General features: G+C 49.4%; 3 protein-coding genes across 9 annotated transcripts; 1 reads left to right on the top strand and 2 right to left on the bottom strand.

The window, feature by feature from the left end:
- Nucleotides 1–44,517: 44,517 nt before the first annotated feature.
- On the bottom strand, nt 44,518–75,101 carry LRRC74A (leucine rich repeat containing 74A). Of its 5 annotated transcripts, none has more exons than XR_012073758.1 (16): nt 74,747–75,100; nt 73,101–73,229; nt 70,669–70,841; nt 68,652–68,759; nt 67,574–67,670; nt 66,259–66,300; nt 62,928–62,977; nt 62,494–62,575; nt 59,425–59,510; nt 58,753–58,947; nt 55,675–55,770; nt 52,968–53,114; nt 49,076–49,183; nt 48,048–48,130; nt 46,162–47,672; nt 44,518–45,985 (listed from the first exon to the last, which is right to left on the bottom strand). XR_012073758.1 is itself a non-coding variant. In XM_072963470.1 (15 exons), the coding sequence occupies exons 1-15, from the start codon at nt 74,781–74,783 to the stop codon at nt 45,961–45,963; spliced, it is 1,458 nt and encodes a 485-aa protein (XP_072819571.1). In that variant the 5' UTR covers nt 74,784–75,100; the 3' UTR covers nt 44,518–45,960. The 5 variants fall into 5 exon arrangements, 3 of the variants coding, with proteins under 3 accessions (XP_072819571.1, XP_072819572.1, XP_072819573.1); XR_012073759.1 differs by having other exon boundaries at nt 47,582–47,672; XM_072963470.1 differs by lacking the exon at nt 46,162–47,672.
- A 544-nt stretch (nt 75,102–75,645) lies between these two features.
- On the top strand, nt 75,646–102,886 carry ANGEL1 (angel homolog 1). 2 transcript variants are annotated; one of them, XM_031679283.2, is made up of 11 exons: nt 75,646–75,730; nt 81,589–81,703; nt 85,447–86,025; nt 86,934–87,160; nt 87,599–87,668; nt 88,257–88,690; nt 90,978–91,104; nt 91,414–91,524; nt 100,910–100,979; nt 101,536–101,699; nt 102,411–102,886. In XM_031679283.2, exons 2-11 carry the CDS (start codon nt 81,601–81,603, stop codon nt 102,569–102,571), a joined length of 2,046 nt encoding a protein of 681 aa, XP_031535143.2. In that variant the 5' UTR covers nt 75,646–75,730; nt 81,589–81,600; the 3' UTR covers nt 102,572–102,886. The 2 variants fall into 2 exon arrangements, with proteins under 2 accessions (XP_031535143.2, XP_072819570.1); XM_072963469.1 differs by lacking the exons at nt 75,646–75,730; nt 81,589–81,703 and adding an exon at nt 82,556–82,698.
- A 9,136-nt stretch (nt 102,887–112,022) lies between these two features.
- Nucleotides 112,023–128,532, bottom strand: VASH1 (vasohibin 1). 2 transcript variants are annotated; one of them, XM_072963468.1, is made up of 8 exons: nt 127,806–128,532; nt 126,878–127,100; nt 121,088–121,176; nt 119,799–119,855; nt 118,133–118,207; nt 115,085–115,466; nt 113,209–113,321; nt 112,023–112,291 (listed from the first exon to the last, which is right to left on the bottom strand). In XM_072963468.1, the coding sequence occupies exons 1-8, from the start codon at nt 127,847–127,849 to the stop codon at nt 112,219–112,221; spliced, it is 1,056 nt and encodes a 351-aa protein (XP_072819569.1). In that variant the 5' UTR covers nt 127,850–128,532; the 3' UTR covers nt 112,023–112,218. The 2 variants fall into 2 exon arrangements, with proteins under 2 accessions (XP_072819569.1, XP_006206164.1); XM_006206102.4 differs by lacking the exon at nt 127,806–128,532 and having other exon boundaries at nt 126,878–127,673.
- Between the last annotated feature and the right edge of the window lie 12,329 nt (nt 128,533–140,861).

Below are 140,861 nucleotides of genomic sequence, written 5' to 3'. Positions count from 1 at the left end.
GTGAAGTGACATTCTCAAGTGCCCATATCAAAGCAGAGAAGCCAGGACTCCATCTGGCCCCAAAGCTGGCACTGAACGGAAAGGGCCTGGCTGTCAGGATGATGAAGATGGGATAGACTGGCAGGATGTCAAGGAGGAAGAGCCAGGCTAACTGGAAAGCTTGAGGTGGGGGGGGGGGGTTGTGGAAGTGAGAGAGAGAAATCAAAGATGAGGGTGAGGGAGTATCCTGGGTCAAACAGTGTTACCTCCAAAAGTCATGTGTACCAGGAACCTGTAAACGTGACCGTACTTAGAGTCTGTGCAGATACAATCAAGTTAAGATGGGGTCACACTAGTGCAGTGTGGGTCTTAAATCCAAAATTAGTATCCTTATAAGAAGGAAATATGGACACAGGCACAGAGAGACCCATGGAGAAGCCAAGTAATGATGGAGGCAGAGACTGGAGTAACCGATCTACCAGCCCAGGATTCCTGGCAAACATCAGAAGCTGGAAGGGGCAAGGAAGGACCCTTCCCTAGAGTTTGCAGAGGGAGTATGGCCCCGCCAACACCGTGATTTCAGACTTCCAGCCCCCGAACTGTGAGAGAATAAATGTCTGTTGTTTTAAGCACCCCCCCCCACCCCGGTATGTGGTAATTTGTTACAGCAGCCTTAGGAAACAAATACACTCTCCTACTTGAAAGAAAACAAGAGGAGGACGCTCGTGTATCTAACTTGATCAGATAATGTTCAAAACACCAAGGGAGAGGCAGGCATGGTCCTCTAGGTGAGCCTTTAAAAGAATAATGTGGAGCTGCTCTGGGAGGCCCTCAAAAACAAAATTCTGACCGTGTAATCATGAGAGGTCCTGATGAGAAGGAGAAAGGGAGGAGCCTGAGAGACGAAGTGCATCATCGCAGGGCTGGCAGATGAGCTCAGCCTGGAGAAGGACACGTTCAAAGCTGGAGGAAGGGCGCAGAACCAAGGGCAAGAATAAAGGAGCATCTGAGATGGCAAGAATAGAACCCGGCCCGCTGCACCCACATGAGGCTGAGGCTTGCAGAAAGGGCCAAGAGCGAGACAGTGGTTCAGAAGGTGGGGAAGGGAAATCTAAGCAGTTTTCAAAGTTTTGCTAGGATCAGGAATGCCTGCTTGGGGAGACGGCTAATTCAGCCTACATGCATGACAGATATACCTGGATGCTATTTGTCATTGATCTTCTCTGTAAAGATAATGGAATGGAAAACACAGGTTTTTGGTTTTTGGTTTGTTTTATTTTTTAATGGAAAGGATTGCACAAATATTATCGAGAGAAAATGGAAACCCAGGACTGGGGAGAGGAGATATCTGTAGGAAGATGAGATCCCTGTCACAGGAGGCATTCAAACAGAGGGTGGAGGAACCTCTCATTAGGGTGTGGGAGAGGTGATTCCTCTGAGACTTTATAGTGGACACAACCCATTACTCACTGCCTGACCCTCTGACCCTTGGTTCTCCTGCACCATAGTGGTACCCTAGAAGCACTCTTGCTTGGCTTTGATGAGGAGGCACTGGAGAGACAGAATCTCTTCAGGGCCTCGGCTCAGACTGGGCAGTGCTGGGCAAATCAGAACCTTGTGATGTGGTTGTTTTCTTGCTATGAAGGTTTTGTGACCTTAAAAGTGCAAACCTAAATTTTCAGCTTTTAAAATTACCAAGCACTGAGTGCAACTCACCATCACGAAAAATCCTGACCCTCCTCCATTGCACCCCCCATCCCTACCTCTGATCTTTTGTTCACGTGGCCTCACCCAGGAACAAGGCAAGGTCCTCTCTGGGTGCGGTGGCTGTGCTGGGTGGCAGGGAGAGCCAGATGGAGGGGGGTGGCTTTCTCCTGCTTTCCCTCCCTCCTCTGCCTCTTTGTTCTCCTCCGTCCCTCTCTCTGCCTTTAAGGCTGGCAGGATTAGCTGACAGGGATAAGCCAGGGCGAGCCCTCGCCTCCCCTGCCCTCTGTCTGTCTATCAAATGGAAGGATGGTGGGAATATTCACCTGATCTCTCTGGCCCCTGCACTCCCACCATCCAGGGTGCTCGAATTTCCGAGGTGCTGACTGCAGGTGGGGGGAGGGAGCCAGAGACTCGGCCTTTGGCTGAGGACAAGAATCTCCGTGACGTTTTCTTTGACCTTGAGAAGGCCCTCCAGCCACCCTGCCTCTCGAGAGGCAGAGCCTGGGAGCTGGAACTTGCCCCTTTGGCACCAGCAGCCTGGACGTAGCTTTCACACATTCTTTAGCACAGCTGAGCCAAATTCCCAGTCTGAGGCCCCACAGACAGGGTGGGACAGGGGTGTGGGGATGGGGGTGGCAGTGCCCACCAGGGGCTGAAGGACAGAGGGGAGAGGTCTGCCTGGGCCGCTGCCGTGTGTCCCGGGCCTCGCAGCACCACTGCTGGAACCTCCAGACACGTGGATGCCAGAGTCACTCGCCTGCCCTTACCTGGCGGACAGCCCTCCCCTCCTGCTCCGACTTAAGATCCCTGGCGCCTCTTTTATGCCACGGTCCCGATCGCCTCACCTCTCTGGGCCCCAGTGTGTGACAGGAGAGGCTGGGTCAGAGTCATCCGCCTGACCCAGGCTTTAGGGAGAAGAGACTCTGACTTATTCCAGTCTCCAGTCTCCTTCAAGTTCCCTTCCCTTTTTTCTCTCAGATCAAACAAATAAACCTGTTGTTTGGTCTTTTTATACATTTAATACATGCTGGCTGAAGAAAAGCAGCAAAATGCTATAATAAGAATCACCACCTAAAAACAGTCACGGTGAACATTTTGGTGTGTATTATTTTTTCTCTCTCCTCCCCAGACACTGAGGACTCATCAGTGGCAAGTCAGGCAGGGAGCCTACCCTTTAAGGGCTTACATGTCTGGGAAAAATTACACATAACCTACACACTGACGAACAAGACAGAGCTTTCTCTGTCTGCTCCCTCTCTCCTTTGCCTCCATCTCTACGGCCATAGATTTCCTCCCTGAGAAGCCTTCCTTTTCTTTCACACACCTATGCCGTGGTAGGAAGAGGCTTCGAATGTACTGTGAGGTGCTGGACACACGTCCTGGGCAGGGAGAAGACAGCCCCCACCCTGTCAGAGCTTCACCTTGTCCCTTGTCTAGAGCTCAAGGCTGCTTGTGCCCCACACCTGGGATCAGTACAGCCACATCCCAGAGTGTAGAAGGAAGGGCCCCTGCAGACGCACCCCCTGGGCCTGGAGAAAGGTCCAGTCACAGGGGTCATCCCGCATGGCGACTGCCCAGCCAGGGGCCACATCCCACAGTGCCAGGGGGCCTCCCATTGCTCATTCTTGTCTCCCAAGTGGTGTGAAGGAGACGGAGGGGGTGGCGAGGTGATGAGAAAGTGAGAGGGGAGGGAAGGAGGGGAGGAGAACCAGTCTCATTTCCATAGCAACCACACATGTGAGCCAGCTGCTGTTGCCATGGAAACAAGAGGAGCCTGCTCAGAGGCTGCGCTGTCTCAGGGGAGACACAATTTTTGACAAAAAATACCCTTTGATAAAAATAAAGAAAAAAATAATGAAAGCCACCCTCTCTGGGATTCGGGGGCACTGCCGAATGAGGTGACAAAGGAAAGGAGGGGGCTGGGCTGGGGAGGAGGCTGCAGGCCAGGCGCTTCTGCCAGCTGCAGAGAGTTGCCGAGTCAGTGTTTTAGAGCCAAGGGGGCCTCGGAGATCATCCCCACTTGATGGATGAAGGAAGGAGGCCTAGGGAGAGAGGCAGGTGGCTCACTTAGGGTCCCAGGGCACGGGGAAACCGCCCAGGGAAACCCAGAGGCTCTTGGGAGAAGGGAAGAGACACACTGGTTCTCAGGGGTAGCTGAGTGCAGCCTGCGGGGTTCCTCTTGAGCCAGTGCATGGAGACTGGGGAGGAAGAGACAGACAAATGGCCAAGTTCAAGCTCCTCTCACTAGGGTGGGGAGTATGGCAAGCACTTTGGCCTCTTTCTTCCTCTCCCATTACCCCCGCACTCTCTACCCCAAGCTTGGCTTCCCAGGGTTTTGGCTGTTTCTCAGGGGACCAAGCCCGGGTGAGTCCCCACCAGCAGGGCTGGAGAGAAATTGCCAGCAAGAGACCACGAGGGAGCCTCCCAATCTAAAGACAGGAGCACAGAAAGGGTGGAAGTGCTCAGAGAAGGCTGTGCTGTCTTCTCCAGGGAAGGCATCGCCGACCTAAGAGATCAGCACGCTGGCGGTGGGGCAGCAGGGCAGGTTGACAGGGAACTTGCTTCTAGACTAGGCATTTGGCCAGAAGGAGATGCTCTTGGTAGGGGTCAAGCCCAGGGGAGATCAATCAAGACACAGTTAACAGGAAGGTGAGGGCTTAAAAAAACCGTGGCTTTAACACAAGGGTTTCTGAACAGCAGGTTCCTTGCAGTATAGCTGGGCCCCTGGCCAGATAGGGAAGCAAAGGGTGGGCTCTGCCTGCCCTTCCATCTTACCAGGACTATCTCTTCTTCTCTCTCTTTTATGTGTTTCTTTTTTCACATAGCACTCTCCCAAATGTCATCTCATGCGTTCCCCTTTGAAAACACTAAGAAGAGGGTGTGCCCATTGTAAAGAGGAGGATACAGTCTCAGAGAGGTTAAGCCCCTGGCCCAAAGTCACACAGCTCACAGCAGCCAAGTAAGAACTCAGACTCTAGCTTCAGAACAGGACGGCAACCCGTCTCACAGGAAGGGAAGAGGAGACATGAGAGAGGGCATGTTCCTGCTCAGACTCTCCCCTGACCTCTCCTTGAAGAGAACAGAGGGGTGATGAGAGGTTGCCCCAGGATGGCCCAGGTCAAGGACACCTTCGCCGGAAGTGATCTTGCCTCCTCCTCGTCCTGGAGCTCCCTCTCTTCTCTCTTTGGGGGCTTTGTGGGGCCTCAGCTGGCGGCCCTGGAGGGAAGGGTGAAGGCAGGAGGAGTGGCAGGGGCCTGGGAAGGTGGGTCTCTGCCCTCACCTTCCAGGAGCACCTCCTGCCTTCTGTCAGCTGCCCTTAGTGGCTCCCCCCTCAGCCTCTAAGGCAGAGACCACGTGGGTGAGTTGCCATGGGAACTGCAGAGTTCTATTTGAAAGCCAGGCACGTGTAATCCGAGAGGCTGGGGGAAGGGTGCTGGGGCTGGGTGCAGAGGTGGGGCCATTACACCTGTTTGGCTAATGTCCTCCTGGCTCACCTCTTCTCACCAGAAGCCATCTGTTTTAAGATTTCATCATCCCCTCTTTCCCATAAATTGCCTGCCTCCCGTGGTCCCACAGCCACTGTCCTCTTTGTCACCCCAGGCAGTAGTCCCACAGGCCCTGTCCTGATTCCCCAGAGAAGCAGCTGATTAACCCCGTTATACAACACAGGGTGGCAAAACCCCAAGAGATTTTTGCCACACAAGGGGTGGGACGGAACCTCGGGGATTATCAGGATTACAGGGTGTGTGTGTGGGAAGGAGGGGAGCGTTGGGGAGGTGCTGCTCCAGAGATGGAAACCTGGACCCCACCTCTCCTCTCTCTCCCCACCTGGTTCAACAGCAAGAATTCTGGCAGGCTGGCCAGGGGCTGAGCACTGACCCGGGAAACTAGAAGGCTTGGAGTCTGACCTGAGAGCTAGCACTGGGCTTGTGTTGGCCTCAATTAGAATTCACCCCTGGCCACACCCAGACCCTCACTGTCCCCTACTCACGCCTGGTTTAGGCACTGTGCTTGGTCTTGTCAGCTGTCACTTGCTACGTCCCCCACCCCCATCCCAAGCAACAGCAGAGGAGTTGAGAACTTTGCTTCTCCAATTTGCTGTGTGACTGGAGGCAAACTGCCTGGCCTTGCTGAGCCTCAAATCTTCCATGAAACAGGGATTAAAAAAAGAAATTAACTGCTTAGAGGGTTGCTGGGGATTAAACGAGACAATGCATTTAAAGTGCTTAGCAGAGCGCCTGATGTCAACAAAAATAGAAGTATGATTACTATTATTATCCATCTCTCAACACTCAGAACAAGCCCCATCCCCTCCACGAAGCCTTCTTTCTCCAAGGAGGGAGAACTGGTGCTTAGGTGGGAGCATTCTCTCACTGCAGTCTCACAGCTGCCCTGGGAGGGAGGTGCTCTTTTGACTCTCCTCATGGTACAGAGAGGGACACTGAGGTGCAGCCAGTGTCTTGCTCAAGGTCACTGGCTATTAAGGAGCAGGGTCAACATTCAAGCTCAGCCTGTCTGGTTTCAAAGCCTCCTGCTTTTTCTACTACAACATACTCCTCATATATGGAACAACCCTCCCCCAGCCGTGTCCTTCCAAAACAGGTTATTCAGAGTTCGTTCAAAGCAGGTTATTATTGCTTCTGATTTCTCTCTTGCCTTCTCACCTGAACTCCCTGCAGAGGGCAGAGAGTGAGGAGGTAAACAGAACCAGGGAGGGTCAAGATTAGACATCCCCTGCTCCACGGGGGAGTGTATGCAGTAGGGACTAGAAGCCAGGTGGGGTGTTTGTAAGGAGCAGGTGGCCTGGCATAGGAATCCCCAGGTAGGGAGAGGATTCTAGGTGCCATAAGGGTTGTCTGGACTCTGAGACAGACTCTCCCCAACCTACTCTGATTTTCTGCTCAGCTCTGACCTTGATCTCTGGACCCCAATCTCCCAGGTCAGGGCTGGGGAGGGCTCGATGGATGACCTTGACCTGGCTTTGTCTGTCTGGGGACTCAAAGGAAGTGTCTCCTTTAGGTGAAGAAGAGATAGAGAGAGAGAAGGTGAGGGATAAGAGGGGAGAGAAAGGAGAAACAGGAGGGGAGGAAGGGGAGGGAGGAAATGGAGAGGGGATGGAAGAGAGGCTGCTGGAGAAGAGGGTGGAGGGAAGGACACAGGGGAGGGAGGGAGGGAGGCGGGATGGGAGGACTGGCTGCCAAGTGTGATTCTGAGCTCGGAGGAAGAAGAAAGGATGAGAAAGCAAGAAATCAGCTTCAAGGGAAGGATGAAAGGGGGAGGGAGCTGAGAAAGGGCGAGAAAGTGAATGAGGGAGAGAGAAAGCTGGGAGAGAGGAAATGAAAGGATGAGGCGAGCCTAGGGGAGAGAGAAAGAGGAACAAAGAGAGACTGAGCAGCTGCCCAGTCCTCCTCGGTCCTCCCTCCTGCCAAATGCAGGCCGCTGAGGGCCGAGGGCCGAGAGTGGCTGAATGAACTGAGCTGGGAGCTGGCTGTGCTCAGTAGCAGCGGCTCCTGCCCAGTACCAAATCCCTTCCGCTCAGCAGTTTGCAAGGGAAGGGCACACCATCCTCCGCCATCCGCCCCTTTTCTGGAACAGCACCTTCTCTGAGGCCCCAGTGAACCTCCCAGGTCTTTATGGCTGATGCCTGTCCTCAGAGTACTCCCAGGTGCACCATCCTGGACCACCCTTCTAGAACCTTCCAAAGAGACAGAAACCAGTGGATGTACTAGGGGCAGAGCAGGTGTGCATGCAGCCCAAGGAATTCCTCCTCCTTTCACTGCTGAAACCCAGCACCTTTCTTAGTGGCTGGGCTCTGCCTCCACTTTAATAAAGGAACTGAAATGATCTTAGCAGGAGCTCAGCAGGTTTCGTGTTTGATCTTGTCAGATCCTCACGGCAACCCTAACAGGTCCATACTATTATTGTTCCCATTTTCCAGAAGGGGAAGGAGAACCAAGGAGGTCTGGTTATTTGCTCAGCTCTCATGTAGGGGAGGGAACTGAGGGTCTAACTGATGGGGATAGAGGTCATGGCCCTTCTGGGGTTTAAACCCAGGGCAGGAGCTGAGGCTGGAGGGTACAGATATGGGGTTGGCAGCTCTGAGGGGCTATGTAGGAGCTAATGGTCTGTGATGGGGGGCAGGTCTTGCAAGGCTCTGTGCCTCAGTTTCCCAGCTGACATCACTGTCACTGTAGGAATGTGCCAGGGGAGGGGCTAGCCAGAGGAGCCAGGGCACAAAGTCAGTAAGGCACTCTTTGAGGGTGGTGTCCGCTTGCAGGGAGGAAGATCTGGTCACGTGGAAGGAAAGCTTGTAAATAGCATTCCCTTCCCACCATCCTCACCTGCATCTCCAGGGAAGGCTGGACGGGTGGGAATCCATCCCTGCTTTCATAGGGCTTCCATGAACCTTTCTCTAGAGCACTTTGGTCTATGGGCAAACACACACACACACACGTGCGCGCACGTGCCATTTTATCGTCACAGCCACCTTCCACGGCACATAAAGTATGCCTGGCTTTATTTTATGAGGCTGGAGGAAGCCAAGGTCACTCAGCTGGCAGCAGGGAGAGCAGATACCGCCTGGCTGCAAGGGCAGGGCAATAAAGTTTCTGCCCTCGAGGCACCCTGTGGGCTCTCAGGGAAACAGCAGGCACTCCACACCCACTCTTCACCCAGGCCCCAGCCCATCTCCCACTTCCGCAGTACCCAGGGGGTCATCCTGCAAACCCTGCTGATGCCATTGCTCCCTTGGCACCACCTGGCATCTTCCCTGAGCCCCTCTCCAGCCTGAGTGAGGAGCTGTGCCTGCTCCCCTCTGGCCCCGGGGCCCTGGTAGATTCCTCTGTCACCTTCAGTTGGGGTCCCCATTAGACTTCGGGTTTGGAAAAGGGCTTCCCCTCCTCCTACCCTGCCCCCTGCCCAGATGGCAGCTCCCCTTCCCCAGGGACCAGGGATGCAGCAGCTCTGGTAGCCTGCGGTTACCATGGCAATGGCCTGCCCTTAGGTTTCCATGGGGGCGGTGAGAGAGGATGTCAGGGAGAGTGTGTGTGCAAATATGTGTCCATTTTCAGCCCTAGGTGAGGGGGCTCAGTGGGTGGGATCCTACTCCTCGTGGCGTGTGGTTGGTCTCCCCTCCCAGCTCAGTCCCAGCCAGCTCAACTGCAGTGGCAGGTAAGATTGCATGACAGACAGAGGGACACTGGAATGAGGAAAGATGCCCCAGAAGGAAAAGTGGAGGGGGAGGGTAGAGATGGGCACCAGCACAGTTGTCAAAGGAGGAAAGCCTGGATGGATGTGGGGTGGGTTTGCAGGAAGGAGGGAGCCAGGGTGGCAGAGGGGGAGACCCAGGAAGGGGTGGGCCCCTTATTTCTGCCATCCCCCTCCCCCCTCCCCGGGGGTCTCCTGCTGCGCTTCCCCAGCAGAGAGAAGGCCCCTCCGCTCCTCCAACATGATCTGTAATTTCCGGCAGACATTTGAGGTCTCTGACATCTGCATAATGTGGGCCAGTCTCTTAGCAACGGGGAACAGCTGTCTGGCATTTCCAAGATTAAACTGTAACTATACACGGTCCTTGCCAGGGGGAGGGGGAGGGAGAAGGGGATAAACACTGCCTCCTGGCATTTTCAAACTCATTTAGCTTTTATTCATTTCCTGCCTCCAGTAGAGAGGCCAGGGATTCAGGCTGGGCCAGGCTGTCCCTGCCCCTGCCTCTGCCATTGCTGCTGAGGGTGCAGATGGCTTTTCACCCATATCTGTTCACTTGCGGGAGGGGAGAGGATAGGGGACAGCACTAGCCTCTTTTGTTTCTGTTGTATCTCTTCTTTGTAGGTGCAGTGGTCCTGGCACAGGCAGCAGAGGTACAGCCCAGGAAGAAAGGTTGTGTGGTCCATCGGTGAAAGCCCCCCAGGTGGCTCCAGCCCCGTTTAAGGTTTAATTCCATCCAGCTCCATGGCTAATAGCGGCATGACCTTGGGCCAAATCCTTTTACCTGTCTACACCTCCATCTCCCCATCTGTAAAAGGAGATAATTCTACCACCCCGAGGGTTGCTGTGCAGATAAAATGAACAGGCACTCAGGCAATAGAGCCATGATTAATCACGGTGCCTCTCTCCTCCTCTGGTCACCCTCCCACCCAATCATGTGTGTTAGCAACCTCAGGTTCTGATCGCAGGGCAGAGGCAGACACAGTCTGTTTCCCTGGGAGCCACCACCTTGAACTCTTGTTCCCTGGAGCCCCAGCTGATGACACGTTAGCCCTGGAGGAGGACGTAAACCAGACTCAGCAGGGCCCTCTCGGCTGCCCTGCCGGGCAGGAGGCATCCTCATCCCCTGGCTGCTTGGCCCACAGCGGCTCCTGTGTCTCAGTCCCTCTGCTGCCGGCTCCTGCCATTTGGCTGCAGCTCCTGAACTCCTGAGTGCGGTGTTTTGGTTTTGCAGCAAGAAGGAAAAATAAAAGGGCGGGTGTGGGGCAGGACAAGAGAGGAGAGGAAGGAGGAGGGAAAAACCCTTGAGCAGCCTGTGCTGGCCAGTTCCAGGAATGTGTTCTCGGACATCAGTGCCAAAGCAGTGACCCAGGCGAGGCGGCAAGGCCTGGAGAAGGGAGAGGCCGGCTCCAGGGCGAGAGCTCTCCTCCTCCCACGGCCGCCTCTGCTGACTCATCGCAGCTCCAGCTGGCAGGAGCCTTTTCTGGGGATGGCTGTTGCTAAGATTCCTCGGAGATGACTGATCGCTTCTCCTTGAGCTTGGTGAAAACACGTTTGTAGACTGCACGCAAACACACGCATCCACTCCCATGGATACCTGCACTTGTGTGTTTTGCGCCCAAATGTCTGCCCACAGAGAACCGAACATGCTTACTGTTTCCATCGCCTTCGTGACACTTAGGTACCAAGACTGCACACTGTGTGAACCAGTAGTGGCCCCTCAGGAAGGGCGGAGGCATGCCAGGTTTTCCTCGGCCAGTAACTCAAGCAGTGGGGAAGCCGCCAGTGTCTGGGCCTGCTTTAATCTGAAGGCGTTTTCAGGTTGCCTTGAAACATTCTTGGCCTCTGTCCCTCCTCCCCTCCCTGGGTTTCTCGGTTGCCTTCATTCTGCTGTAATGAGCTAATCTTCCCTTCTCCCTGTGCCTGCCAGATTTTTGATGTCTGCCGTTCCAGGCACTCAGCTGGGAGCTGGAATGCTCTAGAGCTGGATTCCTGGCCCAGCCTTGATGCCCCAGGGGGCTTCTGGGGGCCCTGCAGTGGCTCTGTTTCCCCTGGACTGCAGTGAGGACTCAGGGATGGAAAGTGCTGGGCCTTTCTCTGGGTTCTGCGGCTGACAGGGATCTGGGAAATGTTTGTTCCTGCTCTGTGCCAGGTCCAGAGCCGGGGCTGGGGTGGCCCCAGGGCTCAGGGGTCAGCGTGCAGCCCTGGACGCCCGGCCTCTGGTTGCCAGCCCGGTGTGTGAACTTGGGCACATTGGGCTCTTGCTGCCTTGGTTTCCCCACCCGCTGGGCTGAAATTGGATGCCTTGCTGAGTCTGCCAGGGCTTTACTGCGACAGGGCTTGGCAGGCACTCGGGCACCAGGCAAGGTTGTTTGTCACGGGTTCTCGCGGGGGTGGAGGGGCAGGCGGCCTCGTGCCAGCACGGCGCCCACGCTCTTCCTCCCGCCAGCTCTGCTGGGCTCAGGCTCAAGTGTGGCTTCTTTACAGGGACCCACCCCGGGGGCCGGATCCCACGAGCGCTCCCTGCCGTGATTCAGCGGCGGTTGCTAAGGAAGGCCTGGTACCTGCCCTCGAGGGATGAGCTGTGGCCAGCTTGGATTCAGCAGGCTTGGCCGGGCTCCCGCCAACCACAAGAAAAACATTCGTCTGGGCTTAGGGTCCTTAGTCCTAAAACGAAGACAAACCCGGCTCTACTGTTCCTACTGGTTTTGACATGCAATGATGCAGGGCAGGGGTGGAAATTAAGAGAAGAAAGAAAATGACAAAAATTAAAATGAGCTGCACAAAGAGACCACTTCTTGTGTACATGTCAGCTAGCTCGTGTACACTCTAGACTGCAGGAAATCTCTACTAGACGTGCATTTTGTATAGCGCCACGGGGGTCCGGCCGGGGCAACAATCCCAGGGCAGGAGAAGATACAGCATCGTGTTCTGAGGACCAGCCTCCCCACTCAGGACGCATCTCTCTGTTGCCTAACGCTCCTGGCCCGCCCCCGCCCCCGCCTCCACGAGGCAAAGCTGGCACCCAGCAGCTTGCCCGCTCGCCTTACTTTCACCAGGGGGTGGCTAGAGCTTCTATATGTGTTGCCTGCCAGTCAGGTTTGGGAATTACGATGTAAACCATTAAAAAAGGAAGTTTGTGCACTGGGAAGCCCAGAGGGCGAGCTCGGGGGCGGGGTGGGGGGTGGTTCTAGCAGCGGCCTCTGATGGAGGTGGACTTGCTGGAATCCGGCTGGCCAGCTTGCAAGCAGAGAATAATTACAACAGTGCACCTCAGTTCAGCTTTTCCTGCATGCCAGCAGCTTTCTGAATCAAAGCTATCCGTCTAATTTCCACAACAGCCCTGTGATGGAGGTAGTGCCACCAGCCCTATTTTTCAGGTGAGGAGACAGAGGGGTAGAGATTTTAAGAAGCATCCAGTAGGTAACAGGGCCAGGATTCCAGCCATAGAAGCTTGCCTCCGGAGCTCCATCCTTAACCACGTCCCTTCATTGTCTCCCCTGACGGTTGTGCCCCAGGTTGACACAGTGACATGAGGTATCCTCATCTTCCCCACTGTTGTTATGGGCAGAAGAGAAAAAAGTGTTCTCATAGTCTATTTCCAACACTGCTTCTGCCTCTGACCTCCGGTGAGCTCATCCATCAGCCCAGATAAGCCTCGTGGCCCATTTTACCTTGTTCCCAGCTGAGTGATCTGAGGCCTATGATTCAGCCCCTTGGATTTTTCCTCTCCCCTTCTGTATAGTGAGAGGCCTAGGGGACCCCTCAGTTCCTTTGCTGCTCTGACATGCAGCAATGCTTAGAAACTCCTTCCAGGGCTCCCAAGCACAAGGTTACAGATGCTACTTATGCGCCTGGTCTCACACATGCCAACCCATACACGCACAGGCACACACACATATAGGTGCAAAATCTTGAACAGAGTCACAGACACTCCATGAAAATCAGGCAGGGCTTCTGGGAGTTTTGCATGTTTAATGTATTTTTTTTTTTATGCTAGGAACGACCAGGGAGTGGCTGTGAGCAAACATTTAATAGTTGGGGGCTAACACACTTGAACAGTTATCACACGCTTTTGCAGCCAGTGTTGTGTGCGATACACACACACACGAGTGTTCTTGTTCATAAGTCTTGTTTTCCTGCCTGAGCCTAGACCTCAGTGCCTTTGGGAACAGGACGCTTTCTGATGACTCTCCTGTATTGCCTGGCACAGTGCAGCCTCCAGTAGGGTCTCAATTTGCATTTGTGCATTGATGGACAAAGGAAGGACAGTGGGTGATTTATGTTTACCGAATTTTTTAGTTGGATGCATCCACCATCCCCATGATACCTTCAGTAACCATCACCCAGAACAAACTCCTCAACCCCCTATCTAAGCCGGCTCCTCATTCGACTGTCCCCACCCATCTCCTGCCTCTAAACACCTGCAAAGGGTACACCCTGCATCCCCTGCTTTTCTTGGGCCCCTGCTGATCCCTTGACTGCCTTTTCCACCTCACATGTGGGGCTTTGAGTCACTCACCGGACTACTGCCTTCCTTTCCCGCTCGATCCCCTTTGATTTTCCTGTCTAGGGAAGAACTAGGTGCAGGCCTCTGAGTAGCTGTCAGAGAGAGAAGGACTTGGAGCTTGAGGGGCTGAGTCCCAGGCCTGTGGGGGACCCCACCCCTCCTCATTTTGATCTTCTCCTCCTTGAGGCCCAGCTGGGGAACCAGAAGTGCCTGGACTGTAAGTCGACCTCTGGGAGCTACAAGGTGAGCCCTCATGAGTCCTCAGGTAGGTGGGGCCTGAGGAAATTAAAATGCTCCAAGTCTTCCAGTGCAACAGCCAGGGCCTCCAGTGCGTGGAGCCTTAGGGTTCAGAGGCTGGAACAGGTGAGGACAAAAACCTGTACTTCCTCCATTCTCCTTCCAAGGTCCGAGGAGGATGGGAAGGAAGCCAGTGTTGGGGCCTGCTGGTTTCTGGGTGACAAGCCTTTGGGACTCTGGTTAGCCTGGAAATGATTAGTCTGACCCAGCTCTGCCTAATTTGAACCTGCTTTGCTTAGGGGTGAGGCTGGGGGCTCTGCTCTCTGGAGCTTAAGAGACGAATGCAATCGGCATGGCCCGGGGGCCCCTTCTATGTTGGGGGGCTGGGGTAGCCCCAGGCAGGGCCCCAGGAAGCAGAGCTGAGCCCCTGGAGAGGGGCGTGGTAAGGGTGAGAGGGCGCCTCCTGTCCATGCAGTGGCTTGCTGGAATGGGGAGGTGTAGTCCCAGGGACAGGGCCGGAATTGCGCTTCCACCTCCCCTCTTCTCATTTTGGGCCTTGGATGGTGACCTCTGCTGTTCCCAGGCTCATGGATCACGATGTGGGCCTTCGCAGGGGGCTTCTGCTGGCCTTGAGACCGGGAGACAGGGCCACTGCTCTGCTCCACCCGGGCCTTCTGCCTTTGCTTTCCAGTCCCCAGGGTCGATGCTGGAGAAGACCCTCCCGCCATCACCCATCATCCCACCAGTTACCCAGCGACACCTGGTGGGCCTTGGGTGCCATCACAAGGAGAGCTCAGAGGCCCTTCATGGTTCCAGCATCTCACAGGGCATCTGCGGAGTGGGGAGTAGGGGGAGAAGCTCCTGGGCTGCTGTCTCAGTCCATTCCTGCAAGGGGCTAAAACCCACCATTTCCCCCAAGGCACTGGGGACCACTGGGGACAGATGAATCTTGGAAGAATTCAACACCCCATCACACGAGGACTTTTGGGGGCTTGACCAGGTGGTGATGTTGTGGCACTTGGCCACCAGGGTTGGATGAGGCTTCCAGAAAGGTCTCAGAGGGACTGGGCCTAGGGCGAGCCCTCAGCTCCAATGCCTGGGGATGTTTGGGGGCAAAGCAGATTCTGATACCCTCAGGGCTGAGTCAGAGTCCCTGCCAGGCCCTGAGCCAGGATTAACAGACACTGGCGGGGACTCACCAGGTGATCTGATTCTGCACAACTCCTTGGGCAGCACCCCGTGCCCCGAGGCCTGAGCCTATGTGCTTTTAGAACCGCAGAATGGATAGGAAGGGCTTTGAGCAGCAGCCTGTGTCCCCCCTCTTAATATCACATGACTTAGGGCTACTGAATGGAGAACTGCCCTTAGGGGCATCTCCCTGGCAGGTCACTTCCTGTGGACTGTGCAAGGCTGGGAACTGAGTTCCTTGCAGTGCACAGCACCACCAGGTGTCTGAATACGGGGCTTTCTGTTCCTGAGGATTCTCTCGCAGTCGTGGGCAGTCTCGTCCTTCTCTCCTCCCTCAGCGTCTTGGTGCTGACGAGTCCTGGATTCGGACTGCCAGGTTGGAGTCCAGTTTTATAGTATTACCGTGTGACCTTGGTTCTCTGTGCCTCAGTTGCCTCATCTGTATAATGATGACATGTGTATCTCCCATTTTTTGAAAGTTCACTTTATGCCACTTCGCTTTTATGAAAGACTCTTCCCCACCTCCCTGCCAGAACAGTACCTGTTTTTGCTAACTGATTTCCAAAGAGGACTTTTGCTGCTATAAAAAAAGGTGTAAAGTGAAAACAGCATTCAGTGTTAGTTTTGCAGTAAGTGTTATAGAGGCAGAGCACACCCCAAGCGGCCCCACCAAGCTCTTTCCTCAGCATCTCGGCATCAAGTCACCATAACTTTGAACTGTGTCCGCCAGCATCTGTGCTTCATCCCAGTTTATTTTTGTGCCTCCTTCAGCACGTGTGTCCTAGGGTAACTACTTCTTTGCTTTACTCCATTTCAGCTTACGAAAGTTTTCATAGGAATCCTCTGCTTTCGAATAGCGAGGGAAACCTGCAATGCTGCCTATCTCATGGGGTTGTTATGAGGGCTCGGTGACTAAAGGTATGGAAAGTGCTTCGAACAACCTGGCTTGTGGTAACTGCTGAGAACTCCTGGCTAAGAGTTCCTTTCCCAGCCCCTCCAGAAGGGAGCACATGGGGCCTTCTGGTGGGGGTGGAGGGTGTATGTCTTGGTCAGCCTGGGCTATCATAACAACATACATAGGCTGGGGGTGCTGAAACAGCAGACATGTATTTTCTCACAGTTACGGAGACTGCAGGTCTGAGATCAGGGCTCCAGCGTGGTCAGATCTGGCCAGGGCCCTCTTCCTGGTGAGCAGACAGCTGTCTGCTAGCTCTGTGCTCACATGGCCTTTCCTCCGAGCCAGTGCCTGCGGGGAGATTTTTCTCTTTTCCTCCTCTTAAAAGGACATCAAGTCTATAAGTTAGGACCCTACCCTTATGACCTCATATAACCTTTTATGTAACCTTTAAAAAATTTTGTTGTTGTTGTTGTTTTTTTAGGTTTAATTGTCCCCTCTAAAGGCCTTGTCTCCAAATATATCAGGGGTTAGGGCTTGAGCATACGAATTTTGAGAGGACACAATCCAGTCCATAGCAGAGTGGAGCACTGCTCTGGGAACCCAAATGCTGTAGGTATACCAAGCAGTCATATGAAGATCCAAGCCCTTCTTGGCCCTGTGTCTGGGGCTGGTTTTCTTGCTGCAGTGGGAAGGACAGTTCCAACCTGCTAGGTATCAACCAGGCCTGATGGACTGTTCTGAGCCCCAGGTCCCTGCAATTCCAGTGCTGGGGTGCAGGCTTCTCCTCAGGGGGGCAAGGATTGAGTGCAGAGCCCACACTGACGTGTTCTACACCCCAAGAACCCCTGCTCCCCATCTTTCCAACCTGCTGAGAACCCACTGCTGTAAGCTGTGCATTACAGATTCGACTTCCCTGTTTCCCCGCTGTGTGTCTGGGGGCAAGGACATCCTTTTTCAAGGCTGCTGTCAAATTTGAGCTTGAAAAACGTGCATGGTGGCATTGGACCATGGGTTAAGTTAGGAGAGCTCCCCTCTGTAAGGCTGAAGCTGAGAGACCATCAAAGCACCATCAAAGCAAAGACCATGGCAGGAGAGATGTGCAGGGTGGAGGAGGGCCGGGGGGTGATTTGAGGTTTTTTGACTCAGGCTGAAAGTATAAGCTGGCAGATCCTACCCCTCCATGTGCTCAATACCCCCTCTCACAGCCCTACTGCTGGAGGGTTGTATTAGTTAGGACTGTTTCGTTTGTAAGTTACAGAAACCCAAATTAAACTAGCTTAAGCAAGAGGGAGAATTAATTCACAACTGGGCATCACTTTCAGGCACAGTTTGATCCAGGGATTCAAATAATGTCATCAAGGCTTTATCTCTCTCTTGGGCTCTCAGCTTTGTTGTGCTCTGTATACTGGCTTTATTCTGTAGATGAGCTTTCTTCCTGTGTCAGGAAGATGACAGCTGGTAGCCTCAGACTCACATCTTTCTAGCCTAATGAGTCCCTAGAAGCATCATTTCTGTCTTCAGTATCCCAGGGAAGAGTCTTAACTGGCAGAGGAGCGTGCCCATTAATGAAGCAATCAACATAGGAGGGTCCTCTGACTGGGCGGCCTGGGACACTTGCCCATCCTGACACTCTTGGAAAAGGGTAGGGCACCATGATTGACAGCCGCATCAGTACCACCTGGAGAAGGAGAGAAGCTCTCAGGGAAACTGTCGGAAGGGGGAGGGAAAGTGAGCTGGGTATGCAAAGCCACGGCTGCCACGCTCTTCTGAGAGGGACTTGCCCGGGCTTTCATCTTCAAATCAGAATGTCAGCGCAGGAGCATTAAAATTTACCAAGTCCACCCCAGTTCACTACATAAAGAAGAGAGCTGAAGCCACAGTAAGTGCCTTGCTCAAAGTCATCTTCTAGTCTCCCGCAGAGTCATGACATCATTCTTGGCTCCGTTTCTAATTATTCCAGTCAAGAGCCAAGTGCAGTGGCCGAAAGGTTGTCTGAGAATCCCCTCTTCTCCCAAAGGGGCTTAGCAGAGAGCCAGGAGTTTTGCAGGGGGCTTCTTACTAATCAGCCCAAGGCATTTGTCTCCCCTGCTTCTCGCCCTTCACAGGGTTACAGGCCAGGAGCCCCCCACCCCTTCTCTGCCTGTAGAAGACAAGGAGACTGCAAAGAGCTCTCAGGACCCAAGAAGGTGTGGCTGAGGACTGGCTAAGGATGAGGGGAGGCAAAGGGCTCTCAAGACCCAAGAATCTGTGGCTGAGAGACTGGCTAAGGATGAGGGAGGTTACAGAACAGAGAGGTGGACCTCCACGTGTGGGAGTGATTCATCTGAGGGGCTGAGAGTCATGCTGACCTCCTAGGGCGGTGAGTAGGCTTGGAAAAACCTTGTAAATTCTGATCAACCACAGTCTCCTCAACTAAAATCATTTTCAGGTGCTATTTTTTTTGTGTTTGTGCACTATTTAATAGTCTTTATTTATTTACTTATTTTTTATTGATGTATAGTCAGTTACAATGTGCCAGTCTCTGGTGTATAGCATGATACCCCAGCCATACATATGCATACATATATTCGTTTTCATATTCTTTTTCATTAAAGGTTTTTACAAGATATTGAATATAATTCCTTGTGCTATACAGAAGAAATTTGTTTTTTAATCTGTTTCTATATATAGTAGTTAATATTTTGCAAGTCTCAGACTCCCAAGTTTATCCCTTCCCACCCCTTTTCCCCGGTAATCATAAGATTGTTTGGTTGCACCAAACTACATTCCCATCAACAGTGTACAAGGGCTCCCTTTTCTCCACACGCTCTCCAGCATTTATCGTTTGTGGACTTTTTAACGATGGCCGTTCTGACTGGTGTGAGGTGATACCTCATTGTAGTTTTGCTTTGCATTTCCCTGATAATTAATGATATTGAATATTTTTTTCATGTGCCTATTGGCCATTTGTATGTCTTCGTTGGAGAATTGCTTGCTTAGGTCTTCTGCCCATTTTGGGGTTGGGTTGTTTTTTTTGTTGTTGTTATTAAGTTGTATTAGCAGGTGCTGTCTTAATCAGGGGTCCTCACTCAAGGCAGGACACAAAGTCAGGAGAGGAACCAGGAAGGGAGGTGGCTTCTGGCCACGAGATCTCAGCTTTTCTCTTTATCTCTGTGCACATGGCCACCCAGACCCGCTTTCCCATGTCCTCCGTGTGACCACACACTTCCTGCCAGACCCATGTCATTCACGCCCTTCCCCCTAGAGCACTGCCTCGCTTTTCTCTAACTCCGGATATTCTACTGGATCTGCAGATCTGGCTCAGGGTGTGCCTTGATTCTCTAGGATTCTGCCTTGATTACTCAAACCCAGTGGCTCTCAACCAGTTTACTCTCCACGGGATATTTGACAATATCTGGAGGCATTTCTGGTGCTTGCAGATGGAAGGGGTAGCATCTAATGGGTAGAAACCAGGGATGCTGCTAAACATCTTACTCTGCACAGGACTACCCCACAACAAAGACTTTTCCAGCCCAGAATATGAATAGTGCTGAGGCTGAGAAACACGGCAGGTTAGAGTGCCTGGGGCGGGGCTCCTCACCTCTGACCCAGTTCCCTTGGGCTGAGCCTCCTCCCTCAGGAAGGCCAGTTTGCCTGGGTTCAAATCTCAGCTCCCCAGCTCACCAGCTGTGTAACCTTGGGCAAGTAACTCAGCCTCTCTGGGCCTGTGTTTCTCATCTGTAAAATGGGGATAACAAGAGCACCCAATTCATCGTGTTGCGAAGATTAGTTGACTTTCTCTTTCTCTCTTTCTCTCTCTATATAGCTGGCTCTGAGAAAGACTCACTATAGCCGATGACCATCATTCTAATCAATGGTTCTCTGGGTTGAATCTCCCCCAGGGAGAGTTTCGGAAATCTTCGGTGCTGGTGGAGGTGGGAGGGTGTTGCCTTCTACTGTAGTCCTGCCTGAGCATTTACATATTGAAATACTTCTTGTTTTACTATAAACCATTTTTTTTCTTTATAATACAGTCAGGGCATCAGATTGACTAAAATAAATTACATCTGTAGGTAGGTTATATTATCCACAGATTTACTTTCAGGTTGTTAAATTATTACACAACATTTTATTTTTTTATTCTTTTAACTTTTTTAAAACATATTTTTATTGAATTATAGCCATTTTACAATGTTGTGCACAACATTTGAAAATGTTTTAAGGCATGTTGTTGGGGCTCAGAGGTTTGAGAGCCACAGTTCTAAATGACCGAGCTCACATTGCCACTCTTGTTATTTCTGAGCAAACCCCCACCTCCCCCACCTCCTGCTACACTGAAAACTTGGCACAAAGGCACACCATTTAAGCAACTCTCCCCAGCTCTCCCACGCCCTTCATGCATACCCAGAATAAACCCGGGCCAGCTCTGCCTTCTCCCCACCCCCACCTGCCCCCAGCGGGCTGGAGCTCCCAGCTCTGCAAGTACAGGCCCAGAAGAGCGGAACTCAATTCAGGGGGCCAGGGGGATCCCCATCTTCGCCTGCCTGCCTGCCTGATCTAGAAAAAAGGCCCAGTGTTCCAAGGAAGGGTGTTGCTTCCTACCCCAACCTCCGGTCTGCTCAGCCCCGGGCTCCTGCATTTCTGGGTCGGTCTGGGCTCCAGCCCCTCCCCTTCCCCCCCACAGAAACAAAGCCTGGGCTCTTTCTGTCAGGTTTGCCCTCGTTACAAAATGATCACTGTAAGAAAAAATGGACAAGGTTGCAGAATAGAAATCACACCTACTCCTGTTATCCAGAGGTAGCCTCTGTTAATATTCTGATTTTTTTTTTCTTGGAAATCACACCTCTGTATTTTTTTTTTATTAACTCATTTGCACATGCTGTTTTGTAACCTGCTTTTTCTTTTCCCACCCAACTATATTATCTCGAACATCTTTCCAGGTCGTTAAATATTCTTCTACCAAGAAACGCTGGTGGCCACCCAATATTCCAAAAATAAACCATTATTTATTTAACCAGTCTATTGATTGCTGGACATTTTGTACCTCATTCTTGACCTTGTTTGAATGCTGGGTCTGCTACTTCATAGTTGTGCAGTATCAGGAAAGTCATCTCCTTTCCCTGTGCCTCGGTTGGCTCATTTGAACCGTCTAAGGCCCCAGTGCCCTTGGACCTCCCTTTGAAGATCCCCGAGTTGATGTATGACGCAGCTCTAGGCATAGTGCCTGGGATGCGTCTCCAAAGTGTGTTCTCAATGTGAACCCTATCGCTTTCTCTGCTGCACCTTCTGCTGCTTATTCTGGAGCTCCTGGCTCATCTTGGCCACCCTGAAAGATTGTCCCAGTGTCTTCCCATGACTGTCATTCTCAATGGCTCTGGCTCCTGGCTGCAGAAACGAGAGTTTGTCATGGCTTATGCACTGGAAACGAGCACCCAGTGGAGACTAGACTCATGACCATGTCAACTTCCTCACACTGCAGCGCTTCTTTACAAATCAGGACTCGTGGGCCAGCTCTCAATCCTCCACACCCCTTCAGGGGAGGGAGGCGGGGCACTCACTGCAAACAAGGAGTGAGACTGCAGCCTGCCCATGGCAACACCCCATCTGCACCATGGGCAGGGCTCTGGCTGGGAGAAGACGCTCTTACCTCCTCTTGACCTACAGGATAAGCATGGCGGGGTCAAGGTGCTGGGATAGGTGGAAAGGGTCATGGGAGAGAGGACCCAGGACAAGCAGGGAGAATTGCCGAGGGGCCTTCAAGTATTGAGAGGCTCTTGTCCTCCAGCAAGCCCATACACTATGGAGTCAGCGTAGAAACCTTTAAAATTGAGCTTAATTTAGTGAGGGCTTGCTATGTGCCAGGCACTACTGAAGGGTGCTAACGAGAGGGAAAAAATCCCGTGTTCCATCCTCCCCAGGGAAGTGCTGTCACCCTTTGGGGGCACATTTCCCCCCACTGTCTTTCTGAGACAGAACCTTCTTAAATGGGATGGTCAGCACCACTCTGCCACTTTGGGGGGATTTCCAGCAGCAAGGGAGGGGGCACTAGGGCTCTGGGTCAGTGGCAGGTGCAGTGTGACCCTCTGTCATAAATGACTCATCTTTAAGGGCCAGGGGTGGAAGTTGGGCTCTGCCCCTTTAACTGGCCTGAGCTGTTGTGGTTTTTTTTTTTTTTTTTAATGTTCTTGTGAATATTTTAAAACCTTTTCTCACTCTCTTCTTATGGCACAGTGGTTCTCTGCCTGGCGCCTGGTGTGATTTTTGTCCCCCAGGGACATGTTGGGGACATTTTTGGTTGATACAAGTGGAGGGAGTGTTACTGGCATCTAGTGGGCAGAGGGACGCTGGTAAACATGGTGCAGTGCACAGAACCGCCCCCCGAAACAAGGAATTAACTGGCCCCGAGCGTCACTGGTGCTGAAGTGGAGAAGCCCTGCTGTAGCTTGTCAGTTCTGGCCACTATCCGTCTGATTCCTCTCATAGCATCTCTCCCCATTTCTAATGTGGGATTTCTAATCCACCGTGGGCTGGGAAACTGGCTAATCAAGCTTGCTAGGACTGCTTCCTAAATAAGAATGAGGAAGTGTAGAACCCAGCCCCCTGGACTACTCACAGGACAAGGGGACAAGGACAGCTTTACGAGCCTGACTTAAAGCTTGACTGGGCCTCAGGAACTGGCCTCAGGACCCAGTGGCTGTAGCAAAGGTGGGAGGAGCCAGTGACAATGGTCCTGGGCCTTCAAGAGCAGTGTCCATTCACAGAGAACAGAGCTGGCTCAGACATTCATCAGGGCTCTCTGGGGCCCTAAGGGTGGCTTCCTCCCACCGGCTTGAACCCTGGCCCACTCCTCTTTGGTTTCTGCCTTTTCTACTTGACCACGGGATCCTGACATCTTTGGCTTCTCCTCCCAGTGCTCCAATCCATGGCCACCTCCTGAGCTTCCCTCTGCTCCATGATTTGGCTCCTCCTGGCCCCGGCCCTGCAGCCAGGCAGATAGAACAAGAGGCCCTCTTTCTTCCTTCTGGGTTTTCCACAGTGCTTTGCATGGGCAAGGGGTCATACTTGTGACCTCTGCGTAAGTGAGGCTTTACCATATTTGGTTTGGGAATGCACCACATATATGATGTGCCAACACTCTGTTCCAAATTTGTTAGGACTTCTTTGGTTGTGCGGAATGTAAATGAACTCTGGCTGAGCTAAGCAAAACGGGAAATCTATTGGAAAGACCCCAGAGGTATCGTAAGAATTTCAGGGCAGGCCTGCTGCTAGGCTTCAAGGATGCACCAAAACCAGGGGCAGCGACACTGTGGAAGCACCGAGAGTCTCTTCCCCTCTCAGCCCTCTACTTCCTGCCTCTCCCTCCTCATCTGTAGCCCTATTTTCTGGGATATGCAGATCTTGGGGGAGAAAATGTCCAGTGAAATCAGCAGCAGCCGACTTTACATGTTCTCCATTCAAGGGAGCAACCAGTCTGGGCTGCAACCTCTTGTTTCTAACTCAAAGTTCCTGAGGGAGGACTTGGATTGTAGGTATGCAAATAAAACACTGGGTACCCGTGGTGATGTTTATATGGATGGCCAAGACAGGACACTGAAGAGAAACTGTCAGAGGTGCAGAGGGAAAGCTCCTGCTTGGGGTGGTGAGCTGTGAACTGCTGGGCTGGGTTAAAATGAAAGCAGAGACACTCAATAGTGCAGATTTGGGATTGGGACGCCCTGGCTTACTTCTACTCAATTCAGCATACTTTTAAGCAGAAATTACTACAACTTCAATCTCCAAGGGGCCCCCCTCTCTGATGAGAGAGTCAGACAGACACACAGATAGAAAACCACATACCGATTTGGGATGTCCAGATTAGCAGTGCAGACGGAGTACCCCATGCATGACGGGGAGCAGGGAACAACTAACTCTGCCAGGTCAGGTTAGCCAGGAAAAGCTGCACAAGGGAACAACATTTGAACTGATTCTTGAAGGATGGAGGAAGCATCTGGTTGGCAGACCCAGTGAAGGAGGCCATGCCTGAGCTCGTGGAAAGCCCTGGAGACCTGGGTGACTGCAAATGGTCCCTCCTGGGAGGATTTCTTCTCCCCCTTTTCTTACAGGTCTCTTTCTTCTCAGTCCCTGTAATAGTTTCCTATCACTGCTGTAATAAATTACCATGGACTTAGTGGCTTAAAACAGCGCAAATTTATTCTCTTACTGTTCTGGAGGCCAGAAGTTTGAAATGAGTCTTAAGGGGCTGAAATCAAGGGGGAGAATCTATTTGGCCAGAGGAGAATCAGCGCCCTTGCCTTTTCCAGCTCCTAGAGACCACCTGCATTCCTTGGCTTGTGGCCCCTTCCTCCATCTTCAAAGCACATCACTCCAACCTCTACTTGAATCATTCCATCTCTTTCTTCAGCCCATGACCTTCTTGTCTCCCTCTTAGAAGGACCCTTGTGATTATGTAGGGTCCACCTGGATCATCCAGAATGATCTTCTCATCTCAAGATCCTTAATTATATCAGCAAGGGCCCTTTAGCTATCCTAAGGTAACATATTTATAGGTTCCAAGGATTAGGAACATTTTTGGGGGGCCAATATTTGGACTACCATAGCCTCTCTCACCATCCTTCTCCCTTTCTTCCAATGTGATTGGATAGTCTGGGGAGGGCACGGCCCTCCTGGGGTGGGAGCTGCTTGGTTGTGGTGGGGGAGCAGCTGGTCCCCTGCTTTTGGCTGCCGTGGATTAAGCAGACTGAGCAGGCCTTCTTCTGCTGTCAGGTCCAGCCAGGCCCTTGCTCCTTGGGTTCCAACTTCTCTGGCTGTGATTGGAGAATTCATTAAGGCTGTGCAGGGTCTAGATTTAAGGAGGGGAGTCAGAGGCCGTGCCAATTCTGCATCCAGCGCTGCGTTAATAAAAGGTGACCCTGAGAGCAGGTCGCTGCTTAGCTCCTTCTGGTCTGTCCTTGATGGGCCAAGAGCCCAAGGGGAGGAGAAGTGAACACAAGAGTTCCCCATACCTGCTGTAATTGTGTGCTTGTGAGACCCCCAAAGACATCGGGTGGTGTGAGAAAGAAGGGAACTGTCCCCATTGCCCTCCACACTGTGCAGACACAGTGGAAGCTTGTGTTCCCTACTGGGGCTACATTTCGAAGAAGACATTAGAGCAGATTCTGGGAGCATGTGTGGGAGGAAAGGACTGGAAACATGTTACGTGATGAGCAATTACAGGGAGTAGGATGAGTTAACATTCGTTGAGCGGCTCAGAGTTAAGATACTTTGCATAGAGTTGGTCTAATCACTCCTGAAACTTTTGAGAAAAGCACATGTATCCTCTTTAAGAAATGAGCAAATAGGAGCTCAAGTTGCTTACGAATATCTCCTAGAGTCACACAGGAAAGGAGGGGTGGGGCCGGACTTGGAGCTGGAGTCTATCTGACCCCCACCCCCTCAAGTCAAGGCCTTAGTCTTACTCCAGTGCTGCTCCTCCTTAAAAGAAATTTGTTTGAAGCAACTGCCAGTTGCCTACGTATTGCCCAGTCTCCTTTTTTTCTTTACCAATTAACACCATCATTTTATCTGAGGCAGCAATGAGTCTAGATTTCAACAAAGAGACAAAAGATACCCTTTGCTTCTTTGCAACTAGTGTAATGCATGCGACATAATTTTGGCTGATGTGACAAAAGTAGAGTCTGTTGTGTATTTCTGGGAATGTTTTGCTTTCTTGTTGCTTTCCTTTTTTTCCTTCCTGCTTGGAGTGCGCATTGGAGTCTGGACACGGAGAAGCCGCCTTGCAGCTGTGAGGCAACCACGAGGATAACAGCTACTTATTAAGGGTGACGGAGTAGAGAGAGAGCGTGGGGACACTGAGGACCTCACAGAGTCCCGCCAGCTGCAGCCCAGCCCCACTGCAATGTGAAGAAATTTGGTTAAGCCACTGCAGTCTGGTTTCTGTTTCATGCAGCTGAACTCAGCCCCTCTTAGTAAAACGGGACACCGCAACTCTTACATGCCTGAAGGACTGTCTTTGGAAGTGGGTTGGGACTTTTCCTCTGTTGCTAGGGAGTGTGGAAGGTTCAGGAAAACAGAAACTGGCTCAGTGAGATGGAGAAAGAAGCTTCGAGCTATGCTCTTTGTTCTTGGCCTCAGTGGAAAAGGTGGAAAAGTTGACAGTGAGTTGGGGCAGTCCTCACCCACGGGAGAGTTTGAGCAGAAGCTGGATGGCCCTAGGCGGGGCCAGATGAAGAGACAATCTTTGGATCAGATAAAGGCTGAACTAGAAAAGTCTACATATCAGCCTGTGAGAGGCTCGGCTGTGCCATCCCGTGACCCTCCTGACCACGAGTCTTGGCAGGACTGCGCAGTGGGCCGCTTTCTACATGCACATGTATGGGAATGCGCCTCCGGGCGTGAGACAACTCCCAGCACTGCGTTAGCCCTGGCAGGAGAATCACAGAGGTTGGCTGCGACCAGATGGCCGGATTAGACAGCCTGGTTATGCTGACTTTGTGCTTGACCTTTCCCTCAGGTTCTCCCACTTCTGTCTTCTGAGAGGTGCATCACTCAAAAGTCTCTCAGTTTTAAGTGGCATAAAATCCCCAAAAGGGAATTTATTGACTCAATTAACTAAATGTCTTAGGGGTTGTTGTTTTCAGATGTGAATAGACCAGGGGCACAGATGATGTCATCAGGAGCCTCCTTTCTTCCTTCCCTTCCTGCTGCTTATCCCTGAGCAGGCTTCATTCTCAGGCAGTTTTTCTCCTGGTGGTGGCCAGATAGCTAAGGGCAACCTCAGGCTTACATCATAGCAAGGCCAGCAGTGAGACAGCACTTTCTTTCCCCCAATCAGTCAGCAAAAATGCTGAGGAGGGCTGTCATTGGCCAGCTTAGGTCACATGCCCCCTTCTGACCAATCACGGTGGTCAAGGACATGCCGTGCTCTCATTGGTTAGGCCTGGGTCATGTGCTCCCCGTGGAGCCTGGCAGAGGGGTCAGCTCTTCGTGGACTGAGATGGGGGAGGAGTGGAGTCCCACCAGGAAGAAGGATTAGATGATGGTCCGGCTAAAGCAACAGACGTCCACTATAGGGGTGCTGCACCCCCTTTCACTCTCTGGCTGAAGGCTAGTCCCTGATCTTGGTGTCCGTTTACATGGTCAAAACCATGTAAGTCTTTCCAAGACTGTTCTATGTCTAAGGGAGAAAATGGGGAACTTTTTTAGGACTCTTTAGGAAGCATAAACTCGGTTTGGCTTACCAGGTAAAAGCGTATGACTTCAATATTTGATTCAGCTACTTTGCAAGATCCTTATCTGGCTTCCTTTGCTCTTACCTCACCTGACACTCCCTGCAGGGCACTGATCCGAAATGAGGGACCTAGACCTTCTGACGTGTGGATTTGCTGTGACTCACCCAGTAAGGCTTCTAACTCTGCCACCCACTTCAAGCCCACTCACCAGCTTCTGGAGACCACCAGCTCTCTGCTCCTTTCTTGGAAAAGGGCATTGTCTACACATGCTGGTATGACTTCCCTCACCAACTAACCACACTGTTTTTATCTATCTACTTTTATTGGTTTAATCAAAGGAAGAGGTGTATGTGTTTTAAAAAAATCAAATATACTACAAGGCTTACAATGTAACTTCCCTACCCTAATTCCTCTTTTTTTTTTTTAACTTTTATAGCTATTTACCTCCAGATTTTCAGCTATTTACCTCCAGATTTCTAAATATTAGAAATCTTATTTTATATATATATATATATACACTTTTAGATATTATCAATTGACTTTCTATTAGTGGCATCTTAGGATTTAGCTTTCTAACCACATACCCTATTCCTCATCCCAGCGTGCTTCCTCTACACCTGTCCATTTTTGGTTAAACCGTTATTTAGCATTTAGATGATGATGGTATGTAAAACTTGTTTAGCAATGAGCCCTATAGTGCACTATGGTTACATTTCATCTCTTTTACAATTTGGAGTTACTAATTTTCCCTCTTCCTTCCTTCGTCTTTCCTTCCTTCCTCTTCCTTCTTTCCTCTCTCCTAGAGCCCTGTCCTGCTTCTGCTTCAATTAAACTTCTTGACTCAGCTGTTATTCTGAAGTATTCCTTCCCTCATCATCCTGGGAATTCTTTCTTTCCTTCCTTCTCTCTTTTTGGTGACACAAATCTTCCATATCTTCCTGAGAAAGGGTGCATTAGAAATAGACACTTTAGGCCTTGCTTGTCTGAAACATTTGCATTCTCCCCTCATACTGATTGATAGTTTGGCTGGATATAGAATTCAGGTTGGATGTAATTTTCTCTCAGAACTTTGAAAGCATTGCTGCATTGTCTTCTAGCTTCCAGTGTCCCTGTTGAGAAGTCTGATGGCATTTTGATTCCTGGTTTTTCTCTGCAGGGCCTAGCAGAATGCCTGGGGCAGGGTGACGTTCAACAAACATTGTTTGAATGAATAAACACACGCATGCTTGCCACATCCAGGATGGCTGGCGAAATTGTAGTACTTGATATACTGACTCAGAGCGTGTTGCTCTGCCATTATGATTGTCTATCTGTGATTTCTGTCTTCTTTAAGGGGTGGGGCTACTCTCATCTTAACCTTGTTCTGGAGGGATAGATCCAAAAGGTTCCCACCACTGGACGCCTGCAAGTGATCAACCTGATTAGTGCTGGTTCCGTTCCCCAAGCTGCTACAGAAACCAGCTATAATCCAAACACTCCTGGAGGCTGTTGGTTGCCCACCACCCTTCCTATTTTCAGATGGAGGCCGTTCAAGCTGTTCCTGCATGCCAGGGGTCCTGTGTTCAAGGGGGTGTGCTCCACAGGCTGCTCTTGCCAACTGGCTCCTGACCTATCGCGGTTCCCTACACCGCATCAGCCATCCCTGTGTGATGCCCCTCCTCCCCATCCCTGCTACCCTTGCCTTGGTTCAGGCCTTGACACCTCTCTCCTGGAATTCTCCTACAGCCTCCTGACTGCTCTCTCTGCCTAGAGGCTAACCAATGGCAGTTTTAAAACATGCCCACAAGTCTTTGACACTCCTCCTTCCAAAAGGTGGAGGCTAATTCCTCTCCCTTTGAGTGTAGGCTGGACTTACTGACTCACTTGTAACAAATAGAATATGGCGGAAATGACTGTATATGATTAAGTCACTGTGGCTTCCTTTTCGTCCTCTCTTGGCTCTCTGGTTCTGATAGGAGCTGCCACATTGGGAGGAGCCCTAAGGAGAGGCCCATGGGCCTTCTGCCATCAGCATGTGATTGAGTTATCTTCCAGCCCCGTCAAGCCTTCAGATAGCTTGACTGTAACCTCAGGAGAGACCTTGATCCAGAACCACCACTTAGGCTGCTCCCAGATTCCTAACCCTCAGAAACCATGTCAGATAATGAATGTTCATTGTGTTAAGCTGCTAAGTTTTAGAGTAATATATTATGCAGCAATAAATAACTAATACACCACTTCCCAAATTACCCTCCAAACCACTGTCCGAGTAATCTTTCCGAAGTGAAAATCTGATCAAGTAATTTTCCTTTTAAGGTCCCTCTGTGGCTACCCACAACTTTCAAGGTAAAGTCCTAACTCCTGTGCTTTGCACACAGGCCTTCGTGTCGCCGTGGTCTCTCTGCCCAGCTCTCAGGCTGCATTTCCAACAACCCTCTTCACCCCTCCTTATCTGGGCCACGCTCTCTTTGGCCCTAGTCCTTGTTGCTCTCTCACCTGAGATGCCCCAAATTTTTCTCTTTCTTTAACTAGCTAACTGATTAACCAGCCAAGTAACTAACAAGAACGGCTTAAGCACCTGTGGACCCTGATCCCTGCCAGCCCTCAGGGGACTATGGCGGACAGACTCTAGTTGGCCCTGCTGACCTTCACCTCCTGGTATTTTAGCCAAGAGAACATGGCCAAGTCGGGGGTGGGGATAGTGAGGGTACCTAGAAATGAATTCCTGCTCAGCAACGCTTTGACTTGTCCCTGAGATAACCAAGAGATGCCGGCTGGTTTTGGCATGCTGACATGTCGCTCTGTAATTGCTCTCAAGTTTACTCATGCCTGTGTATCTTATTTCCATAACACAAGCTCCAAGGTGATACCTGTTTATTTTATCCCTTCCTCCTCCTCCATGCCCACCCCACCCCATCCTCCCCGAGGGGGCCTGGTGCTCACCCAATGAGCTTGAGGGAGGACTGAGTGAGTGGGAGGACTGGGTGGTTTGCCCTGGTGACTGTTCCCTTACCTGTCACACATGGCCTCGCTCCCCCACTATTTTAGGTCAGGTTCCCTAGAAGCGGAGCCTGAGGCAGAGATTCTTGTGCAAGTGAGTTTTTGAGGAAGGGCTTCCAGGTGAAATTGTCAGGGAGTGAGGGAAGCAGGAGAGGGCAGGGCGGATGCTTGGCAAACAGGTGGGTTGAGTGGAGGTCTCGCCTCAGATGGTCCCATGAGGCGCTCTGGAGTATAAATGGCACCACAAACATTGTCCCTTCCTAAAGCACGGAGACTGGACTTCTGTCCTCCAGCATTGTTCAGTCATTGCTTCTGCCTGGAAACAACCAGCATTTCAGGCCAGGCAGCTCTGGGAGGCTGGGACAATTCTCAGAAGGGATCAGTTGTGAGCAACTCACAGTCACAGTGGCTGAGGATGGGGTGCCGGCTTGGCACAGGGGGGCCAGGTCACTCTGCCCAGCAACTTGCATATGCAGATGCTGGCCTGAAGCTGTCCCTCTGGGTCCACTGGTCCCAAGGTTTAAAGCTGCCAGACACCTCTGAGGCTGAGGGTTGGGAGCCCAAAGCAGGCCTCCAGTCTGCCCATAGAACTGTTTATGAAGGAAGGCTTTATAGTGGGTTGAATAACCACCCCTGCACCCCCATTCATGTCCACCTGGAACCTGAGAATGCGATCCTATTTGGAAATAGGGCCTTTGCAAATGCAGTAAGTTAAGGATGCAGTAAGTTTAGGGTGGGCCCTAAGTCCAATGACAAGTGTCCTTATAAGAAGAGAGGACACACAGAGACACGCAGGGCAGAAGGCCACGTGATGATGGAGGCAGAGGCAGAGATTGGAGTGATGTTTCTGTAAGGTAAGGAACACTAGGAGCCTCCAGAAGCTGGAAGCGGCCAGGAAGGGTCCTCCCCTGAAGTCTTCAGGAGGAGCATGGTCCTATGGGCAACTTGAGTTTGGACTTCTGGCTTCCTGAACTGGGACAGAATGAACTTCTGTTGTCCTAAGCACCCCAGTTTGTGGTAATTAGTATAGGCCCTTGGAAACCAGTACAGGCCCTAAGGCCTGGTGCCAGGGGAAATGCACTCCCCCGACCCAGCTTGGGAGTCTCCCTGCCACTTACTTCTTGTGTGACCTGGGCCATCATTTCCTTTCCCTGAGCCTCAGTTTCCTCACCTGTTATTTGAGCGGAGTAAATGACCTGCCAGGGCATGATCTGAGATTTCCAGGCTGAGATGTTTTAAAGAAATATTGGTGCTCTACACTGGAATTTGACACAACGTTGTAAAATGACTATAACTCAAAAAAAAAAAAGTTAAAAAAAAAGAAGCAGGAATTAGATGTTACATTACAGAGCACTGTGAAATGTACTGCTGATAGGAAATGTATGTATATCTATTAGTGTACATATGTATTTTTTAATGGCGGTACTGGGTATTGAACTCAGGACCTTGTGCATACTAAGCATGTGCTCTACCACTGAGCTCTATCCATCCCCTCTCTATTAATATTAATTGGGTATCCTTTTATCCCTGCTCTGTCAGGAAAGTTGTGGTGCTGGTTTTGGTAAGAAGTAAGCATGGAAACATCTTAAAGAAGCTTTGAAAGAACATTTGGTCTGCATAGTGTTTATATAATTTAGTTTTGTTAGCAATAACATGAATTTATTCTTAAAAAAAAAAAAGAAATATGGATTCCCAGATGCACTTGCACTCACCCTGGTCAGGGTGTGGCCCCAGCTCTGACCCAGCAGACAGGTACCCACACCTGAGGCCCCATCTGGGCATCCCTGCAAGAGCAGGTTTCCGAGGAAGCTTCCGGCTTGGTGTCTGTGAGAAAGAAGATTCTGAGAGGCGTCCATGAGAGAGGGTTGCTGGCTGAGATCTACTGCCAGAAGAGGCCAAGTGCAGAGGGGCGCGTGGTGAGTTCTCAGCGACATGAAAACAAAGGGAGCGCTACACAGAAGTACCTGCAGACGCATGGGCATCCTCGAAGGGAGGACAGGAGTGGTGTCATGGGGCCAGTGGGCTGCACACACCCTACCTGTTCTCTGCTCTCTGTCAGCTTCACATTTTTTACCTTATGCACTTATGACTTAAAAAAAAATAATCAGTATGTTCTAAAACGAAAAAGCCCTAGTGTTGGAAATGCACATGGAAGAAAGAGAAAGGAGTTTCTTTGCTCCTCCCTTTCCTTACCCGCTGCCAACCCCCACCCCGAGGCAGTTCCGCTGCTGGGTCTATTTGTGTCTTTGTCTGTCTGCCTCCTGCGGTGCCCTGTGCCCAGCAAGTGGGGGGCGCCCAGGAGGGCGGGCAGTGGGCTTGGTGCCTGGGAGCCTCAAAGCTGGGAGTGGAGAATTCCATACACAGCAGTCAAGTGTTGGCAACAGAGGCTGAAAAGTAGCCACAAAGGCAACACAACAGAGGAGGTGCGTGCTCAGTGTGACAGCACAATGCCTTGCACGTTATTATTATTATTGTTACTATTATTATCTAAATTGCCAAACGAGTGATGGAGACAGAAAGTCCTGTGGGTTCCAGGGGAGGAGAGAGGGCTGTGAACTGGACAGCAGGGATGGCTTGATGGAGGAGGGAGCTTCCGGGCTAGACAGCTAAGATGAGGAAGCTGACCTGGGGTTGGGGGAAGGGGGTGTTTGGCGCCTCCTGTATACTGTCTTTCTAGGCGGCACAGTTTTTCTATTAAAGCATAGCTGATTTACAATGTTGTGTTTGTTTCTGGTGTACAGCCAAAAAATGCACATATATATGTATTCTTTTTCATATTCTTTTCCATTATGGTTTATTACAGGATATTGCATATAGTTCCCTGTGCTACACAGTAAGATCTTGTTGTTTGTTTTATATGTAGTAATTTGTATCTGCTAATCCCAAACTCCTAATTTATCCCTCCCCCACCTCCTTTCCCCTTTGGTAACCATAAGTTTGCTTTCTATGTCTGTTTCTGTTTGGTAAATAAGTTCATTTGTGCCATATTTTAGATTCCACATATAAGTGATATCATGTGATATTTTTCTTTCTCTGTCTGACTTACTTAGCATGATAACCTCTAGGTCCATCCACGTTGCAGCAAATGGCATTATTTCATTCTTTTTTATGGCGGAGTAGTATTCCATTATATATATATACACCCTCCCCCATCTTTATCCATTCATCTGCTGATGGACATTTAGGTTGTTTTAATGTAATATGTCGATGTGAAGGTTGCTAAGACCCAGATGAAAGGACATCTAGAGCAGAGCTTCTCCAGCTCTGTGGTCAAGGGCCAATAGTTTTCTTTGTAATATCTAATCAATGATGGGCCATCTCTTCTGTAAAATAGAAGACAAAAGAATTGCTGGGAAAAAAATGAAATGAGCAAGAGACACGTATAATATAAGCCAATTTTAAAAAATTATTAGATTCAACTGATATAAAACAACTCTGTCAAAGTGCTGGGAAAGTATCTAAATGCTTGCCGACACTTTCTGTGCTTGTCCCACCCTGGATCTGAGCAAGTGGTTTGCTGAAGGGCCTCAGATGGCACTTTGAGTAGCTCTGCTCCAGAGAAAGCCTCAGAGGGGCAAGAATGGGGACCGTTCATAGAAGATGGCACATGGTGGAGCCTTGGAGACGATGCTTCCCAGCCCCACCACGCGCCTACCACTTCTGGTACCTGACTACATTTCTGGTGGGAGCAGCCCCTGCAGAGGCAGGAGGCCCAGGCTGGGATGTGTGCTGTCCCCACCTGGGAGAGGCAGAGCCCTGTGTAGAGGGGTGCAGGGTAGAGGAGGGAGGCTGGCAGCAACCTCAGTTTCCCCTTGACTCTCCTGGGAAATTTGGCCCCTCTCCAACAAACACCCTGCCAATGACCAGCCCAACTTCTTTGGAAGGCACTTCAGTAAACAGCTCTTGTATTGAGCATGTTCCTCAGCCAAGCTCTCTCTCCAGCCCCAAGCAGCTTGAGCAAGTGGGTCCTCTTCCTGGGAGGTGGTGGAGAACACAGCTGTCTCCGTCCGGTTATAGGACCAGTGATGTTATAACACTGAGCATCGGAGCCTCCTCCTGGGTTAGTATCTGGACAGCTGCCCAGCAGGCCTCCCTTAATTGGCTCTGTTAGGGAGCAGTTTATTAACTTGTTTCCCTGCTGTGATGGAGACAATGGTAATAAGAATAAAAATAACTATCCTCGCTTAACTCTGAACAGGCACTGAGCTCTGCACTTTACCCACATTAGCTCATCTGATTCTCACAACCCTAGGAGGGAAGTGTGCGTATTACTCCCGTTTTACAGACAAGCAAGCTGAGGCTGAACGTTTAAGCAGCCTGCTGAAGTCACACAGTGGGTCGGTGACAGAGGCAGGTAAAACCAAGTCTTTCCAACCCTGAGCTGGATTCTGGGCTAGGGCGTGGAGACCTGAAGTGAGTGGGGAGGAAGAAGAGCCAGCACAGGATGTGGGTGAGTTTCTCCAAAATAAGCTGGGCCGCTGGGGCAGCTCTTTCTGGTCTATGGGGAGGGGGTGGGGCTGAAAGCGACCATCATCTTCGCTGTTTCTTTGGACGAGGAAGGAGACAGCTCTCAGGCAGGCTCCCTGGTCCAGAACTCTGGGCCCCAGCTCGCAGCAGAGGACACTGCAAGTTGTGATGCCCAGCACGGGCTCCAGTGGGAGGGTTTTACACCCTGCCCTGCAAGGCAACCGGCAAGTACTAGCTGACTGTTTAGCCCCAGGACACTCCTCAGCCTCTGAGCTGCAAGATGATGAATTTGGACGTCAGACTTGAAGCTTTTCCATAGGTTACAGATGGCAAAATGGTCAGGCGAGACTAATTACCCCCTTCCTTTCTCCCGTTTCCCGTCAACCCCCAGGACAGAGAAGGTCTCCAGGTCAGAGCAGAAAGCTGGGCGTGGGGTGGGGAACTCTGTGGGAATCTTCTCACCTCCCCACTGGCGGGGCTGAATCCTTGGGGGCCAGACACTAGAAGCCCCAGTTATGCTTGAATAACTAAGAATAGAGGGAACAGCCCCCCCCCCCCTTTCTGGCTGTAATTCTGAGAGGGCTGCCAGTCCCAGAGATGTAGTGATGGCTCCGTGGGGTCCCCAGACCCCTCCATGGGATGAACCCTCTTTCTGCAAGAGCAAGGATGATGTGAGGTGAAGGGAAGGGCTGCAGGGTCCTGATGTGGGAGGCAAACCAAAGGACAGAGTGTGCACCGCACATGGTAGATGAAGGCTGAGCAGTGGACCCCAACACACCAATCCTGCGGAACTACCTGGACCCCCTCAAGATACCCAGAAGTTTCCAGAAGCTCTTGGAGAGGCTTATGGGGCACTTTGCAGAAGGCTTGGGCTGCGCATTAGTGACTAGAGATGAGAAACAGGGAGACATGTGGGAGTGGTCAGCTGGTCTGTGTGTGGTCAGATGTTAGAGATCGTGGCTGGAGGTCCGGGGTCAAGAGTCAAACCTTGGGCAGGAACAGAGATCAAAACAGGAGGGGAGCACAATTAAGGGGTAGCTCTACTAGGGGGAAACTGAGTCAGGGAGACAGCTGGGGTTTCTGAGAAGCAGGCAGCGGTGAGGGCAGTAGATGGCAGAGGGCCAGGTTAGTGGAGGGTCATCCAGTCAGGCAGGAGCAGGTGGTTGCCCTCCAGAACAGGCAGGGAGGACTGCGCTTGGCTTGCAGACCTTAGAGGCCCTGAGAATGTAGAGGCCCATGATGGGGCCTCTTATTCCTCAAGGAGATGAGGAAGAAGATTCGTGTTCTGAAGTGTGGTTGATTTGATAGACCTGGAGGTGAATCAGGGTACTACTGGATTCTTTCAACAATTTTAGGCAAATGGGATTGGGGTCCTCGCATCTGCATTCGTGGTGCTGGACACGGTACCGAGGGAGCGAGGCGGGGAAAGCATTGGTTCCCCTGCTGTACGGACCAGAGCTCCAGAGGGGGCCTGGGGATCTCTTCCAAGGTCACGTCCAGATCTAGCTTGAGTCAGAACTGGGCCTGGAATTGCTGCTGGGCAGTGGGAGAGTGGGGCATGCAGCCGGGTCAGGGGTGGACGGAGTGACTGCCATGGAAAAGGGCGGTGTCCGCAGCGCGATCGTGTTCTCTGCGCCTGGCATGGCATCAAGCCCCCCGTAATGCTGAGTGATGCCTGCACTCACGGCGACCTGGGGGGGGCTTTTAGCTCCCCCTTTGCAAGTGAGGAAGCTGTGGCGGGGACATGTCGTGTTTCGCCCAGGGTCCTGCGGCCAGGCAGCGGTAAAGCTGGGCTCTGACTCCAGAACTCTGATCCGCTTTGTGCCATCCGGGCCCCATCTAGCACTGGCCTCAAGAAGCTGGCAGCCTGTCCAGGACACAGTTTTAAAACTAGTAAGTTCATCTACCCTTTTTGTCCCCTTCCTTCCTCTTCTGCAGAAGCAAATCTCACTGCCAGTTTCACTAAATCCCCTCTCTTGCCCTTTCCTCTGGGTCTTACTTGAGAATGAGGTCAGCTGGCCACAACTTCCCCAGAAGTTCAGCCTGGCCTCTCCGGGCCTCTGGAGAAAATTTGCATCTTAATGGAGAGGGGATTAGCTGCTGGGATCTTGGGATCCAGGGGAAGGTGGCTTCTGGTGGCCCAGTTCTCAGCCTCAGGGACAGAAGATGAGGCGATGGGGCAGGCCCTGCCCTGGGCTCCTGGCTCATGCCTGGCGGCCTCTGCCAGGGAGGGCAGACTCCTCTGGGGCTGGCTTCTGAGAACTGGGCTGGGCTCCAGGCAGGGCCTCAGGCCGATCCCCAAGGCTAAGTCTCACCTCTTTCCCCCACAGCACACGTTGGGTTGGGCCTCTTCTCCACCCTCTTCCGTGGAGCCTGGCCCTGGCCGGGGACCCTGGGCCAGCTCCCCTGCTGCCAATGCGTTTCCCGGCACCATCTGACCCTGGACCAGCTGTGAGCAGGGGGAGGCGCAGGAGCAGCTGGCTGGCCTCTGGGTGGTGGAAACCAGGAGTCGGCCCGGCCCAGGCAGGCTGGCTCAGGCTGGGGGAGTGAGGCGGGCAGGCCCGGGCAGCCTTCTGGAGGAATTTCTGAATTACCTATTGGCTGGAGACCAGAGGCCAGAGCGGGCCTGGGCTGGCCCTGTGGACTGAGGCCCCTGAAGGGTCTTCCTCCTGGCTCTGAGGCCTCACTACCTCAGGCCCCTCTCTGCCCGCTGGCCTCAGAACTGCAGCGTGGGGGTCATCAGTGCTCCTCCTCCTCTGTGGGGGAAGAGGCAACCAGGACGTAAAGGGGCAGGGCGGGCCTCCCCTGACCCCTGCCCTTCTTCCTCCCTCATCTGCAACCTGTTGAGGCCAGGACTGTTTCTCTTTCCTCTCTTCCAGAAACACAGATCCCATTTGGCCAGAGTCAAGACGAGGCCTGTGCTCTCTTCATCTTCACTGGAGTTGCTGGCGGAGGTGATGGGTCCACTGCTCCCACATCCTCCAGTTCTGTCCCCTAGACAGGAAGGCCCTTTGTGTGTAAACATCCTCTCCCTCAGACAAGACCAGGAACATAGTTGTACGGCCATTTGTTAAAAAGGACTATTAGGAATTTTCAGACAGTGGTAACAGAGCATGAAGCCAAGCCCCAGGCCCTTCTAAGTACGGGCTCTGTGTGGCTGCATGGGCTGCACCCATAAAACCAGCCCGCTCCCAGAAGATCCCTGGCCCTCCTCAGCCCCACCCCCTCTCTCCTGGACCATGTCCCTGAGACCTTGGCTGGAAGGCAGGTCTGAGCAGACATCCCCACTCTGCTCCCTCCTGGTTACACTGTCCTCAGTGGCAATGTCGGGTGCCCCACCCTGACTCTCCTCAGGGAAACTGAGGCAGTAGGAAGACCTGGGAACTTACCACCTTGTGTAGTACCTTCCATTCCAGATGACTAGGGGACGGACAGTGGCGGAGGCTGAGTCTCGGGCTCCCCTCGGCTACCAGGGCCCTGGGTTGGGGGTAGGGGGGACAGAGAAGTTCTCACCCTGGCCTTCCATTCCCCATCAGTGGCTGTCTTCCCGAGGGCGGGAGCGGGGAGTGCAGGGTTGCTTTGCCAGCTCCAAACCAGGCCTCCACACGGCCAGGCCTGCTTGCTTTGTTTCTTGTCTCCGCGGCATAATGGCTGGCTCAGACCACTGGCAGGGTGACTGCCTTGGGGGACGGTGGGGTCTGGGTCCAGGAATGTCCTTACTTGGGAACTATGCTGGACTCTGGCAGCAGCAGCTGAACAGGGGTCAGGGAGAGCAGGCAGGCCCTGCCCGGGGGCTGGAAACCACCCCTCAGGCTGTAGGAAGAGTCCAGGTCCAGAGGGAAGGTGGGCCTGACAGTAACCAACGCTGGCCTCTGCTCTGCCCTGGCAGGCCCCGCAGGCCACAACCTGGAGAGACACTCTTTCCTGCCTCTTCTTTCCCGGGCTCCCAGCAGCCGCAGGGACGATAAAGCCCCCACCCTCGTAAGGTTAGGGAGCCCTCTGGGCCTGGCGTGGGGCCTGTGGTCTGTGTGTGAGTCCCATTTACTCTTACAAAGCCAGAGGGATGGGTTCTGTAATTACAATGATGAGAATCAGATTAACTGAGTAGCTGGTTACAGCCAAAGGACTGCCACGTTGTCCCTGTGCGGCTCCACCTTTGCGGGAGTCCTCCCAGGGGCAGTGTGTGCGTGGCTGTCTGTTTAATGTGTGCCTGCCTCCCTGATCGGGCTCAGGCTCCACGTCACTGAGTCGAGCTGGCCCACTGCACTCTCAAGACTAACCCTGATGCCACACACGGGGCCTGGCACAGAGTAAGACCTCCGTAAAGAACAAGGGAAGAAGGGGAGAAGGGAGAAACGCACATAGGGCAGCCTATCACCCAGCCCGTGCCCCGACCACCGGGCCGCCCTGCCTCCCTCTCACCGCAGTCCCTTGATGTACTACCCCCAGGCCAGGTTAGGTCCTTGTGGCCAAGCCAGTTGGGGCCTTGCATCCAGCCAGGTTGGGAACGGGGGCAGGAGAGAGCTTGGCTGCATGAAGGAGCCCTGCCTCCCTCCCCATCCCCAGTCAGGGTCCTCACCACTGAGGCTCGGTGGTGGGGGCGAGGCTTTCCATGGGAGGTGCCCCTGGGCCAGCTGGCTCCTAGCTTAGTGCCCCCAGCCCTGTGAGACAGGGGTCCTGGCAGCTGGGAGAGTCCGGCCCTGGGTGGCTGGGTGGCAGGGGGTATATTGCCAGGAAGGCTGCTTCTGGTAGAAACACCTGTGTTTACTGTGTGCCTCTGATCTTGCTCGGTGAGCAAGCCAGTCCTCAGCTTTCCCAGTGCCCTTGGAACTTCTGCTTCCACAGTTTGGCTGGAGCTTCTGCCCCTGGGCCAGTCCCCCGCCATCCGGAGCCTCTGTGGACCTTTGCCCAGACGTGTTTGCAGCCGGGCCCTGCCAGATGCCGGGCGGCGTGTCTGCTGGAACGGCTCTCGGAACCCACAGCTGGGCTGCTGAGAGCAGGGATCTGTTCGCTCTTTCTTCATCCTTTGAATGTGTTCTGAGAATCTCTGAGCAACTCCCACCCCTGTGTTGCCCCCATCCCCAACTGGTAACCACTAGTTTGTTCCTTATGTCTGGGAGTCAGCTTCTTTTATGTTATAGTCACCAGTTTGTTGCTGAAGTCTATTCGTCATACAGCAACAAGGACACCCTTTTCAAAGATGTTAGAGTCCCCGCTCCTCTGCCCCAAAGCCTGCAAGGGCCCACCTCACTGAGACCCACGCTTACGTTTATGACAGCCCTTGAGGCCCCCTGCTTAGGCGCTGCTCCTTCTGACCTCCCCTCCCACCACGGGCTCCCTCCCTCCCTGCTCCAGCCTCAGGCTGCCTTACTGGTCTCAGACACACCAGGCCGGTTCCTTTCTGCGGACCTTTGCTCAGCCTGAAAAGCCTTCCCCAGATCCACATGGCTCTCCCTCACTGCCTTCAGGTTGTTGCTCAAATATCACTCCTCACCTGTTTAAAATTGTAAACCCACCTCCCTGCCCCACAGCAATGGCCCTCCTGAACCTCCCCTCCTGGTTCTGTTCTTTCCCCCCCAGCATGTATCTTCTAACATTGTGTATGAAGCACTATCGGTTATAGTCGTTACTCGTGGTCAGTCTCTTCCTGCTAGAATGTAAACTCTGTATAAAGTTTTGGTTTTTTATTCACTGATGCATCCCACCCACAGCAGCACTGGACACATTGTAAGTCCCTAATAAACGTTTATTGATTTAATTGAAGTCACTTACACTTTAGTATAAATAGGTGTACATGGTCTCCCTGCCCCACCTCTTGCATTCTAAATTTCCCCCACCACTAATTTAAGAAGAGTTTTTTCCTTGCATCACAGTGCCCTTAGGAAAAGTCTTTTGGGGGCTGTGAGTTTCATAGTCTTGAAATAATGCCAAGTGGATGGAGGACCCACAGTGGACCCAGGACTCAGGAAAGGAAAAGCTGCAAGAACTGCCTCACGCCTCCCAAAAGGCAGACGTGGAGGTGGTAGCCTTCTGGGCTCAACAGAGAAAAGGGACAGCATCCCACACATGCTCATGGTGTGACTACCAATGATTGCTCCTAGGATGGCGGCAAGGAGAGAGGTGGGGAGGACCAGACAAGCGCGAATCCTTGGAGTTGACTCCTCCAGCCAGTTTTCGTGGCAAAACGGTCTCAGGAAGCAAACCGGACTCCACTTCAGGAAGGTGCCTGGTCTCTGCTGGTCGACCTGCAGGCAGGGGCTCAGTGGGACCCCTTTCAGGGCCCCAGTGTGGATTTGATGTTTATGCCGCTGTCAGTTTTTTAAAATGTGTCACTTGTTGTGAATTTCTTCTCTCATTCTAGATACATATCCACTTGCTAAGCCTTACATTGTATTTATACATTTGTATTTTTTGGAAAAAAAAAAAGGGAGGGGGAAGTTCCGGACCGTATAATCTCAGGCTCCACAGAAACTGCGTCTGCTCCTGAGTGGGCAGATTAAGGGTTCTGGCCCCAGCTCCCCCACTGGGACCCGTGTCACTGAAGCCAGCTGCATTGCTGCCTTTTCAGACACCTAATAAGAATCTGATTTCCCCGAGACAGTTTGGGGTCCTACTTTCTTTTTCTGAGCTTCCCCCCAACCTTGCTTTAGAGCTGAAGCCCCTGTGCGGAGGTGGAGGACTTGTGGGGTTGGAGCGCCCTCTGCTGGGAAAATATGGGTACAGCCAGGAGAGCAGCACAAGCCAGGAGTGGCTACATTGAAATCCCGCTGTTAAAGATAGTGGCAAGAAAGTAGGTGGGTCTGGGGGTTAGTACACAGGCAAGTGCCTCCTGTTGGGCATGGACACATCCAAGTACATACACTACGCCCTTTAATTCAAATATGAGCATGTTTTTGTGTACACGTGTTCCATTTCCACTTCTCCTGGGGTAACACAACCTGGGGTCTGCTGCAATGAAGTTCTGACACTAACCTCCCAGGGTTAGCATCAGAAACTACAGGTTAAGGGCTCAGCCCCCTACAGATGACCTCTGCTTCAGATGCCAGCTGCAAGTGGGGTCCCAAGGACACCTGTGCTTCTGACTAGCAGCTACAAAGCAGGGGGTTCCCGTGACCCCTCAGTTTTGATAAATGGAATGACAGAACTCACTGAAAGTGCTAAACTGATGATGGCAGTTTTATTACAAAGGATACGACCCAGGAGCAACCAAATGAAGACATGCAGGGCAAGATCTGAGAAGGATGGCAAAGCTTCTGTGCTTTCTCCCCATGGAGTTCAGCCAAGTCACCTCCCAGGAAGCTCCACTGAGCCCCAGTCCCAGTGTCCAGCGATTTCACTGGGGTTTCATTACGCAAGACTGAACACTGGCTGCATGACTGAGCTCAGTCTCCAGCTCCCTGTCTTTCTGTTAGCTGGACGTCCCAACATCCACACACAGGGTTGGTCCTTTCGTGAAGCTATCCAGGGGCTCACCCTGAGTCATCTCATTCGCATGATGAAGACACTTCTGTGGGGAAATTCCGAGGGTTTTTGCAGGAACTAGAGAAAAGACCTGTTCTGCCCTTGATTAAAACATAACACATGCACACACAAGAGCTCCGTCTCACCCTGGTCACACAGCCGCCAGCCTGTCAGACCTGCCCCAGTTTATCTGCAAGCTCCCTAAGAGGTGGCAAAACCACAAAACAGCCCTCCAAAGGTCACACCACTGTCCATCCTTCGAGGCACCACTGAGCCCCAGAGAGCCACTTCCTCCCCCACACGGCCCTCAGTCTCCCTTGCCCTCCAGGATCTCTGCTTCCTGAAGGAGAGCTATTTCTTTTCTCTAGTTCAATGCCACTGGTCGGCAGCCAGTGTTTAGGACACACTCTTGCCTTGCTAGTCATTGTTTTCTTTTGTTTAAAACCAAACCAATTGCAAGCTCCCTGCTTGGCAAGGCAGCCTGGTCCCCTGAGGACACTGCAGCTGCCACCGCTGACCTGCAGGCCAGGCACCCAGAACGATCCAACCAGCACCGCCACCACCACTGCTCAGGGACTCCGTCCAGCTGCAATGCCACAGATGCCAGAGGGAATTCTCTGGGGTCTTTGCTTCCTTGGATGCCAGGTCCTGAACCGAGCCCAGAGAGTCCATGTCTGGGGTAGACATGAGCCTACACCCCAGCTGCAATGCCAGCTGCCCCTCCCAGGACTTGTAAAGTGGGGCACTCTCAGCCCAGGGAGAGGGTTCAGACCTCCGGAGCCGAGAAACTGGCCAGATGTCCACTGCGTGCCCTGCATTGCCCAGAGTACTGCTGGTCCCCGGCCCTCCCACCTCCCTCCAATTCTTAAGATTCTGGACAAATTCTTTTGATTTCACTCAAGTCTTAAGCCAAAGCCCGAGACTGGAATGCCTCCCACGGTGTTTCAGAGACCCAGTACTTGGGTGTTTCAAAGATGGCTGCTCAGTTTGGCCCCTAATGCGCCTTGCTGGACCTACAGCACCCCACACCCCACCCTCTTAGGGGAGGGACTCCACTGTAATGAGGTTGTCCTTATATTAAGCACTTACTGTGTGCCCAGGCGTGGGGCTCAGTGTTCCACATGCATGATTTCATTAAAATTTCACAGCAACTCTATGGGGAGGAGGTACCATTGTCATCCTTATCTACAGATGAGGAAATTGAGATTCAGGGAAGCTGAGTGACTAGCTCAAGGTCACAGAGCTGATCATTGGTGAAGCCAGACAGAATTCAAACGCAGAACTGTCAAATGCCAGCATCTGCAGGCTTAACCACTTTCCGGTTCTGGCATACAGAGATATTCCACACTCTGCCTTCTATTCTCCCACCTTACCCCTCCCCCACCCCGCGTGCAATTTCTGAGCAACGCAGAGGGCAGGGGGCAGGGCAGGGAGGGCACATCAACCTGACCTTGAGAATTCAGCCACAACAGAGCATGCCATCTCTGCCTTGGCTTCCCTCCTGCTGGCTGGTCCCGTCTGGCCTGGAGCTCGTGCTTGCTTACCAGTAGAGTTATTCTTCCATTTCTTACAGAAAGGGTGTAAACAGAGCAAGTGCATTTAAACTCCGCTTGCTGATACAAAGCTTTGTGGAAGCCACAGAGTGGGCAGGGAGACGCAGTGGTTTGGATCTCAGGGAGCCAGAGCTATATGGCCGGGGTCTGAACCTCAGCCTTGCTGCTCACTAGCAGAAGACTTTGGGTGAGATGCTTAACTTCTCCAAGCCCACATTTCCCCAGCTGTAGATTGGAGGTGACAGACATCATCCATCACACAGGGTCCCCAAGAGGATGCAAAGAGTTAGTGCATGAAGCTAAACTGAGCTGGGTGTGGAAGGAGGGCACACACAGGGTGCACACACAGGGTGCTGTTCCCAGAGCTGCAGCCTGACCCCCTGCAGTGCTGTGCTTATGAGCCAGTGCCTCTGGGCCATCTTTGACCTGATAGCCTCTCTGACTCCTGCAAGGCCCCTCTACCTCCACCTTGGTCTTCAGGGCCTGTTGGGGTCCTGACACAGCAAACTGATCAAACACAAGTCAGCCTATTGTTGGTGGATGTATTCCCCACCCCCTACCCCGATGGAGCAGGGCTCCTCTTGTGGTCTGGCCCAGCTCCAGGGTGGGCTGGCTCAGGGAGGGGACTGAATTCTTACGGAGCTTGTACTGAGCACCTGATTTTCTTCCTCACAACAAGGGTGCAAAGTAGTTGTGAATAACCTCAATTCATAATGAGGACACCAAGCCTTGCACAGGTCTGCCCAGGTGTCAGGCTGCTGGACACTTTTGGGCTCAGATGTCATGCCAGGGTCCTGGGGGTAGAAGTCTGGGAGATCAGGGCAAGTGCTTGACAAAGACTGCGGCACCCTCAGGCGGACTTTTGGAGCTGACCTGACACCTAGTGGCCATGGGTAGGAATTACTCCCCAGTCTGGCGGGTTCCAGGGCTGCTGCAGGCAGGGTTTTGGCCTGGCCTGGGTTATGGGGGCGGCGGTACCAAGGGGTGGCCTGGAGGGTCGGGGGTGGTGGGGAGAGATTTTGTTTCCCCGTATCTCCATCATTCCCCAAAACTACCCAAACAATAAGTAACATCTGATAAGAAAATGTGCTGCCTTTTCAATTTATACAAGAAATGAATAAAAGCATCTTAAGAAAACTTTGCTGTTTTTATTGATCCTTAATCCACAGTCCATAGCAAATTTCAATACTTCACAGCCTCATAATCCACAGGGTTTCACCCAGACACCAGTGATTATTAGACGCTCAGTTACGAGCATGGACATGATGGAGAATTTCACAGATTATAACGGACTTTCAAGACAGGCTCCCTGACTTCAAGAGGATCCAATTTATTTGGGGAGTCAGAGTAGGGCCATCCACATGCTCCAATGGGTATAGTGGATATGAATTTCAGCCCACAAACTCCTTATGGTGTTACTTTATTTTCTTTTTATCATCCTAGTTTTGACTCTGAGACCATATACCAACCAATTAATGGAAATTCAATTTTAGGCTAAGACCTTAAAAAGGGGAGGGGAGGGGAAAATTCGCTATGGGGAAAGGTACATGGATTATTTCAAGTAATGGTTCTGCCACATGTACAGACAGGGCTCAGCGTCACCTCTACCCTCGGTGAGGAAGCAAAGTGAAACCCGAGGGCTGATGCCTTGATTCCTAGATGCCGTTCCAGCACTCCACTGGGAGTTCCTAGGCACTCTCCAAACCCTCCCAGCCTTCCATCACATGCCCCAAACAACTGCCAGGTGAATGAGTTTGCTCATTGCACAGGCGTTCTTTATTGAGCACCTACTATGAGCAGGCACTGTTGCAGGTGCAGTTCCTGCCCTTGTTCAACCCAAAGATGACTGGTGAGGTTAACCCAAACCCTTGACGGTGCCCATTCCCCACACCTGCTCAGTGTATGCTGTTCTTGGATATTCCTGCTCTTCTTTTGCTAAGCTCCTCGTGCCTCCCCAGGTTTCCAAGGAATTTTACAAAGTAATGCAGCATGGTAGATCCCTGGGACAGATTGGGATCCATTTTTTTCAGCTGTTGCACTTTTCAGGTGGAACCATGAGGTTCCAAGTTCAGGTGGCCAGGTCACACCGGGCCACGGCTACATGCCAGTTCTGTCTCCTGTCCTGGGCTTCCTCCACGTGACCCCCCAAGCATTTGCTTCTAAAGGCCCTTGTCCTCATTTCCTGAGCATCTGTTCCTTCTGCCACTGCCTCCCGAATCTTAGCAATCTTCCCCTTGACACAGCTGACAAGTGCTATGATGACTGCTTTTGTGCACTGACACCCCCCCCACCCCCTGCTCTCTTCCTGCCGCCTAGCAACCCCTGAATTTCCAGTTTGTCTTTGTGGTTCTTAATGAGGCCATCAAGGATGTGCCCCCTAAAACCGGAGGGTGCCCCCCTGGGTAAGGGCATGCCACCAGCCCAGAGACCCAAGGCAGACTTTATTGGCTCGCTCACAGCCCTGGTGTTTGTCCGCTGAGGTTCCAGCCAGCTCTCCACCTCCTCCCTGCCACCAGCCAGCTTGCTGAAACTTCACTGTCGCAGAGACTTCTTTCCAGACCAGACTTGTTGCTATGGCCTCGTCATTTTCAAGAAACTGGTTTGAAAGGTAAGGGGATAATGCTGAGCACCAAGGCAGCCTCATGGCTGATCGATGGGAGTGCTTAGACAGGCTCAAATACATCGAGACCATCTGTAAACCCATCTCTGATCTCGACAGAGCAGGGGGCATGGTGCTACTCAGCGCTGGCACGTGGGTGGGGATGGGTTTACCTTGTCAGCAGGACTTTGGCAGCAGATTTGAATTTAGAATATGCACACGCTCATCCTGGGTCGGCTCCGCCGCGCCCATGTTACAGAATCACATGTGTGCGAACACTGAATACGGAAGAATGTTGGTGACTGTTATTTGTAGTAGCAAAACACCAGAAATAACTTAAATGTCCACGCAATGGGATTGAATCATGAGACTTCTGAACTATGAAATCCCATGCGGCAGTTAAAAAGACTGAGATGGCTCTAAATGTATCAACGTGGACAACAGAGACATATTGCAAGGCAAAGCAAGTTCAGAGGAATGAGACAGTATGATTCTAGTTATGATAAGAAGCTGTGTGTGTGTGTGTGTGTGTGTGTGTGTGTGTGTGTGTGTGTGTGTGTGTATGAGGGTAAAACAATACTCTGAGCCTACCACATGCCAGGAAGCATTCTAAATACTCCACAGGCATTAACTCATTTAATCCTCAAAAGCTCCCAGCGGCATGAGTACTATTACTAGCCCCCTAATACAGATGGGGAAGCTGAGGCAAGGAGAGGCTGGGTAACTTATCCAAGGTTCCACAGAAGCTGGGATTGGAACTCAGGTAGCCTGGTCCCAGAACCCATGCTTTTCACAACTATAGAACACACACACACACACTCAATTGCATGTACGTGGGAAAAGCTACGGAAACATGCACCTGTGATTGATCCTGAAAGCACCTGGGTCCCTCCGCCCTGGGCCCTCCCCACCAGCATCCCAAGGAACCGGAGCGGCACTTTAGGGAGGGCAGGTGGGGAGGTCCAGGGCACCGGGGCGTGACCAGCACAGAGTGGGTGGGCCCCGGGGTGGTCTGCAAGCCTGAGCCACCCTTGGGGGGGGGTCTTGCTGGGCGATGGTGTCACTTCTGAGTGACAGCCCCACGTGCCAGCCCATTATGTGCGTTGACCCCTCTTGATACTTATAAAACAATCTTAGGCTCTGTGATTATTGTCCCATTCTAAAGGCTCAGAGACTGGGAACCCTGGGCAGGGCTGCACCCTTACTAGGTCGACCAGCGTCTGCAGCTGGGTTTCTCCACACAGGAGATGCTGATCCAGGCAAGAACAGAGGTTTTAGGAGAAGGCTTGTGGGGCAGGACTAGGTGGGGGGTTCCTCCAACATCCTTAAGGATCTACAAGACACAAAGATACTACAATACACAGGGGCCTGATGGGATAACCCGCAGGCTGGCGGGGCCCTGCGGCCTTGGTGAGGAGGTCGAGCACGGTGGAGTGAGTTCCGGAACCACAGATCTGGGTTTCATAGGCCACCGCTGCCCCTTTCTGGCTGGGGGATCTTAGCTCTGTGCTTTCCTCCTGGGAGCTCTGTTCATCATTCACAGCATGGGGCTGAAACTATTTTAGCTGTTGGCGGCCGTGAGAATTCAGGCACCTGCTTGGTGGCTGGCGGAGTACTTGGCACGCGGTAAGGGCTCGTGGACGTTGGTTGCCGTTATTGCCACTGTCATGGTCCTTTCAGATCCCTTCGAGGAATGCAGCCTAAGTCACAACCTGCCTGAGCACGTAAGCCCCGCAGAGCTGAATGGCCTGTGGCTCCCCAGGGTACCATGTTGGCTCACACTTCGGACTTGGGACTTACCATCCCCTGTCCTCTTGCCTGTCTGTGCGACACCCCCTCCCCCAGTGGTGCTTCCTGTTTGGGCCTCCACGGTACCTGCTCACACCCCCACCACCCCTCACACCTCCAGCCATTTGGTCCGGGGTGTCACCTTCAGTCTTCTCCAGGTTGTGCCTGGGAGCTCAGGTCAACCCAGGGAGAGTGACCTGGAGAGAACTGGGGGCCTGCCTGGGCCAGAGGGGTGGCCCAGATGGGGACAGGCCACAGGGTGGGGACTGACCTGAAGTCCACCACGTCTGTCTTCTCACCCAGCGTCTTTATCAGCTCCCTCACTTGGTACCGGTTTATGGGGACCTTGTTTTGCTGAAGAGGTGGATAGAACATGAGAGGTCGGTGGAGCTCTGCTCCCCTGCCTTCAGGCCTCCCCCACTGCGCTTGGATGTGCGCATGTCTGTGCACACACACACACACGCACACGCACACTACCTAACGCCTCACTCCCCTAGGTACCGCAGCTGGCAACCGAGGGCTCAGAGGAAACTGAACCCACAATATGTAGGGCAGGAAGAAGCCCCCTGCCCATGGGTCATCGCTGAGACGCCAGAGCATGTCCTGTTTCTGGGGAGCAGCAGGGGTGGAGGGGATGGGGAGCCAGGTGGAGTGGGCACCCTGGGGGTGGATAAGAATGCTCCTCTGCAGCATAGGAAGTTCATCCTTTCCTTCCTGCCACTGAGTCCTGACTGGTCCTCTTCACCATGTGCCCTGCTGAGGGTCTTAACCCCCAACCTGGGCCCCCACAAGATCCTATTCTTGCAGGGCCCAGTCCTTCCTCAGGCTGCTCTGGTGATGGATCTTTCCACGTTTGCATTTCAGGGGGGCCCTCAGCCCCTCCATCATATTGGGGGGGGAGCGTGAGATCTCAGGTGAGATGATGGGGCCAAAGGTGAAGTGCTGGGGCTTTGGGATGTGGTCTCTTCTCCCGCTCCCTTTTCAGATCTGCCCAGCAGCCAAATGCACTGGGAAGAAAGACCTAGAAGGTGAAGAGAGCGTGTCTTCAGATGGCACCTCAGGTCCCCAGTGGCATCCAGCCATGCAGTGCAGAGAATGGCTTCAACAGGCGATTGGGGGAGGTCCTAGGTGTCCTCTGGGGTCTAGATAAAGGAGGTGCGCTTCCCACAGCCTGTCCTAGGGAGCTCTAGGAAGTGCTCAGGCTTTGTGTCTGTCTGTCTGTCTCTCTCTCTCTCTCTCTCACACACACACACACACACACACGCACACGCAGTGCCTGCAGCCTGGGAACCAGCGCACCTGTATCATAGCTTTCCGGAAGGCGCCCACAGACATCATCGTCTCTCCACTAGGGTTCAGACTCCTGAAGAAGTCCAGGATGGAGATTTTGTGTTGGTCTGCGTAGCTCTGAGAGAAGCAGGAGACACCAGGAGCAAATAGGCGGCCTTGTAACATCTGTAACAACCCCCACCCCCTCATCCTGACAAAGGGCAGCGAGCTCCCAGACCTCCCAGGCTAAGGGGAGATGGGGGGTGCGTGTGAGGAGGCAGACTCAGGAGCTGGAACAGGGTCTCCATCTGTGAGTACTCTGTGCAGACCGAGTCTTGGCAGAACCTCACGCCGGGATGGTTCCTATGTGTTTGCCCCCACCCGCACTGAGCAGACCCTCCCTGCCCTCCCTCCATTCGCTCCTTGGAGGACTGGAGTAGACACTCCCACCGCGTGGATCATGTTGCAATGTAGTGTTTGGCTTTGAAGCTGCCTCCACTAAGACAAGCAGAGACGGTGCTCTGTGGGTGTGGGTGGGATGCTGTTAGCTCAGAGACCAAAAGACCAAAACACAGCGATGCAGCGTGACCAGCAGGAGAGTCTCCCAGAATTCGTAGAATTGCCCCTGTTTTACACACATTCTTATATGGAGATGCACTGTGTTTGAATATTTTAAAAATAATATTTGATTGCTTTTGTCTCAAAAATTTTACCTACTCACATTGTAAGGTAGTTTTGAATTAGTAGAAAGGAGAAAATGAAAAATAACCCCAACCCATGAATCCAGTCCCACCACCCAGAGGTAACACCTTGTGTGTTTTTCCATTTACCTGTCTCTCTAGCAATCTTTCTCCTGTACACACTGTTTTATAAAATGCACTGTATTCATATATTCTGAACTCCTTTCCAATATTATTAAATAATCTTTTGGGCCCCTTTTCAGTATCTTTCTGTTTCTCTTCTCCTCCCACTCTCAAATGGCCACGGGCAAGGCCCAGCTGTATTGATAGATGTTTCTGTGGACACCCCTGCTCACAGAGGACCTCCTCAGGGGTCAGTGCCTGGACCCTGCTCTTCTGTCCCCCCATTTCCCTCTCTGCTGTGCACTGCCTACCCCACCCCTCACTCCTGGGTGAATTGCAAACCTACATTTCCAGTGCTGCCTCCTTAACAGCTGCTCCCAAGTCCATGCTGACACCCCATCCGTACCACAAAGCAGCACGTCCAGAGTGAACCTCAATCAGCTGAATTCTGCAAACTGCCACTGAGGGCTGTGGCCGAGAGCGTGGCTGAGCCCTCGACACCCAGTCCCGTTCCTTCATACCACACCTCTCTGTAACACAGAGGCCTGAAAACTAAAAATCAGCATTTCCCAACCAAAGCTGGGGTTGCAATGGGATGGGTTTCACCAAGCCCGTGGGTGAGGCATGCATGTGGCCCATCTGATTTGGAGAGAGCAGGCTGCCGGCAGCTGTAGGGGTGACTTCTTGATTCAGTGGGTGATTCCCAATCGAGGCAGAAGCAGCAGCCATCCTGGCAACCCAACTGGGGTGTTTGGGGAGCCATTTCTGGACTCTAAACCTAGAGTCTGTTTCTTCAGCCTCCTAATGTTTCTGTGGTCTATCTCCAGTGATATATCCCTCCTGGCTCAACCAAGGTAGAGTAGATTCTGTGGTCAGCAACTAAGAACCTTGACTTGGACAAGGGCCCATTACTTCAGTAGGTGCTACTGATAAGCCTCAACGTAGCTCCCGCCCTGAAGTAGTTTAGGGTCCTGTGGCGAGAGGCTGAGGCAAAGGGCTGCAGGAGCACGTGCTAAGGGCATTTACTCCTGACCAGGGAATGTGGGAAGGGCTGCCCGAAGAAAAAGTGACTCCTGAGGGCAGACCTAGACAGTAGGAGGAGTGAGTGAGACACAGAGGGCAGGAGGAAGGCTGTTCCAGGTGGAGGGATCTGGAGTTAAAGGTAAGAGAGAACTGATGCAAAAAGGAACAGGGAGAGATCCAGCAGAAGGAAATGTGGCAGATGAAGGGGGAGAACAGGAGAGATGAGGCCAGAGAGGGGGGCAGGGCGAGGGGTGGCCCCTTTCCCCACCGGAGTTCCCTGCTGGCAATGTTACCATCTCTTTAAAGACTACGGGTTGTCGTTGGCTCTCTCCTTTCCCCACAGACCTCCCTTCTCCCAGCGCGCACACACACACACATACTCACATACACACACACTCACTGGAGCTGCTCCGTAAAGATATCTCCTACGTCTGCCCCTCCACCTCCATTGTCATTCTCAGCCAAGTTATCCTTCTGTATGGAGAATACTACAATCGTGTTCTCATTGGTTTTCCCCACTCTCATATTTACCTCTGTCAGTTCATTTCCCCACCTGTTGCCAGAAAAATCATCCCTCTGTCCTACTGGATTCACCCCATACCCCCTGCTCAGCAACACTCACTGGCTCCCTACTCCCTGTGGAATCAAAGCCCACTCTCAGCTTAAAACCCGAGGACTGCCACATCCATCCCCAGCCTCCCCCTGCAGCCTTAACTCCCAGGTGTCCCTGTGAGACGGGAGCCACGAGGTTCGGTTCCCATCCCCCAGACGCACAGCATGCGACCCCCACTCTGCTTCTTGGCCAGCAGGAATCCTCTTCCCAGGACCTCTCACCTGAATCCCTTCTGCTCTTCAGGGCCCTTGCCCAACCCCACCTCTGCCAGGAAGCACCCTTTTCTGTGCCCAGTCCTGCCGTGACCTCTATTTTGGATTGCATTTGCTACCTTTGTCACTTGTTTATTATTTCTCATCTGACACTTTCTATTAGAAATTACTGCATCTGTGCCATCTTCCCAAGCAGATTGTTGGGTGCCAGAGAGGAAGGACTCTGGTTTACACTGTACTACTGCTGGGTCTCTCCTCTGCGATTCCTCTCCTCTACTGTTTTAAAACAAGGGGGCGAGGCCCTCGCTTTGCATCAGATAACTCCATTCCTGCTCTTCTTGCAAAACAGGTTTCCCCTTGTTTCCACCTGATGTCATCTTACTGGTAACATATTTGATGCCGCTTTGCCTTCTAGAACTTGTCATACAATGATAACTTTCATGCAAGAGCTCTTCTATTTAGTTCTGGAAATGAAGGCACAGAGCAGAACAACCAGGGGCAGGAAGCAGCCTGGGGGCACATACCCAGCAGAGCCTGCATTTGCAGGGAACTATCCCTGCTGCCCCAGGTCTAACCTATTTGCGCCCTGCGGCATGCCCGCCACCTGCTCCAAACACCAGGCCTGGGCTGGTCGCTGCTCTGCGAGGCCATCAGACCAGGGGAGCTCCAACGCTCCCTCTTCCAGCTCTAATATCCTCTGAGTTTTTATTTCCACTGTTACATCTGCCTCCTGTGGCAGCCAGACATAATCTGAGACTCGAGCCAGAGTCAGACGACCACTGGAATAGAAGACTTGAGGGTTCCTTTTTAGCTGAAGCCAGCATAAGGTCAGGACATCTTGGCATCCTTACCAGCTATCAGAAAGAGCCTGCATTAATTGTGTGCTTATTATATGCCAGGCATTGTTCTGAGCCCGTCACGTATATTATACACTTTAATCTTCACAGCAGCCCTGTTGGGGTGGGTGCTATTATTATGCCCATTTTACGGATGAGGAGACTGAGGCACAGGGCACTTTGGTCAAACAGCAGCAAGTGGAGGAGCCTGGATGGTAGAAACCACCCTGTTCCAAGCCCCTTCTGCTTCATCTGGCAGCCAGGAAGCACTGCTGAGGGATCCGGCAGACGTAGGGAACGTTCCACGTCTGAGACGTTCCTTGCCAGAGAGGCTTGTGCAGACGCCCTCAGGGGAGGGGAGGCTCTGGAAAGCTGAGCCAAAGGTCAGCTTTCTGCAGGGGTCTCTGGGGGCTCTGAGAGGAAAGCAGGGCTCACCTGGATCAGTTTCAAGGGACTCGTCCAGGTGAAGAGGGTTTTCTTGGTGGAGAGGCCTTGCACTGCCTTGTATATCACGTCCAGTTGGGGGTGGACGGCGCACACTCCATCCAATATTTTCACGAACTGCTCAGACACCAGCACGTTCTGAAGCAGAGAGAGAAGGGACCTGTCAGGGGGAGGGCACTGCCATGGTGCCACCTCCCAGACCAGCAGCTCCTCCCCCAACAAAGTCTGTGTGCTGTCTTTTCTAGTTTGTTCTGCTGGCTGCATCTAGACGGGGATGGTTCATCTTTTTTGGAGCTTGTGGTTTGACTTGTAAGTTTCCCATGTGACTTTGACTGGATGTTCTAGTTGGGCGCTGGTGGCCTGTCACATACTGTCAGCTCAGCTCTGCTCTTGGAGGTCAAGCATAGGTGTCTGGGTGTGACAGATGGGACACTGCTGTGGGGTTGTGAGAATGGTCCCCAGACAAAGGCATGGAAACCTGTTTCTGCACCAGTGCTGTCTTCAGAGCAGGGGCCTGGGCAGAGCATCCCTCATTCCAGCAAACCTGTCACAGCTCAAAAGGCACTGGGACCCCCCCCCCCCACTTCGTGGAAGTGCCCTCAGAGCTGGTGCAGAGGCTGCAGGAGAACACGTGTCCTGTGTAATTGCATTTGATCAAACTTGGCCTCCATCAGTGTGATCGACCTGCTTCCTTCCTCAGATGGGGTTCTGAGAACATTTTGCCTTTTCAAAGCACCGAACTCATGCTTAAAGGCTGAAGACTTCCTCCCTCTCCTTTGTAGATATTCTAGAGAAAGTTCTAGAAGCATCTACAAGGGAGGGATTCCAACACCACTTAGAGTTCTGGTGGCATCGTTAACAAGAGGGAAGGAAAACGCCCATTCAGACCTATTTGCTCTGGTAGGCTGGTTGAGTGGCAGGGTGAGCTCAGCTCAGGGCTTTCTATGACGTCTTGGGGCTAAACAGCACCATTGCTAACACCCCCTCAGACACCCCAAGGTGGTGCTGGGGTTCATACCTTCCAACCTGCACTACAGGTGGGGGAAAACTGAGTGCTAACAAAATCTGGACCTGTGGCTGAGACTCAGAGGCAGGGCGGGGTGGGGGCAAAGGCAGCATCACGGGGTGCAGGTCATGGCTACAGGATGAGGGTGGGGAGAGGGGCTCGGAGGGGAAGACCCACGAACACAAGAAGGAGACTAGGGCAAGGAGAAAGGGGTGAGGGAACACACTGAAAAGAAAAGCAGGTATGTTGTTACAATGTTTTATGATCTGTGGCAAATATAAGCCCACATTTTACTTATTAAATTCCAAGAAGCTTGGGTCTCAAATTCAAAATATCATCACTGATGGAACTGTAAGGTATTAAAATCTTAACCAAACATTATATCTGTGTGGCATTAAACAAATGTAAAAGGACTTTAACACTGTACCTTTACAGAACGCTACAGTAGAAGGAAGAAGCCCTGGGTCTACTCCTTGCTGTGTTTCTCACTTGCTTTGTGGTCCTGGGCAAGTGACCTAACCTCTCTGTTTCAGTCTCCTTACATGTAAAATGGGAAAATGAGGAAAAGTACTTGTTATGGGTTCAATTTTATCCCCCCCCACACAAAAGATGCTGAAGTCCTAACCCCCCAGTACCTGTGATTGTGACGATTGGGAAACAGGGTCTTTGCTGATGATCAAGTTAAAACGGAGACATTCACCCCAATCGGATATGAGTGGTGGTCTTATAAAAAGGGGACATATGGACACAGACATAGACATGCACACAGGGAGAATGCCATCTGAGGCTGAAGGCAGAAATTAGGGTGATGTTTCTATAGGCAGAGCAAAAGACTGAACAGCAAAGATTGCCAGCAGACTACCAGAAGTGGGGATAGGAGCATGGAACACATTTTTCCTCACAGTCCTCTGGAGGAACCACCCCTACCAATACCTTGGCCTTGGACTTCTCGCTTCCAGAACTGGGAAACAATACATTTCTATCATTAAAGCCCCCTGGTTTGTGTACTTTGCTCTGGTGGTCCTAGGTCACAAATACACTCTACCTACCCCCCGGAGTAGGATCGAATGAGCTGGCATCTATAAAATTGCTTTGGAATTTAAAAAAAGAGTATAGAATAGTAGATGAGCAGAGGATACTGTGAGCACCAGCTCTAGGATGATTCAGGCAAGAGCACCTGGTGGAGTGAAGTCATCATCTCAGGCTCCCCTCCTCCATCACAGTTTTTTGTTTTACCCTCAAATGCTACTCTGGGTAGAGTAGGCTGAGTCATGACATGGAAACACAAGTTTGTACGTGTTTTAATACTCTGACTAAAAATCCTGTGGTTCTGGAAGCATTCTAAGATTCAAAGCCATCCACTGGCAAAGCTGACAGTAGACAACTCTGCTCTGGGGACCCTCTGCCTTTATTTCTGATACTCCTCCTCTCTGCCCTCAGGCCCTCTCCGGGGGCACAGATCCTGGGTCCCAGAATCTGGTAAATCGTTTCACACTGTGATGTTATTGACCAAATGGCTACTCCTACAGAAAGGACCCCTGGAGGGGGCAGAGCTCTATTCCAAAAGGAATGATCTTTTCTTGGAGCATTTGTATGAGGGCCCTGAGGGCTAGAGCTATTGGCACCCAAGACACCGCGGCCGTGGTAACTGGCTTGCCACCTGGTGTGAGTGACTACCATTTGATCACTTACGGAAATGTCAATGTCTTCCATCTTGGATTTGGGGTTCTTCTTGATGGACAGGATCAGTAAAACAGCCCCATCCATACTTATAGGGTTCAGGAAAAGCTGTGGAAGGAGGGGCGAGACAGGAGCAGGCAGAGATGGGGACAGGAGAGGCTGGCTCAGAGCACCACTTACATTTCTTCCCACCAAATCACAGTCTCTGTCTTCCTCCCACACTTCTCTGTAAGCACCCATCTCCCTGTCTGTCTGTTTGTCCAGTCATCCATCCACTTGTCCATCTCACTGCTCATCCATGCATGCATCCATCCAAAATAACATCTCTTGGGCCTGCCATGTGCCAGTCACTGGGTTAAGCACTGAGGGAAGCACAGGCAGACATGACAAGATCTCTGCCCTCAGCTTACACTCTAGACAGGGACACAGACAAACAAGCAAATGACATCAGAGGGCGATGATGGCAGTGACAGAGGTACCCACTGGTACTGGAGGAGCAAGGGGAAAGGGGCATCCCATATGGTGGAGGGGACACTTGAGCTAAGCCTTGCAGGACTAATGGGGATTAGTTAGGTATGCAGAAGGTGGGCAGGACCAGAGGAGGGAATAAGATGAACCAAAGACGACCCGGGTGGGTGAGTGCAAAGGTGCAGAGGTGTTTGAGCAAAAGGAAATGTTTCATGAGCAGATGCAGAGAGAGCAAGGCCACAGGCTGTGATGGGTGGGATCACACAGGACCCTGAGGGTTTAGCTAAGTACTCAGGACATTATCCCAACGGCACTGGGAGCCACTGAGATGTGGTGTAGAGGCAAACAGCAGGGAGCACGCAGCCCAGGGGCTCTGCTTACCAGCTTTCTGGCCTTGAGTTAATTCCCTGACCACCATGTACCTATTGCTGAGGGCTGCTCTGCAGAGTCAATAAATGACATCAAGCAAAGCATTCAAAAGAGAGCATGGCAAAGGGAGGGAAATAGCTCAGTGCTAGAGCGCATGCTTAGCGTGCACGAGGTCCTGGGTTCAATCCCCAGTACCTCCATTAAAAGAGACAGAACACGGCGCATAGTAAGCAGCCAGTGAATGTGAGTTGTTACTACTGAAGGCTCTCCGCTGATGGTTTCCTGACGAGGCAGGCTGAACCTTTATTGAATATCTAGTATGTTTCTGGCATTTCCCAGACTCTGACATACTCCAGTGAGAAAAATCAGCCTGGAGCCCTGCCCTCAAAGGGCTTAGCAACTAGACTCTTGTTTGACTCATTTCTGGAGAGAATTCCTTATTTTTCCAAGGTCAGGGAAAGGAGGGCTGGGTGGGGCTGGCTGTGAACAAGAGATAATTCCAGTGGCAAATTGATTAAGTCTTCCACTTCTGGTCCAACTAAGAGTTACATTTTAAGCTTTTTTCCTTTCATCTTTAAAACATTTTTAAAAGCTAAAATATATTAAGATGAAGATAAAGTATGTGGTAAATGCAGAAAAATTTAAAAAGAGGTAGGGAAAAATGTTAAAATCGCCTGTATCTCGCTAACCAGAGACAACCCCTGATGCCATTTTGCTGAGGCAGGTTGTTAGCCTTTTTAAGATTCAGATTCTCTGAACTTTCCTTGGCTTCATTGGACACTGAGGCTGAACCCTTTGCAGGTTAGGTCAGTCCCTCTTCTCTGAGTTACACCTGGTGCACTTCCAGCCAGGCCGGACTCTCTGCTCCCCCATCATAGATGGCACCTGGTCTGGTCTGCTGTCACCACCCTCCCTCCCCTGGTTGGAATCTGACTCTCTCTTGTCACCTCAGCAGCTCTCAGGTGCTTGTCCTCTTGAAAGCCAGCTCATTGTCACTGGTTCCTACCTCCCATTCTTCTTCCAACACTCCTGTGTCTGTGGTCCCCTCGGAGTCACCCCCACATCTTGTGGGAGCTGGAGCTGCAGTAGAAAGCCAGGTAGAGCTGACCTCTCCCTGCCCCTTGCTAGCTGCATGGCCTAACAAGTCATGCAGCCTCAGTTTTCTCATCTGACAAGTGGGGCTAATGGAGCCTGCTTTGTAAGATTGGGCAGTTAGGAGGCAAATCGCTTGAAATGGGACCTGGCTTGTGTTAGGAGCCCCAGAAAGGGGACTTGTTAACAGAAGTCCTCATCTTTCATGTGTTTCCCAACTTCCCAAGAGCTTCTATGTTATAAATTAGCTTCTATAAGCAGATAAATTAAAAATGAAATAGGTATTCATTCATCCACTTAATATTCATTGGGCATCTACTACACGCCCAGGACTCTCTGGGTACCAGGAGTATAATAATAACGGGCAAAACCAAACACGTCTTTGTTCTCATGGAGCTTTCGCATAGATGGTGACAGATAGTCAAAGTCACCCAAATGAGAGTGTAAGGAAAGACTCAGGTGAGTTCTGGGTGAAGGGGGACAGGGTCTACAGGTCCCGGCATGTCCCTGAGGAATCGCTGCTCCAGCTGTGCTCTGAGGCCTGTGGAGGGAACAGCGGGGGAGGAAGCAGCTTGGGCAAAGCTTTGGTGGGAAAGGGGATGAAAGAAGACCCTGAGGCCGTGGCCGGAGCGCAAAGGAGAGCAGGTGGTAAACCGAGGCTGGAGAAGTACATGGGGTGAGAGAACTGGATTTGAGCAATGGCAGTTGTGGAAGGTTTAAGTGGGAGGAGAGCAGATTGGGGTGTGGATGGAAGGCAGGTTTATGCTCAAAACGCACACTCTGGCCACTGCAGTGTGGAAAGAATCTGGAGGAGATCCAGATGGGAGGAAGGAAGACCACGCACCTGGTGAGAGCAGAGGGTGACACTGGATTTATAGCAGGAAGATGGCCAAGGATTTCCACACATGTAAAGCACAAGGTAGATTTTCCCTGCAGCAACACTCAGCCCCATCGTTCTGCTGCCCCAACCACAACACACACAGACACATACATGCCTGCTCAAATGTGGGAGCACACACACATATGGATGCACAGACACACACAGATATACACACACGGATGCATGAACACACACATGGATGCACAGACATCACACACACACGCGCACGCACACATACACAACACCAGGCGTCCCGTGCCCAGCTCAGGTAACCACCTCACCTTCAGAACTCTGAGGCTCTCATTCGCCTCCAGCCCTCTGCTGATCTTGGAGAGCCCTTCGTTGCTGATGTTGTTGCTGCTGACGTCCAGGTGGGCCAGGCGGTTGTTGAGTCTGAGGACCTCCCCTAGGGCTGAAGCCCCCTCGTTTCCAAAGCTGTTCATAGAGAGATTCAGTTTCTTCAGGGCCGTGTTAACCTGTAGGGAGAGGGGAGGACAGCAACGGCACCAAGCTTGCCTGCAACCCATCCAGCCAAGGGGTCCCGATTTTTACCCCCTGCTGGCATCCAGACTGGGTGCTCAGTGGTCCCCAGAAGAGCGATCCACCAGATCTTTCCAGATCCATCCCAGCTGGGCTCAGAATCTCAAGTACTCTTGAGGCTCATTCCCTTTTGGCTCAGGTCCTTTCCTAACGTCTAGTTAAACTGCCCTCTTGAAGGACCCCCAGAGATGCCAACTAGACCCTGGCAGGGTGAATTTACCCAGGTAGGATCTAGACTAAATAATAATGTGCATCCAGGAGTTGTGGGAGGTAGACTAACAATGTGATGATCACTTGATGAGAGCTCAGTCTGCCCTCATCCACGGTGACTACAGGGAAGAGGTTCAAGGTGGCAGACGGGAGGTCCTGGCCGTTCTCGCCCCGCTCAACACACCACTCCCAGAGTGCCTTACCCGGAGGCCACTGCACAAGGCCACTGCTCCCCGGCTGTGGAGGTGATTCCAGCTCAGATCCAGAGACTGGAGCCCTATGTTGAAGGCTGAGGGAGGGAGGGAGTCATCTCAGCAACCCCCACACCCCCAGAGAACCCACTCTCAGAGCTGGCAGACACCCACAACACTGGGGGTAAGGATCGCTCCATCCTCATGCAGAGCAAAACACCGAGGTAATAATTTGTCAGTTACTCATTTAAACCTAAAATCACAAAAGGATTCCCAATGCTGGCAACGATGTAGTAAAATACTCATATATTGCAGGTGGCCAGCAAACGGTATAGTCTATTCTGCAAATACTATCTGGTCCCAGAGAGTTTCCTATTGAAATATGTTTATCACACAGCAATATCACCCTCTGCGACTCTTTCTAAGGAGACAGTACAGGATATGGGAAGAGCTTTGTGCTTGTAAACATTTACCATGGCGTCACCTATAAACGTAAGGTTTGAGACTCACAGGGGAAAGGTGGAGCATATAAATATCCATCTGGTGGAAAATTACACAACCATTAAAGAAGATGGAGATAGCACAGGAAACAGGGGTTGTATTTATATAGGGCGACTGTGAGGGGCTTGGCGTGTTGTATCACATGATGTCTTTTCCATGGAGACCTATGGGAAATGGTGGCCCCCGAATTTCCATCCAGGGACAAAATCAGGTGGAAGAGGGGAGGCCTCAGACTTGTCTAGAAGTCGAGTTTGCACAGGAATTGTACCTCTTTTTAAACTTAAAGCTGCTTTGGCCCACATGCTACGCAGGGTTGGGAAGGCAACCTATTTAGACGCGTTATTGTTGTCATTTTTATCTGGGGAGGGCGCATGTGCTGAGGACACCGTTGGAAGGAGAGACTAAAGCCCTCTTAGCTGAGTGGGAGGAATCGCCTCCAACCCTCAGGCCCAGAAAAAATGTCTTATTCTATTTTACTTTCTGTGGACAGAGCACTCTGTACTGATGTCTCTCTTGCGTCAACCACCAGGACAGACTTCCAGTAAAGGGCACAACACCTTCTATTATTTTGAGGACAAACTTTTCTCCTGCCTTCATTCTCTCTCCCTCCCTGTCTCCTTCATTCTTTTCTTACTTCTCTTCCCTCTTCTCTGCCAAGCCCCTCACTTAAATTATACTGCATGCCTTCATCTCTTAAATGGCCACAAAATTTTAATTTTATTTTTAATTCTGTCCTCAACACTTACTAGCTGTGTGACCCTGGGCAGATTACTTATATTTTCTCATCTGTCAAAGGGACGTGTTAACCTGTACAAGGGTTTTTGTGAGGATGGATGTGAAAAGCCTAGCGTGATGTCTGTCCTAGAGTAATCATTTGATACTTGGTAGCTTTAATAATAATACACATTTTTTTTGTGGGGGGAGGAGGTAATTTGGTTTAATTATTTAACAGGAGGTGCTGGGGATTGAACCCAGGACCTTGTGCATGCTAGGCATGCCCTCTACTACTGAGCTACATCCTCCCCCGTATAATACACATTTTTAAAAGTTGCAAATATACTATGATGGTAACCGTATCACACAGAAGATAGTCTGTCTCATTTTAAATTTATGTTTTAAAATTGAGTTTTAAAATGTTTAAAAATTAGTTTTCAAATGGAGACTCAAACTGCCCAACAATTCTTTTACACTTTGCTGCTCCCTTCCTAAATGCTGTTTTATACTTATATCCTCCCTTTGAGTCTGTCGGCCTGCACCTGACTCTCTGCTGAAGACAGAGAGTCTACTTCACTGAGAAAACGGCAGCAGTGAGGCAGGGGAGCTTCACCCTCCCAGCATGCGCTCTGCCAACCCACCTGCCCCCACGCCACGCTTGGCCTCCTCCCTCTTTCAGTGATGGATCAGTCCCTCCTGCTCTCGGAGGTGTCCCCTCCATTTCTGTTCTGGATGCCATTGCCTCCAGCCTTTTCAGGGACTTGGCTCCTCTAATTATCTCCTCCTTCTACATCATCAATTTCTTCTTCTTTTCTTTCTGTCAGCCTTTTCCATCCTTAAAAACCTTCCTGGACTCTAAGCCACCTGTCTTTCTGTTCCAGCCTTGACTCAGTGGAGCTTCTGGAGTGGCTAATGTGCCCATTTCCACTTCTTTGCATCCCATTTTCAACTCAACTCATTCCAGTTGGGTTTCCATACTCACCCACTTTATGAACACAGCACCTGTCAAGGCCACCAATTATTTCCACGTTGCTAAGTCACTTTTCTATCTTCATCTTACCTGACCTCTAAGAAGTACTGGACCTAGCTGACCACTTCCCCCTTCTTGAAATACTCCCTCACATGGCTCCTTGATAACTCACTTTCCCTCCTATTTGACTCACCACTCCCTCTCCAGCTTCTCCGCCTCCACTGCGACCCCTTAAAATGTTGGAGTGACCCAGGGGTAAGTGTGATGGCCACTTACTCAAGTCTATCTGCACTCCTTGCCTGGATGGTCTCATCTTGACACATGGTTTAAATACATCTACATGCCTATAAGAGCTTTTTGTTGTTTTATTTTGCATTTTTCTAATTACTAAAGAGTTTGGGCATGTGACTTTCTTTTGTCAACGTCCATATGTCTTGATCATTGTTTTAGTGGGAGTATTTATCACTGCTTAATTGATCAATAGGATCTTTTCTCAATATTCTGAACAGTCATCTTTTATATCATACAAATGCTGCACACATCTGTTGCTTGCCTTCATCATTGCCCCATAATGTCTTTTATCCTATACAAGTTTTAAACTTATTGTTGTCAAGTAAATGAATTGTTTTTGTTACAGTTTCTGCCCACTGTACGTGTTTAATAATCCACTGAAGTCAGCAAGTTATTTCTCTACATGTTCTTCTAATCATTTTAAAGTTTTACTTCCCACATTCAGGTGTTTGCTCCGTTTAAAAAGTATTTCAAGTGTTGTTTACATCACTTTTCTAATCAGAACTTTCAGTAACAACAAAGAACAGGAGATGCAGCTCTGACCAGCAATCATACCCCAAGTCCCTTTCCTGTGCTGGTCCCTTCCCTCCCTCTGACAGACTCACCCAGCATCTGTCCCAGGTACTCTCCTGCCTTGTCAGAGAATTGGTTGTGACTGAGATCCAGCGTCTTAATTCTGTAATTAGCCTATGAAAGAAACAGTGGAGAAAGAGGTCACTTTTGTCTTCTATGTGACTGCAAATACCTCACTTATCTCAGTTTGATGGCTCCCGTACACCAAACATTATGTAGGCTAGTGTTCTTAGACTGAGGACAATTTCTTGTTCATTTTCTGTTGAACGGTTGATGACTGCTGGGAGAATTTAGCACCGTCCAACCAGTCCTACCAGTTGCTTCAGTTTTTGATAGGATCAGCAGAGTCCCAACGCTCACCAGCTCCCTAAAGTAAGCAAGTGGCCTCACTTCCCTATGCCCAGAGCCACCCAGCTCCCAGGGACATCTCTCACAGTGCTGGCTGCTCCCAGCCCTTGCTTCTTACCGACAGAGCTTGGCAGAACAGCTCTGCGGATTCTTCCTTGAAGTTGTTTCCTGTAGTGAATGAAGGCGGGCATTAGCAACGGTCTCCAGACTAAGGCTCCCTTCCCCTCCTGGCCCTGCCAGTCTCTTGCTTTTGGAACAATCAGACATAGAAAAGGTGGCACATATTTAAAGCCAATGTATGGGCACAGAAGAACACCGGGGGAAAAAGGGGCACTAATTACCATCTCTTTAACGTTCCTTCCCCTCTCTCTCTGCCGTGACTGTCCAGGGAGTTCCAGGAGTCAGTACACCATACCCCGTGCATCCACTGGCTGCATCAACCCCTAGCCCAGTGCCTACAGTCTGTAACATTATAAAAATGCTAATCCAAGTCTAAGCAGCGGGGTTGGGACTAGAGGGACGAATGAGGCACTTGCTGTGCATGCAATACCTAAGAGGTGACGAAAAACTCAGTAACCATGATGACCATCTCAATAAAATATTTTAAAATCAAAATCAATGCAAAAATATCTATGATGAGCCAAATTTAAAAATTTTAAATAAAGGCTGGTTCTGACCCTGTACTTGCATGGCCAGGTCTTAGTCACCTCACCCCAATATGTCCCTGTTAGATCCTGTTTTTTATTTAAAGTGTTAATTTTTTTCATCATGGAATTGTTTTTGCATTAATTTTGGCTTTTTAAAATATTGCATTATGATGTTATCTGCGTGGTTATTGAGTTTCGTGTTGCCCCTTAAGCTTTGTGGCTGAGGTGTTTCCCTTATCTTCTCCTAGCCCCGGCCCTCCTAAGCAATCCAAAACCTCAGGGATTTCTGGGGAATAAATGGCACAGGCTCTTTTCCCCAAATTTCTCCTTTGAACTCTTGATCATCTCTGTGTCTCTAGCACCTAAATAGTTTTTGGCACATAACAGGTGCTCAATAAATCTTCACTGAGTGAATGAATAAATGATTGAATCCACTGAAACACAAATAAGTCTTTGTTTCTAGTTCCAATGAGATGATAATCTAATCAATGTATAAAATTAGGTAATGAGTTATTCAGATTGTTATCTATCAGTTTCTATCAGTGGTTACCAACAGTGCAGTAGCTCTAAGAGAATCATTTAGGAAGTTTGATAAACACAGAGTCTTAGAGCCCTTTCCCTAAAGATTCTGATTCAGCAGCTTGGGATAGGGCTGGGAAATGGGTATTTTTACAAAGCTTTCTGAATTAATATTATATTAGAGGTCTTAGCTAATACAACCAAAAAAAAAAAAAAACACCAAAAACTCTAGGAGCTATAAATACTGGAAAGAAGAGACAAAAACTTCCATTATTTGCAGACATGAACACCTGCCTAAATTATTCAAGAAAATTAGCAAAATGTTAGAATAAGATAATTCAGTAAAGTGACTAGGTAATAGGATCAAGGTACAAAAATTAATAGCTCTCAAATATACCAGTAATAAGTAATTAGAAAGTGTAATAGAAAAAACATTCTATTCTCATAGGAATAAACTGACGAAAGACTTAGATGTAAAATTAATATGAAATATGCAAGACTTGTAATAAACTAAAACTATAAAACTGTATTGAAGAACATAAAAATGGCATGAAGAAACCAGTTTTTAAGTGAAGACATTTAATATTTTAAATATGTCAATTCTTTCCTAAATTGATCTAGAATATTAAATATAACTCCAACCAAAATCCCAATTTTTTAAAATGGAACTTGACAAAATGATTCTAAAATTCAACCAGAGGAGAAACTATAGAAGCATAGCCAAGATTATTTTAAAAAAGAGGTCAGACTTTGTCCGCTCAAATACAAAACATATTATAGCATATCATACAATTATATAACTAATATATTAAATATTATATACTTGATATATTTTATAAATAACAACTAATTATATTCTAACATATAGGATATTATAATTTTAATATTCTAGACAAATATTAAAATAGTATAGTGTTCACATAGAAATAGACAGATTAATGAAACGGGATAGAGAGTCTAGAAAGGGACCAATATTTATATGGGAATTTAATATATGGTAAGATGACGTTCAAATTGGTCAGTAAAGGATAGATTATTCAATTAATGATGCTTGGGCACCTGGCTATGACTTTTGGAAATAGAATGTTTGATTCATACCTAATGCCATGAACAAAAATAAGTTCCAGATATACTGACGATACACATGCAAAAAAACAAAATTACAAAAATATTTGAAAAAAATAAAAGAAAATATTTTTATAATCTGAAGTAGGAAACAAGTTTTTAAGTAGGACTACAAAAATCAAATCCGTAAAAGAAAAAGACTGATGAACTTGACAATGTAAATATGCAAATTCCATATAAGAAAACACCATAAAGAAAGCTACGTGTAACATGCAAGTATGAGTGTCTGTATTATATAAAGAGAGCCTAATACTCAGTAGTGCAAACAATCTCATGTAACAATTGACCATTTCTTAGAAGAAGAAATTTAAACAAAAACAAGCATCTGAAAAGATGTTCTATTTTTCAATAGTAACGTGGGAATGTAATAAAGATAATAATAGTGGTGAACACTTATTGAATACTTGGTGTCTTAGGTAGTGTTCTAGGTGTTTCAGGCTTTAATTAACTTAATTGTCACAATAACTGTCTGAGGTAGGTAACGTAGTTGTCCATAGTTTATAAATGAGAAAAGTGAAACACAGAAGGGCTTAATAACTTGCACAGAGCCAAAGCTGGGATTTGAACCCAAGTACTATAACTTCAACATGCTTGACCATCTGGTTCACAAACAACTTGCTAATAACCCTTCTGGTGAAGATACAGGAGAAACAGATATTCCACTCATGGAACCTTGACCTGGTAACCTTCTTAAAAGAAATTTGGAAATTTATTTTTAACTTCATAAAAATATCTTTATATTGGGTAATTCTGCTTCTGGGTGCCTATCTAGAAATACTACAACATGCACTCAAAAGATGCATGGATATGAAAATTCTTTAAAAATTATTTGAAGGATTGCAAAACTGGAAATGACCTAAATGCATTCCCCTTCAAATTGCAGAATATTAGACAATTTATGCTATATCTACACCATGAAATACTACCCAGGAGTTCAAAAGCACTAGATAAATCTATTGGCCCTGCCATAGAAGGAAATTCAAGATATACTTACAGGGAAAAAAGAGAAATTGGAGAATAATATCTAACATGTAATAACATTTATATTAAAAATACATAAACTCTAGTTCTGTATTTTCTCTCTGGATACTTCTAAGATCTTTTTATCTTAGGTGCTTTTTCTATGACAGATTCAGGTGTGGATTTCTTTTTACTTACCATACTTAGGACTTACTAGGATTCCTGTGTCTGAGGATTTATCTATTAGGAAACATGTCAGCTATTATTTATTCAAATATTGTTGTTCACCCATTCTCTTATTCTGGAACATCTATCAGCTATACTGAGTCTCTTCATTCTTTTGTATTCCTTTTATCTTTGATATTCTCTGTATCTTTATTTTTCTATACTGCAAAGAGAGATAAAATATCCTCTTATCTGTTTGCCAGATCATTAATTTTATTCACTGTATCTAATTTGCTGTTGAATTTATCCATTGAGTTTTTAATTTCAATAATTACATATTTTCTATTTCTAGAAGTTCTATTTTGGGGAGGCCTATTAAAAGTAGTGATTTGTTCTTGTATGTTTTATTTTTATGTTCTTACTCACATCAAACTTGGTTTATAGTTGGGTGCAAGTTATCTGTTTACTGAAAGTTTCAGTTAAGAGTGCTTCTGTGAAGTTTGGAATATAAATTTTATGGTCACTTAATTTATAGTTTATATAGGATAATTCTATTTCCTGAAGTTCTTGAGGGCCCCATGCTGCCACTTGTTGAGTCTAACAACTCTCATGGTGTTTTGTTTCCTTGTTTTGCAATTTTGGATTGTGAGCCCATCTTTAATGGAGCTTCATCTGTGGGAATCCCAAACAGCTTGGAGTTCCTCCAAAGAAGTTTATATTTGTTTCTATTGCATGTCCCAAGGTGTTATCAGCATAGGACTACTTTTTATGTTCAATTCTTGCCATAGGGGTTCAAGGACCCTGCTGATAGTATAAATTCAAACCACAAACCTGAGTGAGGGCAGGGCTCTGGGTACTAGAATTCTCAAGTGACCATTTTTTTCTGAGAGAGACACAATAAACTAAAAATTAGTCATACAATAGGGGGTCAGGTAGTAAGTGCTGTTAAGAAAAACCAGGAAGGGAAACAGGATGGGGAATGGTGGTGATGGAGAGGTGCTGCTTTGATAGGTCAGATAAGTCCCTCTAAGGAGATGACCCATGAGCAGAGACGTGAACGAAGGGTGAGAGTGAGTCATGCAGGTATCTGGGGTGTAGACTTTCAAGCAGAGGTAGGACTGTTGCGAAGGGAATCAGAAGTTGCTTGTCCAGGGCAGCTGGGAAGTCAGTGTGGCAGTGGAGAGGGGGTGAGGATGGCTGGAAGAGTCTAGCTGGGTGTCGACGCAGTGTTCTGGTCTCTGAAATCAGCAGGACCTGGTATGGTTCAATTAGACCCTCAGTATCTCTGCTCTGACCCTTTTCTCTCTTTCATTCCCAATGACCTCTCCCTCCTCCTCCAAGGGCTCACCTGAGAGCTGAAGACTAAAGATGGAAGAGGTGTCATTCTGGAGAAACTCTGAGAGGATTCTGGCCCCCTCCAAACCAAGATTATTGTCAGAAATATTCTAAAAGGCAAGAGAACATTTATGTATTATGAAAAAAACCCACCAAAGGACCCTCTTTAACAAATAAATGATGAGGGTTCTTATTTGAGGCTGGCACTGAGGGGGTGGGGTGGGATGGGGAGAACAGGGCTGGGAGGAAAGGAGGGGAGGGGTTAAGGTGGTACAAAGGGGAGAAGAAGACAGGAACACTAGCTTTCCTAAGGCCTCAGGGTGAGGCCCTTGGGCTAGTCTCAGTTTTCTCTCCCTACCTCCCCAGTTTAGCCTTGGTATTTTGGATAAGCCTTTTTTTTTTTTTTTTTGGAAAATCCAAGACAGTTTTATTTGCAGGATTTTGCATGAAGCAATTGAAAAATGAGTTTAGAGTAAGCAATCATTGTAATTCCCTTCATTGGTTCACAAAGCCTGCATCACTGCCCGGAAGGAAGGAGACAAATGGACATTGTCCTTTCAGGCTAGTGGGAGGGACTTTCTATAAACCAGCCATAATTATCTTCATTGCCTTTGCTCTTCTGTTTTTTAAATTTTAAAATTGTAGTAAAATAGACATAACACATTTACCATCTGAACCCTTTTTAAGTGTACAGTTTAGTAGTCTTAAGTACACTCCCACTGTTGGGCAACCATCACCATCATCTGTCCCCAGGCACGTTGTGTTTTATGAAATTATTTCGTGTCTTTATTTTCTTTAAGAAAGTTAACTTTCAGGCAACACTAAAGAAGTAAGTTCAGTTAGGGGCTTATGAGGTCCAGACAAAAATGGTTTCTTAGGGTTTCCTAGAGTCACAGGGAACACAGTGTCCCTGGCTAAGCTCTTACGTGTGGCTCTCCTCTGAGATGTCACCTCTAGGGGAGAGGAGCCCCCGGATTGACTGCAGAAAGCCTGAAGGCTGGTCTGGGCTCTGGCAGGGGTTCTGGCTTGTCTCAAGAGAGTTCTGAGACCCCAGGCGTGGTGGTAGGAACTGGCAGAGCAGGGCACAGTACCATCTCCTGGAGGTAGTAGTTCTCTTGTAGCATCTCCACCAGGCTCAGGATGCCCTCCTCCATGATAGAGTTGTCTGCCAGCTCCAGCGTGAGAACAGTCGTGTTGGACTTCAGCCACCACCAGGGGAGGGGAGAAAGACAGAGGTGGTTGCAGTCAGTTCCCTGCCCTTGCCCGGAACCCATGACCTCTCCTGAACGTCCTTGTCATGTCAGAGGGTACAGAGATGCAGGCTAGCAATTCTGGAAGAGTGGATAGGAACAGGAGACTAGCACAGGGGACGAGCCATCCCAGTCAGTTTTGCTAGGACGATGTGCTTATTCTGGGCACCTCCCCTAAAAGGGTTTCGAGGGGGATTTAGAAGAGGAACTAAAAATAAAGCCCTGAAAAGGATGAGGCACAGGTTGAGCTGAGTAGATTTTAATTATTTAGCCTCGAGGAGAGAGGACTGTGAAACTACTCCAAGACTGAGGAGAACGTGATACATTTAATAAGGATATTTAAGCAGAAAGCATTTATGATGACTGTTTCCGTCAGAGGCCTTTCTTCTAGCTTAGGCTTAAGGCTTACCTGGTTCCCTCTTATAGCCAGGATGCTGCCTCAAGGCTGTTAAGAAGGAGCTGAACGTAAATGTTAAATAAATGTCTATATGCAGGCTAGTCTGCATTTCCACAAGAAGCAAGACAGGTGGAAATGACTGGCATTGCAGCATGAGGGACTGGGGTTAGCTCTACCCAGAACTTTTGTCCTTTCCTTCCCCGCTTCATTCCCTGTGCAGAAAGGCATAGAGAACAGATGCATCTTTGGGTTTGAGCATTTTCAAAGCAGTGAAAGAAGTAGCAAGTGGTAGGGGCTCTCGCTCCAGGCAAGGTGAAATTGTGATAGTGTGAGCTATTGTGATGCAGAATGGTCCCCCAGGGCCTCCATGAATTGTCTTCTGGCCTACAGGGTGTTCTTCCTCTAAGTTAGAAGCTAAACAGTACCCAAGATAAAGAAGAGTTCAGTCCACCAGAATGTCACAATGATTAATTGTCAAATGAGCGCTACAGAGAATCGGAGAAGAAAAACTCCCCCTAACCAGAAACTGCTGTTACTCAGAGACAAGTGGCCCGAATCCTGAGAGAATTTCATTATTATCCATTTTCTTCCATGGAGCTACGAGGTGATGGCACATCTCTAACAGTTCATTAATCAGTCTTTCAACGCTCCATGAATTTCAAGATGGCTTTGTTCTTTCTCTGCTCTTCCCTCCCTTTCCTCTCCCTCCCCAGAGAGCAGCCCAGTCTCACGTCATGTAATTTCTTAATGCGTATGTGCTCAGTGCAAATGCAGTTAGAGTTCCAAAAGTGAGTGCTTTAAAAAACAAAATCGAGCTTTTTCTTTACTGTCCTAAGTGAACAGTGTTGTGCTGACACACACTCGTTAAATTTTGTGTTTTCCTGTGATGAGAGTCAGTTTTGTATACAATGAATTATAACTATAGAAAGTTATGGGGAGTTCAAGGTCAAGTCCTTGTTCGCTCATGCCAACGAGAGAGAACATTATTCCTGTGGGAGAACATGATCCACTCTCCAGTGAGATCTTGAAGAACTGCATATAATATTGCAAAGGGCAGGCATCAAATGGAATGGCTCAGTAGTGAACCCATTTATGGCAAAGGTGAACTTTGGAACCGAGACCCAGGTGGCTGACGTTTTGTGCTGTGTTCTCGCATGAGCATTTGGGTCGAAGCCCAGACCGGTCACTTTTCCAGGGCCTACAGGCTGGTGCTTTTGCATCCTGAATAGGAAAGAGCATAGATTTTCAAGATTCGGGTCTCTAGGAGCCTCCTTCCCAAGAGCTAACGGGGTGTCCATGCCAGTTGGGTAAATCAGCCGGCAGTCAGGCAGAGCCTAGGGCAAGGTGGGTGTAGAGGTTGCAATTCAGGGTCCCATGGAGGGGCTCTCTGACTCTTGGACCCAGCACCCTGTCAAGCCCCCACCTCTGCCAGGCTTCACGAGCCCCTGCTGGCATGCTCACCACCAGGGCTATAGCAATAGCCTTCGTGCCGTTGGGGCCCAGCCCGTGGTGATTGAGGTTCACGTAGGACCCCTCCATGTTCCGGAGGAAGTAGGAGACAGGCACAACGCCCACCAGTTTGCAGGCCTCTAGGTACAGCTCCCTTTGTCCGGTGGTGAAAAGTTTATCGGTATCTGCAGAAAAAGATGCAGGTGGATGAAGTGGAGTTTCTCTTCTACCGTTGCCTTATCTCCCTGCTATCCCAGACCACATTCGATTCTGACTGGTGTCTCCTCTGTCTGAGGGTCTGTCCCTATGTTCCAGCTTTAATTGGAAAATCAGCCAGTGGTGGGAGACCCTAACTCCAGAAAGCCTCATATGGATGTCTCCCTTTGGGTTAGAGAGAAGGCCTCTGGTTTTTGGCCCCAAGCTACTGAGGAGGTACAGTGTGCCCCACCCCCACCTTCCCAGGTTGGCTGCATCCAGTGACTGGCCACAGGGAGGTGTGATCACACCCTTCCCTACCTCCAGACAGCCCTGAAGGGCCAACCAGACAAAAAGCTGGGGTTTGTGATGGTTGAGGGAGGGAGCCTCCACTGTAGTTTCTGTTTCACTCCCACTGTTAAAATGTGAGCCATAATCAAAGTTTCATGAAAGATGTAGAGAAGTACCAACTAGAAAAAGCCCAAGTAGGACAGAGTGGGCTTCCGAAGGTGGCAAATCAGTACAAGATGGAGAGACCCCCAGATCAGTCGGAAACAAACACACTTGCATTTGAGTGGGTTTGCTTCTTTCAGAGACTTGCATGTCACTTTCCCCACAAAAAGGACTGTCCACCCCTGCTTTACTAATGACAGACACACAGCTGATCAGTGCTTAAACCGGCAAACAGAGTGGCGGCTTTACCTCTCCGTTCCAGCCTCTTAGGGGCCTTCGTTCTTTGGGCTTTAGACCAGCCTGGCTCATGCTCACTGGGCGGTGGCCCTCCCTCGATTCTGGATGCCCCACAGCCGCGTCCTTATTAAGCAAACTCCATCGACGCAGGGCTTCCCATGAGCAGGCGGGTCTAAGCCAGCATCTGTTTTTCCTTCAGATCCCTGGGCCTTTGGCCAACCCACCCCAAACATTTCTAAGGCGGACAATGAGAGCTTTGTTGGTGAAAGGACATCTCTGCAAGGAAGCTGATTTTGCAGGCACAGCAACAAACTGGCCTGCTCCTCGGGATGGTTGTAGATCAGGTCTTTCCACCCTCGGCAAACTAGACAATTGAGTTGGATAATTCTCTGTTGTGAGGGGCTATCCTGGGTAATGCAGAATATTTAGCATAAAATTGAGCACAGACATCTCTGCTGCATTCCCTCCACAGCACATCCCGCCAGGCAGAGCCATGGCCGACTGGGGAAACCAATTATCTCCAGATAGAAGCAGGAGTCTGGGACAAAACATCCTGTGTTTCTATCTGCCACCCCTTCTACCTGGTAAAATTCGGTGTTGAAAGCAACAACAGCGGCAACCTTGAAGAAGAAAAGGAGCTAGAAAAGGAACACGAGGATCGCCAGTAGGTGACAGGCAGGAGGTCTGTGCTGAGTGTGCAGTTGTAGGCCGAGCGACACAGCTGAATTTGGCAGAACAACCTGCCCTCCATTTCTGCTGCCTCTGATCATGGCCCACCACCCAGTGCCTGAACACAGGAGAGAAAGGGTCCCTGGGTTGCCTCAGCCCGGGGAAGTATGAGGCTAACCCATCAAGCGGGGCCATCATGGCCTTGAGGAAACTAGGAGGGAGGAAAGGGTGGAGATGTTGTTTGCAATAAAGGAGTCTTTTCTCCAGCCCAGCCAACACCCACTCCCCACACCCAGGCATGCTTGGATTCATTGACGGAAAATATGGGGCTCTCAAATAGGGGAAATAACTCTAATGTCAGTAGAGGAAAGTTACCAGGATGCAAGATGGTCCACAACCACTCCAGGAGCTCCTGGAATATGGAATATGGAAGACAGATCGACAAGGTGGGGCGAACACGGGATAAACGGACACCGGCGAGCTCTTGGTGGCCTTGGACAACTCACAATCTTCCTAAACCTCAGTTTCCTCCTTTGTGAAAGACAGGGAATGTCTACCTCCTGGGATGATTGCAAAAGTGACATAAGATGCCACATGTGGAAACATCCAGAACACCGGAAATCCCCGTTCATCTCTTGGTCCAGCTTTCAACAAGCCAGCACGATCCCTCTGCTCACCAGGCCGATCATGAGCATGGGGCAGCAGCGGTTGCTGCCACTGGGCCAGACTGGAGAAGGGTGTGGCATAAAATTGAGCTCAGGCGGTTCTGCTGCATTCCCTCCAAGGCATGTCCTGCCGGACAGAGCCACGGCCATCTGGGGAAACCAGGTCTCTCCAGCCTCTGAGGAAGGAAGCAAGCGACCCTCCACCCTCCAAAGGCCAACGCTCACCTTCAATCTCAAGGTCTGTTTCTGAGCTCTCCCGAGCTGGTTTCTCTTTCTCGACAGCTGCGGAGTCTTCAGCCTCACAGTAGAGTGTTTCGTCACTGCTCTGCGGGGCTGATACAGTGTCGCTGTCATCTGGAAGAAAAATTCATCTCCTTGATTCTGGAGAGGAAACCTGCCAGCCTTTCAGGTGGAGCCCACCACTGGCCGCCCTATGCCTCTGTTTTGTGATTCTGTCTGTGACCTGGGTCCTGGCTGTAGCCTTTGTCCCCCAACCGCACATAGCTCAAGGTGCCAAGGAACTGCAGTGAGCGTCAACCCTGCCAGGAGGGACTCCGCTCTATAAGCCCTCCTTCCCTGACGCAGAGCTGCCTCCTACCTAAATCATCTTGGGCTAAACCTGCCTTGTGTTCTCTGGAGACTTGCTCCTGCCCCATCCCCTGTGTTGAGCCTGCCTTGGACGTTGGATCTTTGCTCCTTCTTTTCCATTCTATTGGTTTGGGTGGGGTTCAGGGTCTGCTGTACTCTTTCAGGGAAAGGATGTGTGTGATGCTGAAGCATCCTCAATGGCAGGCATGGATGATGCTGGGGAGGGCAAGGAGCAGGGCAGGTGACTTGGGTCAAACACAATATAAGTGGAACAGGAGCAGTCCCAGGGAGCAAGGGATAACTTGATTCCCAAGATTTTGACCTAGTTTCTCTTCCTTCCAATCCAAATTTATGACCATGCAGAAGGAAGGAAGGGCTTGCAAAATCTCCCTAGGGTTGAAATTGATTAAATATATGTGTCCTGGGCTTCTTTCACATCAGTCCCCTGCACTTGCTAGATATGATTTTTCTGCCATTGGGATATTGTTCTGGAACCAGCCCTGGACTCCTGAAAGTTACACACAAATGTCTAGAACTAGACCTCCCACATCGGCAGGATGCAATGGTTTGGGGAGGCCATGCTGCACCACCAGGTGGCCTGTCTGAATTTAACCAAACTCCTCTTTGGGTGGGCTGAGCACTGGTGCCAGGGGTCCCAAGTTCTGACCACCCAGGTTCTGATAGTGGGGTTACTAATGAGTCCACATAGGTCTGTGTCTTTCTCAGCTTTTGTCCATAGACCCAAGCTCCAACATTTATTTTCCAGCCTCTAAGACAAAGTCTGCATGATAAGGGGTGGAAGTAACAGTGGTCTGACAGAAGACATACATCAGCTTAACCATCAAACACAGCCATCAAAAAATGATGCCTTAATATCCTCATCAGATCAGTAATTTTAGGATTCCATCCAACCAGTGGAATGTTGGTAATGTTTAACTGGCTCTCCAGGAAAAAACAATCCTGATTTGTAGTGTTAGCCAATTCAAGTGGTGCAAATATTCCAAACATGGCTAATTTCCAACTGCCAGCATGACATTGATCAACTCACAGAATGAAAATTAAAATCAGCCAGAGCTGGTATGAGCCAATTCCAGCACAGCATTTCATCCAACTCTCTCACTCTCTATTTGGCAAGCCCTGAGCCAAGTCAATGTAATGCATCACCCAATTCTAGAGGGTCCCAGGAAAGGAGGGAAGGGGGCTTTAAGGTCCATGTGGTCACCGGGCATTACACTGAGGCAGCCGGAAGGGCCTGAGTGGTGAGAAATGGGATGCCTTTTCACCTTTAGTCTCAGGCTCAAGAAGTTCATCATTGTCCATGGTGCCAGGGCCCTCTCAGGGACTGCTGCCAGCTTCTTGCCACCTTTCTGCTTCTTCCCTAACAAGCACACCTGTCCATTCACCTCTGTTTCAAACTTTGTGTACCCTGCCCTCACCTAGACAAATCCCAGGGGGGCCTGTAGTTATCCTTCCATCCCAGCAAGCCCTGGGGAGAGTGGGCTTTGGTGGGATATGCCTGGACTTGACCCCAACTCTGTCTGGGAGATGTAGCTCCTTCCCAGGATCATCAGGGAGAGAGGTATAGCTCTACTCCTGGGAGCCCTGTCAAAAGGATGCCCACCCACCTGCGACTTTATGACTTAGGACCCACTTTCATTTCATCTTTAACATTCCATGACCTCATGCACTCATTGTGATCCACGTGGGTGGATCTGGCAACAGCAAGCCTCCCACCCTCCTGGGGGCTCTGGCAGTCATCTTTTCTCTTATGTCCACTGGGGCCAAGCCCAGGCTTGGCTGTGAGGGCTCAGGTGCTGTGGGAGAACCTCTCAGTGGCGTTGTATTTCCCTCTGAGTCAGGACCAAACCCAAGCCCCTTAATCAGGTGACTATGAAGAGCCGCCACCATGTTCTTCTCTCAGGGTGGTTGTGCTTCAGGTACAAAATATTTCAGTGATGGGTGAGATCAGTTTTCTTTTTCCCAGTTCTTCTTGCTTTTTTCCTTCCCCCTTGAGAGAGTACCCTCAACCTTGGAGCAGAAGATCAAAAGCAAAGCACGACAAACATATGTTCTGTCACTACAATTTGTTGCAGCCAAAGCATTGTTCAAACTACCAGGCTGCCTAACTTGAAACCACTCAACCATCATTCCCATGCTTGGCTGTTTTCACATGTCTTGGAGTTGAAGTTCACTTGCAGTTTACTGTCAAGAGAATCTGGAGGCGTGTTTGTTCCTTCTTGATAAGCTATCAGCACATCAACGGGCAGGTCAGTGACGGAAGGGCTTGGGGACATGAAAATCCCTCTTTGTCACTCAGAAAAATGATGAAGATCTGGGAATACGTGTAGGGAAAACATAGTTAAAACCTTGGATCAAAAGAAATATGTAAACCTGAGACATTACTCATTCCTTCTGGCATTCATTCTGAAAAATATTCTTGGAGCATCTATTATGTACAATGCACTAAGATAAGCTCCATTGTAGGGAGGGATGTAGGCGTGATTAAGACTTGGACCTTTCAATGAGTGTACAAGAAAAAGAAGCTGACAGGGCCACACCTAGGTTGTGAGGGTCCTGAGCAAATACTTTTGTCAGAGTTCCTGTTCAAATAAACGATCTGAGTCAGTCTTGGGATGAGGGAGCTGTGATTTTAACTTGAAATGAGTCAAAGAGAATGTTACCTGGGGCAAGGTATGGTCAAATACTAATAGAATGACCATTTCCTTTTTTATTGCTAATATGCTTGTTATAATACCTAATGTCTGCTAGTAGGGATCATAGCAGAGGGACCCTTTACTATTCTATCAGGTATAATTTATACAGCACCTGTAAGTGCAGGCACTATTGTGTGGCCTTACATGTATTAACATATTTAAATTGTCTGACAACTATTATGAGATAATTTTTAATTCCCATTTTATAGATAAGGAAACTGAACACAGAGAGGTTAAGTAACTGGCCCAAGGTCACACAGCTACAAAGTGGTAAACCTGGGATATAAGTGAAGTCACTCTGTCTGCTGCCTCTCTACATTGACCCACGTACTATTCATTGACCATGAAAGGTTGTTCCTTACACAGGGCAACTGCTGTTTGTGGTTCAGAAGGGTCTGCCCTTAGTTATGTATTTTAGGAGCTGGCAAACAAACTACAGTCTGAAGATCAAGTCTGGTCCGCTGCTTGTTTTTGTAAATAAAGTTTTGTTGAAACACAGCCATGATCACTCATTTAGGTACTTCTGTGGCCACTTTCACGCTACAATGGCAAAGTCGAGCAGTTGCTACAGAGAGAGACCCATGGCCTGCAAAGCCAAAAACATTTCCTATTTGGCACTTTAGGGAAAAGATGTACTCTTGTATTTGATGGCCATTAGCATGAGATAATTCCTGAAGAGCCTAATTCTCCAAGGGAAAGAAAGGAGAGGAAAGAATCAAAGAAAGAAAGCTGGCAGAAACCATGCTAGGAGGCAAGATGAGGAAGCTCCATCAAAGAGAGAAGCAGATGCCATTATTATTAGGTGTAACAATAACCAATTTTATGCAGGGGCTGTTTTTCTTTAAATGATAGTTGTAAATCAAGTCTGATTTCAAATATAGGGGGCAATCTTTGAAAGAAAGGCACTTTCAGAATTATTTTGTAAAGCAAAAATCTTCGGAAAATGCAAAGAAATTCCCCATTATGGGTCCACTTTTGCAAGTTTGGATTTTATTATGCTTAGTTTCCTTATGAAACTGAAGCTCTTCAGGAAGAAGGATTTTCCATTCATTCACTCATTCATTCATTCAATGTATTGAATACCTTGGGGGGAGAATGCTGAACCTCGGAAACTATACAGTTTACTAAGAGATACTGATGAGTAAACAGTGACAGTGTTGAGCCAGAGTAAATGAGGATGCCGCAGCAGCAAATAGGAGGAGGCTTCTGGTCCAGACTGCAGACAGTGATATGTCTGTGAATGGGTTGGGAATGGACTTCTGGGAATGCTTCCTTGAGGAAGGAATGTCTAGGCTGAGACTGGAAGGTCCGTTAGGCAGTAACTAGGTGAAGGCAGGTGGATGGCATGGACCTAGTGGGGAAGGAGAGTTATCTGAGGCTGAAAAACAAAAAGCATATAAAAGTTCCCACAGTATTTTAGAATCTCAGGTAGGTTAGCAAGGCTGGAGCGTGACTCTGCAGGGAGAGCTGTGGTGGGAAGGTAGGGTTGAGAAATGAGATGGAAGGTGAGCAGAGGATAATAATGAAGGGCTCAGGGGTTGACCTGTATTTTAGGAATAGTGGGGGTTTGCAGAGAGGTTTCAAGCAGCAGGGTGGCCTGACATGATTTGCACGGTAGAAAGATTGCTCTGGCTGCAGTGCGGAAAGTGGATTGAGGTCAGGAAGAGGATCAACAGGAGTGCCTGTAGGGATGAAATGGACTGACTAGATAAAGATAAAGAAGGCCAAAACCACCTGGGCTTGGGGATAGATCAGATGGGAAAGTAAAAGGGGGGATGCAAGTGCAGGAGGCCAGGATAACTTGATAGATGATTGTGCCATCCATAAAAAAAGAGAATGGAGGAGCTGGGGCAATAATTTTTTGGCAGATGGTTGTGGGAAGGTGGTAAGCCCAACTTTGTGTATGTTAAGTCTTTGAGGTTCCTCTGGGATATCCATTGGAGAGGTCCATCGGCAGAAGGATTTATGGGTCTGTGGCCTAAGAAAAGTGTTAAAAATGTAGATGTAGATGTGTGAGTTGTCTGTATATGGATGGTAGTTGAAGCCACTGGAGTGGGAAAACTTCCCGAAGAGGCACATTAAAGGAGAGAGGCCATGATTGAAATCCTAGGAACTACATTGTTGAATGGGAGGTGTTCAGAGGAAGAGAAATAAAAGGTACTAGGAAAATATGTCCACAGAGTTGGAAGGAAAACAAGAATGTCACAGAAATCAAGGGAAGAGAATCTTGGAAGGGGTGGGGATTATGCAAAATTAGGGGATATTCAAGAAATAATAAAGCCTGGAGAGTGTCCATTGCATTTATCAACAAGGGAGGCACTGGGAACTTTGGTGAGGAAAGTGTGAGTGGAGTGATGAGGGTGGAAGCTGTATTTCAGTGGAATGAGGATAAATGAGAGGTGAGGGAGTAGGCAGCAGGAACAGACAACTCTTCCAAAAAGCTTGGCTGTAAAGGAGAGGTGGGGAGATGGAGGGATGACTGGAGGGTGACGTGGTCTGAGGGAAGATGGTTTCATAATCAAGGAATAACTGGAGCACATTTAAATGTTGATGGGAAGGAGTCAGGGATGAGCAGAAGGAGCACACTCTGAGGAGGCAAGAATGAGGGATCCCAGGCATGGTGGAGCGGTTAGCCACTGTGTTGGAAGGGAAAGAGGAAAAGGTGGTTATTGATGCTGGTGTGTGTTGATGTGGCAACAAAGAGCAGAGAGTGTTCATTCAGTGGTTCTACATTTTTCTTTAAGGTTGGTAGGGAGCTGATCTTCAAAGAGCAAGGAAAGGGAGGCAATAGAACAGCAAGTTTGAAAAGAATGGCCAAAATAGGAGAGAAAGCTAATTAAGGACACTGGATTGCTGGGAGGGCTGAAGTGAGTTTGGAGACCAGCACACTAATAGCTCCAGTCCGTGTGGTTGGTAATTTTATTCACTGGTGCTCAGCAGCCCAGATATAAGAGCCAAGAAGGAGAACGGCTTTACTGACCTAGGCAGAGAACAGTGGGCAAGAGAGTTGATATTAGGAAGAGAATGATTTGAAAAATGGCTGATGCGGATTCCACGTCGGATAGAGAAAAAAATGATGACTGAAGGGAAGTTTGAGGACAGAATAGAGAACTCAAGGGTTTGATGGGGTAAAGATGATGCAGAAGTGAAAGAGAGGCAGAAAGCCATGAGGTGATCCATCAGAGTGGGTGTGTGAATGTGTGATTTTAGAAGTGGTGCAGTACCCAGTAATGACACATGAGGGGTGTCTGAAGTAGAGTGGGAATGAAGTCATGAGGAGGTGGTGGCATTCCTAGGATTTGGGATGGCTTATCCACTTTGGTGGTGGGAGGACTTGAGTTGGAGAAGACTGTGAATTCAGGGCTAGAGTCTTGAAAGAAGGAGGAGGATTCGGCCCGAGGTCAAGAAAAGACCAGGGTGAAGTTGGGGTAAACAGTGAAGACCACTTGATAAATCTCTAATGACTACATGAATGCATGAATCAGTGAATGAATGAATGACTGCATCAACTCAGACCAATCCTGCACATTCTGGTAATGTTACTCTGAGTATGTGATTACTAGGAATTACCAGTAACCTGTTACTAGGAGTGAATGGGTCTCAGGTTACCATAAAAGTTGAACATAGGCAATTCTTTTCAGCCTATCCTATCTGAGTGGCTGTTTGAGGCCTCTATACCTGCATAAGTTCAACATGGCAGCCACTAGCCCCTTATAGCCATTGAGCACGTGAAATGTGGTTAGTATGAATTGAGGTTGCTGTCCACGTGAAACAAAACAATGGATTTCAAAGACTTGGTACAAAAGAAGAAAAAAACCCAAAATATCTCATTTTAAAATATTGATTGGGCACACACTTTCTCTGGAATAAACCTAACTGCAGTGTCCTGCAGTAAAAAAAAAAAATTATGACATGCTAAAATACTAAAATTTTTAATATATGGGGTTAAATAAAACATGTTATAATTAATTTCACCTGCATTTTTTTCCCTTTTAAATGAGGCTATTAGAAAATTTAAAATCACATATGTGGTTCACAATATACTTATCTTGGGCAGCATTGCTCTAGGCTTTGGTCAGCAGCCTCTGCAATCCTGAAGGAAGCATGACACTACCCTGTATATTACACATGTTTAACTAATAAATTAATAAAAGCAGCCACCATGTTGAACTTCCATACATGTCTGTTAGCATAAGCAAAATTTGAACCCTCAAGGGCTTAAATTTCCTATATACAGGAAATTTCCCTCTGAAAGAACATTTTAAATCCATCAAAGTATTGCAAAACCTACTGGTCCCAGTAGGTAGGTTCTGCATCCTTGAAACCATCAGTGGTAGAGGCAGATGTTTATCATTGCCTGTACTGTGATCACAGCTGGGATGAATTCAGGGGCTCATTCGGTCTCTTCTTGGAATATTTCTGACATGATGTGGCTGCAGATGGTGCAGATTATACTTGTAATTTTCCTCTGACTGGTGAAGCCTGAGGCTGAGCTTCTCCTGAACAAGTCTCCTTGGACCTGCAGTTACTGGCTTGCTTAGCAGTGCCACATTACGGTTTGGAAGGCCTTAATTTCTGCCAAGGATTCTGGAAGATGACACTACATTAGCTGTAGCCAGAGCTGTTTTTGGACTAAATTCAAAAAAATACAATAGTAAACACTGAGAGCTTACTCTCTTTTGGGCAAGGTGAGGAAACTGAGGCCCCAAGACGTTAGGTAACTCCTCAGGTAGGAAGCTGCAGAGCCAGGATCTGAACTCAGTGGGTCTAACTCCGTAGCTTGTGATCATTTCCAACATAGCCGATGAGGAAACGGAAGGAAGTCAGCCTGGCTTAACTGGCCTCAGGAAAAGCCTCTGAAACCACATGGCATGAGTTGGCCTGATGCATTTTGACCGCATGTACACTAAACAGCCCAGCGGAGGGTAGGTCCTTTAGCAGAGAACTGTACACCAGGGTAACTTGGTGAGTCTTTAAGTGTCCCCATCCCTGATGCATAGAATCAGAATCCTGGAATTAGGGCCTAGGAAGTTATATTTTAAAAACATTTTCAAGTGTTAAGGGAACCATCATTTTGCAAAACCTGGTCTCTAGATAAGTTCCTTGATTTAGGATCTGATTTGGAACTTGGACTTCTGGGTAACTATTGGGACAAAATGGAAGGACATACAAGGAAGGTTTATTTAAGCCACATCAAGACAGTTGATCTGACTTTGGGGGCTCCTTAGGTAGAGCTGACATTTACCTGCTAGTTTCTAACAGGCTTCTGAACCTTCAGATTGCCCCTGGGGCCTCTGCTCCATCTCAGGCTAATGCAGGAGTGCTGTTGCCTGAAGGCAGGCACTGCCTCTAGAGCTAAGGGAAGAGAGTGGGAAGACCACAACACTGACTCTCCTTCTTCCTCTTTTCAGCCTTTCAATGTTATGATGTACCCAGCTGGTCCTGGATCTGGTGACTCCCCAGAGGGCTTCCCGGAACAACCGAGGCTCCAGTCACAAATTGGAAATCACACAGCTCAGCCACTGGGTACTAAAATTGGGAGTATTAAACAGTCCCTCTTCCTTTACAGTGTGGTTGGGGCAGAAGATTGAGGGTGGGGATGGGGAAGAGAGAGTCAAAGAAGTCTGGGTTGCACAGAATTGATGGAAGAACTGACCTTCATTTACTGCCATGTTTTGTTCAGTCAGTCAATGAGGTTTATTTGGTCCCTTCTGTGTGCCTGGCACTGTCACAGACACTGGAGACACACCTCAAGGGAAACCAACCAAACATACTTGTTTCCGTGGCCCTTGTGGAGGGTTCACCTCCTCCCTTTTTTGGCTCTCTTACCAACGAGACACCCCTTTTTTGCCAGACTGTGGGGAAAGGACCCATTTGGAACAGGATAAGGAAGGTTACAAATCTTACATACTGAAGCAAGGTGTGGACTCAATGTGTCACCTAAAATCTGAGCTGGGGAAGAGAGCTAGGAAAAGGAGAAAGATGCTGAAGAGCTTGGTCTCTCTAACCTGGGCTGAGACAGGCTAGATCATAGAAGGCACAGCTGGGCAAGGCCTTAGACAAGCCCAGCACCTCATTTTACAGATGAGTGAACTGAAGGGCAGAGAGATGACATGGTGGACCCAAGGTGGCCACTAGTTAGATAGCAGAAATGGGAATAAAACTGTGGCCTTTAAATAATACTATGGCTCCCCGAGGGAGGGGTTTAATTTCAAGTCCGTGCGCTTCCACGTTGGTGGGGAGCCAGGCCGGCCCCGCCTGTTGCCTTGGGAACTGGCTTTTCAGCCCCGCGGGCGCATGATCGGCCCTGCGCTCCCAATAAAGTTGTTGTTGAAGCGCAGCGATATCACGTGAGCCGGCCCGGGGGCGGAGCCGGGGGCGGGGCGAAGCGGAGGTGGGGCTGAGCTGAGGGACCCCGCGGCCGGCGGTGAGGGGCGGCGGGCGCGGGTGGCTGGCCATGATTGCTTCGTGCCTGTGTTACCTGCTGCTGCCGGCCGCGCGCCTTTTCCGCGCCCTCTCAGGTACTGGTCCCGCGTCCAGACAGGCGGGTGCCAGGCCCGGGCCTGACTCCCTGCGGGGCCTGGGGCGGCGTGCGGCGCGTCCGGCCTCACGACCACCTTCCCCCGGCCGTGCCGAGGTGTGGGAAGGCGCCCCTCGGCGCCGCCGTGCCAGTCGTGGACTCCATGAGGCCCGCGCCTGGCGGGCGACCCTCCTGGGCGGCTCCCTCCTCACGCCTGTGACCTGGAGGCGCCGGGCCACAGTTAACGTGGAGGGGGTCGGGGGAGGGGCAGGAGCCGCCCCTCTGGCCGAGGGTGCGGAGAGGTTCCGGGGCCCTCTGAGTTTCTGCCCTGGGGGTCGGGGAGGGTTGGCCGCTCAGGGCCCAGGTAAGGGCCCGAATTCTCCGTGGGTAGGGGCCGGTCGGCCCGGAGGGTCTGTGGGCTGAAGACCTGGATACACCTGCCTTTCCCTGGGTCACACTCATGTTTCACAGCTGCCTGAGTCTTTGGCTGAAAAAAAAAAAAGATGCTTAGAATCCAGAGACACAGTGAAACCTCGGCTTTGAAGCAATGTTCCGTGCGTTTGGAGATGTAGCGAGGTGGAGGCGATTGCCCAGTGGATTCTTTCGAGAGAGAAGAATTTTTGTTTGAATTTGTCATGATCTGCTTGTGCTCCCCTTTCCTGATCCTTGACATTCCGGAGGCTATGTAGGAGACTGTCAGTTCCCCTCAGAGATCTCACAGAACCCCCAGACTTTTTCTCTGGCAATTTAGAGGGCAGGACAGACCAAGAAGGACTTTCTTAGAAATAAGGGATCCAGCTCTGTGCATTCTGAGCTTTTCCTTCTTGGAACTTTACACAATGTGTAATTTCTGTTATATATTTCTTATAAAACATTTATTTATGTATGTGTTTGTGTGTATCTGCCACTAGAATGCAAGCTCCAGCAGGGCAGGGCCATGTCTCACTGTACCTAGTGCTAGTACACTGCCTAGAATATAGTAGGCACTCAATTCAGGAATGCCTTGTGTATCCATACTTCTGAGGACTGAAAAACTCCACAGAAGTCCTTGTTTTCAGGGAACTAAGGCATATTCCTCTAACCATGTTGCTGTCATTTCTGGAGCTCTGCCAATGTCCGTAACGGCAGCCTTAGTGACATATATTAGTTCAGAGGTTTAGTTAGAGTTTTAGGGATCTTGGAGGAGAGGCCACCTCCTCCTACCCATCCACACACACCTGTTAAAGTGGTCCCATTTGTATTTGTGCATTTGGTTCCTACAGAAGATTTTCTTTTAATAAAGTAATTCTGCTGCTGAAAAACAAACCACCACCACCACCCAAAACCTGCTAAATTTGAAAATTAGTAACCTCACACATATAAGCAAAAGAAACTTGGCCATCTGGTATCCATATAGGGATGTTTCAAGGGGCAGGGAATTAGCAAGTCCCTGAGACTAAAGTCAGCAACCCAGACTGTGGTTTTAAAGCAGTTTCCCAGTCTCAGCACTGTTGACATTAGGGTCTGGAGAGTTTGTTGTCAGGCAGTCCATTGCACTGTAGGGTGTTCAGCTGTATCCTTATCCTATAACCACTAGATGCCAGTAGCATCCCCATAGTTGTGTCTCCAGATAATGCAGAAATGTTCCCTGAGGGCAAAATAACTCCTGGTTGAAAACCACTTGTCTGAGGGATATAAATCTGCCATAAATATAATAGTGTCGTCAACATTTGAACCATTTTGAAGTTTTTCTTGCCTTAAAAAAAAGTAGAGCTAATGAAGTGAATCTGGTGTTTGAGGGTCATCATTGTATGTGTCACTTGTCCTGTACTGTAAATAAGTGATTAAGTTGTAGGGGGTGGGTAGGTGTTTGTTTGCACCAAAATACTATACTTGGATTTGGGGGCTCTAATTTTAGAGCTTTTCCCACCTGCTTTTTGTCTTTCGGCTGTCACTGTAGGGGCTGTAGCAGAGCAACAGCAGCTGGCTCTTGCTGTCAGTTGTTGGCACCTTTTGATTTACAGCCTCTAGAGTGCTGTGGAATGAGGAAGCTGATAATGAAGTTTGTGAAGTTTTATGAGTAGAATAAATAGCTTTGAGAAAAGAACCCAGAGCGTTTGCTAAGAAGTAGATTGTATAGATTTTGAGATACACTTTTTGTCTACTTCAGGCCTTTTTCTTTTGGAATGCGTTCATAAGTTTGGGGGATTTATAGAACTAGAAAAGCTCTTGGGGATTATCTAGTTCAAACTTCCCTTGTCCCCATTTTACAGTCAGGAATGTGTCCATCTCACTAGGGGCGTTGTCCAAGGGCACACAGTTTTGTTAATTTCAGTATTAGGCCATGACCTGCAGTTCTGATTCATGGTCAAGTGCTGGTTCCAATGTAATGTGGCTCTTAGAACTAGAGAGTTGATGTTAATAGGGATCTCAACCTTCAGATAAAAGGGGTTATATGAGACAATCTCTGTCCTAGATTATGTGGGATAGTCATTCTTTCATTCACACACTGAATGTTTATCAGATCCCTGCCGTATGAATTCGTTCATACCTGCAAAGCATTTAGAACAGTGTATGACACATAGTAAGCATTTCGCTCTGTTGGCGATGATGTTCCAGGCACTACAGTGGGCAGGCTCAGCGATGGTACAATGATGAGCAAGGTGAATATGATTCTTGCTTCTGTGGGGCTTGTGTTAGAAGTTGGGAGAAGAGTGTGGGGTGGGTGATGCTGTCATCTTGTAACATGGTATTTTGGTTTTCTTCTTAGATGCTTTCTTCACATGTCGAAAAAATGTCCTTCTGGCGAAGAGCTCGTCCCCCCAGGTAGAAGGCAACTTTGCCATGGCCCCTCGGGGCCCCGACCAGGAGGAGTGTGAGGGCCTGCTGCAGCAGTGGCGAGAAGAAGGGTCAAGCCAGGTGCTCTTGACTGTGAGCGACGGTCCACTTGTAGATAAAGGACTAGCCCAGAGCAGCCTGGCACTCCTGATGGATAATCCTGGAGAACAGGATGCTGCTTCAGAAGACAAGTGGTCCAGCAGGCAGCTGAGTGACCTGCGGGCAGCAGAGAACCTGGAGGAGTCTTTCCCTGAGGTGCTAGGAGAGGAGCCACTGCCAGAAGTTGAGGGCCCAGTGTGGACAGCTGTCCCAATGCAGACTGGCCCCCAGTATGTGGACAGTGTTGTCCTCCCAGTGGGTGCCCTGGCCACAGAGCAGTGGGAAGAGGACCCTGCAGTGGTGGCCTGGAGCATAGGACCTGAGCCTGTGCCCGCCCAGGAAGAGGCTCCTATCTGGACCTTTGAGGGCCTAGGGCAGCTGCAGCCTCCCCCAATGGAAGTCCCATATCATGGTGAGTCTGACAACTGGCTGAGTGAGCCAGGGTAGCAGGTTGTCTCGGATGTGGGCAGAGCCATTGCTCCAGAGAAGGTTCTCTTGTGGGGAGCTCTGCCACTGCATTCTGTTTTTCTGAGACTCTTGCAGTGGCAGATCTAGAGGGGCCTTAGAGATCATCTCATCCAGTCCCATGGTCTTTCAGATGCGATTGCCACATGCCTAAAGTCACATAGCTAGGTCACGGCAGAACTGAAAGCAGACCCTAGTTCTGATTCTCCACAGTATTGGTTCTCTGGAGGTGACCCAAGGGCTTCCGGGGTAGGGGTGGAGAGCTCTCAGGGCTTCTACTCTGCCTCAACCAAAGATAACTCCACTTTTATCTGTATTACATACTGGGCTTCCATTAGAATTTGAAGAATGAGTTCTGTGATTCACATAGGTTTGAATCTACACGGTAGCTCCATGTTCTAGGGTAGATGGGGAACACATTGTGGTTTCTAGCCCCACAGGCTTTTCTAGGTTTAGAGGTCAGAAGGCACCCAAGGCTGAGATTCCTGTGGAAGTGTCTCTAACCTTAGATGATTATTAAACACATTCGTCTGAGTGATTCCCCAGAGACCCTTGGATTTATCAAAAGAGAAATTGTTGGCCATATTTAGTGAACATGTACTAGGTGCCAGGTACTATGCTAGGTACTGGGGATACTGTGGTGGACAGGTCAGGATTGTCTCTGGCTTTTTGGAGCTTACTGTCTAGTCTGAGAATGTCCATAGAGTGCTGCTCAAATTGGCCACAGTGATGGATGGGTGACAGGGAAGATGAAAAAATGGACTTTGTATGCCATATCACTGAGTCAGGAGTGGAGATGACAGGGCCTGTGGATAACATGGACTAACCGTGGACTTCTTCCCAACCCCTTTGCAGAAATCTTATGGCGAGAATGGGAGGATTTCTCCACTCAGCTAGACGCTCAGGGTCTGGAGGCAGGGGATGGCCCTCAGTTCCAGTTCACTCTGATGTCCTATAACATCCTGGCTCAGGACCTGATGCAGCAGAGCTCAGAACTCTATCTGCATTGCCACCCGGACATCCTCAATTGGAACTATCGCTTTGCGAATCTCATGCAGGAATTCCAGCACTGGGACCCCGATGTGAGTGAAGACAGGGGATGTGCCACTTTGCATTTGCTATGGACCTGGGCTGTTTCCCAGTGCTCTTGGAAAATGAGTTCAATCCCATGGTGGTCTGTATGATTGGAGTCTTGCCTGGGGCTGGTGCTGGCCTGCCTGCTGTAAATGAGTTTTTGGCAGATGCTTAGACTCCATAGGTGCACACTTTCCAGCACCTTTATGCGGGGAGGGAGACTTGAAGGATTCAAGGAGCAGGAAAATTGAGCACATGTATCTGGTCTCAGTGTAAGTCTGGGCATGTTCTTGCTGGTGGTGTCTGTCTGAGAAGAGTCAGCACCCAGGGGAAGTTTCAGTGTGACCCAGCCTGAGAGCCACAGCAGCTTCTCACACGGCCTCCGTGCCTGCTCCCGGGGTGTACCCACCATTACTCTGGAGTGATTGGTTTCCTTGTTTTCCCAGATCTTGTGTCTCCAGGAAGTCCAGGAAGATCATTACTGGGAACAGCTGGAGCCCTCTCTGCGAATGATGGGTAATGCTGCTCCCTGGCATGTTTGCCAGTCTTTCTTCCTACAGCCCTGTCTGCTCACTCCTGAGATCTTTCGTCTCAGTAAACTCTCAGTCCCACCTGTGAGCTAACTCCTTTGTGTGGGTGAGAAGGAAAGTAGAGCCTGAAGTTTTAAAGCAATTCTGACATGTATTGCCACTTAATCCTTGATGTGACCAACCCTGTGAGACTGAATATTATTATCCCCATTTTACAACGAGGAAACTGAGGTTCAGAAAATTTGTGTGACGGGCTCAAGTTCACAAAGCTATAAAGCTCATAGGTTGTGGGGCCTGGACTCCAACTTGCTTGACTCTAGAGTCCATGCTTTTCCTGCCCAGTTAACATTGCTTTGTACCCTTCTGTCCCTCCTTCCCCTTCTATCCACTCAGCCGCCTGGTTACAGCTGTAAGGGAACCTCTGTAGAACCAAGGAATTGGCAAGGGCCAGGACTCCCCTGACTGCACAGGAGGAGCAATGCTTTAGGCACACACGCCTGGGCTACGGCCACTGGTTGGAGGGATTCAGGCTTCAGGAACTCTAACGCATCTCCTTGGTGGGTGTTCCTTGCAGGCTTTACCTGTTTCTACAAGAGGAGGACCGGGTGTAAGACAGACGGCTGTGCTGTCTGCTACAAGCCCAAGAGATTCCGTCTCCTCTGCGCCAGCCCTGTGGAGTACTTTCGGCCTGGCTTAGAGCTCCTCAATCGGGACAACGTGGGCTTAGTGTTGCTGCTGCAGCCACTAGTCCCAGACGGCCTGGGGCAGGTTTCAGTGGCTCCCTTATGTGTGGCAAATACCCATGTCCTGTACAACCCACGCCGGGGTGATGTCAAGCTGGCCCAGATGGCCATTCTCTTGGCTGAAGTGGACAAAGTGGCTAAGCTGTCAGACGGCAGCCACTGCCCCATCATCTTGTGCGGGGACCTGAATTCTGTTCCTGATTCACCTCTTTACAACTTCATCAGGGATGGAGAGCTCCAGTACCATGGGATGCCGGCCTGGAAGGTAAAATGGGAGAGGTCACTGTGGGGGTGGGAACACAGCCTGGGGAGAGATTTGGGTGTTGGCATCCAGTGCTCTTCTGTGGCAGGGACCTCAGTTACACCTTTTCTGGCTCCCTCCTGCTTTTTCTAGCTCTGTTGATGGCTGGTACCCAAGCCTGGAAATTAGAAGCTCGTGAGTGCCTTTGGTATATTGGAATCCTTTAAGTTTTTATCATCAATTTATTTTTAGTTTACAAGTACATAAGTACTTAAGTGCATATAAGTACACAAGTACATCACTGTAAGAATGAAAAGATTTAAAAACAAGACCAAAGCCCCCTTCGTTACCTACCTTTCCCACTTCTCCCCTTAGAGTCAAGTAATAACTGTTCAAAGTTTGGTGTTCTTCCAGATCATTTCCTATGCATTTGCAGTGGTATCTAAGCTCCTGTGACAATGTAATCATAATCCACATTTGTTAAGCAAAATTAACTGTGTACCAGGTGCTACTTTAAGCACTTTATATGTATTAACTCATTAATTTTCACAATTTCTATCATTGCTTCCATTTTATAAATGAGAAATGTAAGGCATAGAGAAGTAATTTGCTTACTCCAGCTCACGCAGGTAGTTAGTGGTGGAGACAGAATTTGTAACCGGGTTGTCTGGCCCCAGAGCTCTTGCCCTCCAGTACTGTGCTGTGATTGCTTCTAACAGCGGATATATAATTTACCTTGTGTGTTTATAAACATGATATATTATTGTATATTTTATTTTGTAGCTCGGTTTTTTTTTCACTCAACAATGTACATATGGATCTGTCTCATTCCTTATAACTGCTGAATGTTGATAGCATAGCTATAGTTTTACCGTAGTTTATTTGTCCCTGCTGATGATGGGCATTCAGCCTGTGCTGATTTCTTTATCTGTCACTTACTCTCTCCTTGTTCCTCTGTTTTGCCCCTACTGATCCAATTTATTGCTCAACTTTTGGCAAGACACAGTGGAGAAAGGACACCAAATGACTGAATTATTGTTAAGTACTTGGGGCTTTTATTTTAATGAGGTTACTCAAGTGCCAATGATGTCCTGGTTACCACATGCTCAGAGAAAAGCATTATCCTGCCAGGAAGCTGCTGTAATCAAGGGGCACAGGGAATGGAAAGAAGAGTTTACTAAGTGCCTATCATGTGACAGCCGCAGTTAGGCGTAGTGATTAAGAGCACTCATTTTGAAGCCAGACAGTCCTGCATTTAAATCCCTGCTCTGCCACCTTGGGCAAGTTACTTCACTTTTTTAAGTCCCATTTGCCTCATATATACACTGGGGATATAATGGGACCTACTTCAGAGGGTTTTCTTTGGTGGATTAAGTATAATAATGCACACAAAGTGTTTTCCAGTTCCTACTTCAAAGGAAGCAGTCAATAATTGGTAGTGGTTATTGTTATCAAGATTCTTAATTGTATGTGGTATTATTATCCCATTCAATAGTAGAGGATAATTGACCCCAAGAGAGTTAACTAACGGGCCCAAAGTCACACAGCTAGTAAATGGCGATAAAATTGCAGCTGCGTTTGACTTCCGAGGGCATATTGAAAATGTACGTCCTTCAAGGGCAGAGACATTGTGTCTGTCACTCCTCTCTCCCCAGCACTTAGCTAGTGTCTTGCACATAGCTGACATTCAAATATTTGTTGCTGTTAAATTAAATAAAAGGGATTTTGCTACACACGTTGGGGATCTGCAGATGACTGATGTTGCCGAACGTTTCCCTACTGTGTTCTGTCCGTTCCCAGGCTGCTCATTGGCTTTGCCCGAGGATGGTGACATAGATACTCTAGAGTGCTTTGCTGCATTTCCCATTTGGTTTGACCCTGTAGCTTCTGAATAATAGGCTTAAGATGCTAGACTTGGATCCAGAAGACCCAAAGATCAGGGTAAACCTTTTCTTATTGCAAATTAAAGTCCCTGAAAATTGATATTTCAGTACAGAGTAGTGTAGATTGTTCTGAGGTGAAATTTAGGGGATCATATGTTCATACGGTTTTGTTCTCTTTGACTCGCATACCTCACTGTCTTGCCCCTTATTCCTGTCTCATGGACATTTCAGTGTTTCTAGTAAAAAAAAAATAGTGGTTTTAATTAGCTCCTTATTTTTAACCTTCCCCTGAAACTCATGTATTTTGCTTATTATTATGTACATAGTACGTGATTGTGTGTGTGTATGTTTGTCTATATGTCCAAAAACATGGGCTATTTCTTTTTTCCATCTTAGTCTCCTGATTCCCATCTGCTCTTTCTTTGTAGGTATCTGGACAGGAAGACTTCTCCCATCAGCTTTACCAGAGGAAGCTGCAGGCCCCCCTATGGCCCAGCTCCCTGGGCATCACTGACTGCTGTCAGTATGTCACCTCCTGTCACCCAAAGAAACAAGGTGAGCACATGCCACATTCTGGGTTAGTTGTGCCTCCATCCCCATTTTGGGAAAAAGCTAGCATCTCAGTGACAAGAGAAAGTGTAATTCTCTCAGTTCTCTTAGCACATTCCTTTGTTTTTCTCATTGTCCTTCTCATGGTCACCCAGTAAAATGGACCACTTTAATTCATAGCTGTTGGAAAATCTCCTTGTCTTCAGAGCCAGACTTCCTCTGTGTCCCTACACTGGAAGCTTCTTGGTATTAAGGAAGCCTCAGCATGTGGCTCCTCTTCCTTCCTTTCACTGTATGCCTTTTCCTGGTTTGCAGAGAGACGTAAGTATAGCCGAGACTTCCTACTACGTTTCCACTTCTGCAACATCGCCTGTCAGCGACCTATAGGACTGGTGCTTATGGAAGGAGTGACAGATGCTAAGCCAGGTAATGGGAACTAAGATTTCCTTGGTCTTCTTTCCTCTTCACCTCTGATATTTGTCAGTTAGGTGGTTTCTTAGTCTTTTCTAGATATAATTCTTAGAGATCAGCTTCTGGTAATAAGTATGCTTAGAAGGAAGGTCAGTGGAGTTCACTGGCCATGTGCAGTGTGTTGAGAGTATGGACCAGGAATCAAGAGACCTGGGTTCTGACCAGCTCTGAGACCTTGAGTAAGCCACTTAACCTTTTTAGGCTTAAGTTGCTGATAACTAGCATGTGTACAGCATATTTGGAGAGAAGACATATGATAGGGCTTTGAAAATCATAAAGTGACATCACTCCTGGTTGTAATAAAAAGTTACTCCTACTGAGAACTTCCAGATTGTACATAGAAGAGTATACTTGGCATTCTCCCTTTCTTGTCTCTGAAACCACTCCAAAGCAACAGGGAAGAATGGAAGAAAGAAATGCAAACTCCATCTTTGAGAAAGCTAGGAGATCTGAAGATATCTGAAACCATGAGCCAAAACACAGGTGGAATGGCTGCAAGAAGCACTGGAGATCATGCAGGGGTGCTGGAGGAAGTATGGAGACACTTGTCTGTGGGGCCATATGGATCTTGGAAAAAAACCAGCAGAGTGTATTTCTCCAAGGTGAGGATTGTACCTTGAGGCTCAAAACCAAAATCTCTTGTTTCATCAACAAGAATAGGATGTACAGGTTGTGAAAGGAGATTGTCTGAACCTGTTTTGGTCTGAAGAGGCAGTGGAGGCAAGACTGATCAAGGAATCAAGCCATATTCGCATGAAGCAGTCTGTTTAAGTGGCAGGGGAGAGATGAAATAGTTACAGAGCTGTGTATCTTTTTTGGTTGGGAGAAGTAAAGATTAAAAGGATTCATATACAACCCTGTGTCACAAGGAAAATGCCTATTACTTGTAATGCATACCCAGTCCTTCCCTTATATAAGTTTTGTACAAATGCATGGTACAGAAAAACCTCAACTAATTCAAAGCTGGGCTGCCCAAAAGGAATCAGTATGAGATCTGTACTAAAACACTATAAGAAAAAAAGGTGGAAGGAACAGGAAAAATAACAGGCAGATAAAAAATATTTACTTCAAAAATAAAAATTGTTGCCATGGAGCATATGAAAATTATGATTATTTTCCCAAGATTAAAAATACTAAGCAATTGTCTTTATAAAATAAGAGCACAAAAATAAAATAATTGCGTTTATAAAGTAAGTTCAGGCACATGGAAAGACATCAGAAGATGAAATGTAAGCTGCAGAGCTCAGGAAAGAAGCGGAATGAAAATTTAAAAGTCATATAAAATGAAGACAAAATTAGATGCAGCACAAGAGAGAATAGGCACTGCTGAAAACAAGACAGGAGACAGAGGCTAGGAAGGATAAGAAGGGCTAGAGAGAAAATGACCGTAGAGGAAGATGAGATTCAGCATACACGTAATTGGAGTTCACAAGGAAGAAAGCCAATATAGTTGCACAAAAGGAATATTTAAAGGTATGATTCAAGGAAGATTTTTCCCAAATGAGAAGATCTGAATCTTCAGATTGAGAAGGATGTCTCATGTCTCAGTAAAAAATGTCATAGGAGAATCAACAGTAAGACACCCTAGTTAAAGTTAACAGAAGTCAAAGATAAAAGAATACTTAGGGCATTTGAACAAAAAAGATCAGGCTACTTTTAAGGGTAGAAATAATTACTTTGGCTTCAGACTTCTTAACATTAACATTTGACTCTAGAAGACAGGGGAGCAAGGCTTTAAGGAAAGAAGGTGTGGCTCAAGAATTTTATACAAAACCCAAAGCCTTTCTTGAAGAAACTGCTAGAAGAATAACTTAAGACAATCAGGCAATGATTGGAAAAACTATAGTAAAAGGATTGGTGGTAAACTATGGACTCATTCTTTTCCCTCTAGGAATTTAACTTGAAATGGTATTTTGCACAGAGCAGTGAACATTTCAATGGCTCGAGTTTTTTTAATTGCAAAGCTAAATGTATTATTACAGCTGTGGCGATAACAATAGTAATGATGATGGCCACCATGCAGTGAGTGAGCCACTAGGGTGTGCCAGGACCTGGGATAAGTGCTTGTATCAGTTGGGCTTAGGCAGGGAAGCAGAGGCTCAGTATTTTAAGAATACAAAATCCTAAAGTTAAACAGTAGTCAGATCCCACATACATAATTTCATGTTAACAATAGGTTATTTTTAAAAAAATCAGTACTGTACTTGAAACATAAAATAAGCATTTCAATTTAATAAGAAAATAAAAACCTTTAAAATACATACTGACAATCACTTTGTAAGTAGAATCATTGTGTAGCGGGAAAATACCCAGTTCACTGGCAGTGCCTAGTAATACCAATATTTTAAAAATTGAGATTAAATTTGGGTAAACACACCATCCACCACTCACTGTGAACATGCCCTTCTGTTTGTTCAGTAACCCCACCCAGGGCTGAACAGGCTCCTGATGAATCTCTTTTAAAGACTCCAAATCTAAAAAGCTACCACCACCTTTAGACCATGAGTAGAAAGACTTAAGTACGAAACAAGGAGATCATGGTGTATGATCTTTTTTCTAGAGAATGTGTTCAGATGTGCTAACAAATAGTATTTCCAGTCCAATATGAGAGTCATCCAACCCAACTGTGCACATCAAAACTTGCCAACTTGACTGTGACACTGACTTCAACGAGAAGCATCTGAGTTTCAAAAGGAGCTACAGTGCTAGGAAGTAATGGTTTAACTTTCCCACGGATTGACATTGCATCGCACTGGAGTGTTCTACATTCATAAATTGTATAATTTAGAAAACACTGTGCTTCTCACTCTCCCCAGCTCTCTTTATGAGGGAATAATTCATAAGAAGGGAATCTAAATTTTAAGCCCCCCTCTTGTAAATTATTTTAGTTATTCGTGGTTTCTTTCCAATATGATTCTTAAAGACACTGAAAGGGATTACTGTCTTTTCTTTTTCATGATTGTTTGCGTATTTCCATTTATCTCTGGAGTTTTTAACATGTAAGAATAAACCATATGCCCAATTAAGTGCATTCTAGGAAAAAAAAAAGTTGCTAATAGGTGACTTTTGTAAATCACTATTTATAGACAGACCAGATAGCCACAGAGGAAAAGTTATATGGTCATATTTGTAACCAGGAAAGTTCTGAATCCAACTTCTCCACTGGCCCATCCCTGACACAACTTACTATCCTCTTCCCAGTTACTTGCAGAAGAACTTACTTGCTTGGCTGCTACCAGTGCTGAATGGTCCAGGAAGATGTTGCAGCTGAGGTTGAGGCAGCTATGGCCCATGGCTCACGTGGCCTGGTGGGGCAGGGAGAGGCCTTGAGTCCTGTGTAACTGCCAGAGCAGTGCTGTTTGTACATAGCACTGCGTGGGCAGAACCTGGTGTTGAGGGAAGCAGTTTTCTTTCTTTCTTTTTTGATTTTCTTTTCATGTACTGAAAACAAACCAAACCAAACAAAACAAAAAAAGCCTTTATTTTTTATCCTCATACTTCTATAAAAATTTGGTAAGTATAAAGGTCTAGTTTGAAAATTGATTTAGTCCATTGTCTTGCAGTTTCCAGCATTGCTAATGAGAAGTCTGCTGCCATTCTGAGTTTTCATCCTTTCTTTGTTTCTCCTTCTCTCTAATCTCTTGATTTCTGAAATTTCATGGTGGTGTGCCCTAGTCTGCGTTTTGGTTTCATTCATTGTTCTGGATACTCCAGGGCTCTTTCAAATGGAAATGAATTTATTTAGATTCATAATTTTGCTGGTAATATTTCTTCAATAATTTCCTACCTTCTGCTTTTTCTTTTTGGAGTTCCTATTAGTTGAATATTAGAATGGACCATCTGTGAGATGTTCTCAGGTTGTTTATTCCTTCTAGTGATTTTAAATTTCTGCCCGTATATTTTTAATTTCCAAAAGCCCTTTTAAAACAGTTGCTTCTTTTGTTATACCATCCTCTTTTTTTTTTAAATGAACCCAATATTGTCTTCCTACTACTGAGGATGACATATGTAAAAATTCCATGTATTTCTTCCAAGGTTCTTTTAAGAGTTCCTTTCTTCCCAGTTTCCACCCCATTCATTGTTTGTTCTCAAAGATTCCATCAGGCATCCATTCACATTTAGGAATGAGACGTGAAAACCTGATTAAGGCTCTGTGTAAGGGATGTCTCTGGTTGATTGGTGAGTTTATTGTGCCAGTTTTGATTTTCACCTCTCTCCTGTCTTCTGGAGTAATGGTGCCTCTGATTCCTGACCCCTTACACAGCTCAGAAGCCTAAATTGGCTTGCCTTTTGCTGGGAGGAAAACCATTTTCAGTATCCTGCTAGTCACTGTGATTTTTCTGACTCAAAATGAAGATGTTAGTGTTAAGAACATTTATGTTCCAAGTAACATCACATTAGTCATCACAGAGTGAAACCCTCGTATTTAACAAGGAATAATAGAAAATAGCTAGAGGTAGAAGGTTTGAATCTTTCTCAGTCCACAAGAAAGCAAGTAGAGGAAAGATAACTAAGAATATAGAAGACTTAAGTAACATGTTGTATGGTAAATCTGATTGATACATATCAAATTCTGAACATTGAAAGCAGAGCAAAGACATCTTTCTAATTATCCATAGGAAATTCTTAAGAATTGATCATATATTAGACAACCCCCGAAAAATCAATAAATTTAGAACAGTGGAAATAGTGTAGTTAGCTTTCTGTGATCACATGTGCAGTAAAAATTCACATTGAAAACAAAAATGAAAACACTTATTATCTGGACCCTTAAAAAAATTTCAAACCACATTTGGGTCAAAGGTGAAATTTAAACTGAAGCTGCAGAATATCTATAAAATAACTAATGAAAATATCATATATTTGTGATATATAGCTAAAACAGTATTTAGTGAAAAATTCATTGCATTATATAGAACATTTAGAATCATAGAATTATATTAATAGATAAGAAAAGATGAAAGTAAGTGAATTAAGCATCCACTCATGTTAGAAAAAAGAACAAATAAACTGAAAGAAAGCCAAAGGGAAGAAGACTAAAATGGAAATAATTTAGGAAAAGAAAAATAATAAAACTAATAAACTATAATAACAGTCGTTTTTTTGGTTGAAAAACAGATGTCAGATTAGCTAACCTAGTCAAGAGGGTGAGGGAGGAGCAACAGTATCCAGATGCAGAAGAATTATGGTATTATAAGGTAGTTCTTTTCTCAATGGAATGCAAAAGAAATTTAAAACTTAGATGGCATATATTAATTTTAGAAAATGTAATTTACTAAAACTGTAAAGGAGAGATTTAATATAAATAGACTATCACAGGGTGAAAAAAATAGAAAAGGTTCTCAGAGATGCAGTCCCACAAAAACGCTAGGCTCATATTGATAGAAGAGCATCATCAAACCTTTAAAGAACTCGTAATTCCATTACTATTTAAATTGTTACAGCATGCAGAGGAAGAGGATGGCCAAATTATTTTTATGAAACAAGCATTTTGAAACTAACACCTGACAATAATTACACAGAAAAAGGAAACTATAGAAACTAATATTAGGAAACTAATATTCTCCACTTAGGAATATTGATGCAAAAAATATAAATAAAGGATCAGGAAACAGAATCTAACATCACATTGAAAGAGTAATAGACCATGACCAAATGGACTTTTATCAATATAAAAATAGTCAATATTGGGAAATCTATTAATATAATTTATCATGTTAATATATATGAAATCTGTTAAAATATAGAAATGCGTATCATCCTACAGATGTCAGAGACATTTTAAAAAATTAACATCTATCCCAGATTCTTTGAAAAAGAGTCTTCTTAAACTAAGAAAAAAATAGATTATCCCTTACACCATTAAAATACATTTATCTCCATCAGTCAGACTAGGGGCGTTGGTACACTGTGGAGGGAGGGGCATGGAGCTGCCAGGTGCCTGAAAAAAAAATTTATCTCAACTCCAAAAATGAACATCTTGCTTAAAGAAGACACTCTAGTAGCATTCCTGTCAAAGTCAAGAGCAAAACAAGGATGACCACTATGATTATTCATTTGTGAGAAATACTAGCCAACAGAATTAGAAGTAAAAAATAGAAATATAGGCAATAAAATAGAAGTGAAAAAATGGAGAGGAGGTTAAATATTACTTCTTGCTAATGTGGTTATATAACTGGTGATCTAAGAATCAACTAAGTAGCTGGGCAGAATATTAATATACAGAAATCAATAATATTCATATATAAAAATGATATATTTGTTAAAAATTGTAATAAAGACCTCATTCATAATAGCAGCAGAAAGAAAAATTAATACGGAAAATATAAGAACATTTCATCTTGATTAGCAAACTTACTGGCATGAAGTTGTTCATAACATTCTTGAATCTTTTTTTAAAAAACAGTTTTATTGAGATTGATTTCACATACCATAAAATGCATCCATTTAAAGTGTACAAATCAGTGGGTTTCAGTATTTTCAGAGTTGTACAACCATCACCACAATCTAATTTTAGAACATTTTCATCACCCCCGAGAGGAAGCCCATGTCCATTAAAAGTCATTTTCCATTCACCCCTCCCCTTGTGAAAAATCAGTTAACCATGGACTATGGGTTCTGGACTCTCAAGTTCCCTTCATCTTGCGTCGTTTATCTTTATGCCAGTGCCATACTGTCTTGATTATTTTAGCTTTGTGTAAGTTTGAAATAGAAAAGTGTAAGTCCTGTAACTTTGCTGCCTTTTTTTTTCTTTCTCAACATTATTTTGGCTATTCTGGGTCCCTTATACATTTTTATATGGGTTTTAGGGTCAATGTGTCAATTTATGCAAAAACATTAGTTGGAATTTTGACAGGGATTTACAAATTTGTAGATCAATTTGGGAAGTGTTGCCACTTTAACAATATTATTATCAATGAACATGAAAATCTTTTCATCTATTTAAATCTTTAATTTCTTTCCATGTTTTGTAGCTTTCAGTGTCTAAGTCTTACCCTTCTTTTGTTAAATTTATTCATAACTATTTTAAATCCCTTTTGATACTATTATAAATGGAAATGTTTTCTAAATTTCATTTTTGGATTTTTCATTGTGAGTGTTTAGAAATGTAATTCAGTTTATCAATCTTGTATCTTGCAATCTTGTGAACTCATTAGTTCTAATAGTTTTTTAGCAGATTTCTTAGGATTTTCTGTATATAAGATTATGTCATCTTGCAAATAGAAATAGTATTACTTCCTCTGTTCCAATCTGGATGTGTTTTATTTCTTCTTCCAAGATGGCTGTAGCTAGAACTCTCATTACCATGTTGAGTGGTGGGACATAACAAAAGGCATCTTCTCACTCTTTACGCTTAGGAAATTCCAAGGGTTTGGGGAGCTTTGAGCCAGGAACTGTGGAAGGAGACTGACTATATAAAGACTGATTATATATGAGAAATGTATTTTGTTCATCTGAATGACCAAATATATATTTCTTATAAATTACAGTATTGTAAATGTTGAGGAATTTTGCATCTACATTCATAGGGGGTATCAGTCTGTAGTTTTCATTCTTGGTGATGTTTTTGTCTAGTTTTGCTATCAGAGGAAAACCTGATAGCATGAGTTGGGAAGTGTTCCCACTTTTATATTTTGGAAGTGTTTGTGAAGGATTCATATTATCTCTTCTTAAAAATGTTTAGCAGAATGCACCAGCAAAGCCTCTAACCTTGGGCTTTTCTTTGTGGAGATTTTAAATTGCTAATTCAGTCTCTTTAATTGTTATAAGACTATGCAGATTTTCTACTTTTTCTTGAGTCAGTTTATGTAGTTTGTATCTTTTTAGGAATTTTACCTAAGTCATCTGATTTGTTGGCATACAGTTGTTTATACTATTCTTGTAATTTTTTATTTCTATAAGGTTGATGGTGATGGCCCCCTCTTTCATTCCTGGTTTTAGTAATTTGAGTCCTCTCTCTTTCTCTTGGTCATTCTTTTTTTTTTTTTAATTTTTAAATTGAAATACAGTCAGTTACAATGTATCAGTTTCTCATGTACAGCACAGCACAATGGCCCAGCCATGCATATACATACATATATTCCTTTTTATATTCCTTTTCATTAAAGGTTATTACAAAATATTGAACATAGTTCCCAGTGCTATACAGAAGAAACTTTTTAAAAAATCTACTTTTGTATACAGTGACTAACATTTGTAAATCTGAAACTCTCAAGTTTATTCCTTCCCACTCCATTTCCCTGGGAACCGTAAGATTGTTTACTATGTCTGTGAGTCTGTTTCTGTTTCGTAGATAGGTTCATAGTGTCCTTTTGGTCATTTTAGCTAAGGGTTTGTCAATTTTGCTGATCCTTGTTACCCTGTTTTCTTAGTCAGTTTGGGCTGTTATAACAAAATACCACAGACTGAATGGTTTATAAACAACAGAAATTTATTTCTCACAGTTTTGGAGGCTAGGTGCCAGCATGGTCCAGTTCTGGTGAGGGCCTTCCTCTGGCTTGCTGACTGCCAGCTTCTTGTGTCCTCACATGGCAGAAAAAGGGTGAGAGAACTCCGTGGGATCTCTTTTATAAGGGCACTAATCCCATTCGAGGGCTTCACCCTCATGACCAAATTACCTCCTAAAGGCCCCATCTCTGAATGTCATCACATTGGGAATTAGGATTTCAACATATTTTGGGGGATACAAACGTTCAGTCCTTAACACCTATTAATGTCAGTAGGGTCTGTAATAATATCCCTTTTTTCTCTTCTGATATTGGTAATGTGTGTCTTTTTTCTTTGTGTATGTGTCTGTATAAATATATGTATGTGTAAATATGCATACATATATGTGTATGTGTGTGGCAGACATATATATGCATACATACATAGATATGTATACACACACAATCGACGGTGTGTGTGTGATAGAAAATTCCTGGTGGAGGAATACAGCAGGAATCTGGTAACATTTGTCGCCTCTGGAGAAGATAGAGTGGCAGGGGCCCAGAAGTGGGAGGGAGACTTTTCACTGGTATTTTTCTCTACATTTTGATTTTTGTACTGTGCAACCTATTCTTTTCTTCTTCTCCCTCTTTTGTATTATCTATTCTAAAGAATAAATTTTAATTAAAAAAAAAAGATGCTGAGCCAAGGAAGACATGTCTGTGTTAGAGGCTTCTGTCTGCTTCCTGAGTTCTTGGCTTGGTCCATTGTTCCCTCCTCTCACCTTTTCTCTTTCCCTTTTCCTTTCTGGAGCAGTCCAGTCCAGGATTTGAGCGGAATTTTAGGGTGCAAGGTTCTGACCCTGCTTCACCGTCTGTGACTGATAAAACCCTTTCTCTCCTGTCTTCTGAAGAGCGACCTGCTGGCTGGGCTGAGTCTGTCCTTGAGGAAGACACATCGGAGCCTGAGCATGACTTCCCCAGGTAATCTTCCAGTTCCTTTCTGCTTTCATTCTAACCCCATTTAGGCATCTTAGAGAGATTCCTGTTGGCTTTTCTGGGGCTGATTTGGGGCAACACTTTTTGCTGAGCCCTCTTTTCCCCTAATACCTGCTAAGGTTATGGAGGGGCATACAGGTGTGCAGAGGCCAGAGGTGACCCATCCAAGTTCTTGCAGATGAAAAGCCCATGCACTTTTCCTTAGGGAGTAAGACCTCACAGAAGAGCTTGCTGACGCACAGACAAGAGTACTTTAAAAATGATTATGAATCAATAAAAAATGTAAAAAAAAAAAAGAGTACTTTAGGTACACTGCACCAGGTAGCAAGAGAGTGCAGAGTGAGGGATGTCAGCAAGACTGCATGTAAGTGTGTCTGTTTCTAGGCTAGTTCTAGCTAAGACTGTTAGCCTCTTATTAGCATGGGAAAGAATTTGCTGAGATTTAGTTATTTGGGCTCATCCCTTTAAAAACTTATTAAAACCCACAGGGAAAAGTTCAATAATGTTTTGCTGACTAACATCTTTCCCTCTATCCCTGCAGGACTGTAGGCACCATCCAGCACTGCCTCCACCTGACCTCAGTATATACTCATTTCCTGCCCCAGCATGGCCGCCCAGAGATCACCACAATGCCCCTGGGTCTTGGAATGACAGTAGATTACATCTTCTTCTCGGCTGAGTCCTGTGAGAATGGAAACAGAACTGGTAAGCCTGGTGGATCCTGGGTTCCCAGAAGCTACCCCCAAAAGTCCCTGGGAACAGCTGATGGTAGGTCAGACATTGGGCACATGGCTTGGGCTGCTGGGGTCTGACCAGCTAAGGAGCAGATTTCATACCTACTTGACACGTGCTTACCTTCTATCTTTATCCTTGTAGCATTAGAGAGATGTGAGCAGAACAAGCCCTCCCTTTAATTCAGAGAGGAAACTAGAGTACCAGGGGGTGATCGGATTTGTTCAGTGGCAGGTGGTTAGTGAGGGACTTAGTTAGGTTAGAGACGTTATTTCCTGTCTTCTCACCCCACACTGTAGTCACAGAGTAGCAGTCTATCAGCCCCATGCCTGTTTTGTGTAAAGCATGTCTTTCAATGTATTTGAATTTTATGTTTAAAAATCAGATTTTATATAGAAAATCTGGATTCGCAGCTTCTCTTGGAAAGCCAGAATGTTTGGAATGCTGCGCCTGGGCATGCATTCTCTAGTTTGCCACAGTCCCCCTGAAACCAGTCTGCTTCATTCATTGATATGTCACGGAGTATCTGAGAAAATGAGGCCTCAGCCAGAGGCAGCAGGAGACAAGGGGGTGGGGGCAGCCCAGGGGCTGAGGCTCCACAAGGCATAGCTCACACAGGGCCCGCCCGCCCTGCACAGTGTGGCTGTGGCTGCTTTACCCACGGGCTTCTGCTTTGTGCTCCAGATCGCAGGCTGTATCAGGATGGAACTCTCAAGCTCCTGGGCCGTCTCTCCCTCCTCTCTGAAGAGATTCTCTGGGCTGCCAATGGCTTACCCAACCCCTTCTGCTCTTCAGACCACCTCTGCCTACTGGCCAGCTTCGGGATGGAAGTCACCGCCCCGTGACGGGCTCCCAGGGCAAGAGAGCTTTTCCAGAAGAGCTCACAGGATCAGAGACTGTGGAAATACCCCATGCTTCTGGAAACTTAGATCCAAGACACTTATGTCCCTTCCCCTTCCCCTCTTTGTTCCCTTTTCCCCATGGTTAGATTTTCTCCAGGCCTGTCCACATTCTCTGCCTGTGGTCCCTGCTCTGCCCCAACCTCTTCCTAATCCTGTGCCACATACTTGGTGGCCCTGGGAGAGGCAGAAGGGGAGGTTCCCCCTTCCTTCCATGTATCCAGCACTCCCCCTTGATTTTTAATTACCAGGGTTGCGGGAGCTATTGATCTCATTGATTATTTGTTTTCAGGTGGTTTCTTGGTGGTGCCTTCTGACCCGACCTTCTCCCTGCCTGAGACCTCTGGGCCCAGCCCTCTTGCCAGACGTACACATGTGAGATGTGTGTCATGTGTATGCGTCCTCTGAGGGTGGGACTACTCTGTGGCCATGCCTGCCTCTGACTAGCCCGCTTACCATACTAGGGCTGTCGGCCTAGGGGCAGGCGGAAGGCACAATCTGGTAGCTGTGTGCCACCAGGCAGCAGGAGGGACATGGGCCCCTTCTCTCCTTTTACCTTCTGTTTCATTAGGTGTTCATCCTGCCAAACAGGGCACACTCATCTGGGAACAAATAGGCCCCACGACCTGGAGCAGCAGATCCAGGGATGTACTCCCTGCCCCAGCAGCCTCCGAGCCTCTGACCCAGAGCTCCCCACAGGCCTGGCATGCTTTCTCTAGGGCTCGTCCCTTTCCCCAGGCTGCCCTGTGGAAGGCAAAAGTTTGAACTCCTGTGGGGGGGGGTGTCAGTGGACATGGATAGTGGTATGATGTTCAAAATTCTTTAAGGATGAGGATAAAGACCTGTCAGGAGACTCCTGTCTTCCAGGGCCCTGCAGCCCGCAGGCCTGGGCAAGGGTGGGGGTCCCAGTGGGGGGAGAGTGGCAGGTGCTGCAGCGGCCTCAGCTGGAGCTCAGGACCTCAGGGGCTTGTTCTCTTGCCTCCGCACACCTCGGCCGCGGTTCTCTGTTCCTCTGCTCCCCCTGCTTTTTACTTTTGCTGCCTCCTCCATTCCCTTCCTTTTTCCCCCTAGAAAAGCCTGGTATTTAGCTCAGGTTAAGCCTTCTCAGCAGAAAGGTAGCCTTGGGCAAAAGTAGCCCAAGAACTGGAGGTGGTGGTGCTTGAGGATTGGCTCCAGCTGGCAGTGCCGTGGCTGCTCGCTGCCTCTGCTTCCCCTCTCCTGGCACACACACGTCACCTGCATGCCTTAATCTTTTATTGCTGGGTGTGGTCTTGGGTGTTCCTGGGCCAGCTCCTCCTCACATCTGCCAAAATGCAGAGTAGCTGCTGGCCCTGCAGATTTGACTTGCTGTTGGCCCACTCAGCCTCCAGAAAGGGGCTGGAGGGAATGGCTGGAGTTAGGGACAGTTAGCCAGAGGTTAATGTTTTCTCTCTCTTTTTTTTTTTTTTTTTTGAGAGCCAAAGAACCAGCTTGAATTCTGCTGCTGCATTCGTGGTTATAAGCTTTCCATGCCTAGGTTCTGGGGAATTTATCTATGCATGTATATTTTTAAACATTGTTTCCTGGGTACTGGGCATGTGCCTGTCTGAGCCCCAGGCCTGTCTGTCCACATCCCACCATCCACTGTTTGTCTTTCCCTGGGCATCTCCTGAGATGATCTCAAGATAGTGCCCTATTGGTTCCTAGGGCTCATCACTCTTCTCTTCTGCCAGGAAATGTAGTTTAAAAATGGCTAAATATGGCAGAGGACAGGAGCTTGATAGATGATCTTTTCCTTGTTATTTGTTTGTTTTGGAAATGAAAGGGGTTTTAAATGGTTACTTGAACTCTCTTTTCCAAATAAAGGTTTTCCTTTCCCCCTAACTGTTGGTCATTTTATTAGGATGTGGGAGAGGGAAGACCTGGAGAATGAGGTGGGCAGAGAGGAAGAGACTGATCCTGGGGTGGAGCCTCTTATCCTAGATCTAGACCAGAGAAATGGGTTGCCATCTCCCTCTGGTAATAGGCAGGTGCCCACTGCTCTGTGGCCTGGGAGGAACAGGGCTTTGAGCAAAGCCTCCTGCCCTGTTGGGGACATCTCTCTTTTCCATCCTCGCCGAGCTAGAGGAAAACAGCGCTTTGAGCTGCATTCATTCTTCCTCCATCTGCTGCCCCCATACCTCCCCTGTCTGAACTGAGCTGCATTTCAGGAGGGTCTGTGCCAAAAGCGGGGCGTGAAGTGTGTTCCCGGTCAAAGCTTCAGCAGCTGCATGAGTCATGATGTGTGTGGCAGATGCCTCTTGCTGCGCGTCTATTTCTAATCATCTCTTGCATTCTGGAGCCAGGGCTGAGCTGTGGGCCATCTGTTGCTGGAAGGGTTTCTCTTCCTTCCTGGGCCTTACTCTGCTGGGACTTCTGCCTTCCTCCAGCCTCTTATTCAGCAAGTCCAAGCCCCTGTGTCTGTGGGAAAAAGCCCTGAGACCAAGTGTGGTTTTCTACCTTACCTGAACAGAGTCCCAGATCCCACACCTCGGAATCAGTGTCTGGGAATCTGGATTATTTAAAGCTACCTGGGTAGCAGTTGAACCACCTGGGTTGGGATTCAGCAGAAAGAAAATTTAGCCAGGGATTAGGAACACCACTTGTCATCTTGACCAGGTCACTTGGTGACTGTGGGTAAGTTAACCCCTCCCTATGTTTCAGTTCACATATCTTGGTGAAATGGAGATTAAAATAATATTCTTTTCCACTTGTAAGGAAGTTTCAGATCTGAAACTACTTGTTTGGGCTTTGACAAGCAAGGGATGCTACAAATCCCAGAGTATTGTCGGTAATTACAATAACTGGTAATTACTGCTAACAATTGGAAGTGAAGGTGGGTAGTTCTCCCCAGTCTGAACAACTGGCCGCTGGGAATTATTTTATAGCTCCTAAACTTTGAGGTGCATCCCCAGAGACCCCTTTCCTGGCCTGGAGGGCTTCCTCCCAGTGGGTGAGTCACACAGCATGTGCCTGGGACTTTGATGAATGGTTTCCAGAGCACCTCCACTTCCACTGTCACTAGACAGTGGCACTATGAGGTTGCTTTTCAGGTGTTCATATCTTACCTTTACATCTGGGGAAACGGAGACCCCAAAGAGGTAAACTGAGAATCTCCTTTGCTTTATTTCTTGCCACCCTAGCTCCTCAGAACACAGCCTTTTCTGGGAGTAGGAGAGAGGTTGTCCTGTAAGGCAGATAACTGGGCCTGGGCCTGGGCCTGGGAGAAGGGAAATGACTAACCAGACCACTGCTGGCTTGTTGTTCTGTTTTTAAATCCTGTTTTGTTCTTCTCTCCAGTTCTTGCCCTGGTGTAGCTACCAACTAGAGGACTGTTTCCTGATGGGTTACACAAAGCACAGTGTGGCTTCTCTTCTCCAGGAAGCAGGAGGGGCCCGCCTCCTCTAGTTGCCACCAGGGGGAGAACCGCCCTGTGGCCCTACAGTTCCACACTCGTCCAGGTGCACCACTCCTGCTGTTTCTCTCCCCAACAAATGGGCAAAACAAAACTGTCCCAGGCAAGGGCCAGCCAGATGAGAGCCTGGTAAGGTGCAGATCTCGCTGGGGTTAGGAGAGTGTGACCTCAATGCGTTTGGAAGGGAACTCCGACTTTTGCCCCATCCCTAGTCAGCTCCTGTGCCCAGAAGGCCCGAGCCCTTATGCAACTGTGGAGAAGGGTGGAGTCTCCACACTTAACATTCTTGGGGGTTTTGTCTTTCCCACGACTGAGTCCTTTCTGGCTGGGTGCTGGAGGGAGTGCACATTCCCATGTGGACTGTCCCTCAGCACACCTGAGGGGGCCCATCACCACCACCTGCCAGGCCTCAGCGGGCCCCTCACCCCCTTTGCAGACACTGTAAGGCTTACCAGGCAGCTCGCATCCTGGCCAGTTGGCTTGGTCTTCGGTATGACCATCACTTCCTGTCACTGCCCTTCACAGTAGTGGTCAAGATGTCAGATCCTGGCAGATGCGGCGCAGAGCTTCAACCTCTTCGTGCCCTCTGAGAGGTGCCACAGCATCCACGGGTCCAACCCATATCAGTCATGTGCCTAAATTAGGCAGGCGCATGCTGTGAGCGTGGAAGAAGGGAGCAGAAGGAAATGGGGTAGGTAATCCCCCTGGTAAGCTGGGCTCTGGCCCTCGCAGGAGTCCAAAATGGCACTTAACCTCTGCATCAATTCTAAAAAAGTGGCTAAGTGGTGTCCGCGGTGAGCCTAGTTGACTCGTGACAGACTCGCCGTAGCACTTAACCAGCCCTCGTTTGTACAAGAGCAGTCCAGGGGCCCACCACGTATAAGCCCATCTCACTGAAGCCAAGCCACAAGGCCCTTTACCTGGTACTTTAGTGGGACTTAAAGTGTAAATTTTTTTTTTTTGAAGGGGAGGTAATTAGATTTAGTTGTTTATTTTTTGGAGGAGGTACTGGGGATTGAACCCAGGACCTTGTGCATGCTAAGCATGTGCTGTACCACTTGAGCTATACCCCCCACCCCGAATGTGTAAATTTAACACTGCCTTTGTGTAAAGGTGTATAGTCCAAGTTATTCAAAAACTCTGGGTTACCTTTATTGAAAGCTGTTTTTTGGTATTGTTTAAGCTGGATTTAAATGAATCTATAAATAGCATAACTGCCTCTATTTAATGGTATACAGTCCAAGACATTCATGGATTCCAATGACCACCTCTCCTCTTCCCAGTGGCCACGCCTCACCACCACGCCCTGAAAGTGAGGGACTCTTACTGTGCTAAACTGTACTTCTAGTCAGGACTTTACGGGGATTGGCTGGGATAAAAAGTAGGAAATATACTCCCTCCTCTTACAAGCTTAGGTTTTACTCTCAGGCTGAATGAAAGGAGAGCAGGGAAGTGGGAAGGAAGAGTTAAAGGTAAAAAGTGCTGTGGGGTCTAAAAGATATTTCTCTGCAGGTCTGGTTTCAACTGTTTGGACTTGCCTTAAAGCATGGGGAGAGGTCCAGAGCTGGAGGAACAATGCAGAGGTAGAAGGGATGTAACAGGTGGGACCAGGGGTGCTTTCCAAAGCTGTGGCTTTAACCACCATTGATTCGGCACTGGCAACTGTGAGGAGAGGGGCCTTCAGTTCCCTGTTGCTATGGTTTCCTGAAATAGTCTCATCTCCCAGGAGAATACCCAGCCCTCCCCCTCTGCTCCCCATGGACTGCCTGGGGCTAGGATAGGAGCAGGGCTCTGGAATGCATCCTGGGCCCCTGGGGGCAGAGCTGGCTGTGTGAGGGAGAAGGGGTCATTTACAGCCAGTGGGAAAGAGCTCCAGGTTAGGATTAATGAGAGTGGAGTGGCTTCAACAAGCTGAGGGTGACAGTCTGGGACCCCAGAAGTTTTATGACTGCAGGGGCTCCAAAGTGTCCTGTTGGCTGGTTTGGGGCTCTGCTCACCTTTGGTCAGGTCCCTCCCCCAGCTGCCCAGCTGACCCTGGTGAGTGGGGCGGCTCCAGCCCCAGCACCCAGAGGGAAGGAGACAAGGCTTAATACTGCAGTTTCTGCGCAGCCCACACAAGCGGAGCTGGGGAGACTTTATTCACGTCAAGGAAAAAGTGAGAACAGGAATGAGACGAAGTGTCAAAGTGAAAGGGGAGGGGCAATACTGATATGAGAAGAGGAAGAATAAAGTCCAGTCAACAGGCAGCCCAACACAAACGCTTGAGGGAGGGGGCCGTCCACCATCACCAGGCGCCCGGGCCAAGTACACCCGATTTCTTCTCTTGTCAGACTTAAAGAAAAGGGTAACTTGGGACTCCGGAGCACCGAGATGGGGCGAGGGGGGTCAATACTGATGGACTCGCAGCTAGCACTGCTGCAGCCCTCCCCTCCCACACTCCTCCAAGGACCTCCACGCCCTCCACACCAGTGTCTCAGTGGAGTAAGAGAAATGGGGATTTCAGCACAGCCGGGCTCTGGCACAAAGAACATGGTCAACGTGCCAGGTCCAGCCTGCACCCCCTGTACTCCAAGACCGCGGGGTGGGCCTGCGATGCTGCTGCAGCTAAGCCAGAAACAACCCATGCAGGAGACCCAGGCCCACATGGGCCTCTGGGCACACCAACAGCCAGAATTAGACCCTGTCCCAGAGCCAGGAAGTCAAGTCCATGCTGGAAGGGGTGTAGGGCATGAGATGACCAAGAGGGCCAGAAATCAGACATGGCCAACCTCCAGGCTTTCTGATTCTCAGAACCCTGGCCTGAGGCTTCATCACTGCACCTGGGGGGCTGAGAGCTGCTGCTCTCCTGACTTGGCCATGTCCAGGAAGGACGGGGTGGCTGTTAGGATGGGAGAGGGGAATAGGACTGTGTTGAGGCCATGGGAGGGAGAGGACTGGCAGGTAGGTGAGTGGGAAGGCTCTCAGCTCAGTTTCCCAGTGTTCTGACCCAGCATCCAGCACAGAGCACAGGCAGCCAGGCTTTGGGGAGCAATCACCCCCATGCTGACCCACCTTCATCAAGCAGCTTTCTCTGACCTCCCCTTGACCTGTCCTCAGCCAGCAGCCCCTACCCTTGGGGATAGAGGGGCCCATGCTGAGTGTTAGAAGGCAGTCCCGAGTCAGGAGGAGCTGGGCTCGGTTCCTCACAGGAAGTGAGATGAGGTGATACTGAGGATGGTGACTAAGGCCCCAAAGTCCCTGCCTCTGCCTCCCCAGAAGCTCCGCAGCCAGGCCAGCCCCGGGGAGCAGAGCCTGTGTAAACATGCCCAGGAGGGGAGGAGGGGTTGCTACATATGAGAAAGTTAAAAATAAATTAAAAAGCACCTGTATCCTGTGGGTCTCCACAGGCCTGAGGTCTCGGCTAGGAAGAGGGGAGTGCTAGGGGGTTATCAGGTGGGGTGGTCGGCTCCCTCTCTCACTAACAGCAGTCAGGGTTGGGGTCCTCCTCCCCAGAGGGCTCAGGAAGGAGCTGGTGGGTCAGAGCATCCTGCTAGGCTCCTGTCCCAGGAGCAGCTTCCGCACACCTCCCTGACCCCAGCTCCCGCTCACATCTTACCCTCAAGCCCCGTGGTCCACAGGGGCATCTGGGGCACCTGCTGATGAGCGGTCTGCACGAGGCACCCACATCCAGATACACAAAAGGCCTCGTTTTCAGCCTCATGCCTCCCAAATGGATCCATCTCTGCCTCAGGTGAATGTGGGAACATGAGGACTTATCACCCCTCTCCCTGAAAACTGGGATGGGATGGGATGGTGAGTTAGGACTCACAATGGCCCTGGGATTGGTCTGGCCAGGGTGTAGCCCAGGGGGCAGGTTAGGCACCTCCCCAGGGCCCAGTGACCCATGAGAAATCCAAGGGACTGACCAGCTGGCTTCTCTGCTGGGCCTGGCTCTGGGCCAAGAACTGCTGGTTTGAAGAGCTGCCAGCCCTGGTGCTGTCACTGACGGGCATTCACATCAGTAAATGCATCCTGTCTCCCTCTCTCCCTCTTGCTTTGCTTCTCAGGCACCATCTGTCTCATCTCTCTGGCAGGCTGAGAACTGCATTATTTCTACTCCACTCTACCCCTTCTGGTGACACAGCAACCACAGGGAGTTCCTGGTGCATCTCTAGCCTGCAGGGAGAGTGAGGATGGACGTGGGGCCACCGTTTGCTCTGGGAGCAGCCTCCACAGCGAGGCCCCTGCCCTGGGCCGGCCTATTCTGTGAAGCCTAGAACTTTCATACCTCCCACCTCAAAGTATCTCAAAGTGGACTTCTCCCTAGCACAAGCTCTCCTACTTTAGAAGTTACAAACTACCATTCTTTTTCATGTTGGGTTTTAAAATTTTCTGAACTGATTGCCAACATTTAAAAATTAGCAAGTATCACATAGAAATTCAGAGTTCTGGCCTCTGAAAAAAAAAAAGACAATCTGGCAACACAGGGCCTGCACTCTGAGAAGAGCTGAGCCCCAGTGGCTACTTTAATGGGGTATGTATGTCTTCTTTAGTTTGCCACAGTCCCCACCCAGCCCTGCAGCCCTCCTTTAAATCACCTGCCTGGCCCTGGAGGCATCTGAGTTTACAACTCCGGCTCTGATCCTCCCCTTCCCAGGCCCTCAGGCCCTCAGCCCCTCTGCAGCCTTACTGACAGCTGCCCTTGGATGAATCATAATCATAACCTCTCAGTATTAAGAAACCACAATGGTCATCTCATCCAGGTATCCTACTATAACCTGAATCCTCTCTCTACCTTCCTGACAAGCAGCCATCTAGCCTCTGCTTGAATACCTCCAGCAATGGGGAACTCACTACTCCCCAAGGCAGTCTGATTCTAAACTCTCCCCCACGTCCTTTTCTCACATACACACCCCAGTTCTCCGGCTTTGCCTCTCCTCAGTGGCCATACTGCCCCCTTGCCTCCACCTCCTCGTTGTTTGAGCTTCCAGCACCTTCCCCTAGTGCTGCCAGTCTCTCTCCACCTCTCACTTGCCCGCCAGGTATCCTATGCCAGCCAGGCAGGCTGCGTAGACTCCAGCTGTTCAGGCTTTTTCCCTGGTGAGCTTCCATGTACAACGGCTGTTCATCACTAGGCCCACTGCACCTAAGCAGGCTGCTAAACGAGGCAGGTGGGCCCAGGGCAAGGCATCCTTGTCTGGTCCTCATTTCCCCAGCAAGGGCTGAACAACAGGGAGGGGTAAGCAGCAGAGGCCACCCCCAGGGACTGCTGGGGGGAGGGACAGACCCAGGCCTGAATGTTTTACTTCTTTCCCAACTGTGGCTCCTGCTTAATCCCCAGTCCTGCTGAGCCCAGTGCACTTCTGGGTCCTTGGCAAAGCCCAGCCCCTCTGCAGGCAGGTCCTAGCTTGAGCATCAGACAGAGCTGGGCTGAGTAAGGAGACTAGGTAGGGGCCCAGGAACTTCCCCCAGGGAGCCTCTCCTGGGCTCTCCTACAGCCGGGCCCAGCACGGGCCCTGCCACTAGGTAGTGTCGGCCCACAAAGCGCTGTCTGTGGGGCCACAAGGGCATGAGGGCCCCCCTGGGCCACAGGCTCTGGCTCCTGGGATAGATGCGGCCTGTGCGACACTTCTGATATGGATGACACAGACCTTTCCCAGGACTGCTCCTACCCTGCTTCCCTTTCCCTGGGTCAAGATTCTGCCAGGGCAGGCAGGACTGGAGAAACACCGACAGCCCTCTCCCTGTCCTGCCACAGGCCCAGCGGAGCTGGGAGGGTCCCCATAGATAGGATGGACCCAAATCTCAGAGAGCCCTCAGGGGCAGGGCTACCAGCAGAGCCAGCAACCCCTCCTCACCCAGCCCTGTGGCACTCTGATCTAAGAATTAGCCTTCCAGCCATTGGCAGATCCATTAGTTTTAACTTTTTCCCAAATACCTTAGACTTTAGTTGTTGAGTTAAAAACTCCGAATTAAACTCTTAACTGCCTCTGGGTCCAAAGTTAGGGGGCATGGCCCAGTGGGAGGGGCAGCAATTGGGGTGGCTGAGCTGGGATAGGCTCTTGGTGCTGCCCCTCGCCCTGCCCTGTCGTCAGCCCCGCCTTCCCCAGGTGCTGGGCTGGCTCTGGCGGGTGGATCTTGGCCCCTAGAAGTGGGCGAGACTGGGGCACTGCCCCCTGCCTCACACCCGGATCTGGTACCCGTTGAGGTCTGGCATGGCTTTGGGCTCCGAAGGCTTCTTCTCACCGGAAGGCCTGCAGGGAGGGGAGAGCAGAGGAGGGAGAAGGCGTGAGTAGCCTTGCAGGGAGGTGGGGGAGGAGGGAGCAAGTGGTGGCTGCCCCTGCTGGCTCCCCACCCCCTCCCCATTCTCCAAGGTGTCCCAGATGCATCAGTAGAGTCCCTGTGGAATCATGTTTTTGGAAGCCCTGACTTGTCTCTACCGTCCTGAGTGTGGTCCCTGCACTCTCTTCCAGGCTACTGCTCTTCACTGAGGTCAGCAATTCGGGCTCCAGTTAAGTAATGAAGTAATAGCTTAATGTGTAAAATCTCTGTGAGGGGAATCTGTCCTCTACAAAAGCCTCCTAGGTCAAAGTGAAGGGTTCTGGATATTGGAGGCTGGCTTGGTGCCCCCTTATCACACCAAAGAGGTGCCTCCAGAATGACAATGGCATTTAAAGCAAGAGGCAGACTGACAAGTAGGAGTCAAATCAGCAGAGCAGCCTGGTATTTTAATGGGATGTTTCTGCCGTCTAGATACAGACAAAAACCAGGCTCACATGGGCAAGAGTTATGTTCAAAGCCGCCATCTGACATTAAATCTTTTCCAATGATACTCCTGGGAGAACTCACCATCTGGCAGGGCCCCACTCCTTCTACCCTCCCTCCTACAGAGCCCATCCTGCTGCTGGCCTCAGACCTTCCCTGTGGGTCTCGGCACCAGGGCCCCACACAGGGTAACCAGCGGGCGAGGCAGTAACATTTTCTCAGAGGTTATGGGACTGTGTTGGTGCTAGGGGTATCAAACCCACCGACCCAAATCACTTCCCGCCAGCAGGAGCCAAAAAGAGAAGGGTGGGAATGAGAAGAGCAGGAGAAGAAACAGGGGATCAAGAAAATGATAGGGAAGGATAAAGCCTTTTTCTGCACCACCCTCCACAAGACCATCCCTCACCGCCTTTCACTGCGGCTGTTCCTGCGGTGGGGGCTGGACTGGCCCCGCTGTGGGGAGGACACATCCTTCTTCCGGTCCTTGGTGGGAGAGGGAGGGCCGGTCCCTTTGCCAATCTTGTGGGGAGGAAGAAACAGACTCATTCCAGGGCTGTCCCAGAGCCAGTCCGGCCCTGTGGGAGCCACAAGCCCCGAGGAGGCCCTAGCAGGGCCCAGGAAACCTCATGCCAGGCTCTGCCTGGGTCTTCCCAAACCTGCTTCCCAGGCACTAGAGCTGTCAGGGTAGGGGTCCCACAGCAGGGCCGCCCAATCCCTGTTGGCCCCTGAAATAGCATGAATGTGGGCGGAAGTTACTAAGGGTTCATGAGAGCCCTCGGGAAAAGGGCCATATACCCATGCCAGGTAGATGTGCCAGCTGGGAAGCAGCCCATGCCTGAGCTTTGGGCTTGGAGCCTACTAGTCCCAAGGGTGACACCGGTTATCTTGAGTCAGTCAGAAGCTCAGACTAGTAGCTATGTCTCTGATTCAGAAAAAAAAGAGAAAAGAAAGTTAATTTATGTGGCATAGTCTGATCTGAATTTTGAAAACCTGGGGTACATCATGGGGGCACGAGGGGGACAAATAACATGGAAAGTCTTTAGCACCAAGTAGACCGGGAACCACAGCATTAAAAACTAGGTGATATTGGCTCCAACTCTAGATCCAACCTGCTCCCCTGAAGACACAGTAATGCTCCAGCAGAGAGTCGGGTTACTGGACAGCCAGTGATCCTTAGGGGAGGGACAGGGGAGGACCTGCTAAGTGGTAGGGTCAGCTGCAGCCTACTTCCGCCCTAGGGAAGGCACAAGGTCTTGGCCTCGGGGCTGTCTGGGCGGCACAGCCCTAGCTCTGCCACATCCCCCCTGGGACACCTGAAAGCACCCATGACGTGCCCGGATTCTCCACCGGAGACTGAGCCCCAGTCCCATCTGCCTCTCACCACCTGCAAGCAAGTCTCTGGGCCGCACCTCAGTTTCCCACCCTGAAATGGGAGCACCCACCACCTTCCTGCTGGCCTCCCGGGGTCATTGGGGAGAAGCAGTGGACGTGAAAGCACCAGTCGTGGCCATGGCCCCAGACTGCCTGGAGGAGCAGAGCACAGGGCAGCAGTGACTGAGCAATGGGGTGGGCTGAACACCCAGGAGGGGCCAGCAGGCCCCCGGGGAGGCATCCCCAGTCCAGGGAGACCCAGGGAGAGGATAAGAGTTTGCCCACTGGGGGCAAACTCCTCAGCAGCTCAGCCCAACTACTCTGGGTATTAACAGTCCCTCCCCTTCTCCAAGACGCCTGCTCCATGGGGGTGGGAAAGGGGGGGAAGGAACCACCACCTCCTTGTCTCCTCACAGTCTGACCTTCTTCCTTTTTCTGACGTCGTCCTAGTCCACTACTGGGGCTAGGGGTCAAGAGTCAGTATACAAAGGGGTGAATGAAGCTGCTCCCCACCCCCCTACTACCATTCCCTCCAGCCTTCACTCAAGGCCCCCTCCACCTGGAATGTGACACCCCTGCCCTTCTCTAGGTGTCCAAGACCCGCTCTCCACCCAAATCCTGCTCCCTTACTGCCCCTTCGGGAGCCTTCCCTGGCCTGCCCACTTCAGGGGTCTGTGTCCACAGTAAGGACCTTTGGGCAAAGCTGGGACACTGTAGAAACTTCACACCCTCACCTCCCTTGCTCCTAGCACCACCTCGGCTTGGGGGCGGAGCGCGAGATAGGGGAAGGCGGGGAGGGGCCTTCGCTGTAGGAGCGACCCCCTAGGAAGCGGCAGCCCTTCCACCTTTACCCTGGCCTGGGCCCCGGGTCCTGGATGACGTGCGCGTGCACAGGGCTGCCGGGCACGGACCTTAAGCCGCATGTCGCGGGCGTGGCGCTCCAGCTCCTTGCGGAAGTCCTCGCGGCCCAGCTTCTCCACGTCCAGGACGGAGTGCTTCCACTCGATCTGCTCCACGCTGTGCGGGTCGTGGGACACGCACTGGCCCAGCTTCACCTTCTTCAGCACGTGCCAGCAGCGGCCGTAGGCGGCTTCGTAGTCCAGCACGAGCTCGCTGAGCGTGCGGAAGGCCGGCGGCTTGTACATCAGGTCCTCGCGCCGGCTCATGCCCAGGGCCCCGTAGCGGCCCCCGAAGTTCACCCCCAGCACGATGTGGCGGAAGTAGTTCCCTGAGAAGTAGGTCTTGAAGCTGATGGGGAAGCGTTCCAGGGTGGGCATGCTGTTGGTGAGGTAACTGACCACGTGGCCCGGGCTAAGGAAACAGCCAGGGAGTGGCACAGGGGCCCGCGCACAAAGGCGGGATGCAGAGGTCCCCACCCGGGAGAGGCTGCGGGAGGAGCCCCAGACCCCTGCTCCTGAGTGCAGACGACAAGCCTTGCTCATTCCCACACCCTGTCGATTGGGTTGGGTCTGGCACACAGTAGGTGCTCCATAAACTCAATCTCTATGGCTGCTGCTATGATGTCAAGCAAGGCTCACCAAATAGCAACACTAAGAGTGAGCCCTGTACTCCAAACGCAGGGCCTCCCAGACGCCTTGTAGCTGAAGAGGGGATGAGAGAGGGCCTCTGCCGGTCAGCCTGTCTCCCTCCCTCTCTCCCTTCCTCCTCCTGTCAGTCACACACACCTCTCCTCGCCCCTACTTCCCTCTCAGACGTCGTCTTTCTCTCTCACACACACACATTTCCTCACAGACGCACCCACAAGGCTGTTCTCTCACCACCCCACCTGCCACGTGCATACCCGCTGCCTGCTGCTCTTCAAATAAAACCAAAGGCACTCCTACAGTCCGCTCCAACCTCTCGTCCTGCTCACCCCACTTGCTCAGTCTCTCCGTCCAGCTGGATTTCCACGGAGAACCTTTTGCACCAGCTCCTCCTTTTGGCTGTTCCCTGCCCGCCTTGGCGGCTCCTCCTCACACCTCAGGCTTAGCGGCACCGCCGGCCTCCCTTGCTAAAGCAAGTCCACTCTACTTGTTCCCCCCACGGCACACTCAGCACAATCTGTGATTATTTTACTTCTTGGTTTACTTGCTTAATTTTTGTCTCCTCGGCTACAATGTAATCTTCTGACAACAGGGACGCTGTCTGTCACGTTCTTTGCTGTATCTCTGGGGCCCAGCCCAGAGGCGGGTATATAACAGTCACTCAAGTAGAATGAGATGAACGGGATGAAAGCTTGGAGACCATGTAGACACTGCACCCAGTGGCCTCCATGTGCCCACTCAGTCAACCGGGATGACAAACTTGTGGGATGGGATTACCATCCGGCCCTTCTGCAGAGGAGGACCCTGAGGCTCAGAGATGTTAAGGAGCTTGCTCGGGCTCACACAGTGGGTATGTGGCAGAGCTAGGAGTCAGGTCCAGGTCGGCCTGACCCTGAAGTCTGTGCTCTCAGTCACTGTGATGCTTACTGAGCCCGACTCTTGCCGGGTGAGTGACCGAGGGCACAGGAGCAGGGTGCAGCGAGGAGGAGATGTGGGGACAAACTCAGCTCCCGCCACGTGTGCAGGAGGGAGCTGTGGCGGTTCTGTGGGGACACTGGGGACAGGTCCCCTGCCCAGATGGGGGCTGCTCTGTTTTCTTCCTACCCACAAGCCACCAGATAACCTGTGAAAAGCCTCTGGGACCACGTGATCTGGAGTAGCTTCTCTGTGTGTGCTCTGTGGGGAGGGGAGCAGAGTCTCCCTCCCAGAGTGGGGTGGGAACCTCCACTTTGGTGTATGGTCCTGAAGGAGAAGCGAATGTGGGGTCGTGAACGAGGCACTGGGAGCAGCCTGGAATTCTCTGGCTGGCCTCGTGTCCCAGCAAAGAACCCTTTGAACAGGGCAATGCTCGTGGGGCTCTTTGGTCAGCAAAGGACTGCCACAGTGTGTTTAGCTCTCAGGACCCCTTAGGGAGGGAGACCGGAGTGGGGGAGGCCTGCAGACTCTTTGTATAATTTAAGGCAGGTATGTTTATGGGTGGTGGGGAGTGCTCCCCTTGGATCACAGTCCTCCTCAGAGAAGCTGTGCTCCTCACCTTGACTGTCATCTCCCCCTGACCCGTCCTGGAGAGAGGTCTCCTCCTTGTTCCATTAGGCACCTGCCGCCTTGCCCTGCTCTGCACGGAGCCAGGTGCCTGCACCAGAGGTGGCAGATAGAATATTTAAAAGCCCTGGTAGGTATAGGAAGGGTGGTGATGGGAGGGGTGGGCAGAGATGAATGAGATCGGCTTTGAATTGGTAAAACTGAGTAATGGACAAAGGGGTTAGTCTATGCTTGTACAAGGTTAAAACTTTCCATAACAAAACAAAACAATAAAGGGTAGGACTCAGGCAGGGACCACTTACGACAGAGAACAAGCCGTCAATACCTATCTCCCTACCTCGCTCTGACTGGGAACATTGTGGGCCCCTCTTCCGGGAGGCTTGTCTGTCCCACCTAGCTCCTCTGATGACCCAGCTGTAGGTCCTAGTTCGGCCCTTTTGGTGGGGGTGACTGAGAAACTCTGTTGTTTTTTTTTAAAAGGCACTTCTGTTTCAAAGATCCCATCCATCTTCTCCACTAATCAGCGTGTCCTGGAAATGCCAACACTTGGGCACCCACCTGCTTCTCCCAGACTCTCTGGTTCTTGGAAATAGCACAACAGCTTTTATGAGACAATATGCCCTGATTGGGGGTTTAGAGAACAGGGTCACTGTGTCCACATGACTCAGAAGAGCTGCCCAGTAAGCCTCAGAAGTTAGTAACTGAGGTGTGGGGAACTGAGCCCCACTCAGTGTCCTGCACTTTGGAGCCAAGTTCATGACTGCTGGGAGAGAGCTGGAAAGGCCCAGGAACTCACTCAGCCCTCCCCTTCCAGAGGAGGAAGCTGAGCACGTGCCCGCCCCCCCTCCCAGGCCCCTCAGAGAGGAAGGATACATTCCCAGGATGACGGCTTCCAGGCATTTGATTGGCAGAGCCTCTTTGGTCATTTCCTTGGCCAGGTCCATCAGCCTGGGGGGAAGGGAGAAGAGTCATGAGGAACCTCCAGCCCTTTCTGGTGGAGGAGTATCAGGTGGTAGACTAGAAATGCTGGATGGACAAAGACTCCCCTCCCTTCCAAGCTGCCTCAGCTGGCCCAGCACCTCCTTCTCCTCCCTGCACATCCTTCTTGAGCCTAAGCAGGGGGTGGTGAGAAAAGAGACAGCCGCTAAAGATAAGGAAGGAGGCCCCTTATCTCATCCCTCCCCTCCTTCCACCTCCCCTTCTTCTCAGGCTCCTGCTCCAAAGACCTCTGGAGGGGAGGATGAATGGGGGGCATGCAGTGGTAGAAAGGTCTTTGACAGCCACTGGGCTGGGGGCCTTCTGTGAAGATGGTGTTGCGGGGGCCAGTGGGAAAGCATGTCAAGGATGCTGGGGACCTCGGCATTGATCTTGTCCCTTCCGGAGCACAGTGGACACCCCTGACCCAACCATGACTTCTCCCAAGAGCTTGTAATTGATTGCAACTGCTCCCCCGCAGCTGGCCAGTTGCCCAGGGCCTGGACATGGGATCTCAGGCAGTTAGCTGCCTGGTGACTCCCCTGGCCTGCTCTTGAACTTGGAATTCAGGCCACTTTAAGACAGCCTGTCCCTGAAGCCTGGTTCCTCTCTCCTCACTGAATGCTGTTCCCCTGGGCCTGGGAATGCAGCCTGGCTGCTGGCTTTGCCCGGAAGGGTACCAGACTCCTCCATGAGGCTGGAGCTGAGCCCCCACACATAGCAGCCACCGGACAACAAGAACAAAGTTTTGGGGCTGGGGAGGCTGCATCCACCCGGGGGCCTGGAGAGGGGGGTAATTAAGTAACTTAGCTAATAAACCATTTATTAAAAGCATTTTCACAAGAAAGTGAACATGAACAGATTATATGTGGAGCAAGATGTAAAATTCACATTAATTTTAAAAGCACAGGGTTTTAAGCCTCTGGACAGCTTTGGGCTGAGCCCCCAAGCCCAGCTGTAGAATTACTCTCTACTCTGCTCCTCCCTTGGGGCTTTTCTGGGGCAAATCTAGCCAGGGGTCTACACTTGGTGGGTAGAATGGGAAGTGAGAGATACAGTGTTCTCTCCAGTGGGGTCCCTGTTGCTCAGATACTGGCCCTTGTACTAAACAAGAAGAAGAGAATCCAATAAGAGAAATGGACTGACACACAGGTCCCTGCCATGGGGAGTGCACAGGCAGCTCCAGGGATCGGAGAGAAGGGGGAGGGCTCTCCTACAAGGCCCACCTCTCATTAAAAAGAAAAAGATGAGGCTGACACACAGACATCTACCTGGGTCTGACCGCTGCCCTCACCAAGGCAGCTGCTGGGCTGCCATCACCCACCCAGCTCAGCATGGATGTCAGGTTTCCTCTTCCTCAAGGGGGTCCTAGCTGCTTATCTTGGCCAGAGTTCCCTCTTTATGGCATCCTGAGGAGGGCCCCATGGTGGTACTTGCCCAGCCAGTGGGCCCCCCTGAGAGGGGTTCCTTCCTGCTTCCTTCTACCCAAAGGTTCCTGAGGGGCTTCAACCCTGCCAGGCACTGTTACCTCAGTCCAGAGGGACTGGGCGCTCCCCACACTTACCCTGTCAGAGGTCTGCTCTTCTTAATTTCAAAGAACTGTGTCCCTGTGTGATTGTACCTGTGGGTGCTGGTTAAGGGCTTCCTGGCTTGATGTGGGAAAGGTGTGTCCCTCTTTCCCCATCCAGACCCTGGGGGCCCAGCACTTCCGGGGGTGCAGGCTGGGTAAGGACCCCACAATAGGATTCTGCAAGGCACCATGGAGGATGCTCAGGACCTGACCGTCTGAGGGGACAGGAGGGCACAGCATGCTGCCTCTCCTTCCTCCGCATGGCGCCTGTCCTCTCTCATCCTCTCTCCCACCCTTGCTCTCCCCTGGCCTCCCCTCGTAGGAAGGGCCATGGGGCAAGCAGCCAGGCCAGCCAGGGCCGGGAAAGAGGCTGAGCCGTGGACAGCTCTCTGCCGCACTTTGGATTCCAACTGGTGAGAAGCAGCACAAACTGAGAGGAGAAGGCTGGGGTGGGATTCCAGCATAGCTACATTGCTGGATGCCACTCCTGAGCCAACCATCTCCCTCTCTGGGCCACAAATCCCCCCACCTGCCAGGTTCCCCAGCAAAGGAAGGGCTGGACCTGATTTTCAGCCTGGCTTTTTTCCTGCTCAGGAACCATGCCTGGTCCTTCCATCTCTGGCCACATCTGCAGGTAGAAGGGCTGGGGGTTAGGGGAGAACCCAGGACTCACAGGCATGGAGGGACCCAGAGCAGGGACACCAGGGAACCCTGGGCTCAGGGGAGTCCAGCTCTTTCCATCCTGGGCAACTGGCCTCTTGCCAGGGAAGAAAAAGGCGAACTAGGAGAATTTTCCAAGCTGTGGAAGTTACCTCCTGGAACATAACATCCTTTTTCTCCTCCATCTCCCCTCACTCCATCCCTAACACACACCCCTTTAAAACCAGCTTTTAAACAGCCCCAACGGAGCTTCCCCTCACTCCATCTGTGGGGGCTGGATGATCAGCAGAGGAGGTCTGGGCTGGTGGACCTAGACTAGGCTTCCACCAGCAGGTCGCTCAGGAGACATCTACCCCATGACACGGAGTGGGACGAAGTGGTGGCAGAGAGGCCTGTGTGGGTCTGGCGTTCATCAGACAAAATCCCTCTGATCCCTGGGTGGACACGGGCTGTGCTCACACGACTCCGGGGCGCAGAGATGTCACGTGAATGGCACCCCCGGAGTTGTGGAATTGGGCTGCTCTGCTGAGACCTCTCTAGCCCCGTCTGTAAACAAGCCCCACTGGGCCTTGGGACCAGCACAGCGGCCAGACGGTGGCCATGACCCTGACCAGGGAGGATACTGCAGCTCCCTGATGTAGCGTTGCACGGCTTCCAGGCGCTCAGGGACCGGCGTAGAGGGCTGGAACGTAGGCACACTCGGTATGGGAATCTGGGGATGGAGAAAGAGCTCTGGTCACAAGAGGGAGGCTCACCTGGAGCTTCCAGCACACTAGACACCCAGATTAGCCCCCAGAGAAGCCACATGCCCTGGTGGGCCTTCCCCTTCCTTCCTATGCTGAGCTTCTCTGCTCAGAGGCTCCCGTCAGGCCCCGACCATGGCTAGTCCTATCCCTCCAGGCACTTGACAGCATTTCTAATTTGGAGCTTATGTTAATGTTCCAATTTTGTGCTTCTTTAATAATTTTAGAAAAACAGAGGTTGACTGACTTTTTGAATTTTAAATATTCACTAACCTCAAGACTTAATAAGAATGTCAATATTGGGGTTAAGTTCACTTGGGTTTGGGGTTCACTGTTGTTCAAGTGCTGGATCAAAACTGGTTTACCCGGTGTCCCTGCCCTGGGCTGGGCTGGGGAGCGCTCCCATGAAGGGTGGACACACCCTCAGCAGAAGGTGTCACCCCCCCACCCCATCCCTGTATTGCAGCACACAGACCAGGCCTGCCAGCTCCAATGTGAACTGTTCAGAAGTTCAGGAAGGACATGGCTGGGGACAGATCTTGTTGTGGATCTACCTGCTGTGAGCTAGCCACTCTGGAGGGGTTTCATGGAGGCACAGGAATCCCGGTTTCCCTTCCACACCTCCCTGTCCTGCCAGCTCCCCACCTGTAATTAATCAGCACAGGTACCCAGTGAACTGCTTAGTCCGCCTCACCAGAAGAGACCTTCCAGATTCCTGCCCGGAAAGGGGAGAGCTAGGGTGTCGGGCAGGTACCTCCTAACGGCTGGGAGCCGCCAGGCCTGGGCTGCCCAGACGCTGCGGGTCAGGTTAGGAGTGACAGATCCCTGCGGCCGTCCCTCAGCAACCAGGCAGGTGTTGGGAAAGTGGCCACCACCAGGTGTGTGCCCCTAGGCCACTGTCTGCAGCCAGGGGAGCCCAAAGGCTGGCAATTTTGCTACAGCAAGGCAGTGAGGCCCAAGGAAGCAAAGGAAGCATCGGCTGGTCCTCTGGGGCTACAGAACAGACTTCGCTGAGAAGAACCAGATTTCGAAGGCCTACCCCTCTGGGATCCCGTTTGGCTACCAGTCCTTTCAGCTGTGAGCTGGCTTCCCACTCCTCACACAGAGAGGTCCCATTCTCTTACCGTCAGGGCTCTGTCCAGCCGCCTAGCCCACGTGGGGCCCACCTAGCAGGCAGGGGCTGCTGAGAGTCTCAATCTGCACAGGTAGGGAAGGGAAGGGGCAAAGCAGGACCCATGGGTAGGGCTGGGTAGGGGTGGCTCTCCCTGTGGTGCGGTGAAGACACAGCCTTTTAAAAAATGTGGCCGCAGTGGCTGGGGCTTTGACAAGAAGGGAAGTGACACACCAGCGATCACTGCACGGCACGGTGCCACTGATGGCAGGTGGACACCTAATCACTGCAAAGGGCCCAGGAACAGAGCAAAGGCCTGGTCCAGGGGACAGCTCTGCATGAACTTCCTCTCCCCCCTTGATGGTCCCCTCCTTCCTGTCTGGGCAGTCCCAAGCTGCTGACACCTCAGTCTGGAGGAAGCCACTTCCCCTTTCACTCCAGCCCCTACTGCCCACACTGTAGCAACCGCTTACAATCAGCGGGGTGGATAAAAGTCCCGATGGGGGCTTTCCCTCTTCCTGCCTGACCATCCTGTGCCAGATGGGCTCCAGAACTCTCTGAGGGCCTGGCCTGGCCTCCCAGGTCAAGGATATGGGGTCAGAGAGGAATCAGAGGAATTATTTCATAGTTCACCATGAACAGTGTGGCATCTGACCTCTTTAGGTGGAAGGTTTCTGGGAAGCAGGTGGGTCATTCCCACTTCTCGTGGGCATCCAATGACTTCTAGGAGCTTGGTAGAGACTGTAAGTATACCCTCCCCTGAGATACTCCAAACAAGGGGGTGCTGCAGCCCAAGAGTCCTTCCCCTAAGCTCACAGGAGCCAGCCCTGGGTCAGGGCCTAGTGATACCCATGAGGGCATCACCCACCATCCAGACAGAGGACCCAACTGGCAGCTCTGTGAGAACTAAACGGCTCTCCAAAGAGTTAAAAAAGAAAAAAGATCTGGGATTCACAAGCAGGTACTTAAAGACCACCATGGCTGAGACTTAGCTGGAAGGCGCTGTCCACTGGCTCAGGGACTCATGCCAACTCATGTTAACCATCACTGACAGCAATGACACCTTTCTCCTGAACATTCGCACAAGTGTACACTCATTCACTAAAAACAAATAAGCAAGATTCTGTACCTCCAAATGACCAGGCCCACTGGAAGACTGGCAGCCTGGATTTGCCCCCGGACCCACATCCCAAACCAGGAGCCAAGAAATGCTCCCTCACTGTTGAGGGGCGGGGTTGAGTGGGGGTGAGTGATATTGGCCCAGATCAATTCAGGGATGACCTCTCCTCTGCTACCAAGGCCAAAGGTTACCCTTGCTCCAGGAACCTCCAAAAGCCCTGAGTTCTATCAAGACATTCTCCCTGGTGGAGTCCATTTCACTCTTGAACAAGAGAAAAAGGCGGCTTAGGGGAGGTGGAACAGCCCACAGCTGAATGTGCAGATAAGAAGCAAGATAGCCTAGAGGCTCGTGGAGCTGGTTCTAGAACCAGCCCATCACTATCTACATCCCAGTCCTGCCATTTACTGTCTGGCAGCAAGATCCTTAATGTCCCTAGGCCTCAGACGCCTCCCCTGTAAATGGGTGCCATAACAGAACCATCCTCAGAGCCCAGATGAGACACTGCATGTCGGGGTTGTAGGACAGGGACTGGCCCGCAGCAGAGGCTCGGTTCCCGCCCACTATCACTGTCATTCCAACGTGTGCCAAAGACCCTGGTCAGCACCTGCTGACCCCGGCAATGCCTTTTTTGAGGAGATGTCCAAATTCACAACCTGAAGGCGCTCAATGGCCAGAGTCACAGTCAGAGGACCTGGGGCAGCTGGGTCTGGATGACTGGGAGCTTGAAACAACAAGGACAAACTGCTCCTGGATCTGGAATCCTTTTAGAAAGCACTGCCCTTTAACATACTGATACCATCCTTTTAAAGGGCGTTTCCCCAAAGCATCCACCGGGCGGTCTGCTGCACCCTCAACTCCCTGCTCCATCGGCTGGGTACGTATCACACGCTCACCTGTTTCACGCGCTTTCCTTCATTGATTCCTCCCAATAAGCCCTCGGAAGTGTGTGTCACTCTCATGTCCATCTTACATTTTACAGCTGAGGAGACTGAGGCACAGGAGGCTGCACACCTTCCTCACACAAGGGGTGAAGGGAGCACCAGGATTTGAACCTGGTGGATCTGATGTTTTATCACACTACACTGCAGGGGTCCCAGACTCAACCACCTGCTCGAGCTGCACAGGTAACATAAACAGGGAAGGCAGGCTGAGAGTGGGTGGTGGGGACTGTGGCCATCTGGGGGAGGGGAACCAGCCCTCAGCTCCGGCTGCCTGCTGCCATGTGGGATCCTGGATTCTCTGTTCTCGGATCATCTCATCTTCTGAAAAGATGCCAACAATCTGGATCTTTATGTGAAATCTCCCAATTTTAAATTCTGGCTCATGTGGTCTTTTAAAACATTAGGCCGTGCCCCAACTCTTGGTCCCACCATAGTGTAACCTCTGCTGAGAAAGCCTGTGTCAGCTCCAAGGGCATGGCCACTCAGGGAGAAGCCAGTCCAGTGCTGGGTCCACTCTGCTGGCCTTCTGGGATCCACCCTGATGCCTCCTGGGCTCCTCCGCTTTGCCCAGATTCCTTCCTACTCTGGGCCAGGGTGGAGGACACACCCCACTCAGACACGTGTGGGTTGTCCATCTGTGGCACTTTTCCGGGGGTTTGAGGAAGGGAAGTTTAAATTTTCCCAGCCCTCTCACAAAATCCCTTCACATTCCTGCCAGTCACAACACCCCCACAGACAATAGCTTCATTCCTTCATCAGTGTCTTTCCTATACAGGAAGGTTGAAGGTAACAAGACGACATTACAAGACCAGTTGCTCATGAGCTCTTCGATTTTTTTTTCAGTCCCCTGAAGTGGTGACCACTCTGCAGGGAGCCATTCACACTCTCCCACAGCCTGATTTAGACATAAGGACAGCTGGAGACCCATCTGCTTATCACCACTGTGCTCACGTGGGAGAAGTGTGTGGCTCTGGCTTCACTGGAGCACATGCTGAGTGAGCTCTAGCTTCCTCTTGATGAAGGACATAGAGGTAATGAACATCCAGTAACTAGTACTGGTTTGAGGCTGTATCATTTCTTATATGCTCTCATTTAATCTTCACTATAATCAACCCCATTTTACAGATGAGAAGACTGTGGCTCCAACAGGTTGAAGGGGCCTGCTTGTGTTCATAGAGCTAGGCCAGTGATAAAGGAGCCAATGTCTATAGCCTTTGATGTAATACTTCCTCCTCCAGGAATTCACCCCAAGGAGATAATCAGAGATGGACCCCCAATTTTCTGCTTCAGAATGTTCACCACAAGGTTCACTTTAAGCATAAAGTATTGGAAACAATGCCCAACCATACAGAATTAGCTAAGTAAGTTCTAAGTACAGACAGCGATTATGTAGCCAATCAAAATCAAACCACATTTTATTTCCTCTGAAAACATGAGGCAGTTGCTCGACCTTCAACCTCTGAATTCAGCTTGCCCCAGAAGACAGTATCCGATGGTTATACCAATAACTTGATGAAAACAAAACAAAACAGGCCACCCGACTCCACATCTAATCCACACTAACTGCTGCTCTCCCTGGCCCCTTCTTCTCCCCTGAGCAGGCAGCACTAAGCATGGGGCTCTGACCTCTGTCCAAATGTCTCTTTTTTGGAGATTTCAGGCCTCTGCATTTGGGACAGTACTTCCTGAGTCTTAAGCATAATGCTGAAGAAAAAAAAATCTAGCGTGTCTTCCACATAGCACTACAGGGCATGGAAAGTCTCAAGCACCCTTTCATTCAGCAAATACGTACAAGTGTCTGTTCTGTGCCAGGCACACAGGAGGACAAAGATGAATAAGACAGCTCAGCCTCCGCGGTGACACAACTGAAGGACAGCCGTCATGGAGGAGTTCCAGCAGAGCACAGAAAATGATTGAACTTTGCCCTTCTCCACAGGCCCTCTTGTAACTGCCCTGAACCTAGTGTCCAGCCCAGCAGAGGAAGACCCAGCTCTGCCACTTACTGGCTGTGGGACCCTGAGTTCCTCCTTGAAGTTTCAGCTTTCTTGTCTGCAAAACAGGGCCCCAACTGCACATAATTCACAAGGCTGTTGGAGAATTCAGTGAAATAACACATGAAAATACTTTCTCAGCATCTGAAGCACTGGGCCCTCCTTGGTCATTCATTCTCTCTCTGCCCACAGTCCTCTAGCTTAGCAAACAAGATGTCAAGCCACATTAGTTAGCTAACCTGCTGCTCTGCTCACAAAACATGGGCATTTTAAAAGAGATGGAGGAGGGCCTTCTGGAAAAAGGGCATGTGGACTTCACAGAAAACCTCAATGGCAATTAAGAAAAAGTTCTTTTGCACAGGTACAACCTGTCTGTATTTTAACATCTTACTGTGCCAGTGGTTGCCGACCCCACCAAGGAAAGTGTAGCTTTGCTCTCAAAGCGCCACGGTCACTAAAATCTTAGATGTCCACCCTCCTCAACATATACACACACACCCCCCTCACCTTGGGCAGGTCCGTGGCTCCACGGATCCGCTGAGCCACCTTCTCTCCATCGGGGTGGATCTTGGCCACGTGCTTCCACATCCTTTCCCAGGTGGGCTCGTCCACAGGCAGCCCACCCCGGTTGACAAAGAAGGGGATGCCTCCATCTCGCAGGTCCTCTTCCCCTTCTTCTTCTGGCTCATCATCTCTCTGGGCTGAGGCCCCTTCACTTGTCTCCAAACGCCTGACCCCAGAGGGAACAGCAGTGGTAGTGGGGGCAGCAGCGCTGCTGCCACCCCCAACCACCTTCTTCCCCCCTGGCATCCCCAAATCCTTGGCGGGGGTGAGAGGATGTATCAGGAGGCAGGAAAAAAAAAGTTGGCTCACAGGAGGTCTCCCACACACCAGCTGCAGAGATAACACATGGTCAAACAGAGCACAAGGCGCCTTTAAGAATCCAGGGCGTGGCTCCCGTACAATAAAATACTACTCAATGAAAAAAAAAATCAATGCCTTGATGTGAAGTGCGAAGTGCGGGGCAGAGGGGGTTGGTTATCCCGGCTGAGTCTTACAAGCCTTGTTCTTTTTGAAAAACAGGATACATAAAATACACCCCTTGGCAGCCTTCACAAAGCACCCCCATTTGACAGAGAGAACAATAACGGACAGCAGTCTGGGCTGGCAGAGGAGAAAGTCGGAGGGAAACTGAGGCCGGGCAGCTCAGACCTGCGGCCACGAAAGGGTCAAGGCACAAGTGCCCACACCGACTGGGCGCCCTAGGTCCCAGTTTTGGAGAGAAACAAATTCCTCTATAAAATACAGCACGCTCACACCTGTGCGCGCTCTGGGCGGGGGTGGGGGGGGGTTGGTGGTGGGGGGGACCGCCGGACCGAGGGCGGCACGGGGTCGCGATTGCTCCGATGCGACGAGTCCAGGAGCCAAGACTCACAGCTGATGGGGTGCGAGAGAGGGGGCGTGCGCCAACGCGCACATTCCACGCCCGCAGCCAACTCCCCGCACAAAGTGGGCTTTGTCTCGGCCCCCCGTCACTCCGTCCCCGGGAAGCAGCAACGGAGCCCCCAGAAAGGGGAAGGGCTCGGCAGGGAAGCGAAGTGGGGAGCGCCAAGGCCCTGCCGGTCCCCAGCCGGGCGCGTCTCAGCGGGCGGATGGCGGGCACCTGGCACCGCGCTGTGCCAGCCGAGCCATTGTGGGGCGCGGGTCCCGTTCCCGGGCCCGGGGCTCAGCGGGGAAGGCTCCGCCGGCGCGAAGGGGCCAGGCTGAGGTCACCGAGCTGCGGGCTGCGGCCACAGGGTCGCCGCCTGGGACTGGCTGCAGCATGGGCGGTGGCGCGGCCGCGGCGGGCGAAGGATGCTCCGCTGCTGTTCGCTCGGGCTCCCGCTGCCCCCGGCTAAGGGTTGGAGTCAGGACCGCGGGGCGGGGAGGGCAAGCTCTTAGGCTCGCGCAGTCACGGCTCGCGGATGAAGCTGGAGGCGAGTGACAAAGCCTCGGTTAACGCGGGGTGCTCTAGTCTCCAGAGAGCAGACCGCCGAGCGCGGGGTCCACGAGCAGGTCGCGGCTCCGTGGCTCCGCGAAGCTCGGGCCCCCGCCGCCCCCGCTGCCTCAGGGCCCAGCAGTCACCGGCCGGGTCCCTGGCCCGCCCGCCGCCCACCCGACTCGACTCGGTCCCGCGCCGCGCATGCGCTCCGTCCCCCCCTTAAAGGGCCAGCGCGTTCCCGCCGGGGCCTCCGCCTCCCTCAGCCATCCGTCTCTCTGCCCCAAGTTATCTCTCGGACGCAGACGGGCGTGTGCTCCTCTCTCACCCGTCTCCCAGGACTTCGCGAAACCGGTGCGAAGCTGCTGGGGGAGTTTACAACGTGCCAAACGGAGTGCAAACTCCACGGAGATTCCGGGCTTGGAAGGCCCGCGGGCCGGAATTTCCTAAGGGACTACTTCGCTGGGGCCCTCAAGGTGTAGAAACCGGAGTATGGCCCGAAGACGAGGGTTCTAGACTGGATTCAGCGACTGTTTTCCTGTGGAACATCCAACAGATCACTTCCCTCTGTGGGCCTTGGTTTCCCAATCTATCAGCCGAGGTCTTCACACTGGGTGAGCACCCAGTCCCCCACCCCCACCTCTGGCGCGCGCGTCCCTTAAAGGAGGCTATCAGGGGTCAGAGTCACTACCTCTGAAGGTGAAAGGGTTAAAAGTCACCCTATTCCACCCCATGACCTGCACCTGTGGGAGCAGGGTACGCTGGCTTTGCCCTGTAGTGGGCCTCCCTGGACACGGCTCTGGGCGCCCCCGCCCCCGCACACACTGCAGGAAGGATGCTGCGCAGGAGTCTTTGGACCGAGACCCATGGAAGTGGGAGGCAATGGCTGGGGAGGGTCAGCTGGCCCAGAAAAAGTGACACTATGGCTCATTGTTGTGCGCGGGCCCAGGACTGCGGAGACCCAAGGCATACCACCCCCCCCCCCGAATGGTAGCCCTGAAAGGCGCGAACTAGGAGCAATAGGGAGAAACTTTACTAAAATGAGACAGACAGTGATGCGTGCTTTAAGACGCGTCCCCTCCCCTCTACCAGGAGTTAGTGTGAAAAAGGCCTGGTGAGTAAATGTGGATTCCTGAGACCCAGCAAACAGATTCGCATTCTTAGGTCTCTGCTGTATTTCTTACTTCCCCTGGGCTGGGACAGAGAAGGCTATAGAGAATCCCGAGGTCCTGTGTTCCCCATCTGTTCCTTAAAGTTGTCCCTGTTGTGTGAATCCTAGGTCTTCTAGCTCCAGTAGCAACCTCTTGCTGCCTCCAGTGTCAGAAACCAAGGGTGATCAGTGATGGAAAGGGTCAGTGGACTTCAAGAAAGCGAGTTAAGAAGGGATCCTTTTAAGATGACTGAGGCAAGACATTCCAAGTATGTGAATACCATCAGGGACCAACAAGTACTTCTTCAGACACTGAGCTTTCACCATGCATTTTTGCCTCTTGTGCTAGCTGCGTGGTTGTAGTGGTTTTAAAATATGTATGCAAGTTCTTTACTACTTCTTTCGAAAGGTGGGCCCTTATTCTCCTCCCTTTGAATGTGGGCTAGACTTAGTGATCGGCTTCTAATGAATAGAATGTGGTGGAAGTGATGGGATGTACCCCTTAATCCTAGGTCATAAAAAGGAGACCTTCATCCTGTCTCTTTCTTACTCTCTCAGGATGCCCACCCTTGGAACCCAGCCACCAGGTTGTGAGGAAGCCCAGGCCACATGGCAGACGTGACATGGGATGATCTGGCTACCTCTCCCGCTAGACTCTCAGATGACAGCAGGTCTCAGTCACCAGATTGGTGGTGAACTGAGATGATTCTGGCCCCTAGCCTTTGTCTTTCAGCCAAGGTCCAGGATATGAAACAGAGACAAGCCAACCTTGCTGTGCCCTGTCTGAATTTCACTCCCACAGAAATTGGGAGTTAAGAAGTGATTATTGTTGTTTTAAGCCAGTAAGTTTTGAGGTACTTTGTTATACAGCATTAAAAAACGAATACTGTGGGTTTCCTGAAATGATAAATAGTAAAATTAATTTGGGGTATTCATTCAAACAGTAAGTACTTATTGAGCACCTAATATGTGCCTGGCTCTGTACTAGGCACTGGCGATACAATGGTGAATAAGAGCGACACGATCTTTGCCCTAGGAGGGCTATGGTCTACTAGTGGAGGAGACGGTTAATCATGATTCCAATAATGTGCTTTGCCAGAAGCTTAGTACAAGAAGCTATGGGTGGGCTTATCCTGGGCAACTTCTTGGTCAGATGGGTTGCTGGGGAAAGAGGAAATGAGTTGGCCACAAGGCCAGCAAGTTCTAGGCTAATGAGTTTTCTGGACTGTGTTCATAAAACGAGGAAGGGATAGGTGTCAGGCAAGGTGGGAGGGGCATGCAAATAGGTTAGAAAATGGCAAAACTGGAAAGGGATGTGTCTAACTCAATCTCATCTTAGCTGAAAGCCCAGGAAGGGCAAAGGTCTTGCCTGGTGTCACACAGCTTGTGAACTGAGCTCAGGTACTGGGTCCTACATCAAACCCTCCCATGATTCCCCCATGCCAATACCAGAGAGCAACACCTCTAACAGACAGTTGGATAACTCCTTATTTGGCTCAAAGCTCTTATGAATGTTATCTGTCTTCATAAAAACTCTGGAAGAGGTTCGGATGGGCTAATTCCCATTTTACAGATGAAGAAATGATGTTCAGAGAATCTTAGCAACGTAAGTACTTAGTTCAGGAGCTGGCACATCAGAGCTTCTAGGTACTGGGGACTGTGCTGATGACAAGGAGGATGATGGTAATGGTGCTTATAGCTCACATCATATATCACTGTTGTGATCATTACACTTTGGACTAATGTTCTGGAAACTAATACACAGATGCCTAGTTCACATCATATATCACTGTTGTGATCGTCACACTCTGGACTAATGTTCTGGAAATATATACACAGTGTCTTAATAACAATATCAGCATTGATATGAATCTGCTCCAACTCATTTTCTATTCTTGTGACACTGAAGCTAGAGTAAAATTCCTGAAGAGGCGAGTCTAGTTGACTTAGATTGGGTCCTGGGCTCACCCCTTGGCTGGAGAAGGGCACGGCAGCTTCATTAGCTGTCCCCAAGAGACTGGCAGGGGGCTGCCCTAAATGAAGATGGTATGCTATTAGTGAAAGAGGGGCATGGAGGTGCACAGATAAGGGTATGTTTATAAAGGGTAGACGTTCTATGTTTGTACTGTCCATTATGGTAGCCAGAAGTCATGTGGCTATTTAAATTTAATTAACTTTAAATAAAATTTAAAATTCAGTTCCTCAGTCACACTAGCCACATTTCAAGTACTCAGTAGCCACGTACGGTTTATGGCTGCTGTACTGAAAAGCAGAGATTATAGAACATTTCCATCATTGCTGAAATGTCTGTTGGACAGCATTGCTCTAGGAGTCTTACTTGGAATTCAGCTCTTCTTCTTTTCATCTTTTATTTCATGCATGGTGAATATGGAAATATAAAAAATTCTGATGAGTCAGAGTTTATTTAACAAACATGTACTAAGTGTCTATTCTGTGTCATCCATTATTATAGGCACAAGATGCCTGGGAAGGATGCTAGAGATCTTTTGGTCCAGTGGCTCTCACATGAGAATCATTCAGGTAGCTCTTTAAAGTACTGATACCCCACCCTACCCAGCAGAGATTCTGGTGAAATTGCTTTGGGATGGGGATTGCACACCCATGGGTTGGAAGAGCTCCCCAGCTGATGCTAATGTGTAGCTGGGCTTGAGAATCACTACAATCTGGTCTGACCAGTGAAGTGAGCTGCTTTAGGTAACCTGAAAACCTGAGTCAGTGTGGGTCTGACCTCCATTCTGGGCTTCTTATGACAGAATCAGAGTTCTCCATGCATTTGGCATCTGTCTGAATCAAATGTAAAATTCTTAGAGAAGAACTAGTCTGTTCTTCCTTAATCCAAAGAGAATCCAATTTACTTCTGATGAAGGACCAAAAGACCTTCTGGTTTTAAATCATTTCTTTTTTCAAATTGTTTGGGTGTTTTGTTCTTGAAACTGAATTTTTCAGGCAAGTTGGTGAAATCCCTGTAGAAATAGCACACTTTTCTGAGCACCTAGTGTAGGTTGTTCATTTAACCCCCAGGATACTCTTGGAAGGTGGGTTTTCCTGACATCAGTTTATAGTGAACAAACTGAGACACAAAAAGGTTGAGGATTATAGCTTGTCCAACTTGGCACAGCTGGGATTCCAACTCCAGACTTGGTCTTCTTTCCCCTTTGCCTCCCTGTGTCTACCCCATAGCTGAGAGTGCAGGGCAGCTGGCAGGCAGCAGTGTAGTGCTTTGTATCCACATGGGAAAGAAAGCTTTGTGCAGGTGAGATGCAGTCCTTTGTGTGTGAGGGGAAGCCCCAGAGCTGATGCAACCCAAACACTGGGCTCAGTGAGGTTACTGGGGGCCTGGAAGGAAGAAGATCCAGGAATAAGACAGGGGAGGATTTAGAGTACAGTTCTCCTTTTAGGTGATGGTTGTGCCTGGATTCCTTTTATTAAGGGATTTTGGAGAAAGCTGCTAAGAGCAGTGTTGTACCTGGAGCAGTTAGCTCTTAGACACCTAGCAATTATCATGCGTGCTTGGTGTAAGCATTATCTATTCTTGGCCTGGATTCCTGAGTGCTGGCAGAGTGTCTGTGTCACCATGTATCTTTGCAATCTGAGTCCCTGCCTGATACTTCTTGGGTAGCTTGGCCTGGTCTTGGGAGGGATGAGAAGGGCAGGACTAATGTGACAATTCCAAAGAACTCTAACAGTGGGGGAGATAATGCTCCCCTGCTATTTTCTGGGGGCCACCTAGTAAAGTAATAGGAGATCCAGGCCTTGTAAAGCAGCAAGAGCTGGACTTGGAATGTATCAGGTTTGTCTGTATGGTGTTCAGCAGATCTATATGGGAGCGAAGCCACGACTGGCTGTGGAAAGAGCATGGAATATCACAGCCAGGACTTTTCTCGTCCAGGTTTCCATTTCATAGTTGGGAAACTGAGGCTCAGAGAGGTGAAGGACTTGCTTAAAATTGCACAGCCTGTTACTGACTGGGATCACACTTTCAGTTCTCCCTCCTGGTCCAATATGCCTTCCCTGATAGCTTCTCTAGCAGGGAAGCGGGTAGTAGATGAGCCCTTGAAAGCTTTGCAGTGGAAAGGGATGGAGATGATCTTCTCACATTTGTGTGTATCAGTGGGTGGGTGTGGGTGGGGTGTGTATTTAGAAAGGCTCGTTCAATCTGGAGAACTGGGTGATGGCCCCTCTCATTTTCCAGGCAGCTCATACTCATCTAGACTTGCATCCCTCTTTTGTTAGGAAACTGTCATTTCCTTGATGTTTTTCTCCATGTACTATGGCAGGTGTTTGGCTACTGACAGGTTATTGTGTTGGTCAGCTGGGAATAGCCGGATGGTGGTAGTTGCTCCCAAGCAGCAGCCAAGGCTCTGGTTGTCCCAGAAAGAATCAAAGACTAAGCTCAGTCTCCCTGCTCCCTGGAAGGACCCACGACTTGGCAAAGGGAGAAACAGACACTGTTCTGACATATTGGTGCATCCTGAAGACTAGATCAAAACCATTTACAAGTTGCGGGGACTCTAGGTCTAAGAGGTGGGCTGAGTTTATTTCTTGAGCCTTGGCTTCCAGGCAGGACTTCACTTTAGTTCAACAGTTTCTGAGCACCTTCTATGTGCATGGTATAGCCTAAGATGCTGTAGGCAATATAAAGATATACAAGACATGACTGTGGCCTTCTGGGTTGTATCTAGGAAGACATGACCCTACAACTCACTGAGCACTTACCATGTGCCAGGTGCTCGACACAGAGTATTTGATGTAATCTTTACCATAACCTTGCAAATTTGGATTCTAAGTTCCATTTTCAGACGAGGAAGGGTCTCAGAGAAGCTAAATGACTGTCTCTGGGTCTTAGCCAATGGGTGGCTGAGCCAGGTTTCAGAGCCTGTGCCCTTTCTACTGTACCAGGAGACCACCAGCTAACCACAGCACCTGGCAGAGTCAGGTCAGTGCCCCAACACAGGCTCAAGCGAGGTGTATGAAGAGCATAGAGGAAGGAGAGCTTCGCTCTAGTCCAGGCCACGATGTTTAGCTTTAGGCACTGTTGGTGTTGGGGTGTGCACTTCGTTATTGTGAGGAGCTGTAGGATGTTTAGTGGCACCCAAGGCCTCTACCCACTAGAAGCTGGCAGCAAATCCTCACTTGTGACAGTCACCCCCAGCTGGGAACCACAGATTTTAGGTAAGCAGTGGCCTTCCACCTGGGCCTGTGAGGATCTTACTGAAAAGACAGGGATTTTGGCAATGAAGAAAGGAAGAAAAAAACTCACTTGATTAAGTGTTTTCCCTCTTGACAAAGAGCTTCCACTTAGATTTTCCAGCTTGGTTTTCCCACTGGCCCCGTGGCTCTCTCTTCGTGCATACGAAGCAAAGGACAGCCACGTGAAGTTGCCATCGGACCTCAGTGCAGGCTGGGGGCTTCTTGTCGGTGGAGCAGGTCCTCTATAACCAGCGCCTTCCCAGCCTCTGTTAGTTCAGCCTGCACTTACTGCCCATTTTTCATCCTATGGCCCCTGTTTCCCTTCCAGGGGGCTTTTAGGGAAATATTTCATCATCAACCACCACCACCACCACCACCACCAAGTACACTTATTTGGGGAGTGGCTCTATGTTAAGGGCTTTATAACAGTCAACTCATTTAGTCCTCACAGCACCCCTAGAAGAAGGTGTTCTTATCATCCCTGTTCTACTAGGGGAACAGGCTAGAAGAGGGGTGGCAACATGTCCAAGTCACACCTCTGCTAACCCAGCCCTGGCTGAATCTCCTCCCTTAATCGTTAAGCTCCACTGCCTCCCTTGGGTGCATGTCCACCATTGGATTGCCCCTGGGCTTTGTATTCCTCTGCAGTAGGTTCCCAGGAGAGTGACGGGCAGCAGCCGGCTTGGCAGTGGTCAGGTGGGATGGAGGGTGTTGGTCCATGGTAGTGAGGAGTGGCCCTACCCACCCCATCAGTTGTGCGGAGGAAGGGAAGGCAATTTTTCAGGCAGATCCTCCCCCAGTGAAGGGCAGTTATCGGGCTTGTGTGGCATTCGGCTGTCAGGGAGGGCTTCCTGTGAACAGGGCAAAGCGCCCAGTCAGGCTGCAAGACAAATGCACGGCATATGTGCTCCAGATCAGCACACAATGGGCTTGTTACTTTGCATCTGCCAGCAATGAAATAACACTCCATTATTGCAGGAGGCAGAGAATAAATAAACACATTTAGGGATGGGTTCTGAGGTTGTTTTTCCTTCATGCTAATCCCTTCTCTTTGGGGTCATGGCCCCTTTGGGCCCATTAGTTCTGAAGCTTGAGGGTTTTAGTCCCACCAAGTCAGACCAGCAGGTACCAACAGGCCCTAAATGTATCCTCTCAAGGAATCTTGACTTTCATGTTCTGTCTGGCTCACAAAGGACTCTTGTTCCATCTCTTGGTGCTGCAGAGAGACAGGGAGTGAGTGATGGACAGCTGAGGCATCCCTGGAGATAAGAGAGAAGGGTGGCCTGGCCTGGCCTGTTCTCATCCGTCACAAGCAGGCTATGTTAGAGACCACGTAGACCGTCAAGTTCGGACGTTTCAACAGAATCAGGACTAAAGCAGCATCTTGGTAGAGTTTGATGGAAGTGCTAAAGCAGTGCTTCTCAGACTTGAGTGTGCATCAGAACCTGGGAGGGGGTCCCTAACAACACGCATGGCTGGGCCCCACCCCTAGAGTTTCAGATTCAGCAGGCCTGGGTGAGGTCTGAGAATCTGCATCTTTAGCAAGTTCCCAGGTGATCTTGCAGCTGATCTTGCAGCTGGTCTGGGACTTTACTTTGAGAATCACTCTGCTGAAGCATACTTTTCAAAAAGGTAAAAACAGCTCTCATACATATATAAAATGAATTTGTGTTAATGATTTATTTACTTAAGTAATGAGAGAACTAGGAAGTTGTTAAAGCCAGTTAAGGGGAGATTTGAGCAGATCCATATAATTACTAATACTGAAATGAATTTGCCAATGGATGTAAAACTAGTTAATATCCCATAGGGCAATGAACTGGAATGGGGTGATTTTTTTTCTAAAAACCAATGTAGCTCTACTGGAGAAATTAATTTGCATTTCTATGGCCAAGAAAAATTTGCATTTCTCCCAATTTTTCTACAGCTAAACTTCTATCCTTACAGGGTTGTAAAATAGCCAAGTCAGTAGAAAGACAATTGTTAAGTGTGCATCCCTCTGGAGTCAGATACTCTCCAGATAGCCCCTGGATCACTTAGAGGGCTTGTAAAAACAGCTTGCTGGGTGCTCCCACGCCCAGGAATTTCTGCCAGGGTTGAGGAGGGGATTTGGAGCTCTAACTTCTTAAAAAGACTTTCAACCACTCTTTCTGTTCTTTGCCCCACCTTTACCCTCACTTCCAGAAGTGTCTGTTGCCTAACGTTTGGGGCAAGCTACATTCCTTCTTTCCTGAGCAGTATTTTAGTAATTAACTTTCTCTACTAGCTAAGCTGTTTACTAATTGGCCATCTACTTTCCAGCTTCCAAAGTTTTGTGGCTGTCATTTCCTCTCTTGTTGCTTTGTCATCATGGGTTTATGATCCCCCTTTAAAAATCCACATCCCTTCATTGTCATTTTCATAGTTTCAGAAGGGAGTGGAGCACGCCACCTCCATTATCTTGCCTTCTCAGCCCGTGACAGCACTCTGAGATGTGCTGTGGCCTGATTATCATTTTGCCTATTTTGTAAGTGAGGAAACTGTCTGAAAGAATTTACTTGACCCGGAATCTGTTTTTTCAGATCTTATTCCATGTTCTGGGCTTCTTTCACAGGAAGGAGTTGTAGCATGTTCTGGCGTTCCAAAGCACTTTCAGATTGTTTCTCCCATTGGCTCCTCATCACAGTCCAATGAGTCAGGCAAGACAGGCGTTCGAGTCTTCTTTTTATGGCTATGAAGACTGAGATCGGGAAGGGGAAGGGACTTGCCTAAGGTCATACAGCTTAGTGTGCTTTGAGCTCACCATTCTGAAGTTCAAGTTCAGGGTCCTTTCTCCTGCTGACTTTGGAATAATTTTAAATACATCTTCAGATGGTAAAACATCCAGTTACCCAACAAGTATTTATTGAGCGCCCACCATATACCTGAAACCACACTAGGTGCTGGGCATATAACAGGGAACAAGATGACTGGGGGTAGTGGATGGTATCACCCACATCCCTGTAGCCCATCTCAGAGGTCACCTGCAGACAGTTCCTGTACATGCGCACAGCCTCCTGCCTCTCTCAGCCTGGGATGCCAGGGAGTTAAGATCCTAGGAGTGATCCTCAGCTAATGAGGGTGGGAGTTGGTGGATAAACCCCTGAGCTTCCTTATCCTATAGTGGGATACTTCTGAGGCACATTTGATACAGTATATATGAGGGACCCCAGGACTGAGTCTTAATTACCCATAGTTTTAACCCTTCGTTAACAAACTGTGGCTTTCCTCCTTTCCTGTCATTTCCGCATTTGCTCACCTATGTTTCCTGGATCACTTCCTCAATAAGTAGCCTGTTCTCAAATCCCTATCTTAGGGTCTGCTTTTGAGGGACCCCAAACTAAGACCCTGGACTTCTAAAATCCTCTTGATTTGCAACTGGTAGTCCTGTTCCCTGCCCCTCTCCACCTTCCCTGGGGACACGGTCACCTCTCTCCCAATGGCATAAGCTGCAAGAAGGAAGGGACTTCTGTTGTACTGTTCACTGCTGTATCTTGGGTGCTTAAAATACTGTCTGGCATATGGCATATGCTCAAAAAATATTGTTGATTCAATGAATAATGATTATTGCTACATTGATCAAGGAGGGGGTATCCAAGAGACTGGATGGAATATGTGGAGGTGAATAACAGCAAAGTCTGTCTCCTTTTTGTGTTTTATAACTACTCTTAATATCCAGACGATTTCATTCTTGGCTATCGTCTCCTCCAGACTGCTGGAAAGAGGAAGGAGGTGAGAATCCGAGTTGTGTCTGGGGAAGGCAGTGCTTGGCAGGAGGAGGAGGGTGCATGTGAGGTGGGGCTCAGAGGAGCACGTGTGAGTCACTAGTTCAGACTGAGAGGCAGCTGAAAGTGAGGGCATCAGCATTGCCCAGGACTGGTCCCAGGAAGAAGCCACGTCTGGCCTTAGTCTGCTCTGCACATGAGAATTCTAATGGAGACAGGAGGAGCGCAGAGAAGCTGAAGTAGGACCTTAGCTCCCACTGAGGGCTGGTCTAAGCTAATTTTCAGCAACAGTTTCAGGAGCTCATAGGTTGAATGAGATCTTATATCAAGTGGATCAAGTCTCTGAGTTTTGATTGAATGATGTGCTTTTTTGAGGTCTTTTCCCCCCTGAGGCCATCTGGTGGCTATTGGGTAAAATTCAAACTCAGACTGAGAACTTGGTTTTTTCTGAGTTTATTCCAGGCCATTCTCTTCTTGTCCTCTGATGTCAGTTTTTGGCTGTTCCTGGTTCTGTAGTGTCAGCATCTTGGTTAATCAGTAGCTACTTGGAAAGATGCCTTACGGGAGTGTAGACTGGCTTTCCAAAATGATGAGTTCGGTAGTATTGGTGAGACAGACTATCTCAGATTTGTATAAAGTTTTACATTTTGTAGAGTACTTTACCTAGACATTATTTCCTTTAATTAGTACCTTTAATTTTTGCCCGTTACAATCACCTAAAAACATCACTTATCTAGGAATAGATCTAACAAAACATGTGCAAGACCTCTTCACTGGAAACAGCATATCGTTATTGAAGGAAATTTAGAGAAAGCCTAAATTAATGGAGGGCTAGACCATGTTCATAGATTGGGAGACTCAGTGCTGCAGACATGCCAGTTCTCTCCAGATTCATCTTTAGATTCAGCGCCATCCCAGTCAAAGTACTAGCAGGTTTTATTTTGTGGAAATGGACACGCCGATTCTAAAATTCATATGGAAATTCAAATGGCCGAGAAGAGGAAATATAGTCTTGAAGAAGAAAAAGAAAGCTGGAAGATGTATACCAGCAGAATCAAGACGTATTATAAACCTGTAGTACTTAGGACAGTGTGGTATTCCTGCCTCTACCCTGTTTTGTTTTAATTTTTCCTTGTTTGTACGGTTCTGAAGGCTGGGATGGGGCGTGTGGGAAGTGTAGAAGTCCCAGTGCACATCTCTGCATTTGTTCAGTTGTCTTAACCAGGCTGGAGTAAGTCTTACCATGGGATTCATGCTACACAACAACCATCACCAGGGACTCAGGGCCACTGCTGGAGATTCAGGAGATCCATTCTCCACCCAGGAGCAAAGTACCCCTTTGCTTAAGACTATATGATGATTTCCCATTGGAGTAAGGACAGTTTCAGCTCCTTAACTGGACTTAAATAGTCCTACACATTCTGGCCGCTGCCTACCTTTTCAGCCTGACCTTTGTCTGCCCTCACCTACCCTTTCAGATGCCTTCAATTCCTTAGTGACTCACAGACCTAGATTCTGACCATTAGCACAAGAAGGAAATAAAAATCAAGGAATCCCATCACTCAGAAAGCAGGGCTGAAGTATCTAATAGCCCCAGAAGGCATAGAGCTGAGGGTCTATGAATGTTTCAATTTTAATTTCTCTTGAAATAAGAAGAAAAATGAGCATAATAATAATAAACATATAATAATGAACCTAGTCTGGATTGTATTCATCTTTATACCAATGCCATCATAAAATATAATTCTCAAACTTTTTTTTTTTTAGTGAGGCAGTCCGTGAAGGCAAAAGTGCTTGAAGCCCACAAAATCATACTGTAGAGCTGGCAGAAATAACCACCTTTAATATTTTGTGGTATATCCTCCCAGTGCCCTGTATCCTATTCAATAGTACACATATTTACAATATGCATATTTATATCACTTTTATAGAAATGTGATCATATTTGTTCAGTTTTATAACTTTTTTCAGCAACATATTGATTGTGCCTTTCCATGTCATTGTAACCAGACGAGGCTGGTACGGAACCCAGGTTCAGCTGTTCGCCACTCTAAAGGTCAATACTCGAGAGACAAGTATTGGTAGAAAAGGAAAAGTTGCTTTGTTCAGGAGGCCAGCAACCTGGGAAGATGGTGAACTAATGTCCTAAGACTGTCTCCAAGTTGCCGGGTAGGAGACAAAGGTTATAAAGGCAACGTGAGGAGGGGGCTGCAGGGTGCGTGATCAGCTTGTGCTCAACTCTCGGATTGACTGGCATCAAGGTGAAGTTTCGAGCATCCCCAGTCATCTGGGTTTCAGCCAGTCTGGGGTGTACGTGGTAGCAATCAGCATTTTTCCGCTGGTAGGGGTCTGCTTCCTGTAAAAACAGCTTAGGAATGTGTGTTGGACCTTTATATATTTCTTTTAGGG

Source organism: Vicugna pacos, chromosome 6 (genome assembly GCF_048564905.1).
Source record: "Vicugna pacos chromosome 6, VicPac4, whole genome shotgun sequence".
In the NCBI taxonomy this organism is placed as follows: domain Eukaryota; kingdom Metazoa; phylum Chordata; class Mammalia; order Artiodactyla; family Camelidae; genus Vicugna; species Vicugna pacos.
The sequence above is the reverse complement of the archived record's forward strand: the minus strand, read 5'-3'. Positions and strand labels throughout refer to the sequence as shown.

Excerpts from the sequence above, each read along its gene's own strand:
- LRRC74A (XM_072963470.1), bottom strand. The coding sequence starts at position 74,783 with ATGGACAATGATGAACTTCTTGAGCCTGAGACTAAAG. Across the intron at positions 58,948-59,424 it reads CCTTGTGCAGTGGCCTCCGG|GTTAACACGGCCCTGAAGAA; the intron begins GTAAGGCACTCT and ends CTCTCCCTACAG. Across the intron at positions 55,771-58,752 it reads AGAGCCTCAGAGTTCTGAAG|CTTTTCCTGAACCCTATAAG; the intron begins GTGAGGTGGTTA and ends CTCCTTCCACAG.
- ANGEL1 (XM_031679283.2), top strand. The coding sequence starts at position 81,601 with ATGATGTACCCAGCTGGTCCTGGATCTGGTGACTCCCCAGAGGGCTTC. Across the intron at positions 81,704-85,446 it reads TCACACAGCTCAGCCACTGG|ATGCTTTCTTCACATGTCGA; the intron begins GTACTAAAATTG and ends TTTTCTTCTTAG. Across the intron at positions 91,105-91,413 it reads CTGTCACCCAAAGAAACAAG|AGAGACGTAAGTATAGCCGA; the intron begins GTGAGCACATGC and ends CCTGGTTTGCAG.
- VASH1 (XM_006206102.4), bottom strand. The coding sequence starts at position 127,180 with ATGCCAGGGGGGAAGAAGGTGGTTGGGGGTGGCAGCAGCGCTGCTGCC. Across the intron at positions 121,177-126,877 it reads GAGCCACGGACCTGCCCAAG|ATTCCCATACCGAGTGTGCC; the intron begins GTGAGGGGGGTG and ends CTCCATCCCCAG. Across the intron at positions 113,322-115,084 it reads CCCGCGACATGCGGCTTAAG|ATTGGCAAAGGGACCGGCCC; the intron begins GTCCGTGCCCGG and ends CCTCCCCACAAG.